Here is a 144,179-nt window from a genome sequence, read left to right on the forward strand (position 1 = left end):
ATTGCTCCATGCGACCTACGATAAAAAAGTCCTTCTTGTTCAGGATTCAGCGCTGTTCTTCACCTTCCTGCCATTGGAATTTTCAACAGCACGCCACTGACAGTAAGAACACTCGTTTTCTCCGTGTTATCTTCAAAAGATAACGTGAGGTGACATAACCTTCAGATTGCCAGCTCTGATCCATCGAACAAAAGGAAGGACCAGAATAGAACAAAAACCAGAACATGATTCACACACCCTACCAATGACAACGCCGTTTGAAAAAAAATCAAGGCTAATAGCCTCATAAAACTCATTAATTCACATGACTATGAACGACCTAACGTGAAAGCCGGTCGGGGTGGCCGAGCGGTTCTAGGCGCTACAGTCTGGAGCCGCGCGAGCGCTACGGTCGCAGGTTCGAATCCTGCCTCTGGCATGGATGTGTGTGATGTCCTTAGGTTAGCTAGGTTTAAGTAGTTCTAAGTTCTAGGGGACTGATGACCTCAGATGTTAAGTCCCACAGTGCTCACAGCCATTTGAACCATTTGAACCTAACGTGGAAAATATCAACATACACTGCACGCACCTGAGGACGGCTCGACGAGAATAGTTCAGGCCCGGATTTGGGGGGGGGGGGGGGGGGGGGCAGACAGGAGTGCCTGCCCAGAGCGGCAATTTCACAGGGCGCCAAGTTCATATTCTTGAAGAAAGAAACCTTGTTTCACATGTCTCCTGAGCATCCAGTACATGTTGTCTATCAATAATTCATATGATTTTGAAATGCATCTAAGTTGTTTTCTGGGTACTTTTGAACACATTCTAAGTTGGTATCTGAAAGAATCATAAGTTGTTTTCGCATGTATACATAGTCTAAGTGATATCTCTACCAGGGAATTCCCTCGCGTCTAGAAATAAAAACAGAGGACGGTGCTATACGAGCTGAGCCGAATAAACCCGAACGGGTGATGCATGGGGGCTTAATAAAATAAAATGCAAATTCTTTTTAGTAGCTGTATGTCCGATTACGCAAGTCTCGTAAACGGCTGGCCCTGACAACTAATTGTTACGCTATCTGACTGCATAGAACAACAACAAAGAATGTAAGGAAATTTCTGTTAGCACAATTAATTAATTAAGCCCCCAGCAACTATAAAACCTACGAAACAACAGACACAAGTGTAGCTGTTCTGTATGTGGTAGTATGACTCAACGCACATCTGGCACGGTTCTTCTTCAACAAGACAAGAATTTTTAAATATCATTTATACTGACGTGATAAAAGAAAATTAGAAATACTATAATTGTGCAAGAAAACCAAAATTACACTCTAATACGAGAACACACGCCAGATGCTTTGTTGACTGAACCTGTAATGAAGCATTATTCAGGACACTCAATAATAAGAAAATAAAGAACAGTAGTTAGTTACCTTAATTTATATTGACGAAAAGCACTCAGATCATTACAATATCTCCATTGGAACAACATCTGCTATCTCTCCAATCAAATAACTGCATAAACATGGAACAACACTCTCCACTACCGCATCTCACACTGACTTCTGCTACAAGCAGTGTCCCCCACAACTTCTCGGCAAGAACTGCTTGCCACTACGTCTCATAAAGCACTGCCTGCCGCTACCTCTCAACACGCACTGCCAGTGGAGGCGGCGGAACAATACTCTCTCTGGCGCGATTTTTGGCGCTGTGGCTCAGTGTAGCCACCTTTCAGTGAATGCTATTTGCAGTTAGTTTATGTGGTTGATTGGCAGTGCGAATTATCAGCGTTATTTTATTAGTTATATCCATAAATTCAGACTATCAGAGTGGAAATAACTGGTAAGACGGATTACATATTATATTTCTGCGCTTATCCAATAAAAGGAAATTTTGACAGAAAATTTTTGCCAGATCGCTACATTACCAGTTGTACACTTCCCGGTTAGCAGTCACATTAAGTTCTGTTCTCGGTAGAGAGCGGAAAACGAGTCGTACGAATACGTAATGACGCCTGAACGGGGAATAAACGCGCGATAATTGAACCTGTGGTGCTGGCAGGGTTACTGAAATTAACCAGAGAATAAGCTTTCACAATGGAAGGAATACTTACAGAATTTTTGATGAAAAGATTCTTGTTAGAACGAGGAAGGAGAGGAAACGGCGACACCACACAAATTATGTGGAAGAATATGACGACTGCAATTTATATAAAAGATTTGGTACTACTATTTTTCGATCTCATGAACGATACGTGATACTATTTCTTAATATAAAACTTTCTGCTTGTAGTAGACCTAATAGGCATTTGATATTGATACTTCGTGAATTATGCTGTCATGTTACTTACGTAAGCGAGGTAAATAAAAATGATCATTTGTGTGAAAACAGTCTCACTTATTTGGTGTGTGTTACAATTGCAGCAATATTAGGAAGGCCAGTTCATTTTATCTAGCATACAGTGGAAAAATAGACATAATCAAGTCGAAAAACCACACAAGTCTTGAGTACTACGCGTATTAACAGTTTTTACAGTATTAGAAGACGACGTCTTGATTTTGCATATAGCAGACCGTTTGACGGACTTTGATGAGGTAGTAGGAAGGAAGGCACACAATGGAAATCTGTAGCAAGATTAGAGACAAAAAAAAATCTGTGACCTAAGGATTAAAGAGATGTGTATTGTTTTGATGGTCTCTTGTATTTACTGTTTTTTTTTTCTTCCTTAGGAGGAGGCAGGATGTGAAACCGAATGACTAGAAGCAGGAAAGACACTACAGGACAATTTAAATTCCACTGTCCTGAATATACGTTTGATGGCTTCCACTGCAAAATATACACGATCGAATTCCACAGAGCAAAATACAGTGACGTGTGATAGAAGAATGCTGTGTGAAGAAGCGTGGCACTCCAGTTTGGCATACTTAAGACCGAATAACTTGTCTAACAAATCCTCGAACATATATATTTTATACATCAAACCCTCGAGAAAGATGCGCAGTACAAAATGAACATATGTTTGAATAATTTAATCTTTTTAAATTTTTTACGTCATATCACAAACACTCGAGGTGGTGGGGGGAGGGTGGGTTCCACTACGTCCCTGCCTCTCCCGCCATGTTGCAACTCTGCGGACTGCAACAGCCTCTCGAGTGCACCGCGCTTTGTCGGTGTGACGTAGGCAGCCGCCGACTTAGCGAAGGCCAGGCGCCGCATATCGCTTGTGAACCTGTGCCCCCGACCGCCAGCAGTCGCTATCAAGGTTTATTTTATCTTTTCTGAGAAGTAATTACTCACCAGTGCAGCTGAGCAACAAACAAACTGCGAAGAAGGGGGCTGCACATGAGGAAAAGGACGTAAAGGCACTCTCTGTCTGCACATTTTATGATATGTTTAATATACAGGTTCACGTCAGATTATATCTCCGTTTTCATTATACAGGGTGTATGAAAAATAATCATCCGATTTGGCACGTCTATATTTTTGAAACTAACAAAGATATAGGAGGTTGGTCCATTAAGTAATACCCTACATTTTTTCCTCAGAACGTATATATTGTTAAGAGTCAAAATTTTGTGACAATATACATCAACATGTCTTGTTCATGTCCTATTTTTCTACGTAATCTCCCTCACGATCTTTGGCTGTACCCCAATGTTGTGGAAGAGCATGTACTCCCCGCTGGTAAAAGCTCTTGTCCTGCGGGAGTAGCCATGTTTTCAGTGCATAACTGACACTTTCGTCATCATCAGTGTTCCCCGTAGAGAATCTTCAAGCGGCGCAAAGAGATGGGAGGGGGGGGGGGCAGGTCTGGACGGCAGGATGGATGCCGCAATGATGTACAACCCAGTTTGGCGATGTGTTCCCGGGTACTCACACTTATGTGCGGGCATGCATTATCGTGTAGGACCAAGATCTGGATTCTTGTCCGATCGGACATGTCGGAAACGGTTCTTTATTCAGAGTCTTCAGGTATGTCAATGAATTGACGGTTGACTCCCTTGGCATCACATCTACCAGAATGACGCCATCACAATCCCAGAATACTGCTATCAGAACTTTTCCGACAGAGCGGGTTGTCTTGAATTTCTTCTTTTGTAGTGAATGAGGATGATGTCACTCCATCGACAGCCTTTTTGTTTCCGGCGCCAAGTGGCGAACCCTGCTTTCGTCACTGGCAACGATCCGTGACAGAAAGGTCTCAAAACTTCAGATGAAATGGCTTTTCTTTGAATCTTGTGGTCCGCTGAGAGCATTCGTACAACCAATCGTCAGCACCTCTTTGCATATCCGTGAGTCTCGATCACTCCAGACGGAGTTCCAATGCTGGCCGACAACTGTCGAGGCAATTGTTGAGTTGTGATGCGCCGGTCGGCACGAATAATGGCTTCCGCACGACTCAGCATGCCTGGAGCAGTGGCTGTGACAAGACGTACCGAGCATGGCTAATCATGGAGTTCTGTTTCAGAAATTCCTGAAGCTGTAACTTTCTTTACCCATCGACCAACTGTACTCCTATCAACTGCATCATCGCCATAGACTGTACGCAAAATTTTATGGATGTTCACCCCAGTTCGTTTTTCCGCACACAAGAATTCAATAACAGCACGCTGCTTGTAACGTTAGTCGTATGTAGACGCCATGTTGACGCTGTTCTACGGCTCTGCCATCTGCCAGAACAGTTCGAAACTTCACCGGGCACATAACAAACATAAAATGTGAAGCATCAACAAGGATATTTGTCTTTGTACATTAATGCATTTTCCAAAAAAAAAAAAAAAAGTAGAGCATTACTCAGTGACCCTCGTACAATGAATATTCTTTTTTCATTAACGGGAAACTGAAAAATTTCTTTTTCATACCTTTTCGTAGGTGTTCAATATGCTTCCCTTGACATGAATGGCAAATGTCAACCCGGTATTCAAACTGTTCCTCACTGCAGCGAGCATGTCCTGAGCTACAGCCTCCACAGCTGCTGTCATGCGATGTCTCAGTCCACTCATTGTTGTTGGTAATGGAGGCAAATAAACACAGTCTTTTATAAACCCCCATAAGAAATAATCACATACAGCCAGGACCGTACACCTGGATGCCAGTAATGTAAGGCTGAATCATTTGGTCCAGTGCAACCGATCCACCGTTCAGTAATCCTTTGATTTAAAAATTCCCGCACTTCCAGATGCCAGTGTGGTGGTGCCCCATCCTGTTGGTAAACGAAGTCGTTCGAATCCAGTCTCCAACTGTGGGATAGGATCACACACAAACATATCGAGGCTTGTGCTTCCTGTAACAGTGTTCTCGGCAAAGCGAAATGGACCGTACATTTTTTACCGTCTAACTGCACAAAACACATTAAAATTTGGAGAATCCCTCTCATGTTGTACAACTTCATGTCTTTGTTCCGTACCCCATACTCTCGCAGCATTACGGTCCACCTTTCCTTTAAATGGAATGTTGCGTCGTCACTTAACACTAAGGGTGGGAGAAAACTGTCACCCTCCATCTCGCTGACAACGAAATTACAGAACACGCGCTGTTGTTTGTCACCTTCACGAAGAGCTTGCAGTGGCTGAATTTTGTACGGTTTCACGTGTAAACGTCTGCGCAACACACGCCAGACGGACATCGGAGGCATGTTGAGCTGTCGGCCTGCACGGCGAACGGATTTCTGCGGCCTCCTTGTGGAACTATGGCGGATGCGTTCGACGTTTGTGTCAGACACTCGCGGATGTCCCTGCGATTTGCCTCTACGGAAACAACCTGTTTCTCGCAATTGTTCGTGCCATCGTCTAATGTGCTGTAGCTCTGCTGTAGCAGGATCCACACCATACCCAGTACGAAAGTCACGCTGAAAAGTTATTACCGTCCCGCATTGCTCTTCCCATCAGTACATTTTCACGCACATATCTCAAGTAAAGGAATAGATGCATTTTTATCGGGTCATCGTATTTTACACTTAGTTGATTGGAATCGAAAGAAGTCAGAAAACTCGGAAAGAAGAGCTGCTAGAGCAAAACGAAGCATGTGAGGAAGAGTAAGGTTTACTATTTGTTGCTGGAATCGCAGAGTGCTCGGAAAGCATTTTACATTATTGTTAACTTCCTTGAATTTCTGGTTTCCGAGAATTTACTTTTCAAAGGCGTTCATCTCGAAATGACTTTTTTGACATTTGCGTGCAATCTAACTCAAAAAGTACGGAACCGGTCATTATGAAATTTGGTAGAATGATTCTTTATAAAATTATGACATATTTGAACCACCGTGTGAGATCATATCATGGTTTCAAGGGTATTTTTCTTTGCTTAATTAGAGAAAAACTATCCTGAAAATCGAAGTAAATTGTTCCAACGCCTGCAGACATTTTAATATTCATTATTTTCACCTGCACTGAGCTTCATATTCTTAGAAAATAAGCTATTAATGTAAAATCAAAATCTTTTTGATTTCAGATGAAAATCGGAATGGCTGCACTGCACGCAATTGGAGAACTATACTCACAATCTTCAGCGGATATCACAGCCTAACTTTGTTAATTTTGGCTGAAATTATTCAATAAAATTCACAAAAACTGTTCGAAATATGAATTAAGTGATATATAAAAATTGCTGATAATTCTGATTAAATCTTCCCACCCCAAAAGAATCTCGAAAATTCGGCGTCAAACAGCTTCCTCGTGTGGTTTCCCCCCTCAATCACAAGACTATCGACATCTTTATACACTTTCAGGCGCGAACGCCTTCTCCTCCAACAGGAAGAATATAGAAAAGGCCAAGGACTGTTTGGAACAGCGAGAGAAATGTAGCAGTCAAGATCTTCTCAATTTTGTAGTTCTACAAATCTGGTCATCAATTGTTGGGCGCATCGCTGGACCGGGACCACTGTCACGGCTGGACATAGTGGTGACGGCAAGTGAGAGGCGCCTCCAGAGGGCGAGTAATGGTCTGTCCGGGGTGCGTATCGCAGAGAAGAAGAGGGGAAGGCCACTGAAATGAGCACCTCGTGGTGGGCAAGTACGTCGCTGCAGGGGAATGGAGTGGACAGAGGCTGGGAACGAACAGCATCTGATGTGGCCCCCGTGGCTTTCTGCTAGTCAGAGGTTCCAGCCACTCTGTTCCGCGATCGCTCATCTCAGTCTCTGCAGTTTGGGGCTTCGTGCTATGGTTGAAAGAAGGGACCGTATTGCACGATGAAACAGTTCAGAAATACCGAATGCATCACTTTGCATTACGGTGCCAGAATGGCCACTGGGCGACAGAATACGCGATATGAATTGACTTACAGCCTTTGCGTAAGAGCAAGAATTCTTAGTGTTTCGGCTAAGATCACATGGCTGAAATATTTCGAACGTCGGACCTAGGCAAGGGTTATCGTTGTCGGTGAGGAGGGGGAGGGGGAAGGAGTGGGGGAGGGAGGGGGTCTGGAGGAAAACTGCGGACAGAGTGGGTGGGAGGCGGCAGCCCAGTCCAGGACAAGAGGCGAGTCTCGCTGCCGGCCACCACTGCACTGGCTGCCGCGGCGCCCGACGTGTCTGGTGAGTCTCCACGTACTCCCTCCATCAACGTACGGTAGGTGTATACTGTGCGTGTAACTTCCCTCAATTTGGCAGCCTCCTGTTCTCAGTGCTATCCACACTTAAAAGCGGCGGGTATGAAAACGGGGAAAAACTAAAGGGAGGCCGAGATGTTTTTCTCTTTTCCCAACTATTTTCCTCTTCCTGCAGCGTGACAGCTCTTATTATGAACTGTATTGTATCATGTCAGCTATGATCTTTGGCAAATACTGATTCTTACAGCACAATGGAAATAATGCTGTTACTAGCATTAGTTATTATTGTCCCGAGTTGCATGGTTTTGAAACTGGTTTCAGAACGAATGTTGCTTTTGATGTATACTTGTCAGATCTAAATGACAACTGAAGCAGGCGAGGTTTCCGCAATAAAATTTTCCCTCCGCACCAGACTGTGCCTAATATGAAACTTCCTGGCAGAGCACTTTCCAGAGAAAGGCAAATGTCCCGAGTTCGAGTCTCGGTGCGGCACACGGTTCTGATGTGCCAGGACGTTTTAGGCGACAGTTGCTGGAAGACTTCTACAGAGTAGTAATGTACCTAACATCTGTTTTCCAGCAGGAAGAAATTCAGATGCTCTGGGACCATAAATGTTTTTACTAAACTAAGTAACAACGTGGAGGAAAGTTGAATGTTCAATTTATGTTCAGGCTGATTCCAAAAGTTTACTCAGCAACGTTGTGCACAACTGCAGGTGTTTGAAACGACGACTAATTGGAACGCCTGCAGCCTGATCTGTGCTAGTACGTGACATACACGATGCCACATATCGCAGTCATTGGATAGAATGGGGAAACCAATTTTCATGTCTCCTGCGTTCCCCTCATCGGACGCCTCTTAATGTTTTTCATCTCTTATCATATCAGCAACATCGTCTACATGACATGGTGTCAGTAAAAGTTCAGTTTCGTTAACGCAAGTTGCCGTAAAATTTACAGTCCGTCACTCAAGTTGGATGGCGTCACTTTATTTGATGTCACACTTTTGAGAACGTGTGTTTTGGTCCTGACATTAAATAATTTGTGCAATACTTAATCAGTTTATTACTTCCCATTCGCTCAAGCCCCAAGTCAGTACGCACTCAAGTTTTATATCAAAGTCTGCACCATTGCTGTAGTTCACTCTGTTTCTCAGACGAAATAACTTTTTTATTTCGTACACAATCTCTCTTACTGTAACGTATACCCGTGTTCTGTAATAACTATTGGTTCCTTCTCGTACTTCCCTTGTCTCCACACTTCTTCTTAATAATCTTATATCGTTTCCGTCGATACACAGCTGAAATTTGAGTTCTTGGACCTTTTCTCTTTCCTTCTGTCTTCTGACTTTCGAAACGATTAGTGGTCTCTCCACACATTTTTGTATTTTAATGCGACAGTGCTGCTGTGTTACTTTGCCGGCTACTTTACCTTTTCCTTAGTTTCTGCGTGCTCAGACTACTTCCACTGCCGGCGTGCTATAATTCGTTTCCACGTAATGCACAGTCCGACTATTACTATATACTTTTCAGTAAAATCAATACTTTTCCTACTATTAAAACAAGACTTCCCTTCGGCTCACCTGTACACAACCACATCCCTGGTTCGGCTAACTCGCTTTCGTCTTAACAAAATTTCTACATCTGCATCTACATCTATGTGATTCCTCTGCTATTCACAATAAAGTGCCTGGCAGAGGGTTCAATGAACCACCTTCAAGCTGTCTCTCTACCGTTCCACTCTCGAACGGCACGCGGGTAAAAAAAGCACCTAAATTTTTCTGTGCGAGCCCTGGTTTCTCTGATTTTATCGTGATGATCATTTCTCCCCATGTAGGTGGGTGCCAACAGAAGGTTTTCGCAATCAGAGGAGAAAACTGGTGATAGAAATTTCTTGAGAAGATCCTGTCGCAACGAAAAACGCCTTTGTTTTAATGATTGCTATTCCAGTTCACGTATCATGTCTGTGACACTACCTCCCCTATTTCGCGATAATACAAAACGAACTACCCTTCTTTGTACTTTTTCGATGTCATCCATCAGTCCCACCTGATGAGGATCTCCCAACACACGGAAATACTCCAGAATAGGGCGGACAAGCGTATTGTAAGCAGTCTCTTTGGTAGACCTGTTGCACCTAACTGTTCTGCCAATGAATCGCAGTCTTTAGTTTGCTCTACCGGCAATATTATCTACGTGCTCATTCCAATTTAGGTTATTTGTAATTGTAATCCCTAAGTATTTAGTTGAATTTACAGCCCTCAGATTTGTGTCACATATCGCATGACCGAAATTTAGCTGATTTCTTTTAGTACTCATGTGAATAACTTCACACTTTTCTTTATTCAGGGTCAATTGTCACTTTTCGCACCATACAGATATATAAATCATTTTGCAAGTCGTTTTGATCATCTGATGACGTTACAAGACGATAAATGACAGCATCATTTGCAAACAATCTAAGACGGCTACTCAGGTTGTCTCCTATGTCGTCAATATAGGTCAGGAACAGTAGAGAGCCTATAACACTTCCTTGAGGAACGCCGGATATTACTTCTGCTTAACTAGATGACATTCCATCTAGTACTACGAACTGTGAACTTTCTGACAGGAAATCACGAATCCAGTCGCACAACTGAGGCGATACTCCGTAGGCACGCAGTTTGGTTAGAAGACGCTTGTGAGGAACGGTGTCGAAAGCCTTGTGGAAATCTAAAAATATGGAATCAATTTGACATCTCTGTCGATAGCACTTATTACTTTATGAGTATAAAGAGCTAGTTGTGTTTCACAAGAACGATATTTTCTGAATCAGTGCACACTATATGTCAATAAATCGTTTTCTTCGAGGTACTTCATAATGTTCGAATACAGTATATGTCCTAAAACCCTACTGCAAATCGACGTTATTGATATAGGCCTGTAATTCAGCGGATTACTCCTACTTCCCTTTTTGGGTATTGGTGTGACTTGAGCAATCTTCCAGTCTTTAGGTATGGATCTTTCTGTGAGCGAATGGTTGTATAAATTGCTAAATATGGAGCTATTTTATCAGCATACTCTGAGAGATACCTGACTGGTATACAATGTGGACCGGAGGCTTTACTCTGAGGATATCTTCTTCTATGTTTCTCATCTTGGCCGTTGTTCTTGATTGGAATTCAAGAATATGTACTTCGTCTTCTTTGGTGAAGGAGTTTCGGAAAACCGTGTTTAATAACTGTGCTTTAGTGGCACTGTCATCAGTGACTGCACCGTTGTTATCGCGCAGTGAAGATACTGATTGCGTTTTGCCACTGGTGTGCTTTATGTATGACCAGAATTTCTTTGGGTTTTCTGCCACATTTCGAGACAGAATTTCGTTGTGGAAATTATTAAAAGCACCTCGCATTGAAGTACGCGCTATATTTCGAACTTCTGTAGAACTTTGCCAGTCTTCGGGATTTTGCGTTCTTTTGAATCCGGCATGCTTTTTTCGTTGCTTCTGCAACAACGATCTGACCCGTTTTGTGTACCATGGGGAATCATTATCATCAATTTGCACAGATTAAAATTGTCATATAAGGCTAAAGTATTCTCTTTTACTCACAAAGCAATACGAATTTTATACTCACTGCGATTAATTTAGTTTAAGATCAGTAATACCTACTTGTGTTGGCAACAGGTAATTATTGAAACTTCCTGGCAGATTAAAACTGTGTGCCCGACCGCGACTCGAACTCGGGACCTTTGCCTTCGGGGGCAAGTTCTCTACCAACTGAGCTACCGAAGCACGACTCACGGCCGGTACTCACAGCTTTACTTCTGCCAGTACCTCGTCTCCTACCTTCCAAACTTTACAGAAGCTCTCCTGCGAACGTCTTCAATGGTTTTGTATATTGTATGTCGTGCACGTCGACGACATCTTCTGTAGGGCATCTTGGCAGCGTTCAATGCAGTTGCCTATGCAGCAGCAGCAGCGCGAATGAGCCGCTGAGCGGCGATCGCTCGCTTTTATAGCCGTGCGTCAGAGCGTCAGAGATAAGGGACTTAGAATATCTCACAGTGCCAGCGGCGCGTTATCCCGTACGCGATCACTAGTCACTCTAGGTGGCCGCGTACGCTGTTTGTCGGCCACCCCGCGGGTGGCGCGCTGCCAAGATTGGGTAGCACCGCCTTATCGGCGGGGTCAAAGGTCATGCGCTCAGAGAGCTGACGTAACATACTGTTCTTGCTCTATGCCGACAGGTTCTAGATGTACCCTTGTCTGGTTCTCAGCTACGCTACAAATCACTTTATTTATGAAAATACAAAGTACAATCACCAACAAATTTCACATATTCACAAGTACCTTTGCCTTTAATCCAAATAAATACAGCTTCATTGGTTGATAATTTACGTCTACTACGTGTATACAAAGTAAAGGGTGAGGGTGACATATAGGTCGATTTGCCAAAGTCTTTATTAGCATTTTCAGTAACAGGAGAGCTTCTGTAAAGTTTGGAAGGTAGGAGACGAGGTACTGGCAGAAATAAAGCTGTGAGTACCGGTCGTGAGTCGTGCTTCGGTAGCTCAGTTGGTAGAGCACTTGCCCGCGAAAGGCAAAGTTCCCGAGTTCGAGCCTCGGTCGGGCACACAGTTTTAATCTGCCAGGAAGTTTCATATCAGCGCACACTCCGCTGCAGAGTGAAAATCTCATTCTGGGAACAGGTAATTATTGTTTGTCTGAAATCTCACTTTTAAGTCGCTGGAAGGCGATATAGTTTTATGAGGATTAACAAGAAGAGTGTGCCTTTTACCGATGTCTTTATGGGACCTCGCACGCCATTTCCCCCCATTCCGAGGTCAATTTCATTCCTGCGACACCCTTCTATATCTGTTATGAAGGTCAGTCTCCACCAGCGCAGAAAGGATTCCGTTAACGCCACAGCTGTCCTGTAGAACTTTGTGGCCTACACAGTCAAAGACTTTGGCAACTTCACAAAATCTACAGCGGAATATTTGATTTTGCTTTGCAATCATTCATTTTCTGAGGTTCGGTACTGTTTTCTCTATACAGAACTCGTGGAAAAAGGCAAGGTGAGCGCTGTTAAGACGTTCTGGTCAGTCACGTGAGTCAGTACTCTATCCGAGCCTCATTCTCATAGACTTTTGAAAAGAATTGAAATACTCTAGTAGATCTGGAACTAATTTCGCCTATCTGCGTTTTTACAGATCTCTGTTCCCACGCGTCATTGAAGTCGGTCAGGAAATACGGCCCCAGTCATTAAATGATCACATGCAGACTTAATAATATTCCTATCAACTCAGAACCAGATTAAAATAGAAATAAATCTATTGCGCCTGTACTGGGTTTGTTGCCACTTTGAAGAAGTAACCAGAGTCGCTATGGCAGAAACTGACACGGTAGCGGGTCGGCCCCACATGGAACTGACCCTTTGCACAGATACTAAGTACACTCTTGGGAACAACAGTTATACCTGTGTGGAATTCTACTTAGTAACTACGAAAGGTCGACCATTATCTGAAGAAGGAAAGGAAGGACTGAACCGTACCTCTTATTGTTGATAAACTGAGGAAGGAATGAGGTAACAAGTCCACATGAGCATTTTACACTATGTCCAGAACACACATGTTCACACTGCCATGCATGCGTTGACCAGGTATGTAAGCGTACTTCATCATTTTTGTGTTGTTGTTGATGTAGTAATGGTATTAGTAGTAGTAGTAGTAGTTCATTAGTAGATCACTTTTTAGAATTTAAGTAAGTTAAGGTAATTCACATATATAGACTTATGCAGGCTTATAAGTGTAGAATGGCAAGATTGCGATAAGTAGTTATCTGTTGCCTTACAGTAGGAATAAACCTAGCATTTACCTGAGATGATTTACGGGTACCACGAAAATCTAAATTATGGTGGGTGAATGAAGAGCGGACCATCCACCCTCCCGAATACAAGGCTAGTGGGTTGAAGATGGTGCTACCTCATTCGGTTTATCCCTTGCGTGCAATACTTCAGGCGGCAGGGAACTCGGTTGGGTGGGTAACGTGCTGGTGGACAAATGAGCCAATCTAGCACACAATACGATTTCATCAAACAAACTCGATATCTTGAATAATTAGAGAAGTCGATAATTAAAGAATTAAGCATGTTACATGATAACAAAATTTAAATGTAGTTATTAGTCTGAGGTCATATAGTAAGATTACACATGCTTCACAGAGCAACAGCAGAGGTTGCTTCGAACTTTACACTGATACAGGCATTTAGTTAAATTCAGACTGAATGAAATAATTTGTCAAAAAATGAAGGAATCATTAAGTGAAATTAAATGCATATCAGGCTTGCAATCAAAGAAATTCATAGCACAGTAACCAATAGCAAAGGATATACTAGTTACATAAATAACAAAATCAAAATGTCTTAATGAACAATATGGAGATGCTCTATACAAGCAACAGCTGCAATAAGAGCTTATACTGATTGAGTTTTCCAGGTAACTTAGCCAAGACAAATATTCAGGGAATCTGACATCACTTACACCTTATAATGGTCGGTCCGTGAGACAATTCCAAGTTTCAATTAAGTACCAAAAATCATGACAAGCCACTCAGTTGAAACTGGTGAGTTAATGGCCCAATTTATTATTTAACACAAACATGCGCTTAAAAGGTGAAAGGCTCGCCAAAACACATAAAATGAGCATGCTCAAAGCTGCCAAGATTCAACAGTAATTAATCTTGGGCCCAGAACACAACGAAACAGTTTGCTGATGTAGGGATCAAAATTAGGACCAACAATTATACATGTTGTCACACAGGCAAGTACGCTGTGGAACTAATTTTTAAGCTCTCTCGGATTCAGCAACTTAGGTAACCAGACATTCGCCCCAAAGCAACGGTCTACCTAAGTTCGTTTAAAACAACTTCGTCATAACTGAAACATGTTGTTTTTGTGGTCTTCAGTACAAAGATTGGTCTGATGCAGCTCTCCATGCTACTCCATCCTGTGCAAGCTTCTTCAAGTACCTACTGAAACTTACATCCCTCTGAATCTGCTTAGTATATTCATCTCTTGGTCTCCCTCTAACAGGTTTATCCTCCACACTGCCCTCCAGTACTAAATTCAACATCTGTTGATGCCTCAGAACATGTTCTACCAAACGACCCCATCTTCTATTCAAGTTGTACCACAAATTCTTCTTCTCCCCAACTCTATTCAGTACCTCCTCATTAGTTACGTGATCTATCCATCTAATCTCCAGCATTCTTCTGTAGCACCACATTTCGAAAGCTTCTCTTCTTGTGTAAACTATTTATCGTCCAAGTTTCACTTCCATACATGGCTACACTCCATACAAATACCTTCAGATAAGACTTTCTGGCACTTAAATCTATACTCGATGCTAACAAATCTCTCTTCTTCAGAAACGCTTTCCTTGCCACTGCCGGTCTGCTTTTTATATCCTCTCTACTTCAACCATCATCAGTTACTTTATTCCCCAAATAGCAAAACTCATTAAGTTTCTCATTTCCTAATCTAATTCCCTCAGCGGCGCCCGATTTAATTCAACTACATTCCATTATCCCCGTTTTGCTTTTGTTGATGTTCACATTATATCCTCCTTTCAAGACACTGCCCATTCAGCTCAACTGCTCTTCCACGTCCTTTGCTGTGTCTGACAGAATTATAGTGCAGTTGCAAGACCCAATGTTTTTATATCTTCGCCATGGATTTTAATTCCTACTCCAAATCTTTCTTTTGTTTCCCTTACTGCTTGCTCAATGCACACATTGAATAACATTAGGGATAGCCTACAACCCTGTCTCACTTCCTTTCCAACCACTGCTTCCCTTTCATGCCCCTCCACTCTTATAACTGCCATCTGATTTCTATACAAATTGTAAATAGCTTTTCGCTATTATACCCCTGCCGCCTTCAGAATTTAAAAGAGAATATTCCAGTCAACATTGTAAAAATCTTTCTCTAAGTCTACTATTGTTAGAAACGTACGTTTGCCTGTCCTTAATCTATCTTGCAAGATAAGTCGGGGGGGGGGGGGGGGGGGGTGTCAGTATTGCCTCTTGTGCTCCAACATTTGTATGGAATCCAAACTGATCTTCCCCGAGGCTGGCTTCTACCAGTACTTCAATTCGTTTGTAAAGAATTCGTGTTAGTATATTACAGCTGTGACTTATTATACTGATAGTTGGCTAATTTTCACACCTGTCAACACCTGATTTTATGGGATCGCAATTATTACAGTCTTCTTGAAGTCTGAGGGTATTTCACCTGTCTCATACATCTTGCACACCTGATGGTAGAGTTTTGTCAGGGTTGGCACTCTCAAGGCTATTAGTTATTCTAATGGTATGTCTATTCCCTGGGCCTCGTTTCGACTTAGGTCTTTAAGTGGTCCGTAACATTCTTCACAGAGTGTCATATCGCCCATTTTTGAGACGTTTGTATTTCTTTTTGCCTGCTTTATTTAACTGCATTTTTATATTTTCTCCTTTCATCAGCTAAATTCAATATCTCTTCTGTTACCCAAGGATTTCTACTAGTCCTTGTGTTTTTATCTCCTTGATCCTCTGCTGTCTTCACTGTTTCGTCTCTGAATGCTACCCATTCTTCTTCTACTACAGTTCTCTCCCTCATTCTAATAAATTATTTCCTAATACTCTGAAACTCTCTACCACCTCTGGTTCTTTCAATTTAACCAGGTCCCTTCTCCTCAAATTCCCACCTTTTTGCCGTTTTTTCAGTTTTAATCTGCAGTTCAATAGATTGTGATCAGAGTCCATATCAGCCCCTGGAAATGCCTTACTACTGAAAACCTGGTTCCTAAATCTCTGTCTTACTATTACATAATCTATCTGAAACCTTTCAGTGTCTCCAAGCCTCTTCCACGTATATAACCTTCTTTCATGAATCATAGACCAAGTGTTAGCTATGATTAAGTTATGCTCTGAGCACTGTTGAATTCCAGTCCCCCATGACTATTGTATTTTCGTCTCCCTTCACTCTCTGAATAAATTATTTTATTTCATCATAGATTTATTCAATCTCTTCGTCATCTGGGGAGCTAGTTGGCATATAAACTTATACTACTGTAAGCTTCGTATCTATCTTGGCCACAATAATGCGTTCACTATGCTGTTTGTAGTAGCTTATCCGCCTTCCTATTTTTTTATTCATTACTAAACCTACTCCTGCATTACCCCTATTTGATTTTGTATTTATAACCCTGTACTTAGACTACCAGAAGTCTTGTTTCTCCCGCCATCGAACTTCACTAATTCCCACTATATCTAACTTTAATCTATCCAATTTCCTTTTCAAATTTTCTAACCAAAATGCCTGATTAAGGGACCTGACATTCCACACTCTGGTCTGTAAAGCACCAGTTTTGTTGCTCTTGATAACGATGTCCTCCTGAGTAGTCCCTGCCCTGAAACATACAACACAGTAATAACCGAGCAATCCAGAATACAAAGGTAGACATTTTTAAACGGTGAAGGAACAATTTAGTTCCCAAATGTGTAACACCAAATTCTTTTTCTCGAGTGCAGGAACTTGACAAGTCCTTAACCTGTTACCTTGTTTGATCATGATACATACCACAACCTTTAACTTACAGACATAGTAAGGTATTCAGATTCAGTGTCATATCCCACATGCCATTACACAGTATGATAGAGAAACCATAAACGGCACATAGTCTGCTTACAACAGAAATAGACACAACATTAAACTTCAGAAATAAGACATACAAATCCGAATACACAAGGTGAGAAGACTTCTGAGGGAACCCCAACTGACAGCCCACACACTAATGACAATTTGAAGCGTCAAATTCTCTGTCCACTTGACAGGAATTTACAAAATAAAAATCAGAACTCTCATGGGATAGGATTACGAGACGCACGACCGACTGACACTTTAATTCGGATCGCACTTTATGAAAGTTCAGTGGGCCTGTGGTAATTTAACTGGTACGGCAAACGGCCTTAATGCATTCAGCCCAGCTCACCGCCAATCGATCACAACTCAGCACAAGTGCCTCGGCGACACAAACATCAAAACCCGCTCACCGTAAGGACTGGATTGTAAAGTCCCAGTTACACGATGCGTATAAACCGTATTCCTATGCACCAGCGCCCCAACTGTGCATATCTGTAACTACAGACTGGTTCACATCGACCTATTACACTACCCACGAGGGAATGTACCCGTCGCACATGCGCAATGGATGGTAGTAACGCGCGAAACACAAATAGAACTGTCTGATCTCTTGTAAAGTCGTCCGTTCTACCGCTAGAAACACAAGTGGAACAGTGTGATATATTGTAACGCCATTCGATCAGGGTACCTGTTTAATAAGAACTTGTTTTCTTATTATTGTTTATTAAGTAATCGTTATTCTCTAATGTAGGTTACTACTGTTCAGAATTACAGACCCAACAGTTAGTTTTATATTACGACACTTGGTTACAAAGGTATATGTATATCAAAATTTACATATATACCGCATTCTACACATGGAGGACGCACTTGTCTTAGGAGTTGTTGCTCTGGTAGTGGCTGTCAATCTTCGGATTAGTGCAGAACAACGGTGTGAACGAAAAGCCAGATTTTGTTGGGTTTGACTCTGGGACAGGGCTTATGCGTTCCTTAAGAGTGCTTAAAAGCCAGTGGCCGAAAGGGAGGAACGAAGGCATTCAAATATATTCACTGCTAATGAAAGAAGTGAGGCCCGGAGATCCACAAGAATTTCGGAACTTCGAGAGGATGGACATGGCTTGATTCCAGAAACTGTTGTCTGAGATTGAAGAGGGAATTAGCAAGTGTGACACAGTCATGAGGGTGGCTATCCTATCTCACAATCTCGAAAGAGAGAATTAAATCATATGTTTGCGGGTCTTGTGATCATACCAGCCTAGATCACTGATAAAATAACGGTTCATGCCCTATTATGTGGCAGGCTGTTTGTAACATTACGTTACCTGGCGACTGTGGAATCCTGCAAGTCCGGCTTTTAGCCACAGGATAGCACAGCCCACCATCCGAAAGTTGTTTTGGGTATATTCACTCCATTTAGCAACACTTTAAAGGCCAAATATTTAAAGGTGCACTTGTGTTATTTTTCCAAGTTCGGTATATATATATATATATATATATATATATATATATATATATATATATATATATATATATATCCTACTCAGCTTATTGCAGGCCTCATCTGTCGCACTGCGAAAAACTGCACGCTGTGGAACTAATTTTTCAGCTCTCTCGGATTCAGCAACTACGTAACCAGACATCCACCCCAAAGCAATGGTCTGCCTTCGTTCGTTTAAAACAACTTCGTCATAACTGGAACATACTGTTCTTGTGGTCTTCAGTACAAAGATTGGTCTGATGCAGCTCTCCATGCTACTCTATCCTGTGAAAGCTTCTTCATCTCCCAGTACCTACTGCAACCTACATCCTTCTGAATTTGCTTATTGTATTCATCTCTTGGTCTCCCTCTACGAATTTTAGCCTCCACGCTGCCCTCCAATGCTAAATTGGTGTCTGGAACCGCGTGACTGCTGCGGTTGCAGGTTCGAATCCTGCCGCGGGCATGGATGTGTGTGATGTCCATAGGTTAGTTAGGTTTAAGTAGCTCTAGGGGACTGAAGACCTAAGAAGTTAAGTCCCATAGTGCTCAGAGCCATTTAAACCATTTTTGAACCATTTGAACTAAATTGGTGATGCCTTGATGCCTCAGAATATGCCCTACCAACCGATCCCTTCTTCTAGTCAAGTTGTGTCACAAACTCCTCTTCTCCCCAATTCTATTCAGCACCTCCTCATTTGTTATGCGATCTACCTGTCTAATCTTCAGCATTATTCTGTAGCACCACATTTCGAAAGCTTCTATTCTCTTCTTGTCTAAATTATTTATCGACCATATTTCACTTCCATACATTGCTACACTCCATACAAATACATCGACCACGCCATAAAAATGTAGCATCCTTATAGTTGTTACTGTCCCATTACAGTATGAATTCAACAACAATGATCTGGAGCCAAGCTAAGGGAATTGGCTTGAGAAATAACAAGACTGTTAATCTGCCAGACAGACGTATTGGAATTAACGCACACAGCTTTTTCACGTACCACTTCCGAACGCCGGCGGGATATAGAACGGCGCCTCATAAAATAAGACGAGAAAATACGGCGCCTGGGTGACTTCGTGGATTCTGTTGTTGATCGCCTCGTTATCAATGTAGCAGATCATAGTTCCAAAACTGAAATGTGTTTCTCGCATTCAGATAAAGAAGGAGCTGAGATATTACCAGACGACTGACCGTAACTAATGCTTCAGTATTCGACAGTATGGTGAAATACATGCAGTACGCTTTTGTATCTAACATAGCTCGCTCAGAATATTGACCTTGAGTTTAAGTTAGGAATTCTAATCACTCTTGTTTGTAGTTATAATACTACTAAAATTTCCCCTTTATATGTAAAGAATGAGAGCGCTGGAAAAAATCGTATGTTATTTGATTTTCAAACTGCTCAGTAAAATTCAACGTACTCAGACAGTTTTCTCTTTACTTATTCTGATCATCACTAAAATGACAGATCACATTTTAGCGCAACTCAATGTGACTTTCAACAATCCTACAGAAGAACTACTGCAATACAGCGAGCACCAGTACTGGCAGCTAAATAAAAGATTCCGACTACTGAAGGCAGTGACTACTGACAGGCTTGGTTAGCAAATGAAAGATTTTTATAGAGAACAAACAATGTATTTACCTTAATAATATTCAAAAGTCATAATAGACATCCAGTCTTACAAATTTCCTTTTTTCTGACGGACACACGTCCAGATCGTCCGCTCATAGTAACCTCTCAAAATTCCGCCATCTCTCTCCCCACATCCACCACTGCTGGCGGCTCACTTCCAGCAGCCCAACGCTACGGGCTGTTCTCATCTAACTGCCCAGCGCTACACAAGCGAATATTCCAACCGTGAGACGAACCAGCCACGTACTGCACACAGCGCAGTCAGCGATTTTCATACAGAAAGCTACGTGGCGTTACCAACATAAAAACCTAAACAGCCTACTTACATAGCCCTACTAAAAATTTTACAAATTGTTTGGGCAGTGGACAGTACTGATTTGATGAAATTTTTCATTATTACAATAACAAAGATATCAAATGCACGCATTTATTCATACAATTTTGATCAAAAGCAAAAATAGTCCTCACAGTCCACAAAGGCAGTCCTGATCCTTCATCACAGTAAGAATGATAGTTTTATACCCAAGCCTGAGCAGTAAAAGAATGTACACACGGATGTAGTGGATTTCCATGCAGTCTTGAAGAAGTTGTGTTGTTCTTCCAACAGTGCTAACTCTTGACACGCAGACAGGTAATGGGCCACAACAGAGCGAACCCACAGTCGAAGTTTTGAAGAATTTTGGTAGGTAGGTGATCACAGAGAAGACCCACAGTATTTCCTGTAGAGATGATGGTAATAGAGGGCCACCGCCGATGCAGACCCACTTCAGTCCTCGTGGAGATAATGGTATTGGCAGGCCTTTAAAGGTGCAGACCCACTGTAGTACTTGTAGAGATGGCCAGCAACCATACGTTGCGACAGTGTGGGTGCACAATCATCATCAAAGAGTCTTGCGGGTAACATCCATGAACCACAACTTGTGCAGTTACAAAGTTTTTGGAATGTCCTTAGAACCAGCAGTGTAGTTACCCACTCTTGGTGAATTATCAACACATGTACAAACATTAAGACAGTCATTTACCATCTGAGATTTGACACATATAGTATGACCAACAGAAATGTGTGCAGTAAAATGAATCCACACTATTCACTTAATTTGAAGAACTGGTGTCTATACAATTACAAATTTATGGCATCATAATACAATTATAAAGGTACAGAAAACATCATTAAAGGACATAATAATACAGACAACGTTTGTAGTAATACAGGCTTAACAAAAGAATACATATTATAAGAATTGTGACAAAAGTAAATAAATGAGAATATTCTAACATTAATTTGACATATGATCATTAAACGAAAACTTAACACAATAATTAATATCTAGACATTTTTCCAAGTTATTTGAGGATAACAGTACTCCTCATCATCGTAAATGCAGCTTAGTATCAGAAAATTTTACAACATAACTCTTATCAGATAAACACATAAAGACACAAAGAACATAGACACACAAGGGTACATGTAAACACATAGCAGAATAACACAAAAGGAAAGGACAGGGTTTGTTTTCAGTATACCATTTGGTACTGCAGGTCAACCCAAAACTTCATTCAATAGATCTTTCCTCTTACTTCAACATTTTTTTTTCGCAAAATGGTCTTATCTAAGCATGGTTTCTGTACTTTCCATTACCCTACCTCATCAATTATTTTTCATTATCGTACCACATCATTTGTTTCAAAGAAAATCCTGCCTAAACCTGTTGTCCATAAAACCTACTTTTTTGTTTATATTCTCTTTCAAAATAATTATTCTTCATTGTGCACTACTTTTTTGGCCAAACTTTTTTCTTATAGCTTCTCAATGCGTTCTCTCCCTATTCTTCAGACTTAGTTTCTTATATAGTATCCCCCCCTCTTAAGCTAACTTAAGCTTACTGAGTTCAAATACATAAACTAAGGGATGAGGCAATGCAGCAGCACAAGCATTAACGCAAACAGAAATGACAAAAAAAATGCATTTGGCAAAGCAATCGGCAATGTATCTAAATTACCAAAGCAAATGCAACATTACAACTACTAGAAGGCAATATGCAGCAAACAAGAAAAATAAATCAACGGTGAAACTGGCTTATAAGAGTAGTACAAAGTAAAATTCAGTAGGACAATGCCTGACAAACAGCAGCAGCAAAAACAGTAAACTAGACCTGAACTTGACAAAGCTCAGGCGGAATAAATATTACAGTAAAGTTAGCAATGCAGGTAAGAAAATGTCTATTTACATGTTAACGCCTGTGTCACATCTTAACACTAAAGTGATGCACCAGAACAACCTATTCTACAAAAAAATTACCAAGCCCTTGAAAAGGAAATTATGTATACAGTTCTTGTTGTCAATCACTTCTCCTTATGCTTCTTTTGTTTACTACTGCTCCTTTTTTTAAGAATGTAGATCATAAAATTATTATTTAATAGATCTGTAGACAGAAAATATCTACATTAGTAAAGCTATTAAATTCTATTTTAATCAATGCTGCAGCGCAGCTAGAAACCAGTTATTAAACAAAATGAGCAAATATATATAAGGCAAAGCATACTGATTTCATTCACTAGCGATAAGGCAGTAAAAAACTCTCAGCTAAAAAGACAGTAGTCATAATCAGGCATATAGATGTAAAATATTTCTCATCATTTCATTAGGCATTTTAGTAAATATTAGAAAGTATGACTCCAAACTATAATCATATGTTTTCAAGTATAAGAGTGTCATACTTGCGATGCTTTCTACAAAGAAATGTTAATAGCGAGGTTAGTGGCCTCTTTTTCCTACACGTGTGCCTCTGAAAGGCATACACTACTGGTTTTTTTCCAGGCAACTGCCACGCATCTGGGAAACACAGCACATTACGTCAAGTTCACTTAACTTCTTTACTGAAACACTTCCAACAGTGGTTTCCACTACAGTGGCAGTCTTATATAAAAAATTTCGAAGGTTGTACATTTACGTTACTAATTTGTAGAAGCAAAATCCCATAAATATAACAGTGACCAAAAATTTTAGACAGCAGAGTGATAGTCACAGTCATGCACCCTTCATAATGACAACCACAGCTCGACATCACAATACATATTGTCGTCGTGGTAATAATATCATAACACCTTAGTCAAATCTCAAAAACGTCGTAGCTTTCTTCAATAATTTCAAACTCTCAAAAACATGCTGTCATATTATAACAGTGGTTTCTAAAGTAAATATGAACAGTTTACAAAAATGTAGGCAAAATCCAACTTCATAAGTGTGAAGTTACCTAACTGTGTAATTACATAAACATGTGTCGCTGATGTAGTAAAAAAATGTTTGTCTCTCTCAATTAAATGATCAGATAGCTGTGTAATTCAGTGTTGGAGAAATGTGGTAGTGATGCGTAAAACTGAATAAGCAAATACCATATTAGCTATGGCTCCAAACGCTTGCCACACGCTTAATACAGAAAGTAAACGTGTATCCCCTGAGGGTTAGTGTAATTATAACCTCAGGTGTTACAGATTACAGCAATGGAGTGAAATGTATCACCAAAAACCTTCTTTGTATCTTCGTAATTCGAGAATCTTTGAAAAAAATAATTTAAGTACAAAAATTAATCACTTAAATGCGTGTGCTATAGCTGTGCGTCTTGCTGTAAGATACTTTCGGTCATTACTTAACGGTAAAAAATGTCCCAAGTATCTTAGTTATCGTCGTCCATAAAAAAAAGAGATCTGCAAAAGTCAATGTACTTACCTCGTTATAAACAAAAGTGTAATGCTATGCGTATAATGTCGTAGTTATTTCGTACATTACCATGACCAAGAAAGTATTGTATTGTAACGTATTTTTGTGTGAAAAGGCTGTCTCGTTGTAGCTATACCACAAAAGTTACTACTAAAACATATTTTACTTTCCAGAAGAATGTAGAAAAACTGCGCTGATATCAAACAGATATGGCGCAGAAGCAATAATGTAAATTGTATTACTCATTAATAGCGACATCATATAATCGTGTAGCTGTCAAATAAACTAACAATTGTGTCATCTGTTATCTCTCAGAAAGTACTTTAAATCCCGAATGCCTTTTCTAGTAAACTAAAATGTTGCATTAAATTCTCATTAGCAGTATATGTTCTAATTATTTAAGCCTTATAGTCGTTACATAATCGTTCAATTAACAACCAAGAATGTAGACACAATAGCACTGTGTCGTCTGTTCACTACAAAAATGCATTTGTAATTACTGTCTAAATATGTTCCCTGGTTTCTTGACTGGATAACTGACTTCAAAACATTGTTACATGTTAAGACTTTCTAAGTGTGACAAAGCGTACGCGTAACATGAAGTAGAAATCTTATAGCAGTGACTAATTCATAAAGCACATTATCTCTCAATAAACGGTTTTACTTGTGAAATGTAATGTAGTCCTTTATCTTTCCTAGTACGCAGAGTTTCAACTTCAATGCAATTATCATGTGGTATATGTCGGATCCTGTAAGGTCCATTGTAAATCAGAAAGAATTTTGGCTCAAGTGTTTCTTCTTATGTAACAATGAATGAGCTTCAACGAGAACTTTCTGACCAATATAGAGTTTCTTTGCATTTGCTTTACCGTGTAGTTTTCTCTCTTTGTCTGCAGCAGAATTTATATTTTTAGCAGCCAAATCAGTTATGTCTTTGTGTCGAAGTTTACGTGTATTCGGAAAAGGTACAAGCTCTCTGATTCTGTTCGGTGGTTCTTCATTCTTCAGTACAAGAGTAGGTGGTAAAGCAGTGGAGTCATGAGGCATTTCATTCAGCACGTTTAGAAATAAGTGTAAATGTCTGTCCCAATGCTGATGCTTTCTGTGACAATAAAGTCTGCAAGGCTTATTGATATCTTTCATGATCCGTTAAGAAGGGTTACAATGTGGTGAGTATAATGAAATAAAAATGGGTTTGATTTTATGATTCCGAAGCATGCGTGACCAAACAGCAGATCTGAATTGTGGTCCGTTATCTGTAATGACTTTAGCAACGTGTCCAACTTCGCGTAAGAAATTTTTATCAAAGGAATTGGATACAGACCGTCCAGTGGCTTTACGTAACGGTGTGAAAGAAATAAATTTAGAATTTCAACAGCGACTAAACGTACGTAAATCCATTCGATGTTCTGACAAGGGGTTCCAAGAGATCAACAGCAGCAAATTCTTTTAATTTAGAAGGAATGATAGGAAACAACGGAGCACGATGTAAGCTGGTAGATGGTTAACTTTTTGACGAAGTTTACAAATAGACAAGATTCTTCGAATTCTCTTTTCCATATTGTTAAAATAACAAATCGTCCGAAGAATATGATAACATTATCGTGGACCAAAATGTGCATACCTGAAACGAATGTAGCAAATGACCTTATTGACAAAATCGTCAGGAATGCAAAGTACGCATATCTAGTCATCAACAGTGCTACGTTTGAAGAGTATGTTGTTTCTAACCAGATAATAATACCGAATCTCTGTGTGTGTCTTTTCGTGTCATTTACTTCTGATGCCTTTCCAAATCGTATCATTATCTTGTTAATGAGCAATGTCCTTTAAGGATGTGATGATTAACTTCTCAAAGGCGACTTTTTGAATGTAAAGAATACTGAAATTTTTCTCCAGGTTGGCTTCTGTGATCATTTTCTCAAGCCCAGTCGGTGCACGTGATAGTGCGTCCGCAACAATGTTCTCCTTGACGGGACTGTAGACTATTGTCAAGTACAAGTCTTGAAGAAATAATGCCCAACGTTTTAACCTGTCAAGATTTAATTTTGAAGACATAAGAAATTGTAATGCACGATGATCACTGTATACTTTTACGTGTTTACCAGAAGATAGAAACGTAATTTGTTGAATGCCCAAACGATAGATAAAGCTTCTAATTCAGTAACGCAATAATTATTTTCCTATTTTGTTAGCACGTGGCTAGCAAAAGCAATGGTTTTCTGAACAGTAGCGTAATCTTCTATGGCTTCTTGAAATAAATGGGCACCAAGACTGACTTTAGAAGAATCTGTGCTGAGGCAGAAACCTTGTGACAGATCTGGGTGAGCCAATATTGGGTTGTTAAGTAGCGCTTCTTTCAAAGAATTGAATTCCAACTGTGCCTGTTCGTCCCAGTTCCAAATAGTAGTTTTTCCAGTGAGAGAGAACAAAGTTTTGGTGTTACTAGAATTTGCATATTCAGAAAACGACGGTAAAACTTCACGAGACCTAGAATACTATGGACATGTTTTTTTGTGGATAGAACTGGAATGGCTCTGATTGCTTCTAACCCTTCAGGATCCGGCTGAATGCCTTCAGAAAAATAACGCGTCCCAAAAACTACGCCTTTGTGATACCGAATTCAGACTTTTCCAAGTAAACTGTAATTCCAGATTCTACAAAAATACGTAAAACACTGTTGAGGATGAGATTGTGTTGTTCCCATGAAGCTTCTGCTATCAGAATATCGTCCACATATAAGGTGATGTGACGTTTTAAGAACTCAGATAATATGGAATTTAGCCCACGAATAAATGCTGCCGAAGCAATGTTCAAACCAAAAGGAAGTTTCCGAAATTGATAACAAACGCCGAAACAAAGATAATATGTGTATTTTCTACTTTCTGGATGAAGTTCGATCTGATAAAAGCTGGATCTGAGATCAATAGAAGACAACGCTTTTACACCATTAAAATTTTGAAGAAGTTCTTCCAACGTTTGCGGCCTGTCTGTTTCAGGAATGATGATAGTATTGATTTGTCTCAAAACTAAGACAAGCCCGATAGATCCATTTTTCTTCTCAACAACAAGTAATGGATTGTTGTATGAGCTTACTGGAGGCTCAATAATGCCCTCATTAAGCATAGATTGTATTTCTGTTCTAACACGGTCCCTATAATGTGCTGGAATTACGTATGGTCTAACGCAAAATTTAGTATGTTCACGAACACGAAACTGTTGTTGAAATCCTTTGATGGTTCCTGTTTTGTGAGTAAAAACTGTGGAATGTGCTTGTAAAATGTGAAGAAGGTCCTGCCTATCAGTGTCACTACATTTCTCAATTGTTTGAATTTTGTTCTGAATTAAGTCATTAGTCTCGAATACGTCGTCGATATCGTCCCTGTCAATACTTGCACAGTGATTGTTAGAGTCAAGTTCCGTCGAAATTTCCGAACTGTTGTCTATCAAGAGGTAATGCCGCTTAATTTCCTTGTCATGGTTTGAGAGCCAATCTTCAAATTTCAATGCTATTGACTTACCTTCTTTCTCTAAACGTATTTCAGCATCGTGAAAGTTTAAGATTGCTTCGTATTCATTCAAAAAGTCTACTCCCAATGTAATTTCTGTCGACAATAATGGAACGATAAGAAAGTTCATAGTGAATCTGTGGCTTTGACAAAAGTATTCTAAATTGTTTTTTTTGCATTCATCTACGCCTTTTCCAAAAATTGCACCTTGTAATTTAATCTTACGTAAAGGAAGTGTGGGGCAATCGTTCGATTTGTTGCATTTGCTAAAATCTGTTTCACTAATTACTGAACTGGGACTGCCAGAGACTAGCACTGCTATAAATTTTACATCATTTACTATAATGTGAATTATGGGATATGCAATGTTGTTCTGTTTTACGTCGTGTTCCTCGAGTAATTAATAGCCACGGCAGCTACGTCGTCAGCTTCATAACTACGTTTTGTGGCTGTCAACGGTGTCAGTCATTGTCTACTATCTCTTTATTCAATCTACCCATCTAATCTTCAGCGTCCTCTTGTTGCACCACATCTCAAAATGTACCATTATCTCCTTGTCTGAGCTATTCATCCTCCACGTCTCACTTCCAGTCACAGCTGGACTCGTAACAAATACCACTAAATAGCACTTAAATTGATACCGGATCTTAATAGATTCCTTCTTTCCAGCAATTTAGTTCGTGATGTTCCAGTCTGCATTTTATATCCCATGTACATTGGGAGTCAACATTTATTTTTCTGTCCATATAACAAACTTTAGTAACTGCTTTTAGTGACCCATTTCCTAACCTAACTCTCTAGTCATCATTTCATCTAATTGGACTACATTTCAGAACTATAGACACACTTTTATGGATGCTCATTTTGCAACCTCTTTTTCAAGACTGTATCCATTATGTTCAACTGATCTTTCAAATCATTTGCTGTCTGTGATATAATCACAGTTTGATCAGATAACATTACTTCTCCCTTAGTTTTTTATTTCCTTTCTCAATTTGTCCTTGGTTTCTTCACAAGACGCTCAATTTGTACATTCAATTACGTACGCTATAGACTTCAAAGCTACCGTCTCATGTCCTTATAATTGCAGTCCAATATCTGTACAAGTTGTAGATAATGTTTCATTACCTTTTTTATTTCTAATACAATATGAAACTGTAAAGAGAGAATTCAAAATCTATGAACGCTTCGCTCCTCAAATAACGTACTGCATATTGCTGCTGGAAGAGGAGAAAATTCTTTCTCATACTGCAAATAGATTGATATTCTGTCAGATCCAGTGCCTATTCCTCTGAAGAGTAATTTCAGTTGCTTTTCTGTCCAATGGACATTTATTTCGATGTCTGTTATTCACACGTACGCTTGACGAATTAAATAAGGCACCATAGTAAGATCTTCCTCATTGAAACAATTTTGGAAACAAAGTTTATTATGTCCGCTGTGTCTGACAACCCTCATTTCGATACCATTGCGGTCACATAATGTCGGAACATGTGGCTTCATTAGTTTCACTGAATTAACTTTCAGATTCGTTGAATCATACAGCTTATTGTCTTTTGTCCACAGGACTAGGAAAGAAGTAGAATAGAACAATTTATTTTTCCAATTATTAAGCTCTGTACTAAGAGTAGAAAACTTCGTACTTCCTTACTTCCAAAAGAAATCGCGGTTCGATGTTTAAAAGACATAAATACTAAACTGTACATTTTATTTGCACGTGAGTTTCGTCCGTATCTTCTGGCAGCGGTGTCTGGACGTCGCAAGGCCGGAATATCAGACCTGCACTACGGGCTGGCTCGTCTTTACGTGTCACAGAGGTTGGTCGCACACCAGCGTTTTAATGCGGCGGTACGCAGATAAGAAATGATCCATTTGTCTAACAAATTATAGGCAGATTAGCGGAGTATTGAGAAATGGACTGAACAAACAATACCGTAGGGCTAATAAAGTTGGCTAACACAATCGGATTATAGTTCAACATTCATAAATATTAATTGATATTACTGATATATCTGTGAATACTAACTTCATTGTGGATTCAAAGCAAAGTCATTAACAAACAATCAAAAATAAAGTGCAGAAGTACAGCGTAAACACAGAACATTTGCTTGCAGATTTCTTTTTTCTCAACGCAGTAATTGTCAAAACTATGTGCAAACATTTGAAGAAATTTTGATTCTTTACTAAACACGATTCAAAACATCGTTCACTGCTTACATGCCACCAATAACATCAGCTATATAGCAAAGTAATCTACACTGTGACAATTATTCAACTGTATGGGGTAAATCGCAAATTAGTCACAAACTGTCGGGCGTGCACGCCCTTTACTGAACTCGTAAATGTCACTACCGATATTCGACTTTAGGTTATGAGACGTTCGTTACGTCTGCCATCATTGGCGATGATGTGGCGCACACGAATAGCGAAATTCTGCATCGCGCGCTGAAGTGTCGGAACGTCGATACTGTCGATGACCTCCTGAATCGTTGTTTTCAGTTGAGCAGTGGTCTTGGAGTTACTGCTGCACACCCTGTCTTTAATACAGCCGCACAATGAGGAGTCACTGTCTTCAGATCCGGAGAATATGACGGCCAATCAAGGCTTCTTCAGGACGTCAGACTCTCTCCAGCTTCGATAGTGCTTAACTCCGTCTTGCATGAACCCTATCTTATCGAAATCACGGGCACTTTGGATAATGGGGATGAAACCATTTTCCAAACCCTTCACGTACCGTTCGGCAGTCACCATGCCGTCGAGGAGTATCGCACCGATTATTATGCGACCCGTTGAGGGTGGAGAGATTTCTCGATCGCGGAGTGCGGATTCTCAGTCCCCCAAATGCGCTTGTTTTGCTTATCGACGAACCCACGCAAATTAAAGTGGGCTTCGTCGCTAAAGCAAACCAAACGCATGCACATATTAATTCCCATCATGCCCCGTGGCTAACCGTGCAGTTTTAATGTCCTAAGCCAAACCGTTGAGAAGTTATGGCGATTTTATTTCCTTCACTTCAATAATATTCACCCTGCAAGTTCATTTCTGCCTTGTTCCTCACTAGTACTAAGCTAAAGTCCCAACAAGTTTTTCAAAATAAATCACCGCAACTGTATTTAGAGTATTCCAAATCCTGCATGAAGTAAGACTGTAGGGCAGAGCTCAGTGAAATAAGGGAAGTCCAGCGCTCTGCACCCAGAAACAGTTTGCCTCAACTCGTCGACCAGATCACTGTTCAGATTTACCTCTGGTGAGATCACCGGAACGACCGTCCAAGACAGAAAGCTGCCTAAACTCGAACGACGGAACAACGAAGACCGAAAGAACTGAAAGACGCAAAGAGAACACGCGCAGTGATCCACGCCCTTCCATATTCTCTGCGGCGTCGCGTAACACTGACTCGGCATTTAACATTGATAAATATTCATAGGTCAGGCTATCCCACATACATACTTTACATTAAATTCAAAATACGAAACTTCCTGGCAGATTAAAACTCTGTGCCGGATCGAGACTCGAACTCATGACCTTTGCCTTTCGCAGGCAAGTGCTCCACCAACTGAGCTACCCAACCAGATTAGCGCCCCCTCCTCGCAGCTCTACTTCTGCCAGTTTTACTTTACAGAAGCTCTCCTGCGAACCTTGTAGAACTAGCAGGAGAGCTTCTGTAAAGTTTGGAAGGTAGGAGACGAGGTTCTCGCAGAAGTAAAGCTGTGAGGAGGGTAGCTCAGTTGGTAGAGCACTTGGCCGCGAAAGGCAAAGGTCCCGAGTTCGTGTCTCGGTCCGGCACACAGTTTTAATCTGCCAGGAAGTTTCATATCAGCGCACACTCCGCTGCAGAGTGAAAATCTCATTCTGAAAAATCAAAATATTGAAATTGAAAATAATCTTAGTCGACACGGACATTTTATGGCCACTCGAAACATGAGCAATGAGATCTTACATAAGACATTAACAAAAATGTATATCATATTCAAACAAGTTGTTCTGTACACACACGAAATATGCTACTTAGAGATATACGTTTAATGTGTCGCTAATGTAAGGGGAGTGTTCATCCACAATCTCTTCGTTTGTTCTCTAAGACGTTACACAAAGTGCACCTTTTACTTTTTTATTTAGAATTTTCACTAATGCCCAATTCCATTAATCAGTAAACCTTGGATGAGATAGCATTCAACATCAGCTACGGTAATCATTATCGATTATGATTACGTATGAAACTAAATAACTCAACCTTCCCCTTATTACGTGCAACTGTGGCAAGTAGAGTATTGGCACATTTAAAAATGCGTACTGTTACAAAACAGAGCAAGTTACACAAATGAAATCTGGCTTTTGTAGTCTTTAGCTTTGATGTGACACCTCATATGCTGCTACAGCTCGAAGAGCGTGTTAGTTGTTAATTGTCAGTGGCCTCTGAAAATATTCGTAATCAAAAGCACTCGTAAATGTTGTAATAATTGTCACAAAATTTTAATCGATGTTGTGGTGAGCTCATTTCTTCACCATATCTGTGATATCTTTAGTTTCATGATATTGTGTTTAGGAGATTGCCCCCGTTCTAGTCAGCATACAGTTGCCACGTTATACAGGGTATATAAAAAGATTTATCCTATCTGACACGTCTATATTTCTGTAAATAATAAACAAACACAATGAATTTGGCTTTTTGATGAACGGGAAACTCAAAAAGTTTTTTCCATACCTTCTGATAGGTGTTCAGTATGCACGCCATGAGATGTGCTGCAAATGCCAATGCGGTATTTAGATTGTTCCCACACTGCAGCGGGCATGTCTTGAGTTACAGCTTCCACACCTGATGTTGCGCAGCGTCCCAGTTCCTTCACTGTTGTTGGTAATGGAGGCACATAAGCAGTCTTTTATAGATCTCCACAAGAATAATCACATACGGTCCGGTCCAGTAATATTGGAGGACAGTAATGTAAGGGTGAATGATTTGGTCCAGTGCGACCGATCCATCGTTCGGTAATCCTTTGATTTAAAAATTCACGCATTTCCAGATGCCAGTGTGGCAGTGCCACAGCCTGTTGGTAAATGAAGTCGTTTGAATCCAAACTGTGGGATAGGAACGTTCACAAGCATATCGAGGCATGTGCTTCCTGTAACAGTGTTCTCGGCAAAGCAAAATGGACCGTACATCTTTTACGGTGTAACTGCACAAAACACATTCAATTTTGGAGAATCCCTCTCATGTTGTACAACTTCATGTGGTTGTTCGGTACCCCATACTCTCACATAATGACGGATCACTTCTCCATTTAAATGGAACTTTGCCTCGTCACAAAACACTAAGCGTGGAAGAAAACTGCCATACTCCATCTTGCCAGGAACGAAATTACAGAACTCCACACGTTGTTGTTTGTCACCTCCACGAAGAGCTTGCAGTGGCTGAATTTGTACGGATTCGTGTGTAAACGCCTACGCAACACACACCAGGCGGACATCAGGGGCATTAAGAATGGTTCAAATGGCTCTCAGCACTATCGGACAACTGCTAAGGTCATCAGTCCCCTAGAACTGAGAACTACTTAAACCTAACTAACCTAAGGACATCACACACATCCATGCCCGTGGCAGGATTAGGACCTGCGACCGTAGCGGTCGTGCGGTTCCAGACTGTAGCGCCTAGAACCACTCGGCCGTCCGGCCAGCTGGGGATTTTGAGCTGTCGAGCTGCACGACGAACGTATATCTGCGGACTGCTTGTGAAATCATGGCGGGTGCGTTCGACGTTTGTGTCAGACACTCGGAGATAGCCTGGCGATTTGCCTTTACACAAACAACCTGTTTCTTCGAATTGTCCTTGCCAACGACTAGTGCTGTGTGCTGTAGGAGGAGTACGAAAGGCAAGCTGAATGGCTAATACTGCCAAGCAGTTCGCAAAACGTAGAACACAAAACGCTTTCCGTTGTCCCGACACCTTTTGTACTATTATCAGAACTACAGGTGACGTACACTTCTGCTACCTAGCCGGAATTCAGGAGCCATTGCTATAACAGTTGTAAATTGTCGTAGCTGTGTTGGGAAAGTACCAGAGCTCAAAGCGCTAATAGAAAGCACTGATGCTCATATCGTTATAGGCACTGAAAGCTGGCTAAAGCTGGATATAAGCTCAGCCGAAATTTTTGCGAAGAACCTAACGGTGTTCCGAAAAGATAGGCTGAACACGGTTGGGGATGACTTGCTTGTTGCTGTTAGAAGCAGTTTAACTTCTTGCGAAATTGAAGTAGATACTTCCTGTGAGTTAGTATGGGCAGAGGTAATTGTTGGCAACCGGAATAAAATAATAATTAGATTCTTTTACCGACCTCCCAATTCAGATGATACAGTTGCTAAAAGATTCAACGAAAACATGAGTTCGATTTCAAACACGTACCCGACTCATACAATAATAGTTTGTGGTGACTTTAATTTACCCTCGATATGTTGGCGATAATACACTCCTGGAAATGGAAAAAAGAACACATTGACACCGGTGTGTCAGACCCACCATACTTGCTCCGGACACTGCGAGAAGGCTGTACAAGCAATGATCACACGCACGGCACAGCGGACACACCAGGAACCGCGGTGTTGGCCGTCGAATGGCGCTAGCTGCGCAGCATTTGTGCACCGCCGCCGTCAGTGTCAGCCAGTTTGCCGTGGCATACGGAGCTCCATCGCAGTCTTTAACACTGGTAGCATGCCGCGACAGCGTGGACGTGAACCGTATGTGCAGTTGACGGACTTTGAGCGAGGGCGTATACTGGGCATACGGGAGGCCGGGTGGACGTACCGCCGAATTGCTCAACACGTGGGGCGTGAGGTCTCCACAGTACATCGATCTTGTCGCCAGTGGTTGGCGGAAGGTGCACGTGCCCGTCGACCTGGGACCGGACCGCAGCGACGCACGGATACACGCCAAGACCGTAGGATCCTACGCAGTGCCGTAGGGGACCGCAACGCCACTTCCCAGCAAATTAGGGACACTGTTGCTCCTGGGGTATCGGCGAGGACCATTCGCAACCGTCTCCATGAAGCTGGGCTACGGTCCCGCACACCGTTAGGCCGTCTTCCGCTCACGCCCCAACATCGTGCAGCCCGCCTCCAGTGGTGTCGCGACAGGCGTGAATGGAGGGACGAAGTGTCGTCTTCAGCGATGAGAGTCGCTTCTGCCTTGGTGCCAATGATGGTCGTATGCGTGTTTGGCGCCGTGCAGGTGAGCGCCACAATCAGGACTGCATACGACCGAGGCACACAGGGCCAACACCCGGCATCATGGTGTGGGGGGCGATCTCCTACACTGGCCGTACACGACTGGTGATCGTCGAGGGGACACTGAATAGTGCACGGTACATCCAAACCGTCATCGAACCCATCGTTCTACCATTCCTAGACCGGCAAGGGAACTTGCTGTTCCAACAGGACAATGCACGTCCGCATGTATCCCGTGCCACCCAACGTGCTCTAGAAGGTGTAAGTCAACTACCCTGGCCAGCAAGATCTCCGGATCTGTCCCCCATTGAGCATGTTTGGGACTGGACTGGACTGGACTGCACGTCCAGCACGAACGCTGGTCCAACTAAGGCGCCAGGTGGAAATGGCATGGCAAGCCGTTCCACAGGACTACATCCAGCATCTCTACGATCGTCTCCATGGGAGAATAGCAGCCTGCATTGCTGCGAAAAGTGGATATACACTGTACTTGTGCCGACATTGTGCATGCTCTGTTGCCTGTGTCTATGTGCCTGTGGTTCTGTCAGTGTGATCATGTGATGTATGTGACCCCAGGAATGTGTCAATAAAGTTTCCCCTTCCTGGGACAATGAATTCACGGTGTTCTTATTTCAATTTCCAGGAGTGTACATGTTTAATTCCGAAGGTACGCATAAAATACAAACCGAAATTGTGTTAAACGCATTCTGTGAAAATTATTTCGAGCAGTTAGTTCATGAGCCCACGCGAATAGTAAATGGTTGTAAAAAGACACTTGACCTCTTAGCAACAAATAATCCTGAGTTAATAACCTGCATCAAAACCGATAGAGGCATAGTGAACACAGGGTTGTCGTAGCGAGATTGAATATTGTAATCCCCAAATCCTCAAAATATAAGCGACAAATATACCTATTCAAAAAAATGAGATAAAAATTCACTTGACATCTTCCTGAGTGACAATCTTCACTCATTCCAAATTATCAATACAAGTGTAGACCAGATGTGGCTTAATTTTAAACAAATAGTATCGGCAGAAATTCAGACGTTTATACCAAATAAACTAAGAAACGACGGAACTGATCCTCCTTGGCACACAAAACGGGTTAGAAAACTGTTGTAGAAACAACGAAACAAACATGCCAAATTTAAACGGACGCAAAATCCCCAAGATTGGCGATCCTTTACAGAAGCTCGAAACTTAGCGCTGGGTTCAATGCGAGACACATATAACAGTTTCTACAACGACACTTTGTCTCGAAACCTGGCAGAAAATCCAAAGAAATTTTGGTCGTATGTGAAGTATGTTGATTGACTGATTTGAACAGGAGAGCTAAAACAGCTTAGGTCTCACACGCCACTGCTTGCACCGAAACTGGGTTTATTGTGCGGTATCGCTCTCTGTATATCTAGTAAAGCCAACCAGTGCCCTTAAATAGTGCAAGGAGTCCATCAACCAGTTTTTATTAGTCACAATTTCTTCAGGTCTAGTTGTCCCAAAGATTCTGTATCTTTTACTGTCGAATGCCGTGCATTCACAGATTAGCTGTGATGCAATTTCTTCACCCTCATCACAGATCGTACATTTAGGGTCCTCTTCCATTGTACACATTGCGTGCAGTGTTTTTGAAGTTTCCATGGCCGGTCATCAGTCTAGTCATGGGTTTGAATACTTTCCTGTTCAATCCCAGGATTACAGAGCTTCTTTTGAAACATGGATTGGTCATCATTACCTTACCATGTTTTTGTTTATTGACCTTGGTCCAATATCCTACGTGCTGTTTCCTAAGCCAGTTCCATAGTTCTAATTTGATCATAGCCTTGGTGATTGTCAAGGCAGGTTCCGGTCCAATAAATGGAGTTGTTGCCCCCATCCTAGGTTGTTCATTGCCACAGATCCTTGAGTGGCCAGGGACCCACACTAGGTACACCCTATTGCTTCCCCTTAGCTCCACCAGAGTCCTGTGGCAATCTGCAACAATCTTAGATCTTGTTGCAGGAGCTGCCAATGATTTCAGGGCTGCCAGGCTGTATGAATAGATGTAGATGCCATGGTCATTGTAGCGCCTACTCATATTCTCCTCCACACATGGCCTGATTGCAGTAATTTCGGCTTGGAATACAGAGACCAGTTTCCCTAGAGAGATGCTGCTCTCCAGTCTTGGCTGAACCCCGTAAAACCCTGCCACAACGCCTTGATCTGTTTTCGACCCATCGGTTAACCAAACGATGTCCCCCGTTTTCTCCCACTGCTCTCTACTTACAATTATTGTGTTGTAAGGCTTGTCGAAGCAGTTGGGAGTTATTATTTAGTTGGCGGGCATTTCCCCTGCCATACCTATATTTACCTCACTCGCTACGTTAGTGTGTGATTCTGGATATCCGAATGAGACCCAGTTTAGGCCAGTTATAAGTCTGTGTGCCCCAGCTGCTGCCTCCATCTTAACCCAAAGGTGAAGTGGAGGCATATCCAGCGATGGTGTCTTGCGCATTCGCTCGGTTTGAGTGAATAGCCACTGAGGCACTGCTTCTTACAATGATGCGTAAACGTTGTTTTCGTCGTCGCCGGCGAATGCTTATTTAAAAATCACTTGTCAATGTGGACGGCACTTCTGCGAAGGGTAAAAAGAATGAACCTAGAGGAGTTGGTAAAACTACTCAGTCTGTTCTTCTAAATGGACCTACTTTATTTTGTGGTGCGAGGTTAAATTTTTCTTTAATGAAAACTTCGTCTTCCTCTAGTTTGGGTAACGGATGGCTTACTGTAGCTTTCGTTGCCTGTAACAATGCAGGTAGAGCAGGTTTGGAATCCTTTGAAACTAGGGAAATCTTAGCTTACCGTACTATACCTGTTTCTGGGATAATTATTGCTAGTGAGGGTTCCTACCTTCTTCCGCACGGGAGTTTGTCTTTGTCTTGTCGTAGACGTTGTAAGATAAATTCTGATTGCAGTGTTCACTTGTGGGTGAAGGGTAGTGGTGTGCTGCAAATTCCGCCCGTTATGGCTAAGGAGGCCAATCTCTGCACCATAGCAAGCTCTTTAGTTCTACCTTCTTCCACCACACTACGGCCCCATAGGAGATCCTAGATCTAACCACTGTGGTGTATATCCAGTGCATACCACATGGGCTTTGGCCCCAATTTTTTCCACAAGTCCTCCTAGTACTCACTAAAGTGCTTTTTGCCTTGGAGCACATACTCTTAATATGAGGGGTCCAAGTTAGCTTTGAAGTATGTTAGCGGCAAGAAACTATCAATGTCCTCTCTACACGATAACAATGGAGTTACTATCGAAGACAGTGCTGCCAAAGCAGATTTCCTAAACACAACCTTCCTAAACGCCTTCACAAAAGAAGACGAAGTAAATACTCCAGAATTCGAATCGAGAACAGCTGCCAACATGATTAACGTAGAAGTAAATATCTTCGGAGTTGTGAAGCAACTGAAATCACTTAATAAAAGCAAGTCTTCTGGTCCAGACTGCATACCAATTAGGTTCCTTTCGGAGTATGCCGATGCATTAGCTCCATACTTAACAATCATATACAATCGTTCGCTCGACGAAAGATTCGTACCGAAAGACTGGAAAGTTACACAGGTCACACCAATATTCAAGAAAAGTAGTAGGAGTAATCCACTACATTACAGGTCCCGTTAACGTCGATATGCAGCAGAATTTTAAAACATATATTGTGTTCGAACATTATGAATTACCTCCAAGGAAACGGTCTATTGACACACATTCAACATGATTTAGGAAACATCATTCGTGTCAAAGACAACTAGCTCTTTATTCACATGAACTGTTGACTGCTATTGATAAGGGATTTCATATCGATTCCGTATTCCTGGATTTTCGGAGGGCTTTTGACACTCTACCACAGAAGCGGCTCATAGTAAAATTGCGTGCTTATGGAATATCGTCTCAGTTACGTAAGTGGATTAGGGATTTCCTGTCAGAGGGCTCACAGTTCGTAGTAATTGACGGAATGTCATCGAGTTTAACAGAAGTGATTTCAGGCGTTCCCCAAGGTAGTGTTATAGGCCCTTTGCTGTTCCTTATCTGTATAAACGATATAGGAGGCAATGTAAGTAGCCGTCTTCGGTTGTTTGCAGATGACGCTGTCGTTTGTCGACTAATAAAGTCATCAGAAGATAAAAAAAAACTGCAAATCGATTTAGAAAAAATATCTGAATGGTGGGAAAATGGTAGTTGACCCTAAATAACGAAAAGTGTGAGGTCATCCACATGAGTGCTAAAAGGAACTCGTTAAACTTCGATTACACGATAAATCAGTCTAATCTAAGAGCCGTAACTTCGACTAAGTACCTAGGTATTACAATTACTAACAACTTAAATTGGAAGGAACACACAGAAAATGTTGTGGGGAAGGCTAACCAAAGGCTGCGTTTTATTGGCTGGACACTTAGAAAAAGTAACAGACCTACTAAGGAGACTGCCTACACTACCTTTGTCCGTCCTCTTTTAGAATACTTCTGCGAGGTGTGGTATCCTTACCAGGTAGGACTGACGGAGTAAATAGAAAAAGTTCAAAGAAGGGCAGCACCTTTTGTATTATCTCGAAAATTGGGAGAGAGTGTCATAGAACTGATACAGGATGTGGGCTGCAAATCATTAAAAGAAAGGCGTTTATTATTGCGACGGAATCTTCTCACGAAATTCCAATCACCAACTTTCTCCTCCGAAGGCGAAAATATTCTGTTGACACCACCTACATAGAGCGGAACGATCACCACGATAAAAATCAGAGCTCGTACGGAAAGATATAAGTGTTCATTCTTTCTTCGCGCTATACGAGATTCGAATAATAGAGAATTGTGAAGGTGGTTCGATGAACCCACTGCCAGGCACTTAAATGTGATTTGCAGAGTATCCATGTAGATGTAGATGTAGATGAACCATATAAAACTCGAGAGTTCGCTCTTTCCAGGAGTGTATTGTTGACCCACGTATCTTACCGCACTCGGAAGTACCTGCTGGCGCGACCTTGCCGCCTAAGGCTCGTCTAACCGGCTAACGCAACTGCTATAGGCGAGAGACACCCCCGCCTCCCCCAGATTTGCATGATAGATTATCACGTATTGGCATATAAGGTAGTTCCATTTGAAAAAGCGAAGTTGTTCCCCGTCTCCTGCAGTTTATATGAGTACGACGTCGCTCATACAGCAGTTTCTCGCAATTAAGCAGGTGATCTCTTAAATGGTTTCGAAATTGTTTGACGTAAACTGTTCAGCTGATCGCCCAGGGTGATTCACGAAGATATGCAAACACTTTAATATGGTATTCTACAATAAAACTAAAGAGAAAAGTTCATATAAACGTAGTTCCGCAATTATTTAGTTACGGAGTTGCGGCTAATAAGAGATTTTGCCAGAAATTTAGCAACTGCGGTAATATGAAGCCATCGCAAAACTGTACGAGGTTAAAGTAAAGCATGATTTCCATTTACTTTGTTGTTATTAATCTGGTGAATCTAATAAAACATTTATCCCAGGATGTCTAACAGGCGAGACATACTTGGGATTCCTTCAAGAAGTAACGACCCGCTTGCACGAAGCTGATCCACTAGCAACCCGATTGCAAATGTATTTTCAACATGATGGCGCGCCTCCACATTTCACCAACGCCGTTACTACACGTTTAAATGTTTATTTTCCCCAGAAATGGGTTGTTCATGGTGCTACACGTCTGTGGCCACCCAGCTCGCCCGACTTAACACCAACGGATTTTTGTATGGCGATGGGTGAAAGACATAGCTTATGAGGACAAAGTCAATACACGTGAAGCATTACTTGCTCACATTGTGAATGCAATAGGCGAAATTAAGGACAACCCTGTGAAACTGAAGCGAGCAAGAAAATCTGTTCCTACACGTGCAGCTAAAAGCACTGCACTCGGTGGAGACATTTTTGAACATTTATTTTGAATGTATTGCGAAATTGTGTGTACACTGTACAACTTCCTTAATAGTGAGCTTTGTTTCTTCTGGTTTATCACGAATTCATGTGTGATTTGGTATTAATTAAAACAGATTACCTGACATACTTATGCAGTTTCAGTTAAAGTTATTACCACCATTTTTCCAAGATTAAATTCTCTACAACTGTTGAAAACTTCGTGGAATTGCCTGGAATTTGAAAAACGAATTGCGCCAAGTACTTAATAAACAGACAATATTATGAAAGTTCCTCTTTTCTTCTCAGAATGTTCTGGAAAATTACTGTAGATGCACGTCTGGGACATGTTTTATTAGATTCACCAGACCAATAACAAGAAAATAAACGGAAATTGTGCTTTACTTTAACCTCGTACAGTTTTGCGATGGCCTCATATTAGCGAAATTGCTAAATTGCAGGCAAAATCTCATATAAGCCGTAACTTGGTAACAAAGCATTTGCGGACCTATGTCGATATGAACTTTTTTCTTTAGTTTTACTTGTAGAATAACATATTAAAATGTTAGCATACCTTCGTGAATCACCCTGTATATTCGGAACAACGGAGTGGCATCCACCTTGTAAAATGGTGTCATCCACATTAATTGACGATACTTTATTTATTGTGAAGCTAGCTGCAAGGAAATGTCTTTTTTGGTTACACTTATTTCGTAAATTTCAGGTTGTTCACCAGACTGCCAGTTTGGTGAGGTTATTTCGACAGAAAAGTTCCTTACTTGGCCCGACACCTTAGACCTTCCGCCATGTTCTGCAGAGGCTTTAGTTGGTTCGTCCGCATTTTTGTGGCAGTAGTCATATCTACTGGCTGCAGCCACCCAGTTTCTGTTACAGGTAAAAATTTTACTTTGTTCGATTCATATGAGTCTGGGTATGATAGTAGATAACCATAAGAAATGAAATATATTTTTAATCTTTTCATTGAGATTGTTACGAATTTCTCTTTCAGAATTCTATACAGAAGTAACTGCACATAGTTTAACAACCAACAAAGGTAAGTGTTTCATCCATTGCTGCTACAGACACCTCATGGTCCACGTGGTTCTTTTGGTACTAGTTTATTTAATCATGATAGTCTTATCTCGTGGTTTGAGACGTCCTCGCCGGCGCCGTGGGGAGGCGACCGTGTGCAAGCTTCCCTCCAGCTGCCTGCGCCACCTGTTGCCTGCTTCCCGCCGCGGCGCGGCGGTCGTATTCAATCACACTACATTGCCACTTGTACACAACGAGTTTTTATTTTCAGAACGGCGAGAGAGGATGTAAAATAATTCTACACTAAATTAATCACAAATTATGTGATATCTCATTTGTTCATTAATCTCTCGTCCAAGGGTCACACAAATTTGTATTCAGTACTGTTCGTCCCTCCTGGATGATAGGCCATACGTACGTCACACGCTACTGTTTTGCCAGTAGCATAACTGGCACAGTCGAGCGTGACCCACCCTTGGTACACACCGGCGTGCTCTTGTTGGGATGTCTGCTTTGTATCACGGTGCAGTCACAAGGATACTGCCAGCGAACTAAACTGTACTGCTTATCCGGCATAGCCCCCCGGGCATCCGAAGAGATACAGGAGCACGGAGTGAAATGAAGAAGGCATTAACATCCGAAGCCCACCCACTACATGGCCACCAACCGGCACAGCAAAGACTTGTGTCTAGAAAGAGCTTCCTTCACAGTACAGAACCACTCGCTGACACTCCACATCAACACCGGGAGAAGAGATGGCAGGTCAGATGCCAGCATCTGGAGGAGTGGCTGATCCCGCAAGAAGTTCTTCCCCCAGGCCACACAGAGAAATGGTCCACTTGGAAATCACTCAACCGCCTGCGCTCTTCTGTCACAAGATCCAAGAGTAATCTGGAGGGGTGGGTCTTCCAGGTGGACTCTCTCCAGTGTGACTGCGGAGCTGCCGTGCAGACATCAACACATCTACTGCAATGCACATTACCTCCAACTGTGTGCCCATGGAGGACCTCGTAAACGCTACACAAAGTGCATTGGACGTTGCAAATTTTTGGGCATCCACTGTATAGATTAAAATCACTTTATGTTTGACAACACGATCTGTGTCTAATCATTTATTTCATTCTTGACTAGTTTAATATATATACCATAATGTATGTATGTATGTAGCAATGTATCTAATATTGTTTTCTTTCTTTTTTATTTTGTTTAGTTTGCTTCTGACACGATAAATAAATAAGCGAACTAACCAACATTATTGGGTATCAGTGTATCATTGCTTTTGGTATTACAGAAAGCTCCAGTTGGAATGCCATTTAGTCATCACGTTACGTATACAGAGTGATTTTTGACGCCGTGTACAAAGAATTGATCGACGAGGGGAGACGGAACCAAACTGTCTAACGAACTTATGTCCGGAAATGCATGGTTTCCACGCTACAGACCATTTATTCAGTCACATACTGTTACAAAGACTGCGGTATAATTCGCGTTGTACCACGTAGCCACAGTTAGTGTGTACTGAAAATAGTTTCCTTGTGCCTCAACGCATGCGTGTATACGTGCCGCAGGCCGTAGTCTGTTGTGTCTCACACACTCACATCGGCGAGGCTGCTGGCGAACAGTGTCAGAGGCAGAATGGACACGCTGTCCAGTGTCTCCACATCTAGAATGGGCTCTCCGTACGCGATACTTCTTAGTTGGCCCCATAACCAGAAATCGCACGGGTTGAGACGCGGTAAACGAGCAGGCCATGCAACTAGGCCCCCTCGTCCGATCCTTCAACCAGGGAAGACACGACTGAGATGCGTCCGGACGTTAATGGCTAAGTGGGCTGGAGCACCATCATGTAGCAGCCACATAACCCTTAGGATCATCAATGGCATATTTCCAGCAAGTCACCCACAAGAAACTCCGATATTTCCGGCCTGTTAGGCGACGTGGGAGGAAGACTGGTCCCAAAATACAGTCACCAATTATCCCAGCCCACGCATTCCGGCTGCAACGATGCTGATGATTCGCTGTCATCACAGCATAGGCGTTCTGTATACCATCCCACAGACGCCTGTTGTGAAAGTTGAAAATACCACTTTATGTAAGGGTGGCATCATCTGTGAATAGGATGGATGACACAAATCGCGCGCGGAACCGTGGTTGCCTGGTGAAGAAACCAGTGACAAAACTTGTCCCAAAGTGGGAAGTCTGTCGCTAGTGAGCCCTGCACACGCTCTAACTGATAAGGGTAGTAACAGTCGTCATATAGCATATTTCACACGGTCGTCTGGCTTACCCTGTAGTGGTGCGCCAACTGCCTGGCACTGACATGGCGGTCGCCTTCCACAGTGTTTATTACATTTTCTTCCAAGTTTAGTGTCGGACCATTTCGGGTACGTCCTTCATGATTTCCTGCATCCTCGGTCATGACGTGCGAGAAACAGTACCACTCTCTAGGAGGAAACCGTGAATACTGTACCTGTGGCTGCATGGAATTACACTGTAGCTTCTGTAACAAAGTATGATTCAATAAATATTGCCTAGCATGCATTTCCGGACATCATTCGACATTTTTTGTTCCATATACTCCCATTGATCGGTCTCTAGGGTTTGTACATTGAAATTTCACAAAGGTTTACCAACACTCCTTTAGTTTGTTATGTTCCACACTGCATGTGTTTTTCTTTTTTTTTCTTTTTTTTGAGACATACTGATGTTGCAGAGTTCATCTTTTACACGCAACTGTAAAATGTGACAAGAAATCTGATAAATGGAGAGTCCGGCAGTTCCCATGGCTATTTACTCATAATGTCCTCTATTTCCTTCGTGACCGAGTAAAATAAGATGTGTCAGATCAATTCGCCTCTAAAACTCAGGTCCTAAAACTTCACATCAATTTTAAACATATTCTTCATGTCAACAGCATCGAAATCCGTGCTTGTTTTGAAAGTTGCGTGCTCTTTCTTTTTATCTCATGTTTTCTACTGAAAATCTCGTGCTTGTATTCTTGTTAACTTTGCCATTACAGAGATCGCCAAAACTTTATTCTTTTTTTTTATTGGTCCTGTGCCCAACAAATAACTTACTTGCTCTTTCTGCTGCCACTGCTTGATCTGCTGCATTCCATTATTTAACAAAAACATAAAAAAACCTATTATTCATGCTGAGTGCAATGCATGTTCTGTATGTCGGCTCCTGCTGTTGCTGCGGCTGCTACTGCTTACTACAACTACATATAATTCAAGAGAAAGGGTTTGGTCAAATCTTAAACTCGATAAATGATAACCCAAACACATAATAATCTTTTTTCCAAAACTATATTCTGAAAGCGATTCTTTCTCATTCAGTTAACAAAAGGCTAGAAGCTCTTTGAACGATCGCTTAGTATGTAAATCTGCCTCCAGTGGCATTAAAGCAATATTACAAATTAATCAAACTCTTGAGACAGACTGAAATACACTCTTGGAAATGGAAAAAAGAACACATTGACACCGGTGTGTCAGACCCACCATACTTGCTCCGGACACTGCGAGGGGGCTGTACAAGCAATGATCACACGCACGGCACAGCGGACACACCAGGAACCGCGGTGTTGGCCGTCGAATGGCGCTAGCTGCGCAGCTTTTTTGCACCGCCGCCGTCAGTGTCAGCCAGTTTGCCGTGGCATATGGAGCTCCATCGCAGTCTTTAACACTGGTAGCATGCCGCGACAGCGTGGACGTGAACCGTATGTGCAGTTGACGGACTTTGAGCGAGGGCGTATAGTGGGCTTACGGGAGGCCGGGTGGACGTACCGCCGAATTGCTCATCACGTGGGGCGTGAGGTCTCCACAGTACATCGATGTTGTCGCCAGTGGTCGGCGGAAGGTGCACGTGCCCGTCGACCTGGGACCGGACCGCAGCGACGCACGGATGCACGCCAAGACCGTAGGATCCTACGCAGTGCCGTAGGGGACCGCACCGCCACTTCCCAGCAAATTAGGGACACTGTTGCTCCTGGGGTATCGGCGAGGACCATTCGCAACCGTCTCCATGAAGCTGGGCTACGGTCCCGCACACCGTTAGGCCGTCTTCCGCTCACGCCCCAACATCGTGCAGCCCGCCTCCAGTGGTGTCGCGACAGGCGTGAATGGAGGGACGAAGTGTCGTCTTCAGCGATGAGAGTCGCTTCTGCCTTGGTGCCAATGATGGTCGTATGCGTGTTTGGCGCCGTGCAGGTGAGCGCCACAATCAGGACTGCATACGACCGAGGCACACAGGGCCAACACCCGGCATCATGGTGTGGGGAGCGATCTCCTACACTGGCCGTACACCACTGGTGATCGTCGAGGGGACACTGAATAGTGCACGGTACATCCAAACTGTCATCGAACCCATCGTTCTACCATTCCTAGACCGGCAAGGGAACTTGCTGTTCCAACAGGACAATGCACGTCCGCATGTATCCCGTGCCACCCAACGTGCTCTAGAAGGTGTAAGTCAACCACCCTGGCCAGCAAGATCTCCGGATCTGTCCCCCATTGAGCATGTTTTGGACTGGATGAAGCGTCGTCTCACGCGGTCTGCACGTCCAGTACGAACGCTGGTCCAACTGAGGCGCCAGGTGGAAATGGCATGGCAAGCCGTTCCACAGGACTACATCCAGCATCTCTACGATCGTCTCCATGGGAGAATAGCAGCCTGCATTGCTGCGAAAGGTGGATATGCACTGTACTAGTGCCGACATTGTGCATGCTCTGTTGCCTGTGTCTATGTGCCTGTGGTTCTGTCAGTGTGATCATGTGATGTATCTGACCCCAGGAATGTGTCAATAAAGTTTCCCCTTCCTGGGACAATGAATTCACGGTGTTCTTATTTCAATTTCCAGGAGTGTATATTTACTAAAGATCAGTAAACCCCCTAGGGCCTTATTTCTTGAAAATATTAATGTGTGATAAGTGATGAGGACCTCGCGATTTATGTGTTCGTATTGTCTCAATTTACACAGCATTTGTGTGTGGAATGCGTCGTATACGGAAGGGTCCTTCATACACCAAGAAAAGCTTCTTACTCAAATATTTTCCCTTATGAGATAATAAATGTGATCTAAGCAATACTTTTTGACCTACCTGTAAACTCTTGACGTCGACTCGTGGATTATGCAGCTTCTTTCTTCCGTCTGCAGGTTTCTTGACGTTCTGTAATGCTATACTTACCACTTCATGGTGTCTTAAACGTCGCTGTGCAGGGAAAGCTACTAATTGTTTTATCTTATCTGGTGGTTGTTTATTTCTCAACACAAGCAGTGGAGGCAGGGTAGTGGAATCATTAGGTAGTTCATTAATAATGTTTAGGAAATTGGATAAATGTACGTCCCAGTTTCTATGTTGGTGATGGCACTACAATCTGCAAAGTTTACCTAACTCCTTCATGATGCGTTCTGATGGGTTACATGATGGCATAAAACGTGATATAAATACTGGTTTAATTTTCCTGCGTCGCAAGGTTTTCAGCCAACTGTAGGAACGGAATTGTGGACCATTGTCAGAAATCACCTTGTCAACGTGCCCCACTTCCTTCAAGAAATTCTTGACGAATGCTGTGGAAACCGATTTTGCTGTAGCTCTTCGTAAGTGTGTGAATGAGCCAAATTTCGAAGTAAGCTGAACAGCTATGAAAACATATGAATGGCCTTGTCTAGATCTTATTACTGGTCCGAAGATGTCCACGGCAGCCATCTCTTTTAATTTGGCTGGGATGATTGGAAATAGTGGTGTTCTGTGTGTTATTGTTGGTGGTTTTGCTTTCTGACATAACTTGCATATTGCCAGGACTTAACGGATTCACTTTTCCGTATCGTAAAAGTAACATGTGTCTCGTAATTTTTGAAAACATTTCTTCGCTCCAAAGGGGGCATAACTGAGATGTGTGTACCAAATGAGTTTATTTACAAGTTCGTCTGGTATGCATAAAACCCAAGAAGGACTGTCAGGACGTCTGTGTCTTAATAAGATGTTATCATGTATGATATAAAACTGTCTTATAGCAGGATGTTACTTACTTTCCTACTCCCTTTTTATATCCTTCCAAATCGAATCCTTTTCTTGTTCACGAGCAATGTCACTTAATGAAGATGAAATGAAGTTTTCAAAAGCAACCTTCTGCATGTAGAGTAAGCTGTAATTATTTTCTAGGCAATCTTCCTCGTTACTTTGACCTAAACCAACAGGTGCTCGTGAAAGCGCATCAGCAATGATGTTTTGTGTACCTGGGATACATATAACAGTGAAGTTAAATTCCTAAAGAAACAAAGCCCAACGTTTTAAACGGTCGTGATTTAATTTGGTTGACATGAGAAACTGTAACGCCCGATGGTCGGTGTATACTTTTATGTGCTTGCCTTGCAGATAGTAACGAAATTTATCAAACGCCAATATTATGGCTAATGCTTCCAGCTCTGTGGCTGAATAGTAGCGCTCTGATTCTGTTAATACTTGACTGGCAAAAGCTATACTTTTCTGAGTAAGAATTCCATTTTCAACTACTTCTTCGAACAAATGGACACCAAGCCCAGATCTTCAGCTATCTGTCGAAAGGCAAAAATCAAGGGATAAATCAGGATGTGACAATATAAGTGCATTCAGTAGTGTAGTTTTCAAATCGTGGTACTCTGTTTGAGCAACATGATCCCTGTCCCAAACTGTGCTCTTACCTGATAGTTGACATAATCTAGGTGTTGACAAGCTCTGTAGGCTGATAAAACGACGATAAAAATTTATTACTCCCAAAAATCCTCTTAATTGTTGCTTGTTTGTTGGTAAGGACATTTCTTTGATTGCTTTTAATTTTTATGGATCAGGTAGAATGCCTTTTGTTGTAACAATGTGGCCAAGAAATTTGATTTGTATTCTACCAAAGTCCGATTTTTCTAAATTGGCTGTAATGCCATGTTCCCGAAATGTTTTTAATAATTCACTTAATACTTGGTTGTGTTTTGTCCATGAAATTTCGGCGATCAAAATGTCGTGAACATAAGTGGTGATCCTGTCTTTTACGTGTGTCAGTAATATTATATTCAAACCACGGATAAATGCAGCTGACGAAACATTGAGACCAATTGGCAGTTTTCGAAATTGGTAAGTTTCCAAAACGGAGGAAAGCTGTGTATTTCCTACACCTCGGATTCAATTATATTTGCCAAAAACTACCTCGTAAATCCAAAGATGATGTCACCTTCACTCCATGGAATTTTTGCAATAGTTCATCTAATGTCTGTGGTCTATCGGTTTCAGGTTGGATTACTGTGTTAATTGGTCTGGAATCAAGAACCAGTCTAATGGAATTATCCCATTTCTTAACCACGTGTAATGGGCTCTTATATGAACTCACAGCAGGTTCGATGATTCCCTGCTGGAACATGGATTGTATTTCCTGTTTGACTTTGTCTCTGTATGTCAATGGGATGATGTATGGTGGTACAAAAACTTTATTATGTTCCTTGACCTTGAATTCATAAAGAAAGTTACGTATTGTTCCTGTCTTGTGAGAAAAAACTTTACAATTTGTTTGTAATATTTCAAATAACTCATCAGTGCCTGCATTGGGATCTACTTCGTCTCGGTAAACTTTCCTTTTAATTAATTGTTCTGTACTAATGGGTTGTTCTGTTTCACAGTAAAACGTAGTTATGTTATCTGTGCAACTACTAGACAAATTCGGTGAATGTTGTGCATCAAGCGGAAAGAGAAAACGCAGATAATTCATTTCCTCATCCTTATTTGTTACCCATCCTTGAAATTTAAGCGTGACTAGCATTTAATTTACTTGTAACATGACTTCAGCATTACAAAAGTTTAACATTGCTTTATATTCATGTATGAATTCCACACCCAAAATCATTTCTGTTGATAAATGAGGGACTACTAAGAAATTTGCATAAAACTCGTGTCCTTGACACCTGAAAACTAAAGAAGTCTGATTGCGTACGTCTACACTCTTTCCTTGAATGACTCCCTTTAATCTGGTCTTTAATAATGGCAAGGTTGGACAAACAGATGCCTTTTCACACTTCTTAAACATTGTTTCGCTAATTTCATTCACAGGGCTGCCAGAATCAAGTACAGCTGAAAGTAGAATATTTCCTACCGGGATTTTTATAACTGGATGAGCATACATAATTTCGCTGTTATCAGTTTCTTGTAATAATGTGTCTCTAATGTCCTCCAGTCGAACAAAGTCAACATAATTTGTGTGTCGACTTTCCGTCGCTACAAACGGTTTGTTTGTAGTCCTTGTTGCTAGTCATTGTTGTGCCGGCTCGTATTGCCGCGAATTATTGCTTCGGTTGGGTGGCCTGATTTCTACATTGTCGCCACGTTCTAAATTGGAATTTCTGCGATCCTGCCAATTTTGATTTGTCCCCTCATCATAACTGTTTTGGTTCTCATAATTGTTATGACCATAATTATCACGTGGGCTCGATGCTCTGTATTCTGCATGAGCACCGCGTTCCTAATTGTAATTTGCGTGTCCGCGCCAATTTCGATTGGCCCTACCGCGACCATTCCTTCTAAGATAATTTTCATTTCCATAACGCCTTTGCTCTCGCGGTCCGCTATCTCTATTACTGTACTGAGAGTTCCTATGATGATAATAATCATTTCTCTGGCGTCTATGATCTGTGTTATACGGTTGATGCCACATATCGCTCCTATCTTCTTCCACCCTGTACACGTGAGGTTCGTCCGAGTTCCATACGCGTTTATCGTCACGCCGCGGATTATTATTTTCCCAATACTGATTACTATTATCTCTTTGTGTGTTTTCATAGTTGTCAAATTATAATTCTTGCAAAAGAGCTTGGAATGCCTCCAAGTCATCTTTGCACCTACCTGCCAAAGTTATGTGGCGTAATTTGATCGGCAGTTTTGTCAAACAGATACGAATTAATTCCGACTGACTGTACGGATTCGTTAAATATCTGTTCATGCGCATCATGTTTTCAAAATATTGCACTGGAATTGAAATTTTCGACTGCTCATAACTTTGCATCATAATGATGTAATGTTTTACACATCTTGTGTAGTCTGTGACCAGTAGGCAGATTAGAATGCGTGATAAAAATCACAATATGTGTGACATTCACGTACCATTGAGCGCATTCTTGTTGCAGGCTCTCCTTCAAGATAACTGCAAATGAATTCCAGTTTGTGGCCAATTGGCCATGTTGGTGGTAAAGAATAGTCAAATTGTTGTAACTACTCTCGAGGGTGGATTTCGTGACTAGCATTCCGAAAAATTTTAAATTTCCTAACTGTGAGAAAATGCTTATAGTCAAACTCGTTATTTTTCTTAGCGAATGAGTTTTCTTTTACAGTATGACTCACGTTTCCTTCATTACATCCCGCAAACGTGTCATGTTCACGAGAAAAGTGGTCGGCATTTCCACAATTAACGCGCTCATTGTCGTTACCAATTAGGTAATTATCGGATCTACCAGTGTCATTGCTGCGATCGATCTTTTCTTCGATGCTGGCAAGCTGTTCCTGTATATTTTTTACTTCACGTTTTTTTTGCTGATTAATTGTCATCTGCCCTTGTTTAAAACGTTGCAGAGACTGAAGTTCTTTGGTATCCGCAATCAGTACCTGCTGAGCGTCATCTGACCTCGTATCTAACGCGCTACTCAGTTCCGTCACTTTCATGGATAATTCATCTACCTATTTAGCTACTGTCGTTAATTGAGTTTTTACCTTCGAAACTTCATTGGTGGTCTGTAATTGCAATGACTCAATATTTTTCGCTAATTCCTCTACTTGCAATTCTTGTTGTGACGTCTGTCGTTTCATTTCAACAATATCAACATTCTGTACGTGATCAAGTCGGGATACAAGATTGTTAATATCTGATTTGAATTCTTCACATAGCTGACTTTTCAACTGACTGGTCATTTCTTCAAATTTACTATTTAAATTGTCATTCACCTCACCATGAAACAATGTGAGATTCTCGTTAATTTCGTTCTGAAGCAATTTGAAATTCTTTGCATTATTGTTGTTAAATTCAATGAGTTGACTCTCCTGTCTGTCATTAAATTCAGTGAGTTTACTCTTAAATTCAGTGAGTTTACTCTCCTGTCTGTCATTAAATTCAGTGAGTTTACTCTTAAATTCAGTTGGTTTACTCTCCTATCTGTCATTAATTCCAGTGAGTTTAGTCAGTAATAATTGTAAAACATCATTACTGGAGGCAGGGAGTACAACGTTACTCTTCTCTGTTAAAGCAGAAGCAGGACCTGCATATCCACTAACAGAAGGAAAGGCAAAATTACTCCGCTCTATCGGAGTGGCAACCAGACCTGAATTTCCACCGAAAGTGAGGAAAACAAAATTACTTTGCACTTTTGGGGCGGAAGCAACGCTGGAATTTCTCATAATGAGTTCGGTTTGCGTCACTGTATTGTCATGTCCTAAGTTGCGTGTAGCATACAGTTGTTCATCACGCATTGTTGGCAAATGATCGCCTACATTCCGATTCTCCGCAGTATTGTTCGAAAATTCTCGGATCTCAATATTCTCAAAAGAATTTTCTACTCTCTGTTCCGAATTTTCGGAAACTGCGTTTGAAACAGTTCCTACATGCATGTTTGCAACCGTATCTACGTTCGCGTTTGCAGTAGCATCTGCATTATTTTCCATTTTCTTTTGTGCTCGCGTCCTCATTGTCGCAATACGAACGAAAACATGTCACTAAAATACACCGCTATCCTAAAAATTCCACTGCTCAATTAATTATTACACAATGCACCAACAACTTCGAAGACAAAACTCCTGAAGTAAAATTTTGTGTTAATACAAAGCAGTGCGCAAGCGATCCAAATGCTGTGCCTCCACTAATGATTACTGTTGCGTGAGCTTGCAGTTGGCAGTAGAAAGATGAAGCATATGTTACTACGACTCATCCAAAGAAAAAAAAAAACGTATCCTGGCAGGCATGTCGACAGATGAAAGTTGCGTGTTCTTTCTTCTTATTTCGTGTTTTCTACTGTTAATCTCTTGCTTGTATTCTTGTTAACTTTACTATCACAGTGATCGCCAAAACTTTATTCTTTTTTTATTGGTCCTGTGTGCAACAAATAACTTACTTGGTCGTGCTGCTGCCACTGCTTGATCTGCTTCATTCCATTATTTAACAAAAACATACAAAAACCTATTATTCATGCTGAGTGCAATGCATGTTCTGTATGGCGGCTCCTGCTGTTGCTGCGGCTGCTGCTGCTTACTACATCTACATATATTTCAGGAGAAAGGGTTTGGTCAAATCTAAACTCGATTAATGATAACCAAACAAAAAACTATATTCTGAAAGCGATTCTTTCTCATTCAAGTAACAAAACGCTAGAAGCTATTTGAATTATCGCATCGTTTGTAAATCTGCCTCCAGTGGCATTAAAGCAATATTACAAATTAATCAAACTCTTGAGACAGACTGAAATACTTCTCAATTTAATACATAGTGAAACAATTCCCTGACAATTACAAAAGAAATCAATGACAAAAATCAATAATCTAACAATGGTTTCCCCTTAAGAATTCAACTCCTATCATTATCAAAATTAGTGTCTGCTGCTACGCACACACACAAACCCTTTTCTTTAAATTAATAAGCGCGCTGCAAATTATAAAAAAAACAACTCACTACTAAATCCGGTGTCGCTGCTGGCGGACACGGCAGTACGGAAGCTCGGCGACGACCCCTCGCCCAACACACGTGCGCACCACAGCAGGCGGGCTCGCACAATGGCTTCCAAACTGCCACTAGTTAATCCGTGATCTGCGAAGCGCGACAACAACATCACAGATTCCAGAGCTTGTGTATGCGTGCTGTAGCCAACCTTTACATCCTAAGAGAGATTGCCAACTCTCAGTGTTGCAATATATTCCGTATTTTCGTAGGCTGTGTGCGTCGGGAAACGTATTTTGTGCTATAACGTCAGTTGCGATTAACATTTATACCCGATAAAAACTTAGGACTAGCAACCCCATTCAACGAAACGTTTATCCACTATTTCATTCTGTATCAACATGAATAAACGTAAATTTCTGAGAATTTTCGTAAGTTACCAGTCATGTGTATTGTGTACGTCGTAAAAAATCAGTGTTCGTGTAGCGCTTGTTGTAAGTAACATGTCGTGTTCTACGTGCCTGCATTTACTGTAAACTAACGATGATTTTGATTTTGTTTTCGACTTCTACCTCTAAGAACTTTCAGGAGATTAGTAGCGTTTATAGAAGGTGCTACTGTGGCCGTAAATGTACTCTCGATTTGTGTACGGACTGCTGCCGATCTTAACGGTAACTAGCAATACTTCGAACTTAACTGATCCAGAGTATGAAAAAGAATAAGCAGGTTTACCTTAGCGATACTTCTTTGCCGTTCTGTAAAACATTACACCAACCATACAGCAGCCGCACTCTGCAAACTGTCCTCGAAAGTGGGTAGAGTTAGCTTATGTTCATAAGCTAAGATCAGTCGACTGGAAGCTGCTGTGCATGGGTGTTTCTGGAGACTTGTCAAAGGTCATGTATCAGATATACCACAGATACCAGAATTACTATCACCTCTTGTTGTCGCTTCTACAGGAAGTACATGATCTGTCACTGTTTATCTACTTGGCTGTCAGCAACTTCTACAAGAAGTACATGATCTGTCACTACGTATCCACTTGGCTGTCACCAGCTTCTACAAGAGGTACAAGATCTGTCACTGCTTGTCCACTTGGCTGTCAGCAGCTTCTACAGGAAGTACATGATCTGTCACTGCTTGTCGACTTGGCTGTCAGCAGCTTCTACAGTAAGTAAATGATCTGTCACTGCTTATCCTCTTAGCTGTCAGCAGCTTCTACAGGAAGTACATGATCTGTCACTGCTTGTCGACTTGGCTGTCAGCAGCTTCTACAGGAAGTACATGATATGTCACTGCTTAACCACTTGGCTGTCAGTAGCTTCTACAAGAAGTACATGATCTGTCACTGTTTATCCACTTGACTGTCAGCAGCTCCTACAAGAAGTACGTGACCTGTCACTGCTTATCCACGGCTGTCAGCAGCTTCTACTGGAAGTAGATGGTCTGTCACTGCTTGTCCACTTGGCTGTCAGCCGTTTTTACAAGAAGTACATTATGTGTCACTGCTTATTCACTTGGCTGTCGGCAGCTTCTACAGGAAGTACTTGATCTGTCACTGCTTATCCACTTGGCTGTCAGTAGCTTCTACAGGAAGTACATGATCTGTCACTGCTTGCCCACTTGGCTGTCAGCAGCTTCTACACGGTGTACATGATCTGTCACTGCTTGTCCACTTGGCTGTCAGCCGCTTCTACAAGAAGTACATGATCTGTCACTGCATATCCATTTGGCTGTCAGGCGCTTCTACAGGAAGTATATGATCTGTCACTGTTTATCCACTTGACTGTCAGCAGCTCCTACAGGAAGTACATGATCTGTCACCACTTATCCACTTGGCTTCCGAAGCCTGTCGGTGGCAGGACTGGGCTCCATGTATCAGGGAGGACTCAGCGCGTCATACCCATCACCCTAACAAATGAGTCATTGGCACGACTGGTACTTCTTATTTCTAATTACCATTTTTCATAGTATGATGTAGTCTTTCTCATTGCATTTACTACTCCTCGTAAACGAAAGTTAATTGTCTTCAGTGAAGTTATATACTTGTCACAAAACATGTTTCCTCCATATCACTTCTTTCTCTCATGACACTTGCTTCACCTTCACCTACAGCTTTTTTAAAAATCAATCAAGTTAAAATCCTTGCCATCCAATAATGGTAGAATTGAAGTTCTGAAGAGAGTTGACACAGATCCTGCTGTATATACAAGAAAAGCATTTTACACTATCAACGAGAGCAGGGTCGAGAAAGCTAACAGATCAGTGTCTTACCTGCAAATACAGGCCAGGCATATTCGAAGAGGAGAGAAGATAAACCTGGAGGATGAAGAATATCAGTATGGAGGATTTTAAAAGTGATGTAAGCTTATTACATTTGGAAGTATGAGAAGAAAATCTTTGAACATCGTTTTTATGTTTTACATTTTTTTTTTACTTTATTGGAAGCCTGGCCACAAAAAGTATATGCTCTAATGCTATGAAATTTTCAGGAACTGTTCACAACGTTCTGCTATCTCGTTGGAACTAAAAAATTCTGGATCCACCACTTACTTTCAGATTTTTAGATGATTGTATGTAGAAAAAAAATTTTGATGTGCAAAATTAAAAACTCTTAATGACACAATTTGCACCATAATTAATAACTGTGGTTCAGTGGTCTTATAACCTTCTCAGGACTCTACAATAAAATTTTCAGATTAATTGCATGATTAGAATTTGAGCTATGTCTTTTTATAAAAAAAGACAATAAAAAATGAAAAATTAAAATTCTGGCAAATCGTTAATCATGCATATTTTATTATATTTTGATGTTGAAACACAGCTCTTTTGATTTATGCATACAAAATTTTAGATTGCACGTTAATAAATATGACATTAATGATTTTTAAATAAATGTTATCATTTTCCATTACATCCCCCCCTTATAAAGTATTTTTAATGATTTTTACCTATTCACTTTCGGCATCAGTCTGACACAGCAAAGATATATTGTTGCAACTGGCATATGATAGGAAACATATCCTAACTGCAGGTTTATACAGATTTGATTGTGGCTCAAACAAGTATAGAGGGTACTGTATGAGGGCAAAGGACTGCTCAGTGATACCGTGTTCCAGAAGCCCTCACAGTGGGACGAGTTCAGGAGGCTGAGGAAGCCACAGCCGAGGACCTGGGAGCCCTGCTGGACGCCGGGGACGGCGCTGTGGTGACTCTGCTGGCCGGCGACACGCGGCTGGTGGCGCACAGGGCTGTCTTGGCCGCCAGGAGTCCCGTGTTTGCTGGCATGCTCCGTCGTCTCACCTTAGAGGCCAGCAGCAGCAGCCAGCTCACACTCTCGGACACAGAGGGCCCTGTGCTGCGCCAGGTGCTGGCCTACCTCTACACCCTCCAGCCCCTGCAGCTGCCAAGCATGGCCCCACAACTGATGGTCGCAGCCGACAAATACGGCTTGTCAGTACTGAAGGCGCACTGCGAGCAACAGGTGGCCTCACAGCTGTCTGTCGAGACTGCGGCAGCCACAGGTGTTCTCGCGATTAGACACTCTGCTAACATGCTGAAGCAGGCCGCCGTCGCCTTCATAAAGTCCCACTTGCTCCGTGTGGTGGCGACGCAGGGCTGGGGTGAGGCTGTAGTCAACGACCCACAAACTGTTGTGGAGTTGACTCACCTGATTGCAGAGACGCCAACAGACACCAGGTAAGCCACTCATCTATGTTGCACAGATCTGAGTGTGTGTACTGCCAAGTATAAAACGTCCACCACTAAGTTTAATTAGATGTGCCTGCACAGTAAAATTGATATCCATTTTCTGATATACACTATGTGATCAAAGTATCCGGACGCCTGGCTGAATATGACTTGCAATTTCGTGGTGCCCTCTATCGGTAATGCTCGAATTCAATATGGTGTTGGCCCACCCTTAACGTTGATGACAGCTTACACTCTCGTTCGGTCAAGTGCTGGAAGGTATCTTGGGGAATGGCAGCCCACTCTTCAGAGAGTGCTGCTCTGGGGAGAGGTACCGATGCCGTTAAACGAGGCCTGGCACGAAGTCGGCTTTCCAAAGTATCCCAAAGGTGTTCAATGGGATTTAGGTCAGGACTGTGTGAAGCCCAGTCCATTATAGGGATGTTATTGTCGTGTAAACACTCCGCTATAGGCTGCGCATTATGAACAGGTTCTTGAAAGTGTTGAAAGATGCAAACGCCATTCCCAAATTGCTCTTCAACAGTGGAAAGAAAGAAGGTACATAAAACATCAATGTAGGCCTGTGCTGTGATAGTGCCACGCAAAACCTCCATGACAAATACGTCCACATCATAAAACCAGCGCCTCCGAATTTTACTGTTGTCACTACACACGCTGGCAGAAGACGTTCTTGGGGCATTCGCCATACCCACACCCTACCATCGGATCGCCACATTGTGTACCGTTATTAGTCACTCCACACAACGTTTTTCTACTGTTCAATCGTCCAATACTTACGCTCCTTACACCGAGCGAGGTGTCATTTGTCATTTACCAACGTGATATGTGATTTAAGAGCAGCTGCTTGACCGTCAAATCCAAGTTATCTCACCTCCCATCTAATTGAGACAGTACTTGCAGTGGATCCTGATGAAGTTTCGATTTCCCATGTGATGGTCTAGATAGATGTCTGCCTATTGCACATTAAGACCTTCTTCAACTGTCGGCAGTCTGTCAGTCAACAGATGCAGTTGGCCTGTACGCTTTAGTGTTGTATATGTCCGTTCACGTTTCCATTGCGTTATCACATCGGAAACAGTGACCTAGGGATGTTTAGGAGTGTTGAAACCTCGCTTACAGATGTATGACACAAGTGACACGTCAATCACCTAACCGCATTCGAAGTCCTTGAGTTACGCAGAATGCCCCTTTCTGCTCTTTCACGATGTGTAATGACCACCGAGGTCGCTGATATGGAGTACCTGGCAGTATGTGGCAGCACAATGCACCTAATATGAAAAACGAATGTTTTTGGGGGTGTCCAGATGCCTTTGGTCACATGTGTATGTCATACAAACACTGTCGTTGTTACCATTGGACTGTCACACACTAAGTGAATAGCATGTTGAAATGCTCTCACAGAACACGCAAGCACAATGTAAGCAAATATAAAGAAATTGTACTTAGCAACTAAGCGGGATAAATGCCTCAAACAAATACCGATCTGGAACATTTCAAAATTCGGTATCTCGGAAACGACTCCTGCAGCAAACACCACTGACATTCTGATTTACGCTACTTTTAGTCTGTTAATGTCCATAGGAGTTGTTCTATTTAAAAACGTGTATCTTTGCACAAAAATACGATTCCTAGGTATTACTACAATCTATTGATTGGCTAACAATACTGATACGCCCGCTAAACCGGCTGGTCAGAACAGGTAATAAGATTGTGGAAAGGGCCAAGGGTTGAAGTCAGTTACTGCTTCCAACTGTCATTCATTCTACATTAATAACCTTTACTACCAAAATGGCACATAGCCATATCTTTAACGAATGTAACTCTTCAGTAGCTGAAGGCCTCCAACAAGAAATCTTAACAAGATAAAATCCCATTAAGAAAACAATAAAATAATTCAGAAACAACATACGCAAAGTGCAATACAAATGGCTGAGGGCCACAATTAAATTCTAAAATTTCAGAATATATTGGCATAGACCTTTAAAGGAAGAAGGCGAACAAGAAACCTTACAAAAACCAAAAATTCCGTTAAGACGGCAATAAAATAATTTAAAATCCCAAAAAAAAGCAACATATGCAAGGTGCAACAGAAATGGCTGAGGGACACAAATTTCATAACTTCAGAATATATTGCTGTACACCTTTAAAGGCAGAAAGCCTGCATGTTTAACAACAAAAAATCTTAAAAATCAGCAAGATAAAAATCCAGTTAAGATAGCAACAAAATAATTTAAAGGAGCAACATACGCAAGGTGCAGTACCAATGGCTGACGGCCACAATTAAACTTCAAAATTTTTAATTATATTACCATCGGAACCACACCAGGGGACAGCCACGGACCGACCGACACAACGACTTGCTTCCCGTCAATGACTACATGAGAACTCAAACCGGCAATGTTACAAACGTGACATTCTACAGTGGGGTATGTGGTAGCTGTCAAAATTACACACCATGTTGGACTGTGACAACAGGTGAGGAAAGAACGCTGCCTGAAATTACGATAGTGGCCAGGCAGGTAACCAGAACACTAAAGGCCACAAGACAGAAAATTCCACTGGTGCACTGAAATCGTAGACCACCAAAGTAGTTAATTGCACCGCATGCCACGTAACTCTCAGCAGTAGAACCATTCGATGTTGCTCACCGGAAAACCTCCCCAACAGCAAACCATCGAAGCGAAGCTTGGGTAGTTGGAACCGCTACTCAACCTTGACGTCCTGGGTCGGTGAAACACGAAGCACGTAGCGATCAGACAGCTCCACGCACGCTCCGACACTCGCCAGGGGCTGCCAGCGGCCCCAGAAGGCTGCACCGCATGGAGATACCTTCCCTCGTCTGCAACAACCAACCGACTCACTCCAGACCACCTTGGAATGCCGACAACATCTAAAATATTCGTCAGTCGAAATAACGCCACTACACACACAACCTGACAAACACTTGCACGAAGACCTGAACGATACCCAACGGTAACTAAGCACACAGGAAGACAAATCGGGAGTCGATGCAGAATTCCACAGCCGACTCATGAACGATTGGCGAGCCAAAACGCGTCATCTGGTAGGACGACCGACCGACGATAGACCATTGCCCGGCTCAAGTGATGCGTGGCGGCATTTGGTCGGGCGAGGCATGTCGACGCAAACTGTTGCTCCAACACGACTGCACTAATCCCGCACTGCAACCCCCGACTGGCATGACTGGACTGCGCTCCACACGCGTTCCAACTAAATCGCCGACCCAAACTCCCGTCACGAACTCCAGAGCCGAACAGCTTACGACAGACTACTGGGAAGTAATAGCAGTCGAGCAAAGGTACTACGAGAGGGGGTATATCGATACATGATGCTAGCGCCGCTCACGGTCAGGCAAAACAACAACTCAGTGACAGCAGTAACTTAAATTAACGTAGTGAGGTGCAAGTACGTTAAAAACAGGGTGTAAAATAGATGATAATGGGAACATGAGCCATGCACGGCTCAAATACGAGCCCCGGACTACCAATCCACTGTATAAAAACAGCAAAAATTTTTTCGAAACTGAGACTCCATCCCGGATGGTAGAAGTATGCTCGAATAGCAGAAGTTGTTAAGGCCATTGCTCACATATAGTGCGAAACCCAGGTTCAGGTCCTAGTCTGGCGCAGATTTTCAATTACACCTATAAGTTGTAGAGCTGGAATCTCATCGTATTTTCTATTGTGAACACATTTATTATGTTTTGTAGACCTGTGAACTGCAGCTATATCCGTTCCTTCAGACATGCATCCTTGTCTGAAGGACATGCCATAGAAGGCTCTTAAACGCAAGCATGTTAAGTAGTATTTACATGCCCAGGCAAAGGCCGCACTAAAAATGAGTAAGTTTCTTCCTGTGTTACAGTGATCGTTCTACGGCAAGACATGGAAACTGATGGTGATGTTTGCAGGTTTGCGTCGATCACTGAAGCATACACGCATAGAGAAAGTGGGAAATTCGGTTTCCAGTGCAGGTCCATCAAGCTTCTTACGTCACCAGTAAACTGTACAGTTAGAGTGTCATAGTATTCTCTATTGTGGATACGTTTCTTGTACTTCAAGCAGCTGTAGGTCACAGCTGTACCTGTTTCTTCAAACATGCATGCATGTCTGCAGGCCATTGCATAGTAGACCCTTAAACATAGACACTGGAAACAGCAATAGCATTTTCTGATGGCTCACGATGCTTTCGTTGAATTCTCCCAACAGTTTCATCAAATCTCTGCACAGAACAGAGTTTGTTAGCAGATAGGTTAGCCCGCAAAAATCATGCAATAGATAAGATTTTAATAACTTCATGAAGTATTTAGGTCCTAATTGCAGTCGTCACTTCTATTAAATTGCATGTGTACAACAATCTATTATTTACGTCATCATATGTTTAAAGCACAAGGAAAATGAGCTGTGGACACTGCAGGTGCCATTCTAGTGATGGACACAATGGTGGGCGGCTCAGATCAGAGAGAGACGCAGTGATATATACCGTTGGTACCTAGGGCAATTGGTTCAAAGTATCCTTTCTACTCGTCTGCTGTCTACCCCGCTACTGACAATGTGGTACCTATAAATGGCGCTATGATGTATAAAGTGAAAGTGAAGAAGCGGAGCCAGTCAGTCGCTCCTTACCAGAACCATAGAAACATCTGCACTATGTGATCAAAAGTATCCGGACATGCCCCAAAACATACGTTTTTCATATTAGGTGCATTGCGCTGCCATCTACTGCCAGGTACTCCATATCAGCGACCTCAGTAGTCATTAGACTTCATGAGAGAGCAGGATGGGGTGCTAGGAGGAACTCACGGATTTCGAACGTGGTCAGGTGATTGGGTGTCACGTGTATCATACGCGATATTTTCACACTCCTAAACATCCCTCGGTCATTGTTTCCGATGTGATAGTGAAGTTGAATCGTGAAGGGACACATACAACACAAAAGCGTACAGGCCAACTACGTCTGTTGACTGACAGACTGCCGACAGTTGAAGAAGGTCTTAATGTGCAATAGGCAGACATCTATCTAGACCATCGCACGGGAAACCGAAACTTCATCAGGATCCACTGCTTGTACTGTCTCAATTAGGTGGAAGGCGAGATAACTTGGATTTGACGGTCAAGCAGCTGCTCTTAAATCACATATCACGTTGGTAAATGACAAATGACACCTCGCTCGGTGTAAGGAGCGTAAGTATTGAACGATTGAACAGTAGAAAAACGTTGTGTGAAGTGACTAATAACGGTACACAATGTGGCGATCCGATGGCAGGGTGTGGGTATGGCGAATGCCCCATGAACGTCTTCTGCCAGCGTGTGTAGTGACAACAGTAAAATTCGGAGGCGCTGGTTTTATGATGTGGATGTATTTGTCATGGAGGTTTTGCGTGGCACTATCACAGCACAGGCCTACATAGATGTTTTATGTACCTTCTTTCTTTCCACTGTTGAAGAGCAATTTGGGAATGGCGTTTGCATCTTTCAACACTTTCAAGAACCTGTTCATAATGCGCAGCCTATAGCGGAGTGTTTACACGGCAATAACCTCGTCTGTTGGACGTTTTATGTGTGTTGTGTATCTCCCTTTTACTTTCTACATACATATGAGGGATTCAGTGACCATTTCTGTTACAAAACTTAGTTCACTCTAATCATGTAGTCGAAGGGAATTAGAAGTAACTTTTGTGAAATATACTATGCTTGAAGGAAATTGGTGTCGTTCTCAGTCGGAGCATATATGGAACATTTCTCTTGAAGAAGGTAAAAAAAAAAAGGTTCAAATGGCTCTGAGTGCTATGGGACTTAACATCTTTGGTCATCAATCCCCTAGAACTTAGAACTACTTAAACCTGACTAACCTAAGGACATCACACACATCCATGCCCGAGGCAGGATTCTAATGGCTTGGTTCAAATGGCTCTGAGCACTATGGGACTTAACTTCTGTGGTCATCAGTCCCCTAGAACTTAGAACTACTTAAACCTAACTAACCTAAGGACGTCACACACATCCATGCCCGAGCCAGGATTCGAACCTGCGACCATAGCAGTCTCGCGGTTCCGGACTGCGCGCCTAGAACCACTAGACCACCGCGGCTGGCAGGTTTCTAATCTGTGACTGTAGTGGTCGTGTGGTTCCAGACTGAACCGCCTAGAACCGCACGGCCACACTGGCCGGCAAAGAAGGTCATGTAAGAACCTAAACACCACATGAACACCTCACAAGAAAGGAGACCGGGTTCCACAACAGCACTGCCACTTCAGGCCGTTCTGCATAACGCTCTGTCTTCCTTCACATTTCCTTCCCACTTCTACTGTGTTGTTTCTCACGATATTGCCATACTTCGGTGCACTCCCTTGTGCAACAACAATGAAAGGCACTCTTATGTGCGAAAACTCCATACTTGCCTCTTAGAGGCTGTCAAATATCTACTGACCAATCTTCGCTTAATTTTCGATGCGGCTTTAGTAAAGGTTAGTCCTGCAATGTTTTGTTCTGATAGATCTTAGGATTTTCCATATATGACCTGTTCCAATTACATGTCCATCCCTAACCACGTCAATATGAAAGAGGTTTTTAGATCCTTCTTTTCTTTGTTATAAACATTTCAAATAATAAATACTTACTACAATGCTTCTCACTATCTTTCTTTCTTTTGCTTGTGCCTTCGTCCTGCAGGTATGCAGGGTCAGCATGGTTAATCGCATTAGGCAATGTTAGATTAAGGGGTGGCCGGATGCCCTTCCTGCCACCATCCCGTACCCCCCTGGACAGAATTAGTGTACCCCACCTGTCTGCGACTAGTGTAGTCCGTGGAATAATGCGAAAGTGTTCAGAGGTCTGCGAGCCATGTAACTGCGGCGGGACGTGAGGACCAGCCCGGTATTCACCTAGGGGGATGTGGAAAAGCGCCTAAAAACCACATCTGTCGTCGTTAGTCCGCCAGGCGGATTCAATCCGGGGCTGGAACGCCTACCCGAGTCCATGAAGCAGCGCATTAGCGCTCTCAGCTAATGTGGCGGGTCTACAATGCTTCTGACCAGTAATTATTATAAATTACTTTTATTTTTAAAAATATCTGAATATTTATGCACTACTTACTGAGTTGCTTGAAAAACTGGATTTCTTATCCTTCAGACCCTTACACTGAATGACATTTATTTTTATTGTTATAGAACTGTATTTTATAATTATAAGCGAAAATTAATGTTTGAAAGAAAATGCTTATCGCCACAGCTAGCTTTGCAAGATGCCCATTATTCACACATTAAATATGTAATTTTATCTGAATTATTTAGAAGCAAAGTTGGGAAATGCAGTTTCTAACTTAAATAGGATGCATGTCACTAGACCTAACCCTTATCTTCTTCATTACCTCAAGCTATGTACACTATTGCATTGTAGCTATTCATCTGCTTACAATGACAACCAGTACACACACAGTTATCCATCCATGTCACATGCATATACATGAAGCCTCTCTTGTTATGTCAATAATATATACACTCCTGGAAATTGAAATAAGAACACCGTGAATTCATTGTCCCAGGAAGGGGAAACTTTATTGACACATTCCTGGGGTCAGATACATCACATGATCACACTGACAGAACCACAGGCACATAGACACAGACAACAGAGCACGCACAATGTCGGCACTAGTGCAGTGTATATCCACCTTTCGCAGCAATGCAGGCTGCTATTCTCCCATGGAGACGATCGTAGAGATGCTGGATGTAGTCCTGTGGAACGGCTTGCCATGCCATTTCCACCTGGCGCCTCAGTTGGACCAGCGTTCGTACTGGACGTGCAGACCGCGTGAGACGACGCTTCATCCAGTCCAAAACATGCTCAATGGGGGACAGATCCGGAGATCTTGCTGGCCAGGGTGGTTGACTTACACCTTCTAGAGCACGTTGGGTGGCACGGGATACATGCGGACGCGCATTGTCCTGTTGGAACAGCAAGTTCCCTTGCCGGTCTAGGAATGGTAGAACGATGGGTTCGATGACAGTTTGGATGTACCGTGCACTATTCAGTGTCCCCTCGACGATCACCAGTGGTGTACGGCCAGTGTAGGAGATCGCTCCCCACACCATGATGCCGGGTGTTGGCCCTGTGTGCCTCGGTCGTATGCAGTCCTGATTGTGGCGCTCACCTGCACGGCGCCAAACACGCATACGACCATCATTGGCACCAAGGCAGAAGCGACTCTCATCGCTGAAGACGACACTTCGTCCCTCCATTCACGCCTGTCGCGACACCACTGGAGGCGGGCTGCACGATGTTGGGGCGTGAGCGGAAGACGGCCTAACGGTGTGCGGGACCGTAGCCCAGCTTCATGGAGACGGTTGCGAATGGTCCTCGCCGATACCCCAGGAGCAACAGTGTCCCTAATTTGCTGGGAAGTGGCGGTGCGGTCCCCTACGGCACTGCGTAGGATCCTACGGTCTTGGCGTGCATCCGTGCGTCGCTGCGGTCCGGTCCCAGGTCGACGGGCACGTGCACGTTCCGCCGACCACTGGCGACAACATCGATGTACTGTGGAGACCTCACGCCCCACGTGTTGAGCAATTCGGCGGTACGTCCACCCGGCCTCCCGCATGCCCACTATACGCCCTCGCTCAAAGTCCGTCAACTGCACATACGGTTCACGTCTACGCTGTCGCGGCATGCTACCAGTGTTAAAGACTGCGATGGAGCTCCGTATGCCACGGCAAACTGGCTGACACTGACGGCGGCGGTGCACAAATGCTGCGCAGCTAGCGCCATTCGACAGCCAACACCGCGGTTCCTGGTGTGTCCGCTGTGCCGTGCGTGTGATCATTGCTTGTACAGCCCCCTCGCAGTGTCCGGAGCAAGTATGGTGGGTCTGACACACCGGTGTCAATGTGTTCTTTTTTCCATTTCCAGGAGTGTACATTGCCCCTCATGAGAAATCACAAACGTTAGCCAACAGACACACTCACACACCTAACACAACTACAGCTGTCAAAACTAGAAACTGCCACATCTTCAGTAACGTAGTTCTCACTCATTTGATGCATGGATTTCCAAACAGTTACAGCCATTAAACACCGCTGTTACAAGTAGCATGGTTCACAAAACTCTTGAATTGCTTCTTGTCTTTTTGCTTCATATGCACCAATTGTAAATTCCATGTCATCCAAACACCATCTACAATTAATAAACACTGATATAACACACACACACACACACACACACACACACACACACACACACACAGAGAGAGAGAGAGAGAGATACACACACACACACACACACACACACACACACACACACACACAAAGATACACACACACACACACACACACACAGACACGTTCATTGACTTCAGTGCCGACCTTTCAGTTTCCAGACATTTGCTTGTATCTTCTCTTTACTTGGAGAACACTCAATGGACTTTCCCTAATTTCTACGTAAAAGCATGATTTCATGAGCCTTCACATAGATATATTTCGTGCATAGCCTTATGTAACCTCTTTCTCGTGGTTTTCACTCATATTGCATCCATGACATCCAATAATCACAGTCTGATAAATATGATTACTCTGAACACAGTAACGAATCTAAATTCTTAATTTCAGTAGGTATATATATATATATATATATATATATATATATATATATATATATATATATATATAAAAAATTGATGTGTCTGCTTATTTTACTGATCATACCCATAGGCTCATTCATCCTTCCAGTCAGGTAGTATTCAACATTCACCTGTTTCGTGTGAGTGCTCATTGGTGTCAAATACATCTATTGGCTGATGTTTCAATTCTGTAATAAAGTTTTTAATGGAAGCCAAATTTTTACTGTAGTTCCTTCGTAATATGACAAATACGATAAAACGTTTTTCTCTGAATTTCCTTCACTGGTTATTTCAGAAGCATCTGTCATCATATTTACTATACGTTCCCCCCACAGCCTAATCTGAAGCATTTTAGCTACAAACACCATCTAATGGACATAATAGCATATTAAGTACATCTAAGAGTTGTTGTTTGGTATGTTAAGCTGCTGGTATGAGGAACTCAGGAGAAGCAGCGTGTAAACTGATTGTCTCACTAGTAAGTCATTTATCTTAGTGAATTAGTGGACATGCTGTTGTCTTTGGCTGTATTTGTCCCATTATCTTTGGATGGGCAGATGACGATACACCTATCCAAGCAGTATACATCTGCATAGCGTGCCAGCCACTGGACACAACAGGACCACCACCAGCATACAGCCACACAGCGAGCAGAGCAACTACTGCCAGACACTCGTCACAATTGCGCAGACCACAGGTCCCCACTCAACCCCCGCACAAGATGGTACCACCGTCTCTTTCATGTCCTGAGTTCTGTCACTACATAGTCATATATGTAAACAAATTAGAGGGGGTGGCGTTAGCGAAGTGTTATGATGAAAAAATATTTTAGTTTCGAAAAGCAGAGGTTGTGATGGTTAACAGTGAACTTATTGTTTTAATCGATGTCGCCATCTTTCTTTGGATTCAGAGAGGAAATGGCGTTCAATTTACAGATTTAATATAAGGACTTTGAATCCCCCTTAGGGATATGGCAGCAAGGGAGGGGAAGAAGACCAAAGTGCACTCCGTGAGCATACCGGGGGGAGTCATTCCAGATGTGGAAAGGGTCCTTCCGGATGCCATGAAGGGTACAGGGTGCACCCATCTGCAGGTGGTCGCACATGTCGGCACCAATGATGTGTGTCGCTATGGATCGGAGGAAATCCTCTCTGGCTTCCGGCGGCTATCTGATTTGGTGAAGACTGCCAGTCTCGCTAGCGGGATGAAAGCAGAGCTCACCATCTGCAGCGTCGTCGACAGGACTGACTGCGGACCTTTGGTACAAAGCCGAGTGGAGGGTCTGAATCAGAGGCTGAGACGGTTCTGCGACCTTGTGGGCTGCAGATTCCTCGACTTGCGCCATAGGGTGGTGGGGTTTCGGGTTCCGCTGGATAGGTCAGGAGTCCACTACACGCAACAAGCGGCTACACGGGTAGCAGGGATTGTGTGGCGTGGGCTGGGCGGTTTTTTAGGTCAGATGGCCTCGGGCAAGTACAGAAAGGGCAACAGCCTCAACGGGTGCGGGGCAAAGTCAGAACATGCGGGGACCAAGCAGCAATCGGTATTGTAATTGTAAACTGTCGAAGCTGCTTTGGTAAAGTACCGGAACTTCAAGCGCTGATAGAAAGCACTGAAGCTGAAATCGTTATAGGTACAGAAAGCTGGCTGAAGCCAGAGATAAATTCTGCCGAAATTTTTACAAAGGTACAGGCGGTGTTTAGAAAGGATAGATTGCATGCAACCGGTGGTGGAGTGTTCGTCGCTGTTAGTAGTGAAGTAGAAGTGGATAGTTCCTGTGAATTATTATGGGTGGAGGTTACACTCAACAACCGAGCTAGGTTAATAATTGGCTCCTTTTACCGACCCCCCGACTCAGCAGCATTAGTGGCAGAACAACTGAGAGAAAATTTGGAATACATTTCACATATATTTTCTCAGCATGTTATAGTCTTAGGTGGAGATTTCAATTTACCAGATATAGACTGGGACACTCAGATGTTTAGGATGGGTGGTAGGGACAGAGCATCGAGTGACATTATACTGAGTGCACTATCCGAAAATTACCTCGAGCAATTAAACAGAGAACCGACTCGTGGAGATAACATCTTGGACCTACTGGTAACAAACAGACCCGAACTTTTCGACTCTGTAAGTGCAGAACAGGGAATCAGTGATCATAAGGCCGTTGCAGCATCCCTGAATTTGGAAGTTAATAGGAATATAAAAAAAGGGCGGAAGGTTTATCTGTTTAGCAAGAGTAATAGAAGGCAGATTTCAGACTACCTAACAGATCAAAACGAAAATTTCTGTTCCGACACTGACAATGTTGAGTGTTTATGGAAAAAGTTCAAGGCAATCGTAAAATGCGTTTTAGACAGGTACGTGCCGAGTAAAACTGTGAGGGACGGGAAAAACCCACCGTGGTACAACAACAAAGTTAGGAAACTACTGCGAAAGCAAAGAGAGCTTCACTGCAAGTTTAAACGCAGCCAAAACCTCTCAGACAAACAGAAGCTAAACGATGTCAAGGTTAGCGTAAGGAGGGCTTTGCGTGAAGCGTTCAGTGAATTCGAAAGTAAAATTCTATGTACCGACTTGACAGAAAATCCTAGGAAGTTCTGGTCTTACGTTAAATCAGTAAGTGGCTCGAAACAGCATATCCAGACACTCCGGGATGATGATGGCATTGAAACAGAGGATGACAAGCGTAAAGCTGAAATACTAAACACCTTTTTCCAAAGCTGTTTCACAGAGGTAGACCGCACTGCAGTTCCTTCTCTAAATCCTCGCACAAACGAAAAAATGGCTGACATCGAAATAAGTGTCCAAGGAATAGAAAAGCAACTGGAATCACTCAACAGAGGAAAGTCTACTGGACCTGACGGGATACCAATTCGATTCTACACAGAGTACGCGAAAGAACTTGCCCCCCTTCTAACAGCCGTGTACCGCAAGTCTCTAGAGGAACGGAGGGTTCCAAATGATTGGAAAAGAGCACAGGTAGTCCCAGTCTTCAAGAAGGGTCGTCGAGCAGATGCGCAAAACTATAGACCTATATCTCTGACGTCGATCTGTTGTAGAATTTTAGAACATGTTTTCTGCTCGAATATCATGTCGTTTTTGGAAACTCAGAATCTACTATGTAGGAATCAACATGGATTCCGGAAACAGCGATCGTGTGAGACCCAACTCGCTTTATTTGTTCATGAGACCCAGAAAATATTAGATACAGGCTCCCAGGTAGATGGTATTTTTCTTGACTTCCGGAAGACGTTCGATACAGTTCCGCACTGTCGCCTGATAAACAAAGTAAGAGCCTACGGAATATCAGACCAGCTGTGTGGCTGGATTGAAGAGTTTTTAGCAAACAGAACACAGCATGTTGTTATCAACGGAGAGACGTCTACAGACGTTAAAGCAACCTCTGGTGTGCCACAGGGGAGTGTTATGGGACCATTGCTTTTCACAATATATATAAATGACCTAGTAGATAGTGTCGGAAGTTCCATGCGGCTTTTCGCGGATGATGCTGTAGTATACAGAGAAGTTGCAGCATTAGAAAATTGTAGCGAAATGCAGGAAGATCTGTAGCGGATAGGCACTTGGTGCAGGGAGTGGCAGCTGACCCTTAACATAGACAAATGTAATGTATTGCGAATACATAGAAAGAAGGATCCTTTATTGTATGATTATATGATAGCGGAACAAACACTGGTAGCAGTTACTTCTGTAAAATATCTGGGAGTATGCGTGCGGAACGATTTGAACTGGAATGATCATATAAAATTAATTGTTGGTAAGGCGGGTACCAGGCTGAGATTCATTGGGAGAGTCCTTAGAAAATGTAGTCCATCAACAAAGGAGGTGGCTTCCAAAACACTCGTTCGACCTATACTTGAGTATTGCTCATCAGTGTGGGATCCGTACCAGATCTGGTTGACGGAGGAGATAGAGAAGATTCAAAGAAGAGCGGCGCGTTTCGTCACAGGGTTATTTGGTAACCGTGATAGCGTTACGGAGATGTTTAACAAACTCAAATGGCAGACTCTGAAAGAGAGGCGCTCTGCATCGCGGTGTAGCTTGCTCGGCAGGTTTCGAGAGGGTGCGTTTCTGGATGAGGTATCGAATATATTGCTTCCCCCTACTTATACCTCCCGAGGAGATCACGAATGTAAAATTAGAGAGATTAGAGCGCGCACAGAGGCTTTCAGACAGTCGTTCTTCCCGCGAACCATACGCGACTGGAACAGGAAAGGGAGGTAATGACAGTGGCATGTAAAGTGCCCTCCGCCACACACCGTTGGGTGGCTTGCGGAGTATAAATGTAGATGTAGATGTAGATCTGCACTGACTGTGTAGATTATTTTCATAACAAATTTTTGCTCAGTGTAGTAGTATGGGGAATGTTTGCTAAGTTCTTTTCCAAAGTTACTGTATATATTAGCCCGCCCAGTTGGCTGTGTGGTCTAACGCACGGCTTTCTGGGTGGGAAGGAGCGCCTGGTCCCCGGTACGAATCCGCCCGGCGGATCTGTGACGAGGTCCGGTAAACTGGTCAGTCTGTGGATGGTTTTTAGGCGGTTTTCCATCTGCCTCGGCGAATGCGGGCTGGTTTTCCTTATTCCGCCTCAGTTACACTATGTCGGTGATTGCTGTGCAAACAAGTTCTCCACGTGCGAATACACCACCATGACTCTACCACGCAAACATAGGGGTTACACTCGGCTGGTGTGAGACGTTCCCTGGGGGGTGCACCAGGGCTCGAACCGCACAATAACCTTGGGTTCGGTGTGGGGTGGCGGAGGGGTGCAGTGGACTGCGGTAGTCGTCGTGGGGTTTTAGACTACTGTGGCTGTGGTGGGAATGGAGCCTCTCCTTCGTTTCTAGGTCCCCAGTTAACATACAATACATTGCAATACAATACTGGATATATTGATGTAGTGGATAGAGTTTCTAGTTTCACTGTTGGTTAGATATCTCCCAAATTGATCCTGAAGGGAATGGAAGTGGAAGCAGGTTGATGGTGCATTGCTATACGACTAACATACATGAACATAAATTTATGGGGTTTATCAGCAGCAGAAGAGAAGGGTAGAGTCTGTAGACAGTGAATCAGGTAAGACTGGAAAGATAACCTCCATCTAAGACTATGATGTAGAGTCTATGTTTAAGTATACAGTGCCTCAACAAGAACCGAAGTATCCAGAATGGCTGACGAAATGAAACGATTCTTCACAGGTTGAGACAGTACATAACATTATTTACGTGGTTGAAAAATCGGATCAAATTTACACAGAATGTTTTGTGTTCGTTTGTGGCATATTATCGCACAAGATGCCTAGAATTCGTTGCTTCAACCTTAAACAACGTCACCAGGGCAACATATACACAGTGAATGGTGCTGCAACAAATATGACACCAGTGGCTCAGGACAGCAATCTCTTAGTGCTGGTAGTGAAGAATATCATCACAGGAATTATCTACCAACTGCTGTAATGGAAGCCATCAAACCTATGTTCAAAGACTTACAAATGAAAACTTATTGAAGAAATGTCTTCTTGGTGGTACCCAAAACCCAAATCAAAATTTTAAACAATGTGTATAGGAAAGAGTCATAAAACCATATTTTGCGGGAATAAATGCTATTGGTGTTTATGATCCAATTTCGTGTTCTAATGATGGAGCGAAAAGCAGGAAATACGTTTTAGAGAAATTGAGAATGAAGCCAGGAGGGAACTCCATGAAAGCTTTCTATGCAATGGACAGAGAGAGAGTGTAGTGAAACAGATAAATTATTTTTGGGGATGAGAGAAGAGTGTATCACAGAAATGTGAAAAGAAAGAAAACTGGTTTAGGAAAATTGAAAAGGACCTTCTTATGGAGGTGGGCAGCTGTAAATGAATAAAAAATACAAGGAGAAACGTTAACTGCCATATCCCGCGAAACAAAGATATCTGTACTTAGGTACATATAACATCCAAAATAAATATCCTATTACTTTGTAACCTGGTGTGTTTATTAAACACAAATTCTTTAGGGCAAAATTCTAGAGTTTTTCAAATATATTAAAAAGTATGGTAATAATTGAAATATTTAACTACAAAATTTGAATTGTTTCTAAAGACGAAGTTCAAAATGAGACAACTAATTAATTTTTTCATGAATTAAATAAATGTTTTAGTTTCATACACCTATAACTGGTTTGTATGGCGTGTGAAATTCATCGAAGAATCTCTCATGCTTATGAAGGGAAGTGTACCTATAGCAATAAATGCAGCAAACAGTAAGAGAAAAAAATTATGAAATGTCACATCTAAAAAATATCTTGTTATGTTTTTGAACTTCCACAGTTAGGAGTGTGAATCTAGAACTTCTTGCTCGCGCGGACACATCTTCACGAAATTATTTGTAAAAGAATAGACAGTGAAAATTGAAGTGTCCTGTGGTGCCTCACCTGCTCCACGTCTGCCCATTTGACGTTCAACTCTCCCTTAACACACGACCTACAAACATCATCTCATGACGGCAGCAACACATTAAGTGCATTGAAGGGGAGCTGTCATTCCAGTTCCTTTGTGATTTATGCTGTTGTGCTTTGAAACTATGTCAACACATAGCGGTCATAAACACAATTGTTGAGCTACGTACGAGCCTTATATTTATGCTTTATTTTGTACCAAATACTGTGTAATATTCTAGGCTACAGGTATGAGAAAATTAGGAGAAGCAGTGTGTAAACTGATTATCTGAATTCTGAGTGATTCATCTTAGTGGGCTCGCTACTGCAGTTGCGAGTGTGTTTTCCATTATCTGTGTGTGGACAGTACCTCAGCAGTACAGTCTGTGGTAATCTGACCACTGTGGACTCGATGTGAAAACCCTTTTGGAGGCAGTGTTCCTTCTGTGTAGCACGCCGAGCGCTGGAGAGAGCAGGACCGGCCCCTCCTCGCAGCCGCACAGTGGCCACAGCGACGACGGCCGGAGCCCAGCCACAGCTGTGCCCCCCACCTCTCCCCAGGCCACTCCACAGCCTGATGACGCCGCCGACTCTCACCTGCGGTGAGTTCCATCACTTCTTGTGCAGACTGTTCACAACTAGAGCGCGACATGTTGGGGAGATAGCCTAGTGTTAAAGTAAAGAAATGGAATGTCGCTGATTCCTGTTTTTGATAAAGCAGAAGTTATAGTTGTCGTTTAAAGTTACTGCTTTTATAAACTGTGACGTTCGACAGTCTTCTGCGGGTTTGTAACTTGGCGTATTTTCAATTCCTAACACAACTGATCCGCTTAATGAAATTACTTGTTGTAAGATGCAATAATACTGAATACATCCCCAAAGATAGCAACTGTGTTGGTGTGTTGGAGGCAGTTTCTGTTTTCAGGGATGGTTCCCTATCTTATGAATTAATTCTGTAGGGGCTGGATCTTGATTGTTGCTTATGACTAGCAATCACCTTCACTATTAGGATGCCTCACCACATGACCAGGACTTTCTGAAACTTGCATTGTCTTGCATCTCCAGGATTACTCTCCCTACACTATAACGAGATATTCTCTCACAGGGTCTGTGGGAACGCCTGAGCCGTGTATGGCTCGTGTTTCATGCCATTTATTCCATGTCATCTTCTATTACAATACCCCCGCCTAGTTTACTTATTCTACTTACTAGCGTCACTACCTTCCTACCTTACTTGTCCGTGAGCGGCAGCAGCAGGTCTTTCGATACGTGCACTGTCGTACCATCTCTGGAGCGACCGACAGTATTTCCGTGTCGTCGTGTGTCTGGTAGTCAGTGTGGGTGATCGGACCTGGAGCGGTTGGAGTTGGAACGCGGCAGAAGTGCAGTCGAAACGTAGGTGCAGTCAGATACTGAGCCTCAGGGAGGTCCGCACAGCTAGTACCAGCGAGGGCGACCGTTGGTTGAGCGTTCGGTCCGTCGCCTCATCGACGAGGTGTATTTTCTTTCGGTTCCTTCCTGTGCAGAGATGTCGGCTGTGTTCCCTCTGCATGGCTGGGTCCGAGCCAATGTCTGTGGAACGTCGTCCATCCGAAGAAAGTCGGCTGAATTGGAGACGCACCAGCAGTGCAGTCGGGACGCAGCAGCAGTGAAGTCGGGGACGGAGAGCCGGTGAGTCGCGGACAGCCAGTGCTCGCAGACCGCTCGTGACACAGGATGAACTGTTTGACGGACGGAGATTGGAGCGGGACGACTGCTGGTCGTCTCATCGGCCGACATATATTTGGTCTTTTTCACCGCTTCTGGGCCACATCACTGGCTCATCTTGCAGGATGTGGTTTGGTTCCTTCTTGTGCGGAACGTCTTGGCCAATGGGCAAGAGTTCCTCTGCATGATTGGGTCAGAGCCATTGTACCAGGATCGCCGTGTCTCCCACTTCCCGACAGACATCGGGTTCAGTCTGTTTGGAGCTGCAGTGAGCTCCGCATAGGCATGATTCGCCCGACCATTGCTGATACACGTGATTTGAGTGCCAATGGCCTTGGTTGCCTGCTGGTCGGTCGTGTGGTCAGACGACGTGTTTCGTCACCGACTGTCCTTCGTTTTTGTGTGTGTGTCCGCCTGTGATATGTCCTAGTTGTTCATGAGTCATGCGTTTTACGAGTGTTCGAGTTTCTTGTGGCAGTGTTTCATGCAACACTGTGTACCGTGTGTCAGTTCGACTGAGCAATGCGTTCCCCTAGGTAGTTTTACAGGCCCTTTGCTATTCCTTATCTATATAAACGATTTTGGAGACAATCTGAGCAGCCTCCTTCGGTTGTTTGCAGATGGCGCTGTCGTTTATGGATTAATAAAGTCATCAGAAGATCAGAACAAACTGCAAAACGATTTAGAAAAGATATCTGAATTGTGCGAAAAGTGGCAGTTGACCCTAAATAACGAAAAATGTGAGGTCATCCACATGAGTGCTGAAAGAAACTCGTTAAACTTCCGTTACACGATATATGAGTCTAATCTAAAAGCTGTAAATTCAACTAAATACCTACGTATTACAGTAAAGAACAACTTAAATTGGAAGGAACACGTATAAAATGTTGTGGGGAAGGATAACGAAAGACTGCGTTTTATTGGCAGGACACTTACTAAATGTAACAGACCTACTAAGGCGACTGCCTACACCACTCTTGTCCGTCTGCTTTTAGAATACTGCTGCACGGTGTGGGATCCTTACCAGATAGGACTGACAGACTACATTGAAAAAGTTCAAGGAAAGACAGCACGTTTTGTATTGTCTCGAAATATGGGAGAGAGTGTCACAGAAATTATACACGACTTGGGCTGGAGATCATTAAAAGAAAGGCGTTTTTCATTGCGACGGAATCTTCTCACGAAATTCCAATCACCAACATTCTCCTCCGATGCGAAAATATTTTGTTGACACCGACCTACATAGGGCGGAACGATCACCAAGATAAAACAAGGGAAATCAGAGCTCATACGGAAAGATATAGGTGTTCATTCTTCCCACGTGCTATGCGAGATTGGAATAATGAATTGTGAAGGTGGTTCGATGAACCCTCAGCCAGGCACTTAAATATGATTTGCAGAGTATCGATGTAGATGTAGAAGTTCTGTAATGCTGTCTGCTTACTGCATTAGCCAGTTGATCGGCTAAGACAGAGCAGCGAGTGAATGTTTTCATACTGAGTTGATGCTGTCCCCCACGACGTGTAGTTCCACAGCCGTTGCGACGTTCATATATGTCAGTAGTTATTGTGCCTGGGCCTATTAACACAACAATATTTGAAGACAAGTGTTAATGGTCTCTTCGCCTCGCTGGCAATTTGGTTGTAATGTTTTTGGTCCGGTGACCGAAATTAGGTGCTTGCTTCTTCGGCTGTCTGTCGGTTGGGTTGCCTTCCGATTTAGAGACTGTTGGTCAGGCTGCCTTTCTCGCCTAAACGGGCATTAGTGTTACGATCCCAGGCTAACCATTGGAAACTTCTGAGGGCCATTCCTTGTGTGCTACATAGTAATTTCCCTGTTTGGGTTTTAGTTATTTTATTGATGTGAGGCCTTCAGCTGAGTTTTAATATTTCTTAAATTAATTTCCTCGTTTTGCCCTTTTGCATGAAATGTTTTAAGATAAAGCTTTGTGCCTTTTAAATTTAAACTCTTTTCTAGGCCTTTATCCGTTGAACAATTTGTTTGATATGTGGCCTTCAGCCAAGTATCAATATCACCTAAAATTAATGTTCTTACCTTGTCCTTAAGGCATGGGATTTTTATTTTTGTATAGGGGCCTTCAGCCTAATTTTGTATGAAAATTTTTAAGATACGGCTTTCTGCCTTTTAAAATTCAAACTCTTCTTTCTAGGGCTTAAGCCATTACATTATTTACTGATTTGCTTTCTTCAGCCAAGTTTCAATATCTCTTAAATTAATGTTCTTGTCTTGCCCTTTTACATGAAATATTTTAAGATAGCTACTTCTGCCTTTTGATGGTAACTCTCCTTATTGTTTTACATGCAGCCTCCAGCCAAGTTCCAGTTAAATTAAATTGCTAAGACCTTCAGCCTCTTTCGGTTGAGGATTTAGAAAATATTTTAGGGTGAAACCTCCAGAAGAACCTTGTCGTGACGCCATCTGCATTGCGAAAATATTCTGGACAAGTTACCTTTTTGGATCCCTGGGAATGGACTGTCAAGGTGGAAGTGACCGTAGAATAAGTTACAGAGGGATAACATTCTATGACTCGGAGCTTTGAATTCCTAAGTTTGGTTGTAGTTGGAAAGCTAGGGAGTCTAAAAACGGAACTGCAAAGACCCAGTGTAGATACAATGGGGGTCATTGATGTGAAATAGAAGAAAGCAAAGGATTTGTCATAAGATACATTGGGGTAATATCAACAGCAAATTGTATAATGGAATTCGTTATAAATAGGAAAGCAGGGGAGTGTGTGGGCTACTGTGAACTGCTCAATGACAGAGTTTTTCTCACCAGATTCGATATCAAAAATGGTTCAAATGGCTCTGAGCACTGTGGGACTTAACATCTGAGATCATCAGTCACCTAAAACTTAGAACTACTTAAACCTAACTAACCTAAGGACATCACACACATCCATGCCCGAGGCAGGATTCGAACCTGCGACCGTAGCACCTAGAACCCCTCGGCCACACCGGCCGGCGATTCGACATCAAACGAACACCGACAACAGTAGTTCAGGTACAGATGGCAACGACACATGAAAAGGAGAAAAGAGAGGAAGCATGGAATTGAAATGCGATTGTAGAGGAAAGAAAAGAAGAAATTGTCATGGGGATTATGGGTTTGGCACAGTGATGAGAGACGTAAACGTCTAGTTGAATTATGCAGTCAAATTGAAATGGTAATAACGAATACTCTGATCAGGAATCATGTGAGGAAAAATATGCTTGGAAAATACCCAGGGACACTGAAGGATTCGAGCTGGATTACTTCATGGTCAGACAGAGATTGCGACATCAGATATTGGAACGTAAGGTGTACCCAGATGTACACAAAGATTTAATAATTATGAAGAGTAGAGTGACTTTTAGCAGAATCGTCCAGAAGAATCAGCATAGAAGGATGTAGCATCATGCAGTAATGAAAAATGATGAGATGTGCTTGAAGTTAATGAACGATGTGTAAACGGCGGTAAGGAATATCACAGTAGGCTATTTAATTGAAGAGGAGTGGATATCTCTAGAACGTAAAATCACAGGTGGTGGACAGATAAACACAGATAAAGGGAAGCTAACTTCGAAGAAACTTTGAGTAACTGTAGAAAGACTGCAACTGATCAACAAAATAAGAAAGCATGTAAATGTTCAGAGAAAGACAGGAATACAGCTACATTCACTGAGGTGGCAAGAGTCGTGGGATACCTCCTAATGTCATGTCAGACCTCCTTGTGCGCAACCTAGAACAACAACTCGAGGTGGTGGGGACCCAAGAAGTCGTTGGAAGTCCCCTGTAAAAATACATTGCCAGGCTGCCTCTATAGCCATCCACAACTACGAAAGTGTTCCTGCTGCAAGATTTTGTACAAGAACTGACCTCTCTATTATGTCCAATAAATCATCGGTGGGATTCATAATGCGCAATCCGGGTGGCCAAATCATTTACACCAGTTGTTCACAATGTTCCTCAAATCAATCGTGGACAGTTGTTGCCCAAGGACATTAAATCGTTGATTGAGAAAATTGAGTCAGCAAATGGCTGAAAATGGTCTCCAAGTAGCCAAACATAACCATTTACAGTCAATAATTCGTTCAGTTGGACGAGAGGACCCAGCCCATTCCACGTAAGCACATAGCATGCCATTACAGAGCCAACACCATTTTGCACAGTCCCTTTTTGGCAAGTTGGGTCCATAGCTTCGTGGGATCTACGCCACACTTGAACATTACAATCAGCTCTCACCAACTGAATCCGAGGCTTATCTGACCAGGCCACGCTTTTCCAGTCGTCTAGCATTCAACCATCATGGTCACGAGACCAGGAAAGGAATTGCGGGTGGTAACATACTGGTAGTGAAGTCACTCGCATTGGTCATCTGTTGCCACAGCACTTAACGGCAAATTTGGCGCACTGTCCTAGTAGATACGTTCGTCGTATATTCTACATTGATTTCTGCGGTTATTTCACAAAGTATTGCTTGTCTCTTAGCACCGACCACTACATGCACAAGCCGCTGCTTTTGGTCGTTGTATGAAGGCTGTTAGGCACAGCATTGACTGTGATGAGAGATAATGCCTGATATTTAGTATTCTTGGGACACTCTTGACATTGTGTATCTTGGAATATTGAATTCCCTAACGATTTCCGATATGGGATGTCCTATGCATCTACCTCCAACTACTATTTGGTGTTGAAAGTTAATCCCCACTGTGTGGCCATAATCACAACGGAAACCCGTTCACACGAATCACCTGAGTACATATGATAGCTCTGCCAATGCACTGCACTTTTGTACCTTGTGTGTGTGACATTGCCGCTGTCTGTATATGTGCACACCACTACTGAATGGCTTGTCACCTCAGTGTAGGCCATTTAGAAATGGCATATGTGGGACGTGCCGTATAGATTAGGTGAAACAACTGCAGAAAAATTGTGACAAAACTAAAAAGAAACAGTCTTTTGCAGGACTGACAAATAATATAGAAAAATCAGAATTACAAACACCATGGGAATTCCACTGCCAGCCTCAGAAGACAGAGCACATAGGTGGAAAGATTACACTGAGAGCCTCTACGAATAGGGACCTTGTTCGATGATTTGATAGAGGAACGAATCTGTGTCGACAGGGAAGATGTACAGGATCTACTATTAGAGCCAGTAGTTTAAAGAACTCTGGATGATTTGACAACAAACTGACAGGGTACCTAGCGCTTCATCAGGACTACTAAGTTCTTTGGGTAAAGTGGAAACCAAACGACAATTCAAGTTGGAGAGTAGAATCTGTGAGTTGGCGACATACCATCACTCTTTTACAAAAATATCATCCACATATTTCCCAAGATAGCAAGGGCAGATAAGTGTGAGGAGTAGTGCGCAATCACCTTTCTTACTCATGCATCCAGGCTGCCGACGAGAATGATATACAGAAAAAGTAAAAAGAAAATTGAGAAACTGTCAGATGACGGTAAGTTTGACTTTAGGAGAAGTAATGGCACCAGACACGGTGTTCGAAAGTTGTACGTTGTAATGGAAGCAAGTAAAACGTTTTTTGACGTAGAAAAAGCGTTCGACATTATATAACTCTGCAAGATCTTCGAAAGTCTTATATAAATATGATTAAGTTACAGGGAAGGACAGGTAGGTTACAACATGTACAAGAACCAAGAGGAAACAGTAAGACTGGAAGATAAAGAACAAAGTGCTCAGATTAAGTGTGTAAGACAGGAGCAGTCTTTTGCCCCTGCTATTCCATCTACGCATTCAAGAAGCTGTGATGGAAATATAATAAAAATTCAAGGGAGGAATTAAAATTCGCGGTGAAAGGATGCCAATGAAAAAATTTGTTGATGACATTGCTATCCTCAGCGAAAGTGAAGAGTTACAGGATCTGTTGATTGAATGGAGAGTCTGGTGAGCAAGGAATGTGAATTGAGAATGAATCACTAAAAGAAAATTCTACTGAGAAATAGCAGATGTCAGAAAACTTAACACTGAAATTGGTGGTCATGAAGTAGCCGATATTAAGAAATTATGGAACCAAAATAACCCTTGATATATAAAGCCAGAAGGGCATGAGAAGCGTAGTAGCAAAGGCAATATGGGTACAACTAGCCAACATAATTCTGCTACTATGAAACATTTATGTTTGGATTATTACTTCGTATGATATTGAACGGTGGACAGTGGCAAAAAACCGGAACTGAGGAGACTAGGAGCGTGTGAAATGTGGTGCTAGAGAAAAGTGTTGAAAATTAGGTGGACTTGTCAGATATGGAATGAGGGGGTACTCTCCAGAATCAGCGACATACGGAAACACTGGCAAGACGAAGGAGATGTAGAGCGTAAAGACTGAAGGGAAAGACAGAGATTGAAATACATCCAACAATTAATTGAGTGTGTAGGGTGTAAGTGCTACTTTCAGATGAAGGTTGGTGCAAGATAGGAATTCGTGGCAGGCCACATAAAACCGAGTAGAAAACTACTGGCTAAAATAATCTCATTTGACAGATTAATAGAATGTATCTGTACTTAATTGTCTTTACTTCATAAAGGAAGTGCTACATATTATTCCTGAGCATGCAACACGCAGCTCGTAGTATCAAAATGTAGGTGTTTATGTCACATGTAAATAACATGGCCCGTTTCTCAGTAGACATTCAGTTTCCTCGACGGTATATGGACATCTATTAGAGAAAATTAATAAAGTGTGTGTTAAAGTTTCATCTCTATCAAGGCCTTTATTCTGCTGAGGGTGTGAAATTATATGGAGAAATGAGAACCCAATATTCCTCAGCGTTGGGCGCTTCAGTCTCCAGCGAAGCCAGCTTCTAACTCATCCCAGAGCAATTGCATTGGATTTAGCTCGGAATTCTGGACGGACAGTACATTCATATAATGCTGTTGTCCAAAAATTCTTGCCTGACAGGTAATGACTTATGATAAGAAGCACTGTCTTGCCAACGCAACTCACACAATATTACAACAAGGATGCAAACCACTCAAAACTTTAATCGACCTCCTTTGATTAACCTTAGATCGGCTGATGGCCATACTCAAAATCCAAGACACAAGACCTAAGTAAGAAATTGAAATACGAGCTTCTTCTGGAGCTTTCACCCAAGAATATTTACTAAATCCTCAATCCAAACAGGCTGAAGGCCTTAGCAATTTAATTTTAATTGAACTTGGCTCGAGGCTGCATATTAATAAATAAGAAGAGTTTAAATCAAAAGGCAGAAGGCTTTATCTTAAAACAAAAGCATAACGATCTTATGCCTTAAGGGCAAGACAAGAACATTAATTTACGAGACATTAAAACTCGGCTGAAGGCTCCACATCTACAAATAATTTAACGGCTTAATCCCTAGAAAGAAAATTTTCGATTTTAGAAGGTAGAGGGCCGTATCTTAAAACATTTCATATGGAAGGGCCCTATAAAGAATAACAATCTCATGCCTTAAGGGCAAGACAAGAAATTTAATTTAAGAGATATTAATACTCGGCTGAAGGCCACATGCCGACAAAATATGTTTAACGCCTTAATGCCTTTTAGGCAGAAAGCCTTACCTAAAAAAATCTCGCGTAAAATTGGGATAAAGGCCACATATAAAAGAATAACAATCTCATGCCTTAAGGGCAAGACAAGAACATTAATTGAGAGATATTGATACTCGGCTGAATGCCACACAATTAACCAAGTAACTAAAAACCCAAAGAGGAAAATTACTATGTAACACACAAGGAACGGCGCTCAGAAGTTTCCAAGGGTTGGCCTGGGATTGTAACGCTAATGCCCGTTTAGGTAAGACAGGCAGCCTGTGCAACGACTTCTTAATCTGACGGCAACGAAGCCGACAGACAGCCGTCCGACCAATAAACAAGATCAGTTCCGCTCCATGCAGCCAGCAAAACGATCACAAGATTTCAATACATCGACACACAGAATACTGGAGCCCACAACGACCAATAACACCGCAGCCGCCGAACTACACACTGTGCTAGACAGCAACAACACGACGAGGAAAATACACTGCCTAAAATTACATCAACGACCAGGACAGGTAACTGGAACGTCAATGGCCACAAGGCAGAAGATACCGCTCGTCAACTTCAATAACAGAAAATAAATTAAGTTAAACTCCACAGGAAGATGGCTGGAATATTAGACAACTTGAAAACACCCACGTTCTTGCTCACAAGAATGTCCCAAAAGCCACCACTAGGATCAAACCAACAAATGTAAACAGCTGAGGATCGATAGTATGTTAAGTGAGGATTCAACTCTCATGAGCTAGATCGGTGGGCGACGAACTTTGTAGCACTTGAAAGCAGCGTCTCACACTCCAACCGCGCGTGCATGCCGCCAGTGGCTCTGACCCTACTCCGTGCGACGGGGACTTCCCTGCTGCTCCATGTCAACCGACTGCCCAGGCCTGGAAATGGTGAAAGGACTAAATATACGTCGGCCGATGAGACGACCAACCGGACGACCAACCAACGGTCGTCCCTCTCCAATCTCCCTCCGTTGGACAGCTCATGTGTGTCGCCAGTGGTTGGCGAGCACTGGCTGTCGGCGTCTCACCGCCGCTCCGTCGCCGACTTCACTGCTGCTGCATCCCGACTGCACTGCTGGTCCGTCTCCAACAGACTTCCAGACATACGACGACCCGGAAATACCATCGGTCGCTCCACGGATAGTATGACCGTGCACTTATCGACACGCGCTGCTGCTGCCGCTCAGGGAGAAGTAAGGCAGAAAGTAAATGGAATAAGAAAACGTGGTGGCAGTACTGCAAGAGAAGATGACATACAATAAATGGCATCAGAACCCGGCTAAGTTTTATAGAAGTTGCACATACCACCAAACATGCACCTAATTTACGCAGCATTCGGTATGAACCGAAAATAATAGTTCATTTTCCCCAAAACTGACTGCAATTCTGTGACGTTGCGAGGTATTGGCAGGTCTCGTATGGCTAACAAATGCTACTGAAGAGGATGTTAACCTATAATGTTTATGACAAGATCAAGATATTGTACTTCAGGTTTAAGAAAATCACACTTGCTCAGTCTACAATGCATCAGATAACACACAAAGCAAGTAGATTTGCAATGTGTTCTTCAGGAGTACGACTTGGACGACAATATCGTCTAAATAGTTTAAACGGTTTGGTACTTGAGCAGTCAGCAGAATACCATTGAAAAATGGGGGTGCGAAGGCACTGCCAAAAGGCAAACGGAAACATTTAAACAAGACCAGATGAGTGTTCACAACACATACTTTTTGTGATTCTTCATCTATTAGTATTTGAAGATATGCATCCCGCAAATCAATTTTTGAAACGTAGCGACCAGCGTCTAATCTATCCATGAGACCGTCTGGGAGTGGCAATGGATAAATACCAATCACAGCGTGTCGGGTGACTGTTGACTTAAAGCCAACACAGAGGCGAATGAGACCTGACGGTTTGTGGAGCAAAACCAGTGGACTTGCCCATTGACTAGCATGTATGGGAGTTTTTTCTGAATTTTTCAATACATACACTCAGCCTTGGACAACACTTTTGACGCAAAAGCGGTAGATTTGTCTTTGTCACCAGTTCTGTGCGAAATCACTGCACCGATTCCATAAGACGAAGCGTCAGTTTGCAACACAACTAATTTGTCAGAATCAAAGTGAAGTAAGCATCGATCACTGAGCAACGCATCTTTCAGTTTTTGGAAAGCTATTTGCACTCATCTCTCCAAACAAGGAGGACATTCTTGCAAGGCAAGCGATGCAATGGAGCTGCGATATGTGCAGCATTCGGTATGAACCAAGAGTAATACACTACTGGCCATTAAAACTGCTACACCAAGAAGAAATGCAGATGATAAACGGGTATTCATTAGGCAAATATATTATACTAGAACTGACATGTGATTACATCTTCACGCAATTTGGGTCCATAGATCCTGAGAAATCAGTACCCAGAATAACCACCTCTGGTCGTAATAACGGTCTTCATACGCCTGGGCATTGAGTCAAACAGAGCTTGGATGGCGTGTGCAGGTACAGCTGCCCATGCAGCTTCAACACGATACCACAGTTCATCAAGAGTAATGACTGGCATACTGTGACGAGCCAGTTGCTCGGCCACCATTGACCAGACGTTTTCAATTGGTGAGATATCTGGATAATGTGCTGGCCAGGGCAGCAGTCGAACATTTTCTGTATCCAGAAAGGCCCGTACAGGACTTGCAACACGCGGTCTTGCATTATCCTGCTGAAATGTAGGGTTTCGCAGGGATCGAATGGAGGGTAGAGCCACGGGTCGTAACACATCTGAAATGTCCACTGTTGAAAGTACCGTCAATGCGAACAAGAGGTGACCGAAACGTGTAACCGATGGCAGCCAATACCATCACGCCAGGTGATACGCCAATATGGCGATGACGAATACACGCTTCCTATGTCCGTTCACCGCGATGTCACCAAACACGAATGATGCTGTAAACAGAACCTGGATTCATCCGAAAAAATGACGTTTTGCCATTCTTGCACCCAGGTTCACGAGGCATCACAACAACGTTTCACCAGGCAACGCCGGTCAACTGCTGTTTGTGTATGAGAAATCGGTTGGAAACTTTCCTCATGTCAGCACGTTGTAGGTGTCGCCACCAGCGCCTACCTTGTGCGAATACTCTGAAAAGCTAATCACTTGCATATCACAGCATCTTCTTCCTGTCGGTTGAATTTCGCGTCTGTGGCACGTAACCTTCCTGGTGTATCAATTTTAATGGCCAGTAGTCTAGTTTGCTTAGTGATGATTGGGTTTTCTGTGCCAGCATCGGAACATACTTTCTGGATACACCTTGTATTTCTCAAACGCTCCTTATTTCGCGCTTCTGTTACCAGCAGACAGTAGTTTATTGTAGAGACGATAAGTAGGTGGTTAATTGGAGCCAATACCGCAATAGGAGGTTAGTCATTTGTTCTTCTAGAGAGGAATGTAGATAATTATCATTTCTGAATTGCAACAACAGGATGTGAGCTGGTCAAGCCGTTTATTTAACTAACGAATCATAGTTTCTTTGTGGACTTCTTATATAATTATGATGTTCAGTGGAAAATAGAATTTAATGTTGAGTGGCTACTGATAGTATCGCTTCACAACTTGTATTCAGCGGACCTTCACCAAAGTATTAGTAGAAATTTCCCAAATCAGATTACTAATTTCTTTAATTTTAATGTTCCATATAAACGTTTTAATTTCCGACCGAAAGTATTACCTACATCACCAGTGTCTTAGTTTCCGTTGAAGTGAGAGATGGTGACATAAAAATTCTTTCGTGTCTTAAGTAGTCTGAATTCTTCACACTTAGCAATGCTTAGAGATTTTCAGTGGGCTCTTAAAGTAGCAAATATAGCATTTGTTACTGACATATTAGTTTTGAAAATTTTACACTGTTTCAGTATTTGCGTCGTCTTCATTGAAGTATTTCTTGACCCCTTTCTTTCGAACTCCAATGTGATTACCTTTCGGTGCCCAAAGCAGTCGATAAACCACAGACTCGCTGCTACACAGAGTAACTGAGCAGCACATGGTACACTTCATTAAACAGCTGAGTATGAAAAGTGCTGCCATCTACAGCCGTCACCTGGAAGCTTTTATCTAGGGCAGGGCTTCCCAACGTGTGGTCCGCAGACCTATTAGGGGTCCGCCGGTTCTTTTTAGGGCGTCCGCGGCCACCTTTCACCAAATCATGTAAAATAATGAATAAAATTATTAAATAAAAATGTGAACAAATTCATCACTTCTTTTCGTGTGAAGAACATGTGTACTTTTACTTCAGGTCGTATTCCCAAGCAGCCTTTGCGGTCCCTAAGTGAGAACGCATACGCAGTTTAGTGCCGGAGATTGCGGCTTCTCTGATCGACTGTTTCGCAACAATACGGGGGTCGTTTGTGCCCCGGCTCACGGCGCTAGATGCGCTGAAATCTTTTACGCATGCGCGGAGCTTTGTCGACCAATCACAGCGCTCGCTGGTACGTATGTGGCCCCAGGCATCACTAAATGTTAAACTTGCCTTGTCAGTGCACTACCTGTTTCATTAGTCGATTTTTGACCTCAAGTTTTTTCATTCATCTCTAAACCAAAGACTATTGATACTTAGGGGAGAGGGGGGTCATTTGGCATGGCACTTACATTAAGAAGCTTTCAGTTCCCATGGCTTTCACTCTGAAATTTAAAGTTACTGTGCTCTTGACTGACTCGGGGTCCGCCATGCATTTTCGACTGAAGAAGGGGTCCGCCAGCTAAAAAAGGTTGGGAAGCCCTGATCTAGGGCAAGGCCGGCCGCGGCGTGGCAAACTTAACACGTGCAGCGTGCGCATGCCACGTGTGGGACGAGGTTCGGATTTTCTCGGACCCTCTCAAAGTTCGCAGAACAGCGCGACATTTCATTCAACACAACTGTGCGGCATTTTTCGGTCGCCAAACCTCTCCTTCTTCGGCAGAATCGCGGTTTAGCGTTCGCTACTTTTTCGTTGCATGAACGATGTTCACAAGTCCAGTCACTGTTTGCAAAAAAGGAAGGATGAGAATACTGACTTTCCATAAGACTTTACAATGCATGCAGAAGGTTTAACTAACAATGAAAGGGCGGAAAATTGGAATGGTCGACACATGGAATTCATTGTTCTGTACATAAAAATGCAATTTATAATAAATTTTCAGTCCTGGAGCACTTGAAGAATGGTAAAATATCTGAAGTCACATGGATTGTCAGCTGCAACAGTTTTCAGTGAAAATGAACGAAGAGTATGGCCGTTTCGTACAACAAAGAGGCAAAGAAAGTGGTACACCGGCCTAATATTGTGTTGGGCTTTGGCGACTACGCAGAAGTGCCGAAAAACGACGTGGCATGGACTTGGCTAATGTCTAAAGTAGTGCTGGAGGGAAATGACACCATGAATCCAGCAAGGCTGCGATAAATCCGTAAGAGAACGAGGGGGTGGAGATCTCTTCTGAACAGCTCGATACAAGGCATCCCAGCTTTGATCAACAATGCTCATATCTGGGAAGTTTGGTGGCCGGCGGAAGTGTTTAAACTTAGCGTTCCCAGTGCTAAATTGTAGCAATTATGGACGTGTGGGGTGTCACCCTGTCCTTCTGGAATTGCTGAAGGCCACCGAAATGTGCAATGGACATGAGTTGATGTCAGGTGATGAGACAGGATGCTTACGTACGTGTCACCTGTCAGATTAGTATCTAGGCTTATCAAGGGTCCCATATCACTCCAACTCCACACGCCACACACCATTACAGAGGTTCGACCAGTTTGAATAGTCCCCTGCCGACATGCACGGCCCATGCATTCGTGAGATCGTCTCCATAGCAGTACATGTCCATCCGCTCGATACAATTTGAAACGAGACTCGTCCGACCAGGGAACATGTTTCCGGCCTTCTACAATCCAACGACGGTGTTCATGGGCCAAGGTCAGGCGTAAAACTTCGTGTCGTGCAGTCATCAAGGGTACACGAGTGTGCTTTCGGCACCAAAATACTTTATTAATGATGTTTCGTTAAATGGTTCCCACGGTGATACATGTTGATGACCCAGCACTGAAATTTGCACCAATTGGCGGAAGGGCTGCACTTCTGTGATGTTCAATGATTCTCTTCAGTGATCCTTGTCCCGTTCTTGCACGATCCTTTTACGGCCACAGCAATGTCGAAGTTTGATGTTTTTCTGGATTCCCGATATTGCTGATAAATTCGTGAACTGGTCGTACGGGAAACTCCCCACTTCATTGCTACCTCGGAGATCCTGTGTCGCATAGCTCGGCGCCGACTATAACACCACGTACAAACTCACTTAAATCTTGATAACCTGCTATTGTAGCAGCATTAACCGATCTAACAACTGCGCCAGACACTTGTCTCAAACAGGCGTTGCCGACCGCAGCGCCACATTCTGCCTGTTTACATATCTGTCTATTTGAATACGCACGCCTGTACCAGTTTATTTGGGGCTTCAGTGTATATTACTGAAAAGTACGTTGACTAACTCAAGAAGCATGCCTGGGCGATTTTTCAATTAAAGTTTCATGTTGTTCAATTTATGAAGAAAAAATGAATGCAGCAACGAAAATTAGAATTGCTCAATGGAGTGCATACTCAACATTTTTAGTTGAGTTGACTGCACACTGCCCACTATAAGACACCACAAATTAGTTTTCTTCTGATTTCGTGAGTTTGTAATGTTGTTGCATTAATTTGTTCTGAAAGCTGTGCTGATATTCAAGACCATAAAAGTGGGTTAAAATCTGTGAGCTATCTGAGGAAGTTAACCTTGCATTACTGCGCAACTGTTTCACCAGGTATCCAGTCTAGCTTACCAAATTCCCAACCAGACTAACATTAATTATATTCTTTTAGTACTCATCTTACGATAACAGGTGATATATATATATATATATATATACATATACACACACATATATATGTATATATATATATATATATATATATAAAGATAATTTAAACAAAAAGAAATATATCAGTTTATATTTAGACATTTATTTTAACATTGATCATTGTTCCGTTAAAATTTCAGCATATCAAACTTGATTCATAACTAAACTGGTGCCTTATTTAGGATTGTGTAAATGTGAGTCCGTAATCTTACAGAACACATCAAATAGGGAGCCAAGATTGGTACACTACATACAGCACTGCATTCATAAAATAACACATGAAGAACGTTGAGACATATGCAAGAGGAAATTAACTACAACCAACAGATTCAATTTTCACCCAAAGAAGTTACGTTCGTAGCGCAATCCTCTCTGTCATGAAATTACCACATACTGGTATACTAAATTCATGCTAAGTCTCTGTGAAATCTTCCCAAAAAGAAAATCTGAGGGCTACTTTGATGATTACACCACAAGCTTCACGTGGTCAACTTGGTTTACACAAAGAGTGGAACTCCACAATAATTTTGATAATTAAAATAAATTACATCGAAACACAATTTGCAAAAGAAAAACCTCGAACTGGTTACTATCGTCTTACTATTAATCTGATGGGTCAAACAATTGTATAAGCACATGGTACTGGTCTCACAAAGTACACCCCACGTGGGTTTAACATAAAGAAAAGTAGCTATATTGAAAAATATTGTCAAGACGAGACATTATAATCTCACACGCATTGGAATTTAAGATAGATGATCTTAGTTAGAGTTACTGATCAACACGTGGGTCCACTTTACTCACAAAGTAGTGACAAAGCAACTACCGGAAGATATTCTGAACTTCACTGCGTTGCAATTTAAGATAACATTAGATATTTTAGATCCAAACCTGAAATAAAGGTTGTTAAATTTTCAGTTAGGCTGAACTTAAGAAATCCATTGTCCTACGGACTTAGCAGAGACGCGCTTAGCCGAAGATATTACCACTTCAGACGCTTGCCGCGGACAGACTGACCTGGGCTCCTACCGAGCATGCTTAACAGATACAAACGGAAGTGACCAGAGAGGCAGCTTCCTATACCAACATGACAAGGGACAGACAGGGCCATACTAAGAATAGAAACCTCTCAGCTTTTAGAAAGCGTAGCTACCTGTTCCGACATTGGTCCTACTGTTCTCTAGCAGACAGCCTTGTCTGCTACCCTCAAGCATGCAACTACAAATACGTTTGCTCATTCATCCTCTCACACAGAAGGGAAGGGGGATGACAGTATCTTATCATATACAGTATATAAAAGAAAGCCGATGTAGGTTCCATATGAGACTGTGTGACATGAATTACATATAAACTGTGTTTTAAAGTGTAGTAGTGTGGCAGATCGTTCTTGTTTATGTGCAAAAGTAACACGTTTCACTGTTCAGTCTCTTCCCAGATAGTCAGAAACACCTCAGTAAATTTAGAAGAAGAATTTATGCCGTGAATGACAACAGATTTAAGAAATTAACATGAAAGGAATCCAACAGAGACCTTTCAACATTTTTTATTTATGTCACTTCTTGCTGCAAAGAGGACAATTTTCTACGTAATGTATTATTGGACGAACCTATCTCACTCATTGTCTGCTGTATGTTTTGGTGTTCGGGTGTTTGATTGAACGAAACTGGTCACGTATCGTCTGATTTGGTGTCATTGTTATTTTCTATAAAGTTAATACGACTGGACAATTCGTCAATTGTTTCAGTCAGTGCTTTTATCTGATCATCATTTTTAGTGTCACAAGCATTAACTTGTTTTTGCATTTTGCGTGAGGATTTGTTTAATTTCTTGACGTCTGCTTTAATGGAATCTGGATCCTGTATTAATTCTAATTGTTCAAGTCTGTTGTCGCTTTCGTAAACAACTCGCTTCTTTACTTTTTTCTGTTGCTGTATGAATTTACGGTAAGGCGTTTCACTGTTTTGTGGGTTGTGATTGAAACGTTCGTAAATTTGGCTGTTTTGTTGTTAACATTTCTTGTCGACTTTCGCATCCAGTGTGCGTGAAAGTTCTGCAGACATTAATTTAAACTTGTCGCGTAACTGTGTAGCGTTTCTTGAACAATGCTTAGCGACTGCACTAATTTCATCTCGAAGTAATTTTGTTGTGGCTGCATGTGTATTACGTAATTATTGTGCAACGGATCCAATTTCTTCACTACTATTCCTAGCACAAGCCTTAATTTCCTCGTGTAATTGTTCTTTGGTATCATTACATTGCACGGCAACGGCTGTAATCTGTTCAATAAGTTGTCTACAATTGTTGTCTTGTTTTTCGTTAAGTTGTTTGAAATTGTTGTCTTGTTTTTCATTCGGCTGTCTGAGATTAAGATGTAGCAACACTGCCATAACTTGATCCATGCCAAAATTAGCGATTCTATTCTTTGTGCTGTGTGATGGTGTATCTGCATTTGTCACGTTTTGTGTAACCATTTGGTCATTGTCTGATTCATGAAAAGGTTTGCTAATTGTATGTGCACTGTTGGTCACTACATCGGAATCAAAGAAATCTGACGTATTTTGAGTACATTGTTCACCTTCGTTAGAAACATTTATCTGTCCACTGTGTAAATTTTGCAAATCAGGTGTGTCAAACTGGGCAGCGTTCATTGTATCAGAACAGCTGCGTCATCAATTGTCGTTAAATTTACTGTGGACGTAATTGAAATTGTTCATCATTTCGATTAAATTATTACTGGTGGTCGGCACCACTGATTATCTGTAATTGGACGATTATGTCTTCATAAGATTTCAAAGTGTACAAAGATCGGTAACTTGCTTGAAATGTTCGGAAATGTAGTATTATGTACTTCACAACACGAAAAAAACGTAGTATCCTGTGGCTGTATTATCCGCGAAAGGGTCGCCTCAAAGGGCGGCCGGCGTCAGCATCTCAGTCTTCAGAACAAAAATCCAGGTCTAATGTTGACATTAAATAGCTACCAGTTTACAAAGTCAGTAAACTAGTGGCTTCGGACTTAAAAGAAACGGTGGAACGAGGAAAGTGACAAATTCCGCGATTTATCGTAAGTGACATTCCGGAGCCCTGGGTGATTAGCGATGTAACAGGCGCTTTTTTAAGTTTTTACTGAATACAGAGTAAAAAACCATAATATCAGGTCGAAATATTGCTTTATTATACGAAATGGGAAACGTGATCAGTGCTATTTTACTAACAACGTCGACAGAAACGAGGAACAAACAGACGGCGTAAGAACCGGTACGGAACTGCTGAGACAGCGACGTCCCCGGCCGTACGGCTGCCATCACAGTGGCACCGACAACGGTCGTCAGACACCGTCGCCAGACGTCGCCCGACAGAGTCAGCCGACAGCGTGCGCACACTGGGCCCGATCTCCTTCGTCATTTTTTGACTGGGCCAAAGGAGGTTAGGTTAGGTTAGAAACTGTACTATGAATGAAGTAGGTTAGGTTCTACAGACGCCCCTCTCATTGGATACGAGTGCTACATAGTAGCTTCTGCTATTAAATAGACGCCAAATCCGTGGAATGAGCTTTCCTGTCTCGTAAAGAACGTGGTGAGTACTGCATGCTCCATTGTCGGAATAGCCAGCCAAGTTGTACGGATATATGAGACGACGGGAGAAACGTTCCGTTAATACTCGAGATAAAAGCGAGTTGTAAACACTCTGGTTCGCTGTGTTTGTTTAAAGTTGCGCAGACGTGCGTCAATTAACTGTCAATGAGTGTCACTGACCACACGAGTAAAACACAAACATAAGGTGTAGCGTAAGATACTGTGATAACCTACAGCACTTACAAGTCGAAGTACACACTGTGCACCACCTTTGCACACCACTTCACATCAACACAATCACTGTCCTACTGGCATAAAACGCCAGTAAGGAGTAATGATAAGTTGTACGCAACTAATGACACCCTGCCACAAAAAAGACCCAGTACAGTAGCTATAAGTACATCAGATACGCCACGCTTTTGACTAGAATAAATTATTTTTTGAGGTTATGGTCTATGCCTAAAATTTCCAATATACATTTTACCTACTTGAGGTTTCGAATAAACCTGCGATTTCAGTGCAAAATTCCCGATTACATCCCGATATATTTTCATCCTCAGGATGCCAGAAACAGACTTTTGTCAGTTTCCCACGCTCCATATTTAGTGCGTGAAAACATCGGTCGGTTTGACCGAAAAAAACTAACTCACTTGAACTTCACTGATTGTCGTCCGAAGTCTGTACGTTCGGGAGAGAAGAGGTGCCGTAGTATGGCGGCGCTCGCAGCGGCGGACTGATTTGAAAAGATCGGCCGGCCGCCTCCGGCCGACGTCGGTCGTCGGCGGAGTCCACCGACACTGGAGCCACCGCGGGCGCCGCCTCCGGCGCACACAGCACGCAGCAGAGGCAGAGCCGCTTTGTGGAGCACGTTTTCCAGTGGGGCGCCGCATTCTGCACGCAGCCGAGGCGCAGCCCTCTGCCCCGCGGTCCGAGCCGCACAGTTCTGCTCTGCCTGCGGCCCCAGGGGCCCGTTGTCTCAGGTCCCATCTCTGACAGCAGTTCGCACCAGCAGCACAGAACAACTTTCGTCTGTGGCACCGCGCTGCGCTCGGCCAGTAGTGACTTTCCAGCAGCAGTGTGTGCGTCTGTGACAGTACCTCACTTTCGTCCATGTACGAAGTCTTTCAGTTATGGAACACCTCATTCAGTTACTTCAGGACAACCCAGTGCTGTACAACACCAGTCATCCGGACTACATGCAGAATAAACTGAAGGACGAAATATGGAAGAAGGTTGCAGAGGAATTACATTACAGCAATTGTGAGTATTATTTATTAATTGATTTATTTGTTTTATATGCATTTCACAATATATATGTAATATTAATGACATAAGTTGTTCTCTTTAGTACTGGCCTCTTTTTATAGCTGCATACTGCCATTAAACAGAACCTTTTGGTGAATTAAAACATTCATTAAATTTTTCTCTCGCAAGAAAAGCTTCACTCGTGTTTCTGCACCTACTTGGAGCAGGCGACAGAAGCTGGTTGGTACCTAGTGGTCCCATGTCGTCTTCCTCGGCGAGATCATTTGACGTAATGTTATCAGTCCTCAAGTAATCATGAAGTACACATGTAGTTGCCACAATTCTATCTACAGTCTCTAGTTTACACTCAAAAGGCCGTTTAAACACACGAAATCGGGAACTCAAGATACCAAATGCACACTCTACAGTTTGATGAGCACGGGACAGTCTGTAATTATAAACTTTATTTTTGTCATTACCAGTAACTCCGCATTTAGGGTACGGTCGCATTAAGTTTTTTAATAATGGAAATGCCTCATCACCTATGACAACGTAAGGGGCTCTATTTTGTTGTCCAGGAAGCGATTTATCTCCTGGGATTTTTAAAGTTCCGTCAGTCAGTTTTCTTCCTAATACTGAATTAGAAAAAATATTTCCATCACTAAATCTGTCCATTGAACCGACGTCTATAGAGGTAAATCTGTAATGAGCATCGGCAGTAGCCATTAATACTACAGAACAATGTTGTTTACAATTGAAAAAATGAAATGAAATGTCGTGTGGCTAGGGCCTCCCGTCGGGTACACCGTTCGCCTGGTACAGGTCTTTCGATTTGACGCCACTTCGGCGACCTGCGCGTCGAACAATTGAAAAATGAGGAACCAGATAATTAAGGTTTTCGCAAAAAAAATATCTTTCCAATCAACAGCTCCAAGACAATTGTAAAACTGCCATTTCCTCTCAAAGTCAGCAGCAATATTTTGCCACATAACTGTTGTTGGCTCAGGTAGATAGATGGGTTGTAGATGCTTCCATATGGCTCCGCACACATCATAAACTATCTTCGACACTGTCCCTTGACCCATGCGATAGCTTAGAGCGATGGTTTTAAACATGTCCCCCGTCGTTAAATACCTAAAATGAAAAAAGACAAGAATCCGTTTACGTCGCATAAGCAGAGTGGACAGAAAGGTACTAGCTGTTTCGACATTTATGATACGTGTACAGGAAATCACAGATTTTTCTGACACTACTAGGGAAATGTAACTGTTCACCTTTCTTATGTCACTTTATACGGAAATATATGAAAAACTAAATTCAGGAATTCCTTGTTGCAGCGGAAACAGCGAAGAAAATTGGAGAAAACTTAGGGATTGTCAGCGAGATGCCCTCCGTAGACAGAAAAGGAAGAGTGGGCAAGCAGCGACCTCAATCCGTCCATGGCTGTACCAAAATCAGATGGAATTTTCAGTTCCATATATGGCCAACAGAGGTGCAGTAACAAATATGATGGAAGAGGAAAATGCTACAACTGGCGTTGCAAATGATGGTGGAGGAGATGACGTAACAGACATACAGAGGAACGAAACACAAGATTACTTGGGGACGCCATTGTCAAAGGAGAAGAAGAAAGCAGATGTCAGTAAAATCATTCTTGAAAGTATTAACAGCTACGAAGAGAGAGCTAAGAAAAGAGACATTTTACGCGAAAGATCACTGCATCAAGAAAATGACGCCTTACACCAATTTTTCTTGTCGATGTACCTATCGACAAAAGAGATGCCGAAGGCGTACCAAGTATTGGTAAAGAAAAAAGTGTTTCAGATAGTATCTGAAACGGAGGAGGAAATTTTGACTAAATTAGTGGCTCAACATCATTCATGAATATCATCAAGCACCACAGAAAATAGTTCGTCTGCCACATCAATATCTGAATCACCTGGTACGGAGTTTGAACCTTCAGCACCACATTTACTATAAACAGTGTTATCATGTTCATTATTTTAACAAATTTACAGATGGAAATTGTTTCTCTGAACATTAATAAATATTGAGATAAAAATACTTTATTTCAATTGCATACCTTAAACATACAGCTAATTTTTCTTCTGTAGGTATGAGGTCCCGCATGTGACTTGGTTTTCCTGTTATGTCTTGCTCTATCAGTGTATGAACCTCTTCAAAGTGCCGTCTGTTCAGTCGGAAGCTTTCCCTGAGTACGTGTTCAGGAACTTCAGTAGACAACATGTATTCACCATGTGTTCTTCGCTTTTGCATGTAGTTGCTATTCCATAGAGATCTTTCTCTGTTCTTGTATGCACTTTACAATAAAATAACACTCCTGAGTTCCGAATCAGAATCGGAATCTAAGTCTAACTGCATAGACAGACTCGCAGTGGACGTTGCTGGGCCTTCTGTGTTTCGCAAGTGCTGGGCCACCACTGAGCTCTGCCGTGCCTCTGCTGCGTGCAGTGTGCGCTGACCGGCGGAACCTCTGTTGCTCTGCTATGCCTCTGCTCTGCCTCTGCTGCGTGCAGTGTGTGCTGACCGGCGGAACCTCTGTTGCTCTGCTACGCCTCTGCTGCGTGCAGTGTGCGCTGACTGGCAGAACCTCTGTAGCTCTGCTACGCCTCTGCCGTGCCTCCGCTGCGTGCAGTGTGCGCTGACCAGCGGAATCTCTGTTGCTCTCCTACGCCTCTGCTGCGTGCAGTGTGCGCTGACCGGCGGAACCTCTGTTGCTCTGCTATGCCTCTGCTTTGCCTCTGCTGTGTGCAGTGTGGGGTGGGCCTTAACAAGGGACACGAGTGCGTGCGGTGCGTAGCAGGGTCCGCCCACGCATGGCCTGCGGGGTGGTGTCTCGCATTGCCGATGGCACCAGCGCCGCTCTGGAAACATGTTTTCGAGGTGACGTAAAATACTGTCGAACTTCCAGCGTGCTGGAGCAGCTCGAGTCAGCAACTTCCGATAAACAGTAGAACCAAAGGAAACCACTCTGAGTTGCAAATTTTTACCCTTTATTCATTCGTTGAATCATCATTACCATTTTCAAATCATCATAACATTTCCGAATATTGTATTTCCGAAAACCCCAAAAATATGCAATGAACATTTACGGTGCATACAGATAACTGTTACCTGTACGCACTGTAATTGTGCATTGCACGTTTTTTACTTCTTCGGATATGCCATTTTCGACTATGTTATGGTGGTTTAAAAATGAGTCTCGGCCCGAGACTAGTCATCGAATGAAAAAAAAAGTAAAAATTTGCAACTTGGACTCGTTTTTCCGTTCTACTGGCAAAATGTTTTCCGAAGTGACATAGCAGTGACCTGCAATGCTTCATGTGCTTTAAGGGATTAAATATTTGTCTGCCATTTTGTCTGCCATAAAAGAGTAATAAATTAAAAACTTAATAACGCATTCACAGCATTCAGTAAAAGTGGAAGGTAGCTGATCTTTTCCCAGTGTCTAGATATTACGCCTCCATCTGTTTGTAACCCTCGGCGCGATCCTCGATTTTTGAGCGGAGTTTCTAAAACTTAGAATCGTTATGCGAATACTGATGTCTTTTGGCGTTCAACCACCCATCACTTTTCGAGAAAAGCACCGAACGGTTGACGTTCGGTGTTTTCATTTTGTTTGCTTATTTAATTGTTTTTATTCTATATATCACGAAACCAAGAGAGAAAATTTTTCAGTGTTTGTTCGATTTCTACGTTTATTACAGGTCGTAATAGGAACGATAGACCGACAATCGGTTACTTCAGAAACAGGTTAGTTTGAGCGGTTTTCACATTCAGTTTAAACTGGTGTGGAAAAAATTTATACAGCCGAAAACCGGTTGTTTCAGCGATACACGTCCATCTGCTCGATACAATTTGAAACGAAACTCGTCCGACCAGGCAACATGCTTCCAGCCATAAACAGTCTGAGGACCTTCGGCTCTGGAAGCCCATATCGATGACGTTTCGCTGAATAATTCGCACGCTGACACTTGCTGCTGGACAACATTGAAATCTGCAGCAATTTGCAGGAGGGTTGGAGGTCTCACGTTGAACGATTCTCTTTCGTCGTCGTGGATCCAGTCTTGCAGGATCTTTTTCCGGCGGCAGCGATGTCGGAGATTTGATGTTTCACCGGACTCCTGATATTCACGGTACACTCGTGAAATGGTCGTACGGGAAAATCCGCACTTCATCACTGCTTCAGAGATGCTGTGTCCCATCGCTCGTGCGCCGACTATAACACAGCGTTAAGACTCTCTTAAATGTCGATAACCTACTATTGTAGCAGCAGTAAACGATCTAACACATGCGCCAGACATTTGTTACTTATATAGGCTTTGCCGACCGCAGCGCCGTATTATGCCTGTTTACATATCTCTGTATTTGAATATGCATGCCTATACTAGTGTCTTTGGCGCGTGAACCTAAGACAACAAGTGTCTCGCGCAGTTGGTAGATAGCTTACTACTACTAGAATGGCATTTTATCAAGATTTAACTGAGTTTGAACGCCGTGCTGTAGTCGGAGTACTTGCGATGTGACACATCGTCTCCAAGGTAGCCATGGAGTGGGGATTTGCGCGTACGACAATTTCACAAGTATACTGTATCAGGAATCCGGTAAAACATCAAATCTCCGACATCTCTGCGGCCGCAAAAAGATCCTGCAAGAACGGGACCAAGAACGACTGAAGAGAATCTTTCAGTGTAACAAAAGTCCAACCCTTCCGCAAATTGCTGCACATTTCAATGCTGGGCCATCAACAAATACCAGCGTGCGAACCATTCGACATCATCGATATGGGCTTTCGGACATGAAGGCCCACTCGTGTACCCATGGTGACTGCGCGATACAAAGCAACACGCCTCGCCTGGGTCCGTCATTACCGACTTGGACAATTCCAGCAGGACAATGCTAAAGAGCTGAGCTTACACACTTCCGATGGCCACGAGACTCCTCAGACGTGAAGATTATTGAGCATATCTGGAATGTCTCTCACCGTGCTCTTACGGATTTATGGGCAGACCTGCTGGATTCATGGTGTCATTTCCCTCGAGCACTACTTGAGACATTAGTCGAGTCCATGCCACGTCGTGTTGCGCCACTCCTGCGTGGTCGCGGGGGCCCAACACGGTATTAGGCACGTGTACGAGTTTCTTTGGCGCTTCAGTATATATGCGAGTTCTACATCCTCGAGCGCCGAGATGTTCGCTGCAAAGACAGAGCTGTGACTGGCGCACCCCCGTGGGCATTAATATTCCGCAATAATTTTATGCCGTTCTCTTCGCGTAATAGGTTGACACAATATTATTGAGCAATAAATACTGTGCGTTTGAGTACCCAACACGGTATTAGGCACGTGTACGAGTTTCTTTGGCGCTTCAGTATATATGCGAGTTCTACATCCTCGAGCGCCGAGATGTTCGCTGCAAAGACAGAGCTGTGACTGGCGCACCCCCGTGGGCATTAATATTCCGCAATAATTTTATGCCGTTCTCTCCTTTTCGCGTAATAGGTTGACACAATATTATTGAGCAATAAATACTGTGCGTTTGAGTGCTCATCTGTTCATGGACATAGCACTTTGAAGAGGTAGGTTAACTTCTGTACGAATCTCCAGCGTGTTCAAAGCGACGGATAGTCTCTGTACGTGCATGTAACTGATATACTGAACGCTCACTATCATTTGTATCTGTTTTTGACCGTTCTCGGACCGACTACTCGTGCGAGAAATTCGAAATCGCGTTTCGATATTCTTGTAAAATTCTCGAAAAGGTACATTTAGAACAACAGTCCACGACTTAAATTTTCTGAAGCATCCCGGTTACTATTGTTTATGGCGAATGCTGCCAAACCATCAGATGAGCGGTGCAGTTGTACGTTAAAGAGTACCCAAGTCGTGCAAAGAACTCAGGACCTCTCTTCGCAATCATTATAAAAAACAAGTTCTACAAACTGGAAGTGTGGAGAGTGAAATATGGAAGTAGGATGTCAGGAGTGCTGGACACACGATGAAACTGTCACTAAGAGCATCTCGGAAGTACGAGAGGGATCGACCTAACGAGTATTCTGCGAACACTGTGTTCCACTGCACTTCATCCTTTTTACACTCCGCTATTTCTACAGCTTCGTGACAATGACTTCCAAAACTGACTACAGTTCTCAGAATGTTATCTACGGAAAGTGCAAAGTGATGCGGCGTATCAGTGCGAGATTTTGTTTAATGCTAAATGTTGCTCGGTGCAGCTATCACGTCGATTGTTTAACGATTATTGTTGAACGATTAAACGTTGGACGATAATCGTTAGTTACCGATTTGCTACGAACGTCTGCGATTTTTCACTAGGGTCGTGTTTCCATTCGCAGTCACAGTGTGCTAGCGAAGGTTGATAAAATGAAGTTAAAGTTCAGTAAGCGTAGAAGAGTGTTATTTAATTGCCTTTTGGTTGATGAGGAGGAAGACGACAAAATACTTTTCCAGATGTATGGGATAATGAGAGCGAAAAATACCTCAAAAATGAAGAGGAGCGGTATCGAAGGTCGATCATCACCCATGTGTTTTGGGACAACAAAAAGTTCTCCAGATTTTTCAGTCATTTTGTTGGGCAGTTTGACTTAGTTCTCGGTTTAATCAAAGACGATATCTACAAAGAATCACACTAAAGAAATCTATAGCCTGTAACACCTGAAGAAAAACTCGCTGTAAGTGCTACTCTTATTTACACTCCGAATTTCTACTCTCTTGTTTTTTCAAAACTTAAGCATTGCCTCAGTGCAAATCTTCCCTACTTACTATCCTCATCCTATAGTTGTTCTACCACTCAGTTTTTTCTAACAGTTCGTACTGAATTTTGGTGCAGAAAGTGAAGTCCACCCATGTCGATATTCGTTGAGAAGTCCATTACCTTCATTTTATGATAGTTGATATTGTCGTAAGCGGGTGAAAAGCAGCGTCGATTAGTAACAGAAGACAAAGTGCAAATTATGAAATTAATCAGATGAAATGTAATACTGATTTTTAGAGTCGTACTGAGTGTGATTGTACGTAGCGTGCTGTAATGCAGAGCAGGTGCGCCTGCGTGAGAAAAAAAAAAGAATACGGATCACTCCCGGCTGCACCTCAAGTCACTGGTCTAGAGTGACGTAACTCACTGCGTGATACAGTAACTCAGGATAGTCTGCTAAGCTCCAGCATACTGAATAAAAACAAGGATAATAAAAAGCTATGTATATCGAACAAATGTATTGAAAAGTGAAAGTTTCAGATATACAAAATGTTGAAAGCATCTACATCTATTCAGTGACAGACGAGTTTCATCTCCGACGTCAAAGCTTATCGGACTTCAGAAGGAATGTGAGGTCGGAATACAGAAATTAGCTCTGTCGGTGTAGAGCTTTAATGTTAATAATGTGCTTCCGCATTTGGCGATAGTGACCGAGGCGCGACAGTAGTCGAAGAATTACTGCAGAAGCTCTGGCTATTGAAAATGCAGTAGGAACCACACGTTACTAACTCCCTGACTTCAATCTCCAGCCTCGGCGTTACGAGTAACGTTTCAGCTTTTGCTCGTTGCTGTAGAGCAACACATTTGGATAAACTTTTGGAAAAGTGATCATCATCCTTTCTTTCTTCTACAAGCAATTCCCTGATGATTTCATTTCGCTCAGATTTCCTCTTTTCTAGAATGTCTGCAATTTTTTCTATTGTTCAATGTTATTTCTCGCTGTGTTGTGGTAGCACATGAAGACGAAATCGGCATTGTTGTTGGCGTCAGTGTAGATGTTTTCGTCGGCGAGTTTAGCATCGGCATTGAGGTTTGCATCAGTGAAATTCGCTCACCACCTGGCACAGGTGAATCTGCTCCCTTCTCCTGTGACAGATTGACATTGGCGAAGTTCCTCCGAGGAAGGCATATACAATAAATGTCATGCAGAACAGTACAACGAAAAACCAGCCATAGTTACAAATTTCATTCATTTTATTTTTCACTGAGTGACTAGTATCGGGCCGTTACGCATTTTCAAATAATCGTGACAGTCAATTTGGTATTTACGAAAATGAAAGAACTGTGCCAAAAATGTGCAAGCGGACAGTTACAGCGCAGTAACAATAAGTATAATTGTTCGTTTGCGCATTATTGACACGCTTTTGGCATTTTCGGAAATACCAGTTCGACTGTTACGATGATTTGAAAATGTTTCCCGGCACGAGAATAGTCATCGAGTGAGCAAAGACAGTGAGATTTGCAACTTCCGCTGGTGTTTTGCTGAACTGGTTAACAGTAGTTGCGGACCTGCAGTTATTCCAGCATGCTGGAAGTTAATCATCCAGAATAGTTTTAGGTTTTATTTCCTTTGAAAAATGGTGGCATACCCACGATGTTCTCCATATGTTCTTAGATATGAAATTTTTCCTCCAGGGCCCATTTATTTGCCTTTTTTCGTTGGAGTAGCCGCAAAGCCGATATTCTTCCTTTTTTCCTGTCACGGTTTTCTTTTATGTTTCTCCACCGTTTCTTGCAACGATCAATTGCAAACAAATTTATAATAAGTAAACCAACATAAATTGCTAATTTAAAATGTAATAAACGATTACTCGTTTGATTTCCAGCTATTTGGCGGCAGCTGATTCTTCCGTTCGCTACAATTTCAATTTCGATTAGTGTAAATGAAGTTAGTAAATACGTAAAACAGACGTTAGCGGCACTCGAGAAGGCCGTAGTGTCATTAATGCTGCCGCCACTGATTCAAGAAGACTTGAACGAAAAACAAAACAAGTTGAAATGGGATTTTCCCAACTATACAGGATACATTGATGGAAAGCGTATTTGAATTGTATGTCCAAAAGTTTCCTTCTATCTTTTCCATAATTAAAAGGGCTGTCCTCAATAGAGTGTGGCGTGGCGTGGTGTGGCATAGCGTGGCAAAGTGTGGCGCAGTGTGGCACGGCATGGCGTGGTGTGGCAGGGCGTGGTGTGGCGTGGCGTGGGGCGTTGTGGTGTGACGTGACGTGACGTGGCACAGCGAGGTGCGACAGGGAGCGGTGTGGTGTGGCACAATGTGGTGTGGTGGGGCGCGGTGTGGTGTGGTGTGGCGTACCGTGGTGCTGTGTGGCGCGGCATGACGTGGCGTGTTGTGGCACAGCACGGTATGCTGTGGTGTAGCATGGCGCGGCGTGGTGTGGCACCGTGTGGCATGGCACAGAGTGGCGCAGTGTGGCACGACGTGGCGTGGCACGGCATGGCATGCCATGGCGTGGAGAGGTGTGGAGAGGCGTGCAGAGGCGTGGCATGGTGCGGCCTGGCACGGCCTGTTGTAGCGCGGTGGGCCATTGCGTGGCACAGCGTAGTGTGGTGTGGTGTGGTGTGGCATATCATGGCGTAGGGAGGCATGGCGTGGAGTGGCGTAGCATGGCGTGGCATGGCGTGGCGTGTTATGTCGTGGCGTGTTGCAGCAGGGCGTGGCGTTGCGTGGTGTGGCTTGGCGCAGATCGGCATGGTGTGGAGTGGCGTGGTGCAGCCTGGCGAGGTGCAGCAATGCTGGCGGTGGTGCGCCGGGTCGCAGCGTGGCGTGGCATGGCGTGGCGTGGTGTGACTCGGCATGCGTGTCATGGCATGGCATGGTGCAGTGCAGCGAGAGTTGGTGTGGCCCGGCGTGGTGTAGTGGGGCATGGTGTGGAGTGGCGTGGCGGAGTGTGGCGTGGCATGGCATGGCATGGCGTGGCGGGCGTCGCACAGCTTATCGTGGCGCGGTGTGGCGTAACATGGCGCAGCGTGGCATGCCATGGAGTGGCATGGCGCGGCGTGGCTCAGAGTGGCATGTAGTAGCGTGGTGTGGCACGGTGTGCCATGCTGGAACATGGCCTGCCATGTCATGGCGTGGCATGGTGTGGCATGGCGCTGTGTAGCATGACATGGAGTGGCGCGGCGGGGCACTTGGGGCGTGGCATGGCGTAGTGTTGCACTGTGTGACACGGCGTGACGTGGTGTGTTGTGCCACAGCATGGCGTGTTGCTGCGTGTCGTGGCATGGTGTGACGTGGTGTGGCGCAGCGTGGGATGGCATGGCGGGGCACGGTGTGGCGCAGCATGGTGTGGCGAGGCGTGGCATGGTGTGGCGAGGTGCGATGTGGCGTTGCTTGGCACAGGGAGGCGTGGTGCGGCCTGGCGTAGCATGGCATGGTGTAGCCTAGGATGGCGTGGCATGGAGAGATGTGGTGGGCGCGGATTGGTATAGTGTGGCATGGCGTGGAGTGGCACGGTGTGGCGTGACATGGCGCGGCATTGCATTGTGTGGCGTGGCGTGGCGGTATGTGATGTGGTGCGGCGTGGCATGGCATGCCGCTGTGTGGCTCGGCCCGGTGTGGCGTGGAGTGGCGTGGCGTGGTATGGCACAATGCGGCGTGGTGTAACAAGGTACGGCATGTCGTGGCATGTCGTGGCATGGCGTGGCCTCGCGCCACGGTGTGATGTATGGCATGGCGTGGCGTGGCGTCGCGTGGTGCGGGGTGGCTCAGCGTGGCTTTGTGTGGTGTGGTGAGGCACACACGGTGTGGTGTGTTGTGGCATGGCGTGGCGCAGTGTACCGCTGCATAGGGTGGCGTGCCGTGGCGTGGTGAGGCATGCGTGGCACGGCACGCCGTGGTGTGGCGTGGCACAGCGTTGTGTGGCGTGGCATGGTGTTGCGGTGTGACGCGGCGCTGCACCATGGGGCGTGGTGTGGTGTGGATTGGTGTAGCGTGGCGCGGCGTGGCATGGCATGTCGCAGTTGTACATGGCATGGAGTGGCGCGGTGGGGCCCAACATGGCGTAGTGTGACTTGGCGTGGAGTGGTGCGGTGTGGCGCGGCATGGCGCTGCGTTGTGTTGTGTGGCATCACGCTGCGTGACATGGCGCAGTGTGATGTAGCACAGTGGAGCACTGCGTGGTGTGGCGTGGCGTGCTGCTGTGTGGCTCGGCGTGGCGCGACGTGGCATGGCGTGGCGTAGCGTGGTATGGCGTGCCAAGGTGCTGCGTGTTGTGGCATGGCGCGACCTTGCACGGCTGTGCGCTGCATGGCGTGGCGTGCTGTTGCATGCTGTGGCGTGGCGTGGCTTGGTGTTGCTATGTTTGGCGTGATGAGTTGCGCAAGCGTAGCATGTCGTGGCATGGCGTGGCGCAGTGTGGCGCGGTGTGGCGCTGCGTACCGTGGCATGGCATGGCGTGGCGGGACATGTTCGGCGCAGTGTGGTGTGGCGTGGCGCTGCATGGTGTGGCTTGGCATGGCATGGCGTTGCGGTGAGTAGCGGCCCTGCGCCGTGGGGTGCGGTGTGGTGTGACGTGGCATGGTGCGGTGTGGTGTGGCGTGGTGCGGCGTGACGTGGCGTGGTGTGGCGTGTTGAGGCGCTGTTGTGCGTGACATGGAGTGGCACGGCAGAGGGCGGGGTGGCGTGGTGTGGCGTGGCGTGGCATAATGCGGGCGGCGCCGCATGGCGCGGCTTGGCATGGTGTCACCTGGTGTGCTGCTGTGTGTCGCAACATGGCGTGGCATGGCGTGAATGGCGTGCCATGGCTTGGCTCTGTGTGGCGTGGCGTGGCGTGGCGCAGTGTGGCGTAGAGTGGCGCAGCTCGGCGCAGCGTGGCGCGGCATTGCGCAGCCTGGCACACTGGGGCGCGGCGTGGCTTGTCGTGGCGTGGCGTGGTGTTGTGCGGCCTGCGTGGCGGGGCGTGGCGTGGCATGGAGCAGTTCTGCGTGGCGCAGTGTGGCGTGGCATGGCCCAGCATGGCTTAGTGTGGCTTGGTGTGGAGTGGCATGGTGTGGTGCGGCATGGCACGGCGTTGCGTTGTGTGGCGTGGCGCTGCGTAACGTATCACGGCGCGGCATGATGTGGCGCAGTGGGGCGCTGCGTGGCGTTGCGTGGCGTGGCGTGCCGCTGTGTGGCTCGGCGTGGCACAGCGTGGAGCAGCGTGGCGTGGCGTGGCGTGGCGTGGCGTGGTATGGAATTGCGGTGAGCCATGGCCCTGCGCTGTGGGGTGCGGTGTGGTGTGAAGTGGCGGGGACGCGGTGTGGTGTGGCGTGGTGCGGCGTGATGTGTCGTGGTGTGGCGTGTTGTGGTGCTGTTGTGCGTGGCACGGAGTGGCACGGCAGAGGACGGCGTGGCGTGGCGTGCAGTGACGTGGCGCGACGTACCGTGAGCAGCGCCGCATGGCGCAGCGTGGCGTGGTGTCGCGTAGCATTGTGCTGGGTGTCGCGACGTGGCACGGCGTGGTGCGTGTGGCGTGGCATGGCTTGGCGCTGTGTGGCGTGGCGTGGCGCAGCGTGGCATGAATTGACGTGGCTCAGCGCAGCGTGGCGCGGCATTGCGCAGCGTGGCACGCCGGTGCGCGACCTGGCTTGTCGTGGCGTGACGTGGTGTGGCGCGGCTTGCGTGGCGTAGTGTGGCGCGGCTTGGCGTGGCGCGGAGTGTTGCGGCGAGGCGTGGCGTGGCGTCCGAATGCGCTTGAAGAGGCGAGTACAGGTATATAATGATTGTTAATTTTGGAGTTGAAACTTTTCGAAAAATAATCCGAGAAATGTTCTAAGAGTCGGCTATCGCGTTTAAAGAGGCTCATGATAGGCTACTTTTTTGAGCAAGCATGTCGACTGTTTACTGGTCTGCATTGCAGGACTAGCAGGAACTATGCCTTCTGTCGGCAGGTCATTTCCGCTGTAAGTCTCCTCGCACGCTGATGAGGAGAAGTTGGACGTGCCGCTTCTGTACGGCGAATGTCGAAGAAATGCTGTCGAGATGGCAGGGACGGCCATCCCGATCGACGCTGCCCGTCGCGTGAGGCACCCGCACGAATTATGAGGCCAGCAGCGTGAGCGGGCGGTCCCGGCGCCAGGCGGTCGTTCAGCCCGCGGTGCGTCGTGCCGGGGAACGCGGGATCGGCCAGGCGAGTGTCATCCGCATCTCGCATCGATACAAAAATCCACCCTCGTCGGCTGCCACTGCATCAGCCGCCCGGAGGACGTGATTTCGAACGTCGTGCAGAATTTTGCCGCTTTGCTCTGCGGCGCCTGGGACGTGACACTGCGATTTTCCAACGTGTTACCCGTTTACCGAGGAAGCGACGCTCGCGAACGGCAGTAATGTAGATTTACGTAACGTGCACTGCTGGCCAGCTCAAAGCCCACGCTGGCCCCGTCACGCACAGCACCGACGACCGTGGAGCGTAAACGCGTGGTGCGGCGCCGTAGGAAACTCCACCGTGAGTTCTCACGTCATCACAGGGCTGTTGAACAGGCACCCGTCTCTACGAACACTCCGTCTCTTCTCCTGGAAGACGGACCGCTGGATAAGAGTCAGCGTGCGTGGTTCCGACACGACGGCTGCCCAGCTCGGTCATCCGATAGGAAGCAGTGCTGCACTGCAGTGGCCTGCCGCTCTCGACTGCTCATCTCTGAGGGCAGCGCTGGAAGGTGCAGCCTGCCACGAAGCCCCAGTCACATCAGGCTGTGTGCGCCGTCGCATCCCCACAGTAGGCTACGACGTAACATCCAGTCTACTTTTATCTGTTCATCTTTCTCTCGAACGGCTATCGCAAGTCTGCAGTCGATGGTAAACAATTCGAGCACGTAGTTAAGTAAAGTGTAGAACTACGTTTCGTTAAGAAAAATATTTATTTTGTTGGTGGCATGTCGTCAGTCATTGTGAATAAAATGTTTATTTTAAGTGTCTTTCGACTGATTACAATTTCACGTAGTATCTGTAGACACATTTTTCAACAGCAGGCGTTTTGCCTTTAAGAAGCATTCAGGAGTCTCCTGCGAAAGACGATCAGGTATTATTATTATTATTATTATTGCGAATAGGCCATCTGGCGATCACATTACAATTTCAATTAATCGTTCTCTTTTTTTTTCTTCAGGTATGCCTTCATCTGTGCGCTATGTTTCTTCATTCTGTCTTCAGATCCTTTTGAACCAGTCTTTTTAGCTACCTTACCTTAGGATCCTTCCATTTTCAATCCTTTCACCCTAAAGGCTTCTCTGTTGTTTATAATTTCCAATTTCATATTGTTGCATTCTAAATCCTTGCATGGGGGCTTAATTATAATTATGATATAAGAATGCAATGCAAATACTTTTTAATTTTCTGTCGCTGTATGTCCGATTACGCTGTTTCGTAAACGGCTGGCCCTGACTAGTACTAGTACGCAATCTGACTGCTTAGAATGACAACAAAGAATGTAAGAAAATTTCTGTTAGCACAATTAATTAATTAAGTCCCCAGCAACTATAAAATCTTCGAAGCCAACAAAGCACAAGTGTAGCTGTTCTGTATGTGGTAGTATGACTCAACGCACATCTGGCACGGTTCTTCTTCAACAAGACAAGAATTTTTAAATATCATTTTTACTGACGTGATAAAAGAAAATTAGAAATACTATAATTGTGCAAGAAACCCAGAATTACACTCTAATACGAGAACACACGCCAGATGCTTTGTTGACTGAACCTGTAATGAAGCATTATTCAGGACACACAAATAATAAGAAAATAAAGAACAGTAGTTAGTTACCTTAATTTATATTGACGAAAAGCACTCAGATCATTACAATATCTCCATTGGAACAACATCTGCTATCTCTCCCATCAAATAACTGCACAAACATGGAACAACACTCTCCACTACTGCATCTCACTCTAACTTCAGCTACAAGCAGTGTCCACCACAACTTCTAGGCAAGAACTCCTGTCGCTGCGTCTCAATAATCACTGCCAGTGGAGGCGGCGGAACAATACTCTCTGGCGCGATTTCTGGCGCTGTGGCTCAGTGTAGCCACCTTTCATATGCCCTTCCTCCACGGGCTAGAATTTGATGGTATTTTTGCCAGCATTGGTGGTGAAAATACCACCAAATTCGTCAAAAAAAATACAGACAAAAATATAAGATAATATTAATACGTAAGTATCATACAACTAGATAAGATTTTGGCTTTGCACTGACCTTTCGATAGCCTAATATATAAAATACACTAAGCAATACAAATTCTTTCATACATGTGACTTAACATAATAGTCTACACAAATATCATGTGGTTAAACAGTTCAATCAATAGCGTCAGCAATGACGAATATGTACAGGTAAGAGTCTCATAACTTTTCACAAACAGTAATACACAAAAAATCAGCTTATACAAATATTCACATAAAATGTTCTCACCACAAGTGGTTGACAGTTCCAGCAGTAGCACCCAGCAATGTTGAGTAGGTGCAGACACCATCAGGTGACATCATTTCAGTAGAAGCAGTCCATCAGTGGCACCCAGCAATGTTGAGTAGGTGCAGACTCCAACAGGTGATATCATTTCAGTAGAAGCAGTTCATCAGTGGCACCCAGCAATGTTGAGTAGGTGCAGACAGCAAGAAGTAACATCATTTCAGTAGAAGCAGTTCCATCTGTGGTACCCAGCAATGTTGAAGAGGTACAGACAGCAAGAAGTAACATCATTTCAGTAGAAGCAGTTCCATTTGTGGTACCCAGCGATGTTGAAGAGGTACACACAGCAACAAGTCACATTTCTCAGAAGAAGCAGTTCATCAATGGCACCCAGCAATGTTGAGTAGGTGCAGACAGCAAGAAGTAACATCATTTCAGTAGAAGCAGTTCCATCTGTGGTACCCAGCAATGTTGAAGAGGTACAGACAGCAAGAAGTAGCATCATTTCAGTAGAAGCAGTTCCATTTGTGGTACCCAGCAATGTTGAAGAGGTACACACAGCAACAAGTCACATTTCTCAGTAGAAGCAGTTCATCAATGGCACCCAGCAATGTTGAGTAGGTGCAAACAGCAACAGGTGACATCATCTCAGTAGAATCAGTGCATCAGTGGCACCCAGCAATGTTGAGTAGGTGCAGACACCAAGAAGTAACATCATTTCAGTAGAAGCAGTTCCATTTGTGGTACCCAGCAATGTTGAAGAGGTACACACAGCAACAAGTCACATTTCTCAGTGGAAGCAGTCCATCAGTGGCACCCAGTAATGTTGAGTAGGTGCAGACACCGACAGATGACATCCTTTCCATAGAAGTAGCCCCATCTGTGGCACCCAGCATTGTGGAGTAGGTGCAGACTCCAACAGGTGACATCATTTCAGTAGAAGCAGTCCATCAGTGGCACCCAGCATTGTGGAACAGGTGCAGACAGCAGTCCATAATATTCACTATCACTGATCACACAGTTCATCAGCAGAAATTAAACATGTCCTAGTGGCACCAATCATGTAGAAAAAGTACAAGTAACAGTCCATAATTTCACCATCACTAATCAGACAGTTCAAGCATGAACAATAGTTTGAATTCACATACAAATGCTTTTACAATGTTCTTACACTAAACATACAAATCATAACAAACACACAAATTGAATCAGATAATTGTCATATTACTATTACAAATACACAAACATCAGTAAACCTATAATATTTATGGGTGTCAGTGCAAGCCACTACAAAAAAATAAAATAATATTTAGGAGATAGGTGGGTAGGATTAGGAAAGGAAAACACACAAAACACACTCACTCATCTTTCATCCACATTAAGTACTACTGTGTAATTGAATAGTGTTAACTGTGTGAATCCACTTCTGTCAAAATTTCATGTTCATCATGTGTATCAAGTAGTAGTGACAGCAATGTATAACAGTCAATAATAGTTAAGTCAACGTCATAGTCATCATGTCAAGACCAATGTTTGCCAAGCCAGATCAAAATGTACGGTTGCTGAACAACTGTCAGTGTGCCAAGATATGCAACTTCCTCTCTCCAAAAAAAAAAGTACATACTGCTTAGTGATTTAACAAAGTGTGTGTAGACAATCTTCCTTCCATTTTAGTGTTCTAGTCTGCTATCTTCATCCTCCTTGTTCCATATAGACAAAAAAAAAAAAAAATGCACCTCACTTATTTTACCTCTTATACACCATAACTCCAATCAACTTCATATAATCTCTATACCTCAATAATACCTCTTCAATACGTCGATACATATAAACCTTATTGCCAGTATCATTTCACTTCCATAACAACTCTTTCCTCTAGTCAGTCTCCTCGATCGAGTCCAGATAAAATCCTAATGCAAACCTCCTCATCCCATACAATCCGAAGACACACTGTCAACACACAACCTCTGTGTAATCCATCTGACCAAAATCTTCTACTCATTATGAATTATAAACAAAGAATGCATACATGACCTCTAACAGACTTAGTTCGAATAACTCTCAGTAATTAAGTACGATTACTGAGTGAGAATGACCCTAATATTTCACAGTGTGTACACCACTTCAAGAATTATGGCAAACAGAAGCAAACATGTGGAGTATTTCTTGTGTCAAGTGTCACTTCCTATTTCAATTGCTCACGAAAAATGCAGTGTAATAACTGTGTTGGTATGTCATGTCGTTAGCTTCCTTCCTATTGGCAACATTTATACAGCTTTCATAAAACCTCCAGCTCATGTGACTTCTATGAAGTTTCTTGTACTAATGTCGTTCGTCGAATTATAGCAGTTCATTTTCTTATCTTAAAAATATAAGGCACTGAGCGTAAGCAGAGCAAGCAATAGCGAGTAAATATACCAGTAGTGAACACAATGTCAACAAGTGGATGCAGCACAATTTCTATAACGAGGCTTCGCCAAGCGAACAATCCGTAACCCATACCACAGCGTAACACACACTCCATGTCCATACACTGTACATCAGCATTGCTATATACCAAATTAAAGTATAGTTATGACAACAAGCAGAAATGTGTAAATGTGCAATCCATACGCATAGCAGTAAACATATATCTTACGTACTAAACAGGTCATTAGCATCGTATCTTAATAAGTAAACATGAAGGCGCAAGCAGATAAATCACAAAGTATAACTTACATACCTAACCACATCAGCACAATTAATCGGGTGACAATTATAATTTAAATAAATAGGCACAGCAGGCACATAATTAAAAATATGACATCAGTGAAAAAGCAGTGCAGCCAAGCGATGCATAATATACACCAGTAACAATCCAGTTCATTAATAATCATTGTCAAAATCAGTTGACGTACGCAAGCACGTCGCTTCACAAGTAATTTCATTGAACATGTAATTAGCACCAAGTATGAATCACGTAATCGCGAGCAGCAAATTACGTCTAAAGTACGTACCTAAGTGGGAATATGTTACCTGAAAAAGAAACTCAATTAATAATTACCTTTTTAGTTTATTACTTTCTTCTTCGAAATGACATTTTTCCTGAAATTTTCTCGATAGCAAGTCGTCTTAACGTCGGACACGCACAGAATTTACCTGAAGTTCTTAAATATTTTATAGAACCGTATCCTGAAAAATACTGAATGTTAATAACAGAATTCATCAAGTCACTATAGCTTTATACTGAATTTAGTCGGAGAAATTAGACTGTGTATTTATTTACGGCTGTCAGTGCATTCGCACTGAGCGCTCGATCAGCTGTAGGCGCGTGACGTAGGAAGTGATTCTTTGCGGTCAACGACTGCCTTGTGCGGCGCGCAGACTTGACTGTTGCTTTGAGTATATGCCGCCGCCAAAACACAGCGCGGTATCCTTGTACTCTCCGTGTGTTTACATACAACTGTTAGTTTCTCAAAAGTATGTCATTCTACAAAAATTTTTCAAAAGTATATCATTCCACAAAAATTTTAACGTTAGATATATGATGTATTCCCTTAGAGCGTCGTGATTTAAGAGTTTCTACTTCGACAGTGTTATCATGAATAATTTTGCGAATTCTATATGGACCGTTATAAAGCAGAAAAAATTTCCGACACAAGCCTTTTCCTTTGTGAGACAAACGATGAGCCTTAATTAACACCTTCTGACCAACTGACAAAATTTTTAAACGACCAGGACGCTTAGCTGATTTCTCTCTTCTAGCAGCCGCAGATGCAATATTTTGTAGAGCCAGGTTGACAACTTCAGAATGCCGCAGTTTCCGTGTAGGCGGAAAAGGAACGATTTCAGAAATGCGATTTGTCGGTGCTTTATTTTTTAATACCAGTATAGGCGGTAAAGAAGTTGAGTCGTTAGGAAGTTCATTCAGAATGTTTTGAAAAATATGAAGATACTGATCCCAAGTTCTGTGATTCTGATGACAATAAAGACGATACAATTTATTGATTTCCTTCATCCATCTCTCTGAAGCGTTAGATTGAGGGTGAAAAAGTGAAATGAAAATTGGTTTAATTTTACGACGCTGTAGAGTACTAAGCCAAATTTTAGAACGAAACTGTGATCCATTATCTGATATAACATTATCAACATGACCCACTTCTTTAAGAAAATGGTTAATGAAAGCATTAGATACTGAACGAGCTGTTGCTTTGCGTAAAGGTGTAAAACACACATATTTTGATGTCAACTCCACTGCTACGAAAATGTACGCAAAACCATTAGTAGATCGAACCACTGGACCGAACAAATCAACTGCAGCCATGTCCTTTAATTTCGCTGGAATGATAGGAAACAACGGTGCTCTGTGAGAAATAGTTGGCGGCTTTTGACATAATTTGCATAAACGAGGTGTGGTCAAATCGTCCAATCTAACAAAACGTCTAAGAAAATTACAGACGCCAAGGAAACTTCGAACATCACGTTTTGTGGTAGGAACTGCATAATTACGAAGAGCGTCTAGCTTCTCTGGATCAGGAAGAATACCTTCTGTAGAAATAATGTGACCGAGAAATTTCGCCTGAGAACGACCAAATTCGGATTTTTCTAAGTTCACTGTAATGCCAACTCTTGCAAAAATACGTAATAATGAATCCAAAATTTTGTTGTGCTCACTCCAAGAACGTTTAGCAATAAGAATGTCGTCAACATATGAAGTAATATTGTCACGAAGATAAACAGGTAAAATTTCATTTAAGCTACGAATGAATGCTGCTGAAGATACAGTCCAAACGGTAATTTACGAAATCACTTTTGGGTAAAACAGTCATATCCGGTTATTGTTTACTTACTCACTAGATAGATGCAAAGAATAGTGAAAGAGTAGGCAGCGGTACAGAAAACTAAAAGAGAAATAGCACCGCTACAGCTTGGGGCCCTATGCTCGCTACGGCACATATTCACTTAAGAGTAGTGAATCCCCTGAGGACATTAATAGCTGCACATAAATTTGAGTTTGTGACTTGGTGGCAAATTTGGCGGAACTGCGTACGTAAATTGATCTAACCATGAACATGGATGTATGCCATTGTTAGAATTACGAAAGATCTTAAATTTCCGAACAGTTAAAAAGTGTTTATAGTCAAAGTTTTCGCCTCGTGGCGACAAAGACCTACCGCGTCTGTCCCAGTCACAATGACGATTATTGTTAAATTCACGCGCCTGGCGCTCTCGTGTCGCATCCCGTACACGAAACAAATTACTTTCTTCAAACCCCTCTGCTACCTGTGATTCTAAATTTCTTCTGCTATCTTTTCCTACGATTTCGCCTTCAATTTGCTTGACTTGCTTTCGTAATGCCTCAACTTCCCTTTTAACGCGTTCATTAATTTTTCCCTGATTTTCAACATGATTATTTATGTTCTGGTACTCTTCGGTTTCTGCAAATGGCAATGGTGCTGTATCATCTGAATCTCTGTCCCCATTTAAACTAAGATTTGTCAATTTATCTGAAATCTCCTCCACTCTTTCCGGTAAGTCACCTATTTGTTCTTTCTGTTTATTTACGTCTTCCGTAAGTGTCGCGACTCGGGTTTCGGTATGGTCACATTTAGTAGTTAACTGTTCATACTGTTGTGTTAGGTTATTTATTCTGTCATTTGGTACGGATTTCTCGATTCTTTCAAGTATTTCTTCCTTATCGTGTGCACATTGTAAATTTAATTCTGAAAATTTCTGTACTATCACGCGATCTCTTTCCTCCTGTTCTCTATCCTGTTCCCTTTGTCTAATCTCTACTGCAATTAATCTATTATTGTGAGAATTCAAAATCGGTTGTACTTCTTCTCTGATTTCTTTCTTTAATTCATCTTTCATATTTTTGAAACATGTCCCTATTGGTGAATCTAACCGTGTTTCCAAAGTTCCCATCTCTGTTTTTAATTCAGATCCAAACCGTGTTTCCATTGTTCGCATCTGTGATCCAAGTGAGTCTAACCGTGTTTCCATTGTTCCCATCTGTGTTTTAATTGTACCTATCTCTGTTTTAAATTCAGATCGTATCTGTGATCCCATTGTTCCCATTTGTGATTCTAACCGAGATCCCAAATTTAGTATTGCACTCATCAACTGCTCCGTGTTAAGTTGTTCGAAATTCTTTTCGCCCCTAACATTTCCCACAAAACTAACTTCCTTCTGCATAGCTGTAAGGCTATCTCTGTTCGATACTATTTCAGAATCCTCTATCGTTAATCTCGTATTCTGTGAATTTTCTGATTGAGAAAAATTTTGAAATGGTTCCGGACTATTTTCCCGAATTATTACATTGTTTTCCACTTCATTATCCATCATACTGTAGTCCTGTGTTGGCGAGTTCGCCATGTCAACAATTTCGTTATTCTCACTATTCATCATTTTTGCCTTTTTCATTGATCGCGTAATCATTTACAAAATATACAAAACTCGTCACTGTACGAAAATTATACACAATGACTCCTTATCTTCAACAATACCATTCACACGAAATATTTCCCTCAAACACGATTGACGAACAATTGAAATAATTGCACTAAATCGTCAACGCGTATACAAGACAACAAATCAAATTCTAAAAAAAAAGAAAATACCATTAGAAGAATGACAATTACCAAATCTACACATGCAAAATAGACCACAATTACTAAACTACAAATTACTACAATACTACTGTCTACTTTTTTTACAATCAGAAGATTCCAAAGGACGATCCGAAGCAGCGGTCGCCACGTGCATGGGGGCTTAATTATAATTATGATATAAGAATGCAATGCAAATACTTTTTAATTTTCTGTCGCTGTATGTCCGATTACGCTGTTTCGTAAACGGCTGGCCCTGACTAGTATTAGTACGCAATCTGACTGCTTAGAATGACAACAAAGAATGTAAGAAAATTTCTGTTAGCACAATTAATTAATTAAGTCCCCAGCAACTATAAAATCTTCGAAGCCAACAAAGCACAAGTGTAGCTGTTCTGTATGTGGTAGTATGACTCAACGCACATCTGGCACGGTTCTTCTTCAACAAGACAAGAATTTTTAAAAATCATTTTTACTGACGTGATAAAAGAAAATTAGAAATACTATAATTGTGCAAGAAACCCAGAATTACACTCTAATACGAGAACACACGCCAGATGCTTTGTTGACTGAACCTGTAATGAAGCATTATTCAGGACACACAAATAATAAGAAAATAAAGAACAGTAGTTAGTTACCTTAATTTATATTGACGAAAAGCACTCAGATCATTACAATATCTCCATTGGAACATCATCTGCTATCTCTCCCATCAAATAACTGCATAAACATGGAACAACACTCTCCACTACCGCATCTCACTCTAACTTCAGCTACAAGCAGTGTCCACCACAACTTCTAGGCAAGAACTCCTGTCGCTGCGTCTCAATAATCACTGCCAGTGGAGGCGGCGGAACAATACTCTCTGGCGCGATTTCTGGCGCTGTGGCTCAGTGTAGCCACCTTTCATCCTGTTTCACTTCGTTGACCCAGCTTGTTGTGGGCTTCTAAAAATCTTATTAGTTAATCTACTGTCTTTCATTCGAAACAGATGTCCAAAAATCATGAGTCTTCTTTTTCTCATTACGTTTGAAATATATTCTATACTTTGGTATACTTCAGCATTACTTCATAATTTCCAATTTTCTGCTGTGTTTTATGGTCCTAATATTTTCCTTGTAATTCGCCTTTCTGGTACTTCTAATGTATCTAAATTGTAGTTTATTCGCTTGCATGTAGGCATTCTGGCTTCACTACTGTACTGTAATACCTTACTTTTGCATTTTTCGATAGACACTTTGTATTGTAGATGTCTTTCCCGATACCATACGCTTTCCCCATGTTACGCAAGCTTTCCTCTATTGCAGAATTTTCCAAAGCATTTTGTTGCATTATCTCCCCTAGCTATTTGAATTTTCTTACCTTCTCTATGTGGCCAATATCTGTTCTGAGAAATTTTGGAGCATCTTTAACGTTTGTTACAAAATTTGTGTTTTCTGCAGAAATTCTTAAGCCGGTTCTGCTGGCTATTTCTTCCAAGAAATTTATTTGTGTTATACTAGGCGCCACATTTTCGGAAAGTATAAAAAAATCATCCGCAAATGCTAGACAGCTGATATCGATCTATTTGCTTCCTCTTTCTAGCCTTATAGGTGATATGTTGAGTTCAATAAGTTTTTCGCTCCAAATTGTTACTGTTTTCCCTAACACACTATTGAAAAGAATTGGTGACAGGCCGTCACCTTGGAGTACGCCTGTTTTTATTTTGAAAGGCTGTGAAATTTCTCCCATAAATTTTACCTTAATCACTGTATCTTTAATTGTTTCACGGATTAGGTTTACCAGTTTAGATTTAACGCCGAATTCTCGAATTATTTTATCTATAGTTTCTCTGTCAAGAGAATCAAAAGCCTTTTTGAAAACCATGAACATACCTACAATATCTTTTGAATTAAGCAATCTGGAGCTCCCCCCATGAACCATGGAGCTTGCTGCTGCCGCTGGTGGGGAGGCTTGCGTGCCTCAGTGATACAGACAGGTCTACCATAGGTGCAACCACAACTGAGGGGTATCTGTTGAGAGGTCGGCCAACGTGTGGTTCCTGAAGACGGGCAGCAGCCTTTTCAGTAGTTGCAGGGGCAACAGTCTGGATGATTGACTCATCTGGCCTTGTAACACTAACCGAAACGGCCTTGCTGTGCTGGTACTTCGAACAGCTGAAACCAAAGGGAAACTACAGCCGTAATTTTCCACAAGGGCATGCAGCATTACTGTATGGTTAAATGGTGATGTGGTCCTCTTGGGTAAAATATTCTGGAGGAAAGAAAACTGGCTTTCTACCGATCAGGGTGTGGAATGTCGGATTCCTTAATCGGCCTTAATATTGAAGAAACTGCAAAAAGGTAGGAATTTAAGGAGATGGGACCTCGATAAACTGAAAGCAAATTTAAAAAGTTCGGTGGCAGGAGGAACAAGACTTTGGGTCAGGTGAATACAAGATTATAAGTACAAAATTAAGTAGGGGTAATGCAGGAGTAGGTTTAATAATGAATAAAAAGTATGAGTCCGAGTAAGCTACTATGAACAGCATATTGAACACATATTGTAGCCAAGACGGATATGAAGCCCTTTGCCTACCACAGTAGTACAGGTTTATATGCCAACTAGCTCCGCAGATGACAAAGAGGTTGAAGAAATGTATGGTGAGATAAAGGAAATCGTTCAGATATTGAAATGAAACGAAAATTTAACAGTCATGGGGGACTGGAATCCAGTAGTAGTAAAAGGAAGAGAAGGAAAAGTAGTAGGTGAATATGGAATGGAGGTAAGGAATGAAAGAGGAATTTTGCACAGAGCATAACTTCGGTTCAAGAATCATGAAAGAAGGTTGTATACATGGTAGAGGCCTGGAGATACGGAAAGGTTTTAGATACATTATATAATGGTAAGACAAAGATTTAGGAACCAGGTTTTAAACTGTAATACATTTCCACAATTTATTGGCTATGAGCTGTAGATTAAAATTGAAGAAACTGAAAAAAGGTAGGAATTTAAGGAGATGGGACCTGGATAAACTGAAAGAACCAGAGGTTGTAGAGAGTTTCAGGGAGAGCTTTAGGGAACGATTGACAAGAATGGAGGGAAAAATGCAGTAGAAGAAGAATGGACAGCTTTGAAGGATGAAATAGTAAAGACAGCAGAAGATAAGTAGGTAAAAAGACGAGGGTTGGTAGAAATCCTTGGGTAACAGAAGATACATTGAATTTAATTGATGACAGAAGAAAATATAAAAATGCAATAAATGAAGCAGGCAAAAAGGAATACAAACGTCTCAAAAATGAGATCGATAGGAAGTTCAAATTTGCTAAGCAAGGATGGCTATAGGACAACTGTAAGGATGTAGAGGCATATATCACTAGGGGTAAGATAGATACTGCCTACAGGAAGAGACCTTTGAAGAAAACAGAACCACTTGTATGAATATCAAGAGCTCTGATGGAAAATCAGTTCCAAGCAAAGATGGGAAAGCAGAAAGGTGGAAAGAGTACGGAGAGGGTCTATACAAGGGCGATGTACTTGAGGCAATATTATGGAAATAGGAGAGCACATGGATGAAGATGAAATGGGAGATATGATAGTGCGTGATGAGTTTGACAGAGCACTGAAAGATCTGAGTTGAAACAAGGCCCCAGAAGTAGAAAACATTCCATTACAACTACTGATAGCCTTGGGAGAGCCAGCCCTGACAAAACTCTACCATCTGGTGAGCACGATGTACGAGACAGGCGAAATACCCTCAGGCTTCAAGAGGAATATAATAATTCCCAAGAAGGTAGGTGTTGACATCTATGAAAATTATCGAAGTATTAGTTTAATAAGTCACAGGTGAAAAATACTAACACGAGTTCTATACAGACGAATGGAAAAACTGGTAGAAGCTGTCCTCGGGGAAGATCAGTTTGGATTCCGTGGAAGTGTTGGAACACGTGAGGCTATACTGACCCTACGACTTACCTTAGGTTAAGGAAAGGCGAACGTATGTTTCTAGCATATGTAGACTTAGAGAAAAGGACCTGGAAAAGCAGTTGAATGAAATGGACAGTGTCTTGAAAGGAGGATATAAGATGAACATTAAAAAAGGCAAAGCGATGATAAGGGAATGTAGTAGAATTAAATCAGGGGTTGTTGAGGGAATTAGATTAGGGAATGAGACAAAGTTGTAAATGAGTTTTGCTATTTGGGGAGCAAAATAACTGATGATGGTCGAAATACAGAGGATATAAAATGTATACTAGCAATTGCAAGGAAAGCGTTTCTGAAGAACAGAAATTTGTTAATATCGAGTATAGATTTAAGTGTCAGGAAGTCGTTTCTGAAAGTATTTGGATGGAGTATAGCCATGTATGGAAGTGAAACATGGACGATAAGTAGTTTAGAGAAGAAGAGAATATAAGCTTTCGAAGTGTGGTACTACAGAAGAATGCTGAAGATTAGATGGGTAGATCACATAACTAATGAGGACGTACTGAATAGAATTGGGAAGAAGAGGAATTTGTGGCACAACTTGACAAGAAGAAGGGATTAGTTGGTAGGACATGTTCTGAGGCATCAAGGAATCACCAATTTTGTATTGGAGGGCAACGTGGAGGGTGAAAATCGTAGAGGAAGGCCAAGAGATGAATACACTAAGCAGATTCAGAAGGATGTAGGTTGCAGTAGGTACTTGGAAATGAAGAACTTTGCATGGGATAGGGTAGCATGGAGAGCTGCATGAAACTAGTCTCTGGACTGAAGAACAAAACAACAACAACAACAACAACAACAGTTTTTAATTGATTCTTTCGTTATAGTAAGCCTGTCTGTATTATATACTATTAATCTTTGTGACTTTCTATGTTCTTAATTCGGTAGGAGTTTGCCTGATTTTGGAGAGGTACTGATCAGAATCAGATTCACTATTCGGTACTGTTTTCACATTCACAGTTTCCATTGCACTTTTTTGCAAAATAGCCACATGATCTAATTGAAATCGTCGTAACATTGGGTTAGGAGATATCCACGTTTCACCTTTTCGTGGGAGTTTCCTAAATAAGGCTGGTGTTAGTTTCTGATGAGACCTTTAACACGAGCTGATTAGCCTCATAACATTTGTGTTGGTTATTCTATGATCTGGGCAGTGTCCTACTACATTTCTAAATTTCTTTCCTCTGCGTATTTATGTACTGATGTCGAGTAATAGTAATACAATGTTCATCTTTGGAATTTTAGATATTTCAGTTTCTAAAAGACAGAAGAATTCCACTGTTTTCTTCTGGATTTTTCTCGTTGTTTTCATTTATTGTATATCTTGTTTTTGCATCTTACTGACAAGAACGATTGTGTGTCTGAGGTGGATCTAAATTCTGTAACTATTCTAATTACGTTTTTATGAACACAGAAAGCTGTACCCCATAATGGCATCGGATTCGTAATTTTTATTGCTGGTTTGCCTTTGAAGATTTTGTAGCTACAAGAATCTACTACATTTTCTTCCAGGAACCTTTGTTTCTTGAATTGCTAAAATCTGAATTTGTTGTTTTTAAGCATTTCCAGTTCTTTTTCTTTGCCGTTCTTGATTAGAGAATTCGTTTTTCCGTGAACAGACTGTTTATCACGATGAAGTATGAATGGCATCTCTATTTCGGCCCTGATAAGTGAGCAGCATCATGGAGGGTTTCAATGGGAAACTGCGTGACACAACTGTAGTTGTTTCTTAAAAACTGGAAACGTACATACGCCTGTAACAGTATACTTAAGACCCATCTGACGCACCAGGAGTCGGCGTTCAGCGTAGTTCCGTACACAGAGCTGACAGCTGGCCCTGTGTCTGCGTGGCTACGTGAGGTTTCCTACCGTGAGGTTTCCTACAAGGGTGCAGCAGGTAGCGAAGCTGTCCCGAGCAACCGGTTCCGTAACGAGGTGTTTGCGAACTGAGCCTTCTCCCCCACTGCTTGTCTACCCCAGTCGCTCACCCTCAGTGCAGGTGTAGTCACCGTTTCTCAGACAGTGTCGCCGTCGATAGCTTTCATTCCGTGCGTTTTCCTCTACGACTTCTGTTCTACGCAGCGTACACGATGGAAGTGATAACAACAACTAAAGGGAGGCCGTGTCTTATCATGGATAGTCATCGCTACCGTATTCATAGGAAAAATGAAGAATATACGAACTGGATGTGCGTCAACTATGAACGGAGTAGGTGCAAAAGGTCGTTTAAAAATTGGAAATGGTGAAATTGTTGCTCAACTGCAACATTCTTGTCCACCTGACAAAACAGATGTGGAGATAAAGAAAAGACTACATAATTGCAGAAAAAGATTTCTTGAAGAAAAGGCAGTGCCTGTAGCCCAAATTTTTAAGCAGGAATTTCAAGATTTGCAAGATAAAGGGTTAGAATTCGTGTGCAAATATTCCGAATTATGACAGCTCCAAGACTCAATTGTGTAAGGCGAGAAGAGGAGCTATTGGGACAACCCTGGCTCTAGTTCGGAAATTCACTTTAGCGAAGACCTTTTGAAATTAACGGAAGGTAATAGTTTTTTGAACATTGATGATGGTTCTGTTCCAGGCAAGAGACTTCTAGTATTTGCTTGTGAAGAAGCAGAGAAAATCCTTTGTGACAATGGAACTGTGCTTATAGATGGGACATTTGACAGCTGTTCGAAACAGTTCAAACAATTGTACACAATCCATGTCGACATCGGAAGTGCAGAAGAGGCAACTAAGATATTTCGTCTTTTATTCGCTTTGCTGCCAGACAAAAGTCAAAATTTATACGAAAGACTTTTTTCTGGACTGAAATCTAAGATGCCTGGATGGTCACCAAAAACTGCAGTGCTAGATTTTGAAATGGCTACAATTAAAGCAATGAATTCAGTGTTCCGTGAAACTCCACTTTCCAGTTGTAATTTTCACTTTAACCAGTGTCTGTGGAAAAAGATACAGGAACTGGGATTAACGGAAGACCACAGGGACAGGGAGCAAGTCCGATTGTTTTGACGCATGTGTGCTGGAATGGCACATCTTCCACTTAACACTGTCGATGAAGCATGGATCTTAATAATGGAGCAAATGCCCAGTGGAGAGAAGATCACAGCATTTGCAGACTATATGGTTGATCAGTGGATGGAAAATCCTAATATATCTATTGAAATGTGGAATGTTTATAATCAACGACACAGAACGACGAATGCTGTCAAAGGTTGACATAGAAAACTGAACTCCTCAATAAATCAGAAACATCCAAATGTATACTTTCTGGTTCAGAAGCTGAAGAAGGAGGCAGCGAATGCTATTTTTGAAATTAAAAAAGATTCCATTGGCCTACCTCTTGAAAAAAGAAATAAAATGTACATAGATCTTGACAAAAGATTAAAAGACATTATGAAAACATATGAAGACTCTGGACATTTAAAAAGGCGTTTAAAATCTCTGGCTTTTTTACAAAAAATTGAATAAGAAATTACGATTGATAAGAAAAAAAGGTCTTTAATTTGCTACTGTAATTCTGAACAACAATAACAACAAAAACAAGGAGAAATAAATAAAAAGAAATAAAATGAAAAAACAAACATTTAAACATGCCTATGTACTACGTGCATAGCCAGTCCTAAGCCTGGATAAAATGTGAAGGGATGTTCTTATTTTCATGTCAGTCGGAAAGTTCACTGTTACGATATTTATTTGTAGTCGGAAATACGAGCGTCACCACGGAGGGGGTCTAGAGACTCGAAAAGTTGGATGATAAAAAATTTACCGTGATGTTCTGTGTGAAAAATTATGGAGCTTGCTGTGGGCCTTAAAAAAATTGTTGTTTCAAAACGGTATGTGTAAATAAAGCACACAGCAAACACGAACATATTTGCCTTTATTGTGCTCCAACAGGAGCCTTTTTCAGCTGATCATTATGTAGTTTGAAAGGTGGCTACACTGAGCCACAGCGCCAGAGAGTATTGTTCCGCCGCCTCCACTGGCAGTGCTTATTGAGAGTTAGCGGCAAGCAGTTCTTACCGAGAAGTTGTGGTGGGCACTGCTTGTCGTGAAGCCAGAGTGAGATGTGGTAGTGGAGAGTGTTGTTCCATGTTTTATGCAGTGGTTTGATGGGAGAGATAGCAGATGTTGTTCCAATGGAGATATTATAATGGTCAGAGTGCATTTCGTCAATATATATGGAGGTATTTTCTTTAATTCTTTTATTCTTTCAGTGACCTGAATAATGTGTCATTACAGGTTCAGTCAACAAAGCATCTGGCGTGTGTTCTTGTATTAGAGTGTAATTTTGGTTTTCTTGCACAATTATAGTATTTCTAATTTTCTTTTATCACGTCAGTATAAATGGTATTTAAAATTTCTTGTCTTGTAGAAGAAGAACCGTGCCAGATGTGCGTTGAGTCATACTACCACATACAGAACAGCTACACTTGTGCTTTGTTGGTTTCGTAGGTTTTATAGTTGCTGGGGACTTAATTAATTAATTGTATTAACTGAAATTTTCATTTCATTCTTGTTGTTGTTCTATGCAGTCAGATTGCGTACTAATACTAGTCAGGGCCAGCCGTTTACGAGACTTGCGTAATCGGACATACAGCTAAAAAAAAATATATTTTCATTAATATTTAAACTAAGCCCCCATGCACGTGGCGACCGCTGCTTCGGATCGTCCCTTGGAATCTTCTGATTGTAAAAGTAGTAGACAGTAGTATTGTTGCAGTAATTTGTAGAGTAGTAATTGTAGTCTAGATTGCATGTGTAGATTTGGTAATTGTCACTCTTCTAATGGTATTTCACAATTTAATTTTGTTGTCTTGTATACACGTTTGACGATTTAGTGCAATTATTTCAATTGTTTGTCAATCGTGTTTGAAGGAAACATTTCGTGTGAATGGTATTGTTGGAGATAAAGTGTCATTGTGTGCAATTATCATATAGTGACGAGTTTTGTATATTTTGTAAATGATTACGCGATCAATGAAAAAGGCAAAAATGATGAATAGTGAGAATAACGAAATTGTTAACATGGCGAACTCGCCAACACAGGAGAACAGTGTGATGGATAAGGAAGTGGAAAACAATGTAATAAGTCGGGAAGATAGTCCGGAACCATTTCAAAATTTTTCTCAATCAGAAAATTCACAGAATACGAGATTAACGATAGAAGATTGTGGAATAGTATCGAACACAGATAGCTTTATGGCTATGCAGAAGGAAGTTAGTTTTGTGGGAAATGTTAGGGGCGAAAAGAATTTCGAGCAACTTAACACGGAGCAGTTGATGAGTGCAATATTAAATTTGGGATCTCGGTTAGAATCACAAATAGGAACAATTCAAACTGAGATAGACACAATTAAAACTGATATGGGAACAATGCAAACTCAGTTTAGATCTGAATTAAAAACAGATAGGGAAACAATGGAAACACGGTTAGACTCATTGGGATCACAGTTAGGATCTGAATTTAAAACAGAGATTGGAACTTTGGAAACACGGTTAGACTCACGAATAGGGACATGTTTCAAAAACATGAAAGATGAATTAAAGAAAGAAATTCGAGAAGAAGTACAACCGATTTTGAATGCTCACAATAATAGATTAGTTGCAGTACAGATTAGACAAAGGGAACAGGATAGAGAACAGGAAGAAAGAGATCGCGTGATAGTACAGAAATTTTCAGAGTTAAATTTACAACGTGCAAAAGATAAGGAAGAAATATTTGAGAGAATCGAGGAGTCCGTACCAAATGACAGACTAAATAACCTAACACAACAGTATGAACAGTTAACTACTAAATGCCTTAATACTGAAACCAGAGTCGCGACACTTACAGAAGACGTAAATAAACAGAAAGAACAAATTGGTGACTTATCGGAAAGAGTGGAGGAGATTTCAGATAAATTGACAAATCTTAGTTTAAATGGGGACAGAGATTCAGATGACACAGCTCCATTGCCATTTTCAGAAACCGAAGAGTACCAGAGCATAAGTAAACATGTTGAAGATCAGGGGAAATTTAATGAACGCGTGAAAAGGGAATTTGAGGCATTAAAAAAGCAAGTCAAACAAATTGAAGGCGAAATCGTAGGAAAAGACTGCAAAAGAAATTTAGAATCACAGATACCAGAGGGGTTTGAAGAAAATAATTTGTTTCATTTACGGGATGCAACAAGAGAGCGCCAGGCGCGCGAACTTGACAATAGTCGACATTCGGACTGGAACAGACGCGGTAGGTCTTTGTCGCCACGAGGCGAAAACTTTGACTATAAACACTTTTTGACTGTTCGGAAATTTAAGATCTTCCGCAATTCTAAGAATGACATACATCCATGTGCATGGTTAGATCAATTTATGTACGCACTTCCACCAAACTGGCCACTAAGTCACAAACTGGAATTTATGTGTGGATATTTAGAAAACGAACCGGCGACGCGGATGCGCGCACTCATTAGAGATTGTAATAATCTGAATGATTTTTATGATGCATTTCTATCGGCATACTGGTCCGAAAACACACAAGACAGAGTCAAACATAGTCTGATTATGCAGCGTAATTTTAAACAGTCTGAGTTCCGCACGCCGGCAGAATACTTTGAAGACATGATTCGAAAGAATCAGTTCCTTTCCAACCCTTACAGCCCGACTGAATTAATTCGCATTTGTTTAACTAAGCTGCCACAATCCATAAGACAAATTGCTTTAGCCAGAAGATGTAAAGACGACATTGAGACTTTTAAGACTTTGTTGCAAGAACTTGAGTATAACAACGACGATGGGACTTCCTGTAATTTTTTCAGTAACAGTAATTACAATAGATTTTCAGAGAAAAGGGATAGTGATCGGAACGGGCGTTATATGGGTAATGTTGAGAATGACAGACGTAACAGACAGGACAATAGATACCAGCCCTATGACAATAACAGACGTTCTAACAGAAATTACACAGACAATTATAATAACGGTAATTCGTACCGGAATGATCAATCATACGGAAACAGTAATCGGTATTATCAAGACAGAAATTATTCAAACAGTAATAGAAATTCTTACTACAGAAATAATCAGGGTAGTAGATACAACAATAATTTCAGAAGTGACAGTCGAAATTACACAAGAAGTAGCTATGCAGACAGACAGGAAAACAGAAATTTTAATAACAGACACAACCAAGAATTTGTATCCAACAGACAGGAGGGACCTAATGGGCATCCTCCACGTGACAGAACTTCAGAGAGACAAGTGCAAATCGTAGAAATGGATCCGCGAAATGACGCGAATAATCAAAGACGTGACGCAAACAATCGACAATGACTAGCAGCTTCGGCTTCTGGCAGCAATATAGACGGTTCAGAAAGTAATGACACTACGGCTTTACACTACGTACGCCTGGAAGACATGAGAGACATTTTGTTAGACGAAAAGGAAAATAATGTAGACGCATTTTTACATCCTGTTATTGAAGTATGTGTGGGTAAGAATAAGTTCACTGCAGTTTTAGATTCTGGGAGCCCATTGAATGTCATTAGTGAATCAGTTTTTCGTATATGTGAAAGAACTATTGCCTGTCCTGTGTTACCTATTTCTAAAACTACAATTCGAGGAGCGATTTCTGGAAAAGGTGTAGAAGTTAAACAACAGACCAACCTAAATTTCAATTGTCAAGGATACGAATTTTCTGCTAATTTTATTATTGTTCCATTACTCAGTACACAAATTATATTAGGTATGAAGTTTCTTAACGCACATAAGGCAATTTTGAACTTTAAAGAAGGAAGTGCGAATTTGACTGTTGCCGGAATGCCGAAATGTTTGAAATTTTTCGAGTGTTCAACAAGATCTGAGTCAGATACAAAATGTTTAAGGTTTCTTACTTCTGATGTTTTCGTTGAGCATTATGACGACAATGTGTTTATTCATGACAATGACAATAGATACAGAGACGCGATGGATGATATAATTAATAGCGAAGAACTAATTAATGAAAAGGTTAAGAAAGCTGAAGTGCCAGATGAGGTTGCAAGAGAAGAGCTGCACCACATTTTGACGTCACATGCTACAGTATTTAGTCATCATACAGGAACTATACAAGGCTTACAATATTTATTTAAAGTAAAAGAACACACACCATTTCGCGGGAGAACGTACGCTATTCCTTTGGCTTACAGAGACAAGGTTAAGAATGAACTTCAGTACATGTTAGATCAGGGCATTATTGAGCCTGCAGTCAGTCCTTATACCAGCCCATTACACGTTGTTCTTAAAAAAGATGGGTCGATTCGTTTGGTTCTGGATTCCAGACAGATAAATAATATCATCATTCCTGAAACTGACCGTCCACAAAATTTAGATGAACTTCTTCAACATTTTCATGGAATTAAAGTTTTATCCACGATTGATATGCGCGCAAGTTTTTGGCAAATAGAACTCCACCCTGATTGTAGAAAATATACTGCCTTTTTAGCCTTTGGTAACTGTTACCAGTTTCGGAAATTACCGTTTGGACTTACTGTATCTTCAGCAGCATTCATTCGTAGTTTAAACGAAATTTTACCTATTTATCTTCGTGACAATATTACTTCATATGTTGACGACATTCTTATTGCTAAACATTCTTGGAGTGAGCACAACAAAATTTTGGATTCATTATTACGTATCTTTGCAAGAGTTGGCATTACAGTGAACTTGGAAAAATCCGAATTTGGTCGTTCTCAGGTGAAATTTCTCGGTCACATTATTTCTACAGAAGGTATTCTTCCTGATCCAGAAAAAACTAGACGCTATTCGTAATTATGCTGTTCCTACCACAAAACGTGATGTTCGTAGTTTTCTTGGTGTCTGTAATTTTCTTAGACGCTTTGTTAAATTGGACGATTTGGCCACACCTCGTTTATGTGAACTACCTGGAAAGAAATCTAATTGGTGTTGGGATGAGGAAGCTCAGTCAGAATTTGAACAACTTCGTGATGCTTTAGTTGCTGCTCCACTTCTTTCACACCCGGATTTACCTAAAGATTTTTGTTTGGCGACGGATTCATCATACAAAGGCCTAGGTGCACATTTATTTCAAGAGATAGAAGAAAACGGCGTTGTAGTACAGAAAACTATTGCATTTGGAAGTCGTGTTCTCTCTAAATCAGAAAAGAATTATTCGATTACGGAACTTGAAGCTTTGGCTGTTGTTTGGGCTTTTACAAAATTTCGCACATTTTTGTTTGGCAGACATACTAAGGTTTACACCGATCATCGAGCTCTGGAATTTCTTATGTCGACAAAATTAACTCATGGCAGATTGTCACGATGGGCGTTGTACCTACAGGAATTTGACTTTAGTATTGTTTACATACAGGGTTCTTCAAATAATGTTGCTGATGCTTTATCACGTGCACCTATGGGTTTGAAACAAAGTGCTGAAGAGGACTGCAAGGAAAACAATTATTGTTTGATGTATATTCAAGGTGTTGCGTTTGAGAACTTTATTTCGTCTTCGCTCCAGGACATCGCTAAGGAGCAAAATAAGGATCCAATCTGGAAGGACATTAAGGAGAAGTGGAGGAGAAAGGAAAGCGTAGCGATTAGGCAGCATTATTTAGTTCGCAACGACATTCTTTTTAAACGAAAATCGGTCGACAACTCTGTTTGGTTAGTTTGTATTCCTGATGAGTGGGTCAATAAATTGATTTGGTACACACATTTCAGTTATGCACACTTTGTTCCCAGAAAATGCTTTCATAAGTTACGAGAAAATTGCTACTTCAATAATATGGAAAAACGTACTCGATTTGTTCTTGCCAAATGCAAATTATGTCAAAAGGCTAAGCCGCCAACGGTTTCTCACAGAGCACCGTTGTTTCCTATCATTCCAGCGAAATTAAAGGACATGGCTGCAGTTGATTTGTTCGGTCCAATGGTTCGTTCTACTAATGGTTTTGCGTACATTTTCGTAGCAGTGGAGTTGACATCAAAATATGTGTGTTTTACACCGTTACGCAAAGCAACAGCTCGTTCAGTATCTAACGCTTTCATCAAACATTTTCTTAAAGAAGTGGGTCATGTTGATAAGGTTATATCAGATAATGGATCACAGTTTCGTTCTAAAATTTGGCTTCGTACTCTACGGCGTCGTAAAATTAAACCAATTTTCATTTCACTTTTTCACCCCCAATCTAACGCTTCAGAGAGATGGATGAAGGAAATCAATAAATTGTGTCGTCTTTATTGTCATCAGAATCACAGAACGTGGGATCAGTATCTTCATATTTTAAAAACATTCTGAATGAACTTCCTAATGACTCAACTTCTTTACCGCATATACTGATATTAAAAAAAAAAGCACCGACAAATCGCGTTTCTGAAATCGTTCCTTTTCCGCCTTCACGGAAACTGCGGCATTCTGAAGTTGTGAATCTGGCTCTACAAAATATTGCATCTGCGGCTGCTAGAAGAGTGAAATCAGCAAAGCGTCCTGGTCATTTAAAAATCTTGTCAGTTGGTCAGAAGGTGTTAATACATCTCACCGTCTGTCTCACAAAGGAAAGGGCTTGTGTCGCAAATTTTTTCTGCTTTATAACGGTCCATATAGAATTCGCAAAATTATACATGATAACACTGTTGAAGTAGAAACTCTTAAATCTCGACGCTCTAAGGGAATACATCATATATCAAACGTCAAAATTTTTGTAGAATGACATACTTGTGAGAAACGAACAGCTACATGTAAACATGCGGAGAGTACAAGGATACCTCGCTGTGTTTTGGCGGCGGCACATACTCAAAGCAACAGTGAAGTCTGCGCGCCGCACAAGGCAGTCGTTGACCGCAAACAATTGCTTCCTACGTCACGCGCCTACAGCTGATCGAGTGCGCAGTGCGAATGCACTGACAGCCGTAAACAAATACACAGTCTAATTTCTCCGACTAAATTCAGTATAAAGCTATAGTGACTTGATGAATTCTGTTATTAACATTCAGTATTTTTCAGGATACGGTTCTATAAAATATTTAAAAACTTCAGGTAAATTCTGTGCGTGTCCGACGTTAAGACGACTTGCTACCGAGAAAATTTCAGGAAAAATGTCATTTCGAAGAAGAAAGTAATAAACTAAAAAGGTAAATATTAATTGAGTTTATTTTTCAGGTAACATATTTCCACTTAGGTACGTACTTTAGACATAATTGCTGCTCGAGATTACGTGATTCATACTTTGTACTAATTTCATGTTCTATGAATTTACTTGTGAAGCGACGTGCTTGCGTACGTTAACTGATTTTGACAATGATTATTAATGAACTGGGTTGTAACTTGTGTATATTATGCATCGCTTGACTGCACTGCTTTTTCACTGATGTCATATTTTTTTTATTATGTGCCTGCTGTGCTTATTTATTTAAATTATAATTGTCACCTGATTAATTGTGCTGATGTGGTTAGGTATGTAAGTTATACTTTGTGATTTATCTGCTTGCGCCTTCATGTTTACTTATTAAGATACGATGCTAATGACCTGTTTAGTATGTAAGATATATGTTTACTGCTATGCGTATGGATTGCACATTTACACATTTCTACTTGTTGTCATAACTATACTTTAATTTGGTATATAGCAATGCTGATGTACAGTGTACGGACATGGAGTGTGGGTTACGCTGTGGTGTGGGTTACGGATTGTTCGCTTGGGAAGCCTCGTTATAGAAATTGTGCTGCATCCACTTGTTGACATTCTGTTCACTACTGGTATATTTACTCGCTGTTGCTTGTTTTGCTTACGCTCAGTGCTTTATATTTTAACATAAGAAAATGAACTGCAGTAATACGATGAGCGACTTTAGTACAAGAAACATCATAGAATTCACATGAGCTGGAGGTTTTATGAAAGCTGTATAAATGTATGCCAATAGGAAGGAAGCTAACGACATGACATACCAGCACAGTTATTACACTGCATTTTTCGTGAGCAATTGAAATAGGAAGTGACACTTGACACAAGAAATACTCCACATGTTTGCTTCTGTTTGCCATAATTCTTGAAGTGGTGTACACACTGTGAAATATTAGGATCATTCTCACTCAGTAATCGTACTTAATTACTGAGAGTTATTCGAACTAAGTCTGTTAGAGGTCATGTATGCATTCTTTGTTTATAATTCATAATGAGTAGAAGATTTTGGTCAGATGGATTACACAGAGTTGTGTGTTGACAGTGTGTCTTCAGATTGTATAGGATAATGAGGTTTGCATTAGGATTTTATCTGTACGTGTTCGAGGAGACTGACTAGAGGAAAGAGTTGTTATGGAAGTGAAATGATACTGGCAATAAGGTTTATATGTATCGACGTATTGAAGAGGTATTATGGAGGTATTGAGATTATATGAAGTTGATTGGAGTTATGGTGTATAAGAGGTAAAATAAGTGAGGTGCATATTTTTTTTTTTTTTTTTTTTTTTTTTTGTTGGTCTATATGGAACAAGGAGGATGAAGATAGCAGACTAGAACACTAAAGTGGAAGGAAGATTGTCTACACACACTTTGTTAAATCACTAAGCGGTATGTACTTTTTTTTTGGAGAGAGGAAGTTGCATATCTTGGCACACTGACAGTTGTTCAGCAACCGTACATTTTGATCTGGCTTGGCAAACATTGGTCTTGACATGATGACTATGACGTTGACTTAACTATTATTGACTGTTATACATTGCTGTCACTACTACTTGATACACATGATGAACATGAAATTTTGACAGAAGTGGACTCACACAGTTAACACTATTCAATTACACAGTAGTACTTAATGTGGATGAAAGATGAGTGAGTGTGTTTTGTGTGTTTTCCTTTCCTAATCCTACCCACCTATCTCCTAAATATTATTTTATTTGTTTGTAGTGGCTTGCACTGACACCCATAAATATTATAGGTTTACTGATGTTTGTGTATTTGTAATAGTAATATGACAATTATCTGATTCAATTTGTGTGTTTGTTATGATTTGTATGTTTAGTGTAAGAGCATTGTAAAAGCATTTGTATGTGCATTCAAACTATTGTTCATGCTTGAACTGTCTGATTAGTGACGGTGAAATTATGGACTGTTACTTGTACTTTTTCTACATGATTGGTGCCACTAGGACATGTTTAATTTCTGCTAATGAACAGTGTGATCAGTGATAGTTGTTTAATTTCTGCTGATGAACTGTATGATTAGTGATGGTGAAATTATGGACTGTTACTTGTACTTTTTCTACATGATGGGTGTCATTGATGGACTGCTTCTACTGAAATGATGTCACCTGTTGGAGTCTGCACCTGTTCCACAATGCTGGGTGCCACTGATGGACTGCTTCTACTGAAATGAAGTCACTTCTTGGTGTCTGTACCTGCTCAACATTGCTGGGTGCCACTGAAGGACTGCTTCTACTGAAATGATGTCACTTGTTGCTGTCTGCACCTGTTCAACATTACTGGGTGCCACTGATGGAACTGCTTCTACTGACATAATGTCACTTGATGGTGTCTGCACCTGCTCAACATTGCTGGGTGCCATTGATGGACTGCTTCTACTGAAATGATGTCACCTGTTGGAGTCTGAACCTACTCCACAATGCTGGGTGCCACTGATGGACTGCTTCTACTGAAATGATGTCGCCTGTTGGAGTCTGCACCTGTTCCACAATGCTGGGTGTCACTGATGGACTGCTTCTACTGAAATGATGTCACCTGTTGGAGTCTGCACCTACTCAACATTACTGGGTGCCACTGATTGACTGCTTCTACTGAAATGATGTCACCTGTTGGAGTCTGCACCTGTTCCACAATGCTGGGTGCCACTGATGGACTGCTTCTACTGAAATGATGTCACCTGTTGGAGTCTGCACCTACTCAACATTACTGGGTGCCACTGATTGACTGCTTCTACTGAAATGATGTCACCTGTTGGAGTCTGCACCTACTCAACATTACTGGGTGCCACTGATTGACTGCTTCTACTGAAATGATGTCACCTGTTGGAGTCTGCACCTGTTCCACAATGCTGGGTGCCACTGATGGACTGCTTCTACTGAAATGAAGTCACTTCTTGGTGTCTGTACCTGCTCAACATTGCTGGGTGCCACTGAAGGACTGCTTCTACTGAAATGATGTCACTTGTTGCTGTCTGCACCTGTTCAACATTACTGGGTGCCACTGATGGAACTGCTTCTACTGACATAATGTCACTTGATGGTGTCTGCACCTGCTCAACATTGCTGGGTGCCATTGATGGACTGCTTCTACTGAAATGATGTCACCTGTTGGAGTCTGAACCTACTCCACAATGCTGGGTGCCACTGATGGACTGCTTCTACTGAAATGATGTCGCCTGTTGGAGTCTGCACCTGTTCCACAATGCTGGGTGTCACTGATGGACTGCTTCTACTGAAATGATGTCACCTGTTGGAGTCTGCACCTACTCAACATTACTGGGTGCCACTGATTGACTGCTTCTACTGAAATGATGTCACCTGTTGGAGTCTGCACCTGTTCCACAATGCTGGGTGCCACTGATGGACTGCTTCTACTGAAATGATGTCACCTGTTGGAGTCTGCACCTACTCAACATTACTGGGTGCCACTGATTGACTGCTTCTACTGAAATGATGTCACCTGTTGGAGTCTGCACCTACTCAACATTACTGGGTGCCACTGATTGACTGCTTCTACTGAAATGATGTCACCTGTTGGAGTCTGCACCTGTTCCACAATGCTGGGTGCCACTGATGGACTGCTTCTATTGAAATGATGTCACCTGTTGGAGTCTGCACCTACTCAACATTACTGGGTGCCACTGATTGACTGCTTCTACTGAAATGATGTCACCTGTTGGAGTCTGCACCTGTTCCACAATGCTGGGTGCCACTGATGGACTGCTTCTACTGAAATGATGTCACCTGTTGGAGTCTGCACCTACTCAACATTACTGGGTGCCACTGATTGACTGCTTCTACTGAAATGATGTCACCTGTTGGAGTCTGCACCTGTTCCACAATGCTGGGTGCCACTGATGGACTGCTTCTACTGAAATGATGTCACCTGTTGGAGTCTGCACCTACTCAACATTACTGGGTGCCACTGATTGACTGCTTCTACTGAAATGATGTCACCTGTTGGAGTCTGCACCTGTTCCACAATGCTGGGTGCCACTGATGGACTGCTTCTGCTGAAATGATGTCACTTGTTGGAGTCTGCACCTACTCAACATTACTGGGTGCCACTGATTGACTGCTTCTACTGAAATGATGTCACCTGTTGGAGTCTGCACCTGTTCCACAATGCTGGGTGCCACTGATGGACTGCTTCTACTGAAATGATGTCACCTGTTGGAGTCTGCACCTACTCAACATTACTGGGTGCCACTGATTGACTGCTTCTACTGAAATGATGTCACCTGTTGGAGTCTGCACCTACTCAACATTACTGGGTGCCACTGATTGACTGCTTCTACTGAAATGATGTCACCTGTTGGAGTCTGCACCTGTTCCACAATGCTGGGTGCCACTGATTGACTGCTTCTACTGAAATGATGTCACCTGTTGGAGTCTGCACCTGTTCCACAATGCTGGGTGCCACTGATGGACTGCTTCTACTGAAATTTTGTCACCTGTTGGAGTCTGCACCTACTCAACATTACTGGGTGCCACTGATTGACTGCTTCTACTGAAATGATGTCACCTGTTGGAGTCTGCACCTGTTCCACAATGCTGGGTGCCACTGATGGACTGCTTCTACTGAAATGATGTCACTTGTTGGAGTCTGCACCTACTCAACATTACTGGGTGCCACTGATTGACTGCTTCTACTGAAATGATGTCACCTGTTGGAGTCTGCACCTACTCAACATTACTGGGTGCCACTGATTGACTGCTTCTACTGAAATGATGTCACCTGTTGGAGTCTGCACCTGTTCCACAATGCTGGGTGCCACTGATTGACTGCTTCTACTGAAATGATGTCACCTGTTGGATTCTGCACCTGTTCCACAATGCTGGGTGCCACTGATGGACTGCTTCTACTGAAATGATGTCACCTGTTGGAGTCTGCACCTACTCAACATTACTGGGTGCCACTGATTGACTGCTTCTACTGAAATGATGTCACCTGTTGGAGTCTGCACCTGTTCCACAATGCTGGGTGCCACTGATGGACTGCTTCTACTGAAATGATGTCACTTGTTGGAGTCTGCACCTACTCAACATTACTGGGTGCCACTGATTGACTGCTTCTACTGAAATGATGTCACCTGTTTGAGTCTGCACCTACTCAACGTTACTGGGTGCCACTGATTGACTGCTTCTACTGAAATGATGTCACCTGTTGGAGTCTGCACCTGTTCCACAATGCTGGGTGCCACTGATTGACTGCTTCTACTGAAATGATGTCACCTGTTGGAGTCTGCACCTGTTCCACAATGCTGGGTGCCACTGTGGGACTGCTTCTACTGAAATGATGTCACCTGTTGGAGTCTGCACCTACTCAACATTACTGGGTGCCACTGATTGACTGCTTCTACTGAAATGATGTCACCTGTTGGAGTCTGCACCTGTTCCACAATGCTGGGTGCCACTGATGGACTGCTTCTACTGAAATGATGTCACCTGTTGGAGTCTGCACCTACTCAACATTACTGGGTGCCACTGATTGACTGCTTCTACTGAAATGATGTCACCTGTTGGAGTCTGCACCTACTCAACATTACTGGGTGCCACTGATTGACTGCTTCTACTGAAATGATGTCACCTGTTGGAGTCTGCACCTGTTCCACAATGCTGGGTGCCACTGATGGACTGCTTCTATTGAAATGATGTCACCTGTTGGAGTCTGCACCTACTCAACATTACTGGGTGCCACTGATTGACTGCTTCTACTGAAATGATGTCACCTGTTGGAGTCTGCACCTGTTCCACAATGCTGGGTGCCACTGATGGACTGCTTCTACTGAAATGATGTCACCTGTTGGAGTCTGCACCTACTCAACATTACTGGGTGCCACTGATTGACTGCTTCTACTGAAATGATGTCACCTGTTGGAGTCTGCACCTACTCAACATTACTGGGTGCCACTGATTGACTGCTTCTACTGAAATGATGTCACCTGTTGGAGTCTGCACCTGTTCCACAATGCTGGGTGCCACTGATGGACTGCTTCTATTGAAATGATGTCACCTGTTGGAGTCTGCACCTACTCAACATTACTGGGTGCCACTGATTGACTGCTTCTACTGAAATGATGTCACCTGTTGGAGTCTGCACCTACTCAACATTACTGGGTGCCACTGATTGACTGCTTCTACTGAAATGATGTCACCTGTTGGAGTCTGCACCTGTTCCACAATGCTGGGTGCCACTGATGGACTGCTTCTACTGAAATGATGTCACCTGTTGGAGTCTGCACCTACTCAACATTACTGGGTGCCACTGATTGACTGCTTCTACTGAAATGATGTCACCTGTTGGAGTCTGCACCTGTTCCACAATGCTGGGTGCCACTGATGGACTGCTTCTACTGAAATGATGTCACCTGTTGGAGTCTGCACCTACTCAACATTACTGGGTGCCACTGATTGACTGCTTCTACTGAAATGATGTCACCTGTTGGAGTCTGCACCTACTCAACATTACTGGGTGCCACTGATTGACTGCTTCTACTGAAATGATGTCACCTGTTGGAGTCTGCACCTGTTCCACAATGCTGGGTGCCACTGATGGACTGCTTCTATTGAAATGATGTCACCTGTTGGAGTCTGCACCTACTCAACATTACTGGGTGCCACTGATTGACTGCTTCTACTGAAATGATGTCACCTGTTGGAGTCTGCACCTGTTCCACAATGCTGGGTGCCACTGATGGACTGCTTCTATTGAAATGATGTCACCTGTTGGAGTCTGCACCTGTTCCACAATGCTGGGTGCCACTGATGGACTGCTTCTACTGAAATGATGTCACTTGTTGGAGTCTGCACCTACTCAACATTGCTGGGTGCTACTGCTGAAACTGTCAACCACTTGTTGTGTAAACATTTTATGTGAATATTTGTATAAACTGATTTTTTGTGTATTACTGTTTGTGAAAAGTTATGAGACTCTTACCTGTACATATTCGTCATTGCTGACGCTATTGTTTGTTCTGTTTAACCACATAATACTTGTGTAAACTATTATGTAAAGTCACATCTATGAAAGAATTTGTATTGTATTGCTTAGTGTATTTTATATATTAGGCTATTGAAAGGTCAGTGCAAAGCCAAAATTTTATCTAGTTATATGATATTTACGTATTAATATTATCTTATATTTTTGTCTGTATTTTTTTTGACGAATTTGGTGGTATTTTCACCACCAATGCTGGCAAAAATACCATCAAATTCTAGCCAGTGGAGGAAGGGCATATGAAAGGTGGCTACACTGAGCCACAGCGCCAGAGAGTATTGTTCCGCCGCCTCTACTGGCAGTGCTTATTGAGAGTTAGCGGCAAGCAGTTCTTACCGAGAAGTTGTGGTGGACACTGCTTGTCGTGAAGCCAGAGTGAGATGTGGTAGTGGAGAGTGTTGTTCCATGTTTTATGCAGTGGTTTGATGGGAGAGATAGCAGATGTTGTTCTAATGGAGATATTGTAATGGTCAGAGTGCATTTCGTCAATATATATGGAGGTATTTTCTTTAATTCTTTTATTCCTTCAGTGACCTGAATAATGTGTCATTACAGGTTCAGTCAACAAAGCATCTGGCGTGTGTTCTCGTATTAGAGTGTAATTTTGGTTTTCTTGCACAATTATAGTATTTCTAATTTTCTTTTATCACGTCAGTATAAATGGTATTTAAAATTTCTTGTCTTGTAGAAGAAGAACCGTGCCAGATGTGCGTTGAGTCATACTACCACATACAGAACAGCTACACTTGTGCTTTGTTGGTTTCGTAGGTTTTATAGTTGCTGGGGACTTAATTAATTAATTGTATTAACTGAAATTTTCATTTCATTCTTGTTGTTGTTCTATGCAGTCAGATTGCGTACTAATACCAGTCAGGGCCAGCCGTTTACGAGACTTGCGTAATCGGACATACAGCTACAAAAAAATATATTTTCATTAATATTTAAACTAAGCCCCCATGCAAGTTCATTTTATAATGATGAAATTCCAACTAGATGAATTTTGGTGGAGTCATCTGTATTCAGCAACGAATTTTATCGTATGTAGACATCAAGAACAACATTCTAGTTATCGAGACTTTAAACGCCTCATCGAACCATAGGAAAATATTCTCTAATTTCTCTCAGATGAACACGCCCATTGTAAATCTTTATCTAATTACTAACAGAAACCCGGCGTTGCCCAGATATTTATTCATCCCAGTTTTATGTCAGTTCATCCCCTCTTCCCTCATCTCTCTTGTGCAGTTAGTCCTGCCTCGTCTGTCTATCCACCTCCTCCTTCCGCCCATCCGTCTCCCTTTGCATCTCCTCCATCTGCCCCCTCTCTCACAACACTTCCTCCTCCTCTCCATCTCCTCTCCTTTTCCATCCATCTTCCCGTCTCTGTCCACCTCCTCTTCCGCTTTTTCTAATAGGACATCGACTTCACAATAACACCCCTAATTTATGTATTTGTTACAGTGTTCCATCAGTCATTCACCACCTTCCCCCTTTCTCTGTTTCCCTGCTGCTCCCTCTCTCTTTTAATCTGCTTCTCTCACTTCTCTGGATGCACCAGCTCCCCCCTCCCCGCCCCCATCACGTTCTCCTCACTCTGTATATCTCCTCCTCCGCCTGTCATGCCATCTCCTCTTTCCCTGTCTATGAAAAAATACGTATATCTGCCAACTTTCATGCTGATTGACGAAACGATGTTGAATTTATTTAAAGGTAGGCCAACCCTCCGCCACCCAGCATACGTTGGGTTTTATAAATGCCTTCACCACGAAAACATACTTACATGAGCCAACTCCCAAGCCGATCAGTCAAACGGTGTGTAATTATGTTGTAAGGTACCCTCCATCCACAATACACCGTATGAAATTTCACGTAGACGGTGAGGTTCCCCTTGTTTTCAAGATCAAATGTACAAAATTTCATCAAGATCGGAGCAACACTGTGGTTTTTGTTGAAATCCGTAAGTAAAGTACTGCACTGAACGAAATTTTATGTAGACAGTGACCTTCCTCTTGGTTTGAGAAATAGGGATTCATTTTTATACGCCCCGCTCCCTCTATGCTGACTTAGTTGCGAAACATAAATAATAGGTTCGGACAACAGAAATCATGTAATGAATTCTGTCGTATAAGGGGAAACATAGCTATTAAATAATAGCAACGAGATTACGAGAGCAGTCACTTTCAGTGTTACGTAAAATAACGTTATAGATTGTAAATTATCACGGCACAAAATGAAGATGATAAGCCATGTGGGACTTTCTTCCGTTTGCGTTTGAAACTCTCGGAGAACTCATGTGTGGTGAGGAGGGTGGGAGGGGAAAGCAAGGGGGCCTCAATTTGTTTTGCCGGCCCGGGCCTCTGACAGGTTTAGTGCGAAACTGCTCCTAGGAAACCCAATGGTAGGAAACCCTACGACACCGCCTGTACGACGTCCGCAGCTCGTGGTCTAGTAGCTGACGTTGCTACCTCTGGATCGCGGGCCCCCGGGTTCGATTCCAGGTCGGGTTGGTGATTTTCTCTGCCCGGGGACTGGGTGTTTGTGTTCTCCTCATCGTTCCATCATCATTCATGAAAGTGGATAGACTGGACTGTGTACAGATTGGGAATGTGTACGGGCGCTGATGGCCGTGCAGTTGATCGCCCCCCCCCCCCCCCAAACCAAACCCCTGGGTTTCTGACACTGGCCTCTCAACAGGCATTTTCTTCAGTCCGTTCGCTGTTAACAACATGAGCCTACTGCCGAGAAGCAGCAGCTGTCCGCTCGGTTAATACCAGGCAGGGATCCAGTCTGCACCTGGCCCACACCTCATTTACCGCTGTACTCCGGTGCATCCATTTTGGGTAAGCTGCCACGAAGAAAACAGCTCACTACTTCTAGTGTGTCAGGGAGTTCCTGGATAAAAGAAAGAAAATTCGTGTGTTATATTGTTGATTATGCTAGTTTTTGATCATCATCGTGTAGATGTTATCTGTTGGCAATATTTCTGATGTTAATTCCATGCACTCTCTCGTTCCACGACCACGGACATTTCCTCGTAAATTTGGTCCTAATGAACTAGACGTGTAAAATAAAAAATGCCAGAATGAAATTTTCACTCAGAGCAGAGCGAGCGTTGATGTGAAATTCCTGGCAGATTAAAACTGTGTGCCAGACCGAGAATCGAACTCGGCACCTTTGCCATTTGCGGGCGAGTGGTCTACCAGCTGAGCTACCCAAGAAGGACTCACGCCCCGCCCTCACAGCCGTACTTCCGCCAGTACCTCGGCTCCTGCCTTCCAAACTTCACAGAGGCTCTCCTGCGAAACGTGCAAGGCCGGCGCTCCTGGAAGAAAGAAACTTGCGGAGACGTTGGTTGGCTTCAGCCTGGAGCTGTGCCGTGTCTCCGCAATATCCTTTCTTTCAGGACTCCCGGTCTTGCATGTTTCGCAGGAGAGCCTCTGTGATGTTCGGAAAGTGTTCGACGGGGCAGGAAGTAAGGCTGTGCGGGCGTTGTTTTCGGCGAAATTGCCCCGGACACCACAGCCCTTATACGCCTCCTGTAATTATACGGCGATAATTGTACTCATACCCTCTTAGAGTAAACAACAGCAATCGCGACGTGACGCAGTTTTCAACAATACAGGAGCCTCTTCGACGCCCCGTGTCGTGTCTTAGCAACAGTCTGAGACGAGTCGAATGGCGAGCATCACGAATGGTTCTGTCCGCGTTCAGCAAAACCTTAGGAAACCGTGAAATGCTGTAGCGGCACGGGCAACGCCAATAGCCGTCTCTGGTAAGTCTTGAACCAGCATCTGTTTTCCGCCAATCCTTGGCAGCCAAAATACAGGCATTAAATAGCTGCACGATTCCGCGGACGCATAACATTACTTCTCACATCACCTACTTTGAGTGAATACGGTCTTCGACACAGCAGTTATATTCGACGTTATTTAGTTTTGCAAAACAGGCGTCCAGACTTTTTATTACGGTTCGTCTAAAGCAGTTTGTGTTGGAGAACCGTTGAATTCACAAATCTTGTAATCAGAGTAAGCTCGGAATTACTACACATTATACATGCTGCTACATAAGATGCCCATCCGAAGTGCTTGCTGTATTCGCTCGCATAGACAACGTGACATGTTCAGTACATCGCCGTGCTGCCGTGAAACACACATTTTCCAGGGCAATATCGTAAGAAGTAACGTATTTTAAACACTTCCTAACTTACTTTAAATGAATTTCAGGCATTAAGTTCTATGTTGAAACAAATCTAGTGTCCGTTTCTACCTGTCAGCTTTGACCAATGACATCCCGAGTGAAGGACGCCGTGAGTTTACGGTGTTCAAGTGGCTTGTTATTAAATTTTATCTGTGGTTGTCTTAGTGTCTGACGTAAACTACGCTGTTTATTACAAACATATCTCGATTTACCATGTTGCGGTTAGTCAAGAACCTAAGTGCACACCTTAAGTTGCTGCGTGTCAATCAAGTAGCAATCGTATTTATAATCGTATTCTCGTAAATATATATGGCTACTTTTTCCTAATACGGCATGATTTCCGAAGGCGGGGATAGACAGGAACTTAAAGAGTGTAGCTGGAACTGCTGCGCGTGAGGCGATCCTCAGTTGCATCTATAATCTTGCTTCTCACAAATATTTGGCCGTTCTTTTCCGAATGTGCCACGATTGCCGAGGGAGAGGCGTGGCAGCAACCAAAGACGACAGTTGCGTAGGTCAACTGTAGTTCTCCATCCCTCGGTTCGTTATTTTTCGTGGTTTTTCAAAAGTGTTTGTTGTTTCTTCTAGGATTATTTGCTTATTTATTGTCTGATATACGCTAGGTTAAGTGTAGTTGTTGATTCCAAAGTTAGTAATGTTTCTCGTGCTTCCAAGAGCATAGCAAGCGATACGAAAAAGTTAAACCCTTGACGAAATAATTAACAGCCAATAAAAATCATGAAAAATAATAGAACGTGGAATCAACAAATGAAGCGATACCATACATAGCAATACTCAAAGAATGGACAGTATACAGCTACACCAACAACAGTAGTACCGAAAGCAACACCAAAACAGATGTTGTTGTGGTCTACAGTCCAGAGACTGGTATCGTATAACAAACCATTGCACACTCCTGCTATCCACTCTTTTAGAATGTTCAAGTTGGTGTCGCTCTAATTATTGACTCCACGCTCCTTTATTACGTCATTTTCAGGAGGCGTGAGTCCCTAGTTCTTTTAGGACTTACCTGTACTCCGTCAATTCTCTCTGGTAAGGATCCCACACCGGCAACACTATTCTAAAAGACGGCGGACAAGCGTAGTGTAGGCAGTCTCTTTAGTAGATCTGTTACATTTCGTGTCCTGCCAATAAAACGCAGTCTTTGGTTAGCCTTCCCCACAACATTTTGTGCGTATTCCTTCCAATTTAAGTTGTTTGTAATTGTAATTCCTAGGTATTTTGTTGAATTTACGGCCCTTGGATTCGACTGATCTATCGTGTAACCGAAGTTTAACGGTTTTCCTTTAGCACTCACGTGGATGACGTCACACTTTTCGTTATTCAGGTTCAACTGCCAGTTTTCGCACCGTACAGTCATACACCATGATGACTTCGCACGGCGCCGTCAATGTTTCAGGCTGCCCTATATTGCACTTCTTGTTCTTCAACCGTTCACTCTTTCTATTTTCCTTTTTTTTTCCACAGTCCAGTACAGCGTCTTCCTGTTTTCATGCTTGGTCTGTGTTCAGTTTTTGACGGGCTATCCTATCCTCTGGGTCATCTTACCACTAAATATGACGGGGGTGCGATGGGGAGCTGTAAGTAGTGACCTTGACTTAGGTATGACGTCATTGGTGGAAGCCGACAGTTGGAAACGGAAGCGAGAATTTATCCTCTATTTTCGACAGAACGTTTATTTGCCATTTCAATCATAGCTGTCTAGTTCCTGGAACGAAATGCCTTTCGAAATTGTTTTTCTGTTCAAGGGGACCACACTCTGCCTATCTAACCCATGTTAATTTAGGCAAGTATTTGACCCATTTCTGAAATAAATTATTTGATGCAAGACGTTAATATTTTTACTCTATGTTACATGATGCTAATAGAGTCAATTGCACTAAAATCTACTTTATCCATTTTATAGTCTTCAAGATATACTTTTT

General features: G+C 42.6%; 1 protein-coding gene across 4 annotated transcripts; it reads left to right on the forward strand.

Annotated features, from left to right (window-relative positions):
• Positions 1-7,425: 7,425 nt before the first annotated feature.
• On the forward strand, positions 7,426-107,722 carry LOC124720476 (speckle-type POZ protein-like). Of its 4 annotated transcripts, none has more exons than XM_047245835.1 (7): positions 7,426-7,509; positions 41,388-41,557; positions 41,673-41,717; positions 56,467-57,046; positions 73,582-73,731; positions 93,995-94,134; positions 106,800-107,502. In XM_047245835.1, exons 2-7 carry the CDS (start codon positions 41,470-41,472, stop codon positions 106,931-106,933), a joined length of 1,137 nt encoding a protein of 378 aa, XP_047101791.1. In that variant the 5' UTR covers positions 7,426-7,509; positions 41,388-41,469; the 3' UTR covers positions 106,934-107,502. The 4 variants fall into 4 exon arrangements, with proteins under 4 accessions (XP_047101791.1, XP_047101790.1, XP_047101789.1 ...); XM_047245834.1 differs by lacking the exon at positions 106,800-107,502 and adding an exon at positions 95,457-95,733; XM_047245833.1 differs by lacking the exon at positions 93,995-94,134 and having other exon boundaries at positions 107,389-107,722.
• The last annotated feature ends 36,457 nt before the right edge of the window (positions 107,723-144,179 follow it).

This window comes from Schistocerca piceifrons, chromosome 11 (genome assembly GCF_021461385.2).
Source record: "Schistocerca piceifrons isolate TAMUIC-IGC-003096 chromosome 11, iqSchPice1.1, whole genome shotgun sequence".
In the NCBI taxonomy this organism is placed as follows: Eukaryota; Metazoa; Arthropoda; class Insecta; order Orthoptera; family Acrididae; genus Schistocerca; species Schistocerca piceifrons.

Excerpts from the sequence above, each read along its gene's own strand:
- LOC124720476 (XM_047245833.1), top strand. The coding sequence starts at position 41,470 with ATGTTCTGCAGAGGCTTTAGTTGGTTCGTCCGCATTTTTGTGGCAGTA. Across the intron at positions 41,558-41,672 it reads CCACCCAGTTTCTGTTACAG|AATTCTATACAGAAGTAACT; the intron begins GTAAAAATTTTA and ends TTTCTCTTTCAG. Across the intron at positions 73,732-107,388 it reads GCCGCCGACTCTCACCTGCG|GCACCCGTCTCTACGAACAC; the intron begins GTGAGTTCCATC and ends GCTGTTGAACAG.